The sequence below is a fragment of the Esox lucius genome, chromosome 8 (genome assembly GCF_011004845.1).
Source record: "Esox lucius isolate fEsoLuc1 chromosome 8, fEsoLuc1.pri, whole genome shotgun sequence".
Lineage (NCBI taxonomy): Eukaryota > Metazoa > Chordata > Actinopteri > Esociformes > Esocidae > Esox > Esox lucius.
Window position 1 is genome coordinate 1,903,474 of NC_047576.1, and position 144,179 is coordinate 2,047,652.

General features: G+C 44.7%; 2 protein-coding genes across 3 annotated transcripts; both read left to right on the forward strand.

The window, feature by feature from the left end:
* Window positions 1-3,133: 3,133 nt before the first annotated feature.
* uhrf1 (ubiquitin-like with PHD and ring finger domains 1) lies at window positions 3,134-13,887 on the forward strand. Its single transcript, XM_010871253.3, has 17 exons — window positions 3,134-3,267; window positions 4,879-5,041; window positions 5,193-5,459; window positions 5,727-5,884; window positions 6,693-6,908; window positions 7,104-7,219; window positions 7,962-8,148; window positions 8,686-8,809; window positions 8,925-9,032; window positions 9,214-9,318; window positions 9,450-9,556; window positions 9,950-10,112; window positions 10,237-10,374; window positions 10,465-10,585; window positions 11,036-11,187; window positions 13,410-13,508; window positions 13,609-13,887. The coding sequence occupies exons 2-17, from the start codon at window positions 4,889-4,891 to the stop codon at window positions 13,753-13,755; spliced, it is 2,361 nt and encodes a 786-aa protein (XP_010869555.1). The 5' UTR covers window positions 3,134-3,267; window positions 4,879-4,888; the 3' UTR covers window positions 13,756-13,887.
* A 1,775-nt stretch (window positions 13,888-15,662) lies between these two features.
* kdm4b (lysine (K)-specific demethylase 4B) lies at window positions 15,663-81,698 on the forward strand. 2 transcript variants are annotated; one of them, XM_010871254.5, is made up of 22 exons: window positions 15,663-15,813; window positions 25,958-26,454; window positions 26,685-26,860; window positions 28,049-28,163; window positions 31,020-31,213; window positions 45,002-45,051; window positions 47,391-47,494; window positions 51,308-51,445; window positions 59,802-59,998; window positions 61,319-61,554; window positions 62,094-62,302; window positions 62,809-62,947; window positions 63,505-63,665; window positions 64,576-64,786; window positions 70,991-71,070; window positions 71,225-71,280; window positions 71,374-71,482; window positions 76,681-76,866; window positions 77,132-77,296; window positions 77,385-77,504; window positions 79,852-79,944; window positions 80,624-81,698. In XM_010871254.5, the coding sequence occupies exons 2-22, from the start codon at window positions 25,972-25,974 to the stop codon at window positions 81,107-81,109; spliced, it is 3,708 nt and encodes a 1,235-aa protein (XP_010869556.2). In that variant the 5' UTR covers window positions 15,663-15,813; window positions 25,958-25,971; the 3' UTR covers window positions 81,110-81,698. The 2 variants fall into 2 exon arrangements, with proteins under 2 accessions (XP_010869556.2, XP_010869557.2); XM_010871255.5 differs by having other exon boundaries at window positions 62,815-62,947.
* Window positions 81,699-144,179: the final 62,481 nt, after the last annotated feature.

Here is a 144,179-nt window from a genome sequence, read left to right on the forward strand (position 1 = left end):
TTTACGTATTTTAATTATGTTCCAACACAGATTCATTTTCTGGAAAACTTTAATCATTATTATGAAGAAAGTGCTTTAAAGACATTTTAATATTTAAAATAAAATCATATTTAATAACTGTCTCAATAAAGTATAAAAGTAGATGTCTCCTCTGCCTTTATAGCTTGGCCTCATACAATAATTGTATTTCCTTCATTAAATATTGATATTAGCAGTGATGGATATTTTCAGGTGTCTATGTTGTTTTATAGCCATTGTCCACTTTATGAAGGTCCACATCCTTTTTTCTCATTTCATTTTCATGTTCACTCACCTTTGCCATCTTGAGGAAAGGAAGTTATGGATGATAAAGGTCAAAATTATACAAGTGTATTAAACAAATAAAGGTCCAAATGACACAAAAGAACTAAGAAACCTAGATTCAAATTTAGCTGAAAAGTATACATAGGGGCTTGCGTCTAGTACATTTTACATTTAATAATGTATCTGCACTCTTATTGAGAACGGCTTACATTGCATACATTCAGTACCTATAGAATGTCCACTCCAACACACAACACCAGCAACACCTGGTCTCCCATCCAGGGACTAACCAGGACCGACCGACCATACATTGCATTGCTACAATGAGAATAATGTATGAATAAATAATGCATAACTACTACTTTCTAGACTAAAAATAACATAACGATAGCTGGCAGTGCACTTTGAGACCATAATTAAAGGCTGTTGATTGGTATAATCCTGTCCTTGTCAGCTGGAACAGATATGTCAGCCAACACAAGACCAGCAGACATGACATGAGGTGGGTAAACCCTTCATGAATCTCGATGGAGTTGAAAAACATTGCCGTTGAGATTCTGTAGCGCAGGACTGCACAAGCTTAGACCAAAATACTGAATGTTAAAAAAAAACCAACAACAGAGGAAGCAGACGAAAAGCATACATTTGCAATCAGTTTCGTATCCCTATACAACTTAATTTTGTTTGTTCAGTAAGTTGTAATAGTACTGCAATTATGTGATCTCTCAAATTGCTCACTTCAGTTCATTTGAAAGTCTTTGACAAAGGTGTGAGAACATCTGCTAAGCTCTTGCGCTAAATATCAATTTAACATGAAATATGAAATGATCTTAAAACTCGCTGAAAACATACATTTCATGCTTGTTAATGACAATGTATGTGAATTTGAGAAATAAGCTTATTTAACAATCGTAGATCTCAAATCACTCAATAAATCAACAAATTAAGACAGTATGAGGGAAACTGTGAACTTAAGAAACTATGCGACACTGAAAAGACTAAGTATGTATTGTAACAAACTGATCATTTGTAACAAAAGAATAATAACAACTGTTCCAGTTGACTCCGACATTAAATGTGTCTCGTCGCTGGCCTCTAGATGGAGTAACAAGCACATTAACTAAGTGATGCCTCTAAAAGTTTGGATATTCCTTCTCTGATTAGAACAATTCTAATGAAATACTTTTCTGTGCCAAGAAAATTGGACAAGAAAGGCAAGTTCAAGTAAAGTCATTATCAGACTATAGTTTTAGACATTACGACTTAGGTGACAGGACACAAATGGACAGAGCCAATTATGTAATTAAGGTTATAAAAATGGGGTTAAAATCCTGAATCTGGCACACCTACAGTGTCCAGTAGACTCCCAGATCTGTGCTGTAAACTGTCTCAGGACCAGTTAAGTTGGACGGGAAGGATGAAGGACTAGGCTTCCTAGTCTTGTTGCGCTCTGGGGACTATTTGTGGTATAGATCAAGCCAAATCATAGTTGTTCGCTGGAGAATACATTATCGTCCAAGCATATATACGTCTTTGTTGCACACCTAAACAACTGTAATGGAATGTATGTATTGGATGGTATTGTGGCAGATTTTGTCAGTCAAAAAACAACCAATTGCCATGTGGTACATTAACCTACAACAAACAAGAATCCCAATTCAGCAAAATTTTCACCTGAAATTGGCTGCCAGCTGGTGCTCTTCCTTAGTGACCAAGATGTCCCTGCAGATTCTAGCCTTGATGATATTGCAGGGTGGGTGAATGGATGCTCCATGTGGTGACGCATTTTGGCCAAACATCGCCTGGAGTTGGGGTTGCATTGTCAGCAGGGATTACCTTGTCTCATCTCATGCTGCTCTAGCAACGTCCTCAGACAGGTTGGGGCCTGCAGAGCTGCAAAGTAAAGTGGATGCTTTATTCAGTCTTAAGTTGTAGTTTAAGTCCACAACTTTTCACCTGCATTTTCTTCAGTGAAGCGGCTGGGGTACAATTGTGTTGAGAGTTAACCTTTCACAAAGTCAAGCCATAATAACATTTAAAACTGTCGCCAGTAAACATGAAATCCTTGTCACTTCAACACGCAATGTATTTTTATGTGTGAAGTTGCAGTGACACATTGATGCACTGCAAAGTCACTGTAATTATCAAAAACAGTTTGGGGTTTGGCTGGTTGTATTAAATAGAATGTTAATGCAAAGCTTAAAACTGGGAGTAGGACTATTTGGGATCATATTTCCTGCATTAAAGGCATTTAGAGTGGATTTCGTTGCCATTCTGCCCAAATCACTACCATCCAGAAATGATTGTATTTATAGATGAAATAACCAATTAGATGTTGAGTGTTTTAACTTCAACGTATTCTGTGATCTGTGAACAAGTTGACTCACTGCATGTGTGTTCACACTTGGCATGACATTCTCCCGCCAAACTGAACAACGAGACAGAAACAGTGGAAGCAAAACAACATCACGCGCCAGTAGTTCACTGCTTCGGAAATCTTTAGTACTGCAAAACTGAATAAAGCTTATATACATTTTGAGTTTCATGAAATCAGATAGGTGCTTTTAAATTCGATGTAATGTACCTTTGGTGTCTATATATTACCTAGCATACATGAGGTCGTCATAAAACTTCGTGAAGTCCTGTCAATTTACATAATCTCGCGCCAAATTCTCGGAAGACCAGAGACCCTAGTTTCGCGCGCTGAGACTAAGCTCCGGTCACAGTGTTGATTGACAGGCATTACAGCCCGTCAGTGAGAAACCTTGAAGTTGTAATAGCCAATAGCAAACCGATGAGTTTTTGGCAGGCGGGGAAGCGCACTGTTGAAGGTTCTTATTGATTCAATCCCATAAAACGAATCTATACGGAGTAGTTGTGAATTTTAGTAAGATATTGTGTACGGGTAACGTTTGACGGTGTATTATACGTCATTTAATAATCTGCATTTGGAAGAATATACAGGTAATATGATGTTGTAATTTGGCAAGTTTGGTAATATGAAAGTTGGCAACTGGCTAAAACTTGGCACAGTGAGTGCCTCATTCAAACCAGCTAGCTAGGTGTAGCGAGCTGGCTAACTTTGGGGAGAGTGAATTCGAAATATTCTATTTTTGTGTGACACTGATAACGCGCTAGGAGTTTGTATTCTGAAATACGTAGCAAGTGATGTCAGTGTGATGAATGAAATGTCTTTCATTGTTGTTAACTAGTACAGTAAGTCAATTTATTAGCTAGTTAAGTTAACATTTGCTAGGCTAATAATGTAACGTGGTATGCTGTCAATGTCGATTACCGGGTGGATGTGCTGTGGGTACTACAAACTAGCTAGCAGTGTAGTTTCAGATTGAGTATTTCAATAACTACAGTACGCATTTGTTGTTAGCTAACTAGCGATTGGTCACTTACTAGCTTAAATAGCTAGTTGGCCATGGTAGAACTTAGTTTTGTGTTCTTTAACTGCCATTGAGATTGTTTACTTGTACTAACGAAATTGTGTTAACTTCGTCAACCAGCAGAGAAAACAAAGTTAGCGCGCTTTCTTGAAGTATACACTACGGCCAATTTCCTTGGCTGTGAACATCTGGTCGCTGAACTGTAACTAACGTTATCTAACATTGTTTCCCATATGTTGTATACTGATAATATTGTGTAGTTGGGTAACTCAATTCAGAAACTAGATTTGGTCAAGTATTAACTTTACTGCCATAGCTTGGATTTGTCGCTACCCCCATTCTTAGCGCATCCAGCTGACTCGGGGAAGTCTGAAAACCAGCCTCCCAGCTGAACAAAAAAACACGCTTGCTAATGTACAAGAGAAATAAATCGAATGATACAATATTACCTATTATAGTTAGGACAGTAGGATTGTTCAAAAAATATTTAAACAATGCCTTCGAAACGTTGTCAGGAAACCACATTGTTTGATACAAGTCCTGCCTTCGCGCGCCCATGGGGTCACAGTAACTGCATTTAAAAGGGGTAGGCGTGGCTTATTGACTGGATGCTCCTCACTGTATTCTCAGCATGGCATGTTTGAATATTGTGTTGTCTGGCCATTGTGAATGGGAAATGAAATTAGAGAGGCATTCTTCTTTACTGAATTTTTTTAATTGATTCACTTAGTGGTATTAATCAATACCTGTTGGCAAAGGATCATGCTGTTTTTTTAACTGGGAAGTATCAGTTGATGCTAAGCAGCTTTCAAACTAGCCAGCAGATCTGCCTTCACATTTGCTGCACATATCACTGAATTCAAGTTGGCTGGTCCTACTCGCTTCTGGACAGTGAGAAGTTGGAGCAAGATATAGCTTGAAAAACATCTCAGTCAGTGTACCACGTTTTCCCTTGAGCCCAAGTGTTTCACTGAAGTTGTATGTCGGTGTTGTTTCTTTTAACTCCACCGCCTTTGTCTTCATGTTAAGTAGTTAAGCTGCAGCAGCCATTTTGGAATGCTGGTTATTACACTACAAGGATCCTGGTTGGCTCACTACCTTGTTTTGCATTTGAAAATGAACTGGTAAGATTACATCTGCTGGCTACTGCTAATCCGTAATTTGGCTGCTGTTTGCACAGGGCAGCTGCAATGTGGATTCAAGTGCGCACCATGGATGGCAAGGAGACCCATCGGATTGACTCCCTGTCTAAACTCACCAAGGTGGATGAGCTGCGCCTCAAGATCTCTGAGCTTTTCAAGGTTGACCCAGAGAGGCAGAGGCTCTTCTACAGGGGCAAGCAGGTGGGAGACATGGATGCTTCATGGAGGCACTTCAGTTTCACCGGTGCTCATTTACCACTGTGGGATCCAGAAATTGTACCTCCATCCAAATGCATGGTGATCCAACTCACTAGTCCTTTCCGAATTAATGTTGTGTGTGTTCTGGTCCCAGATGGAGGATGGCCACACCATCTTTGACTACAATGTGGGTCTGAACGACATAGTGCAGCTGCTGGTTAGACAGGCCCCGCCCCCTGCCGCTGGCCTCAAATGCAAGGACAAGGAGGCGGAGCTGTCGGACTCTGACTCCGGCTGTGGCTCGGCGCAGAGTGAGTCGGACAAGAGCTCAACCCACGGGGAGGCCGAGGCACAAGCAGCCGGCTCCTCGGCACAAACCGACACGCCGGACCTGGTGGACCCGGGCTTTGGCTTCTACAAGGTAAATCACAGAACCGCTAAATGGGCTGATGTTACTGCTGTTCTGGCATTGTTTAACACACAGAAAAAATGGCAGATGTTAATGGAATGAAATTACACTAACTACTAAAATGCCAATCTGCTTCCTTTCTGGAGTATTCTTAAATCGAGGTTGAACACGACCAAAGTCTTAATTGTAAAATTTGCCAAACGGCTGCTTTCGGTCATTTAGTGAACGCTTCGTTTTGTGGTTCATTGTAAAGCATCAACCTTTTAAACCCTCCTGCAGATCAACGAGTTTGTTGATGCCCGAGACTTGAACATGGGTGCCTGGTTCGAGGCCCAGGTCGTGAACGTTACGAAGACCCCCAAGATGCCTGTGGAGGAGGGCTCTGATGGTAAACAGGGCGAAGAGGAAATCATCCACTACCACGTCAAATATGAAGAGTGAGCATTTTGTCTTATCTCGCCCTTAAGAACCAGGTGACTGAACGGATGAGTCATGCGTCATTGGTGACAGTGGTCATTACATTAGAGAAACTTGTATTCAAGGAAGTGTTCATGTTCAACTTGTTGACATTTAGAAGTGGTTGATAAAATCTCATCGATCTATCGTTCCCCCCTGAGATGTGCTGTTTTGCTGCTGATCTGAAAGAATTGCTTAGTATAAAATATTGTGGAACTCTAAGAATCCTCTGTCTGCCAGTCTATTGTTCTCAGTCTTGAGGTGTTGAATGGGTGCATACTTCAGGAGTCACAAGATATTATTTGAATACATGATTTTGAGGGCAGGGTGTCAATACCAAACGACACTACTTGTTTCTGTATCTGTGGCAAAACGCCTCCACTTCTCCTACTCCGATATTTGTACTGCTTTCAGACACTACCCACCATTCACTGCTGTAACTGATCCCAGGGCTGTGGTTTTCCCACCTGCCAGACAAAAGTAAAACTAAGAATATAGAATTCCATAACTTTGCAAATAAAGCACAAGACATGTCCTTGAATTGACACATTGTACTAGAAGGGGTACCTGCTGGCTCTTTTAAAGCGGAGGAACTTTTGGACTGAGCAGTGACTCATTTCTCCCTGTCTGCATCAGCAGTGGAGTCCCTAGGATTCCAAACACTTTGATCTACTTCTGGTTTTCTCTCTCTCCGATACGTCGGTCTTTGTACTAAAAGGGGCCCGTTTATGTAGGAAGCACCTGCTGTGCGTCTGAGCCGAACACTGACGCACTGTGTGGTTTCTCCAGCTACCCAGAAAATGGCGTGGTGCAGCTGCAGTCCAAGGATGTGCGTCCCCGGGCTCGGACCGTTTACCAGTGGCACCAGCTGGAGGCTGGCATGGTGGTCATGGTCAACTTCAACCCGGATGATCCCAAGGAGCGTGGCTACTGGTACGACGCCGAGATCCAGAGGAAGAGGGAGACGCGCACCGCCCACGAGATCCACGCCAAAATACTCCTCGGGTAACAGTGGAAAACCTCCAGAACTACATTTGACTCTGCGGTTGTGGAATTCAAGGGGTTAATGGGTCATGGTCTGATTGGTTCTAATGCGGTGTTCCTCCATACCATTTTTGACTGGGCTTTGGGCTGTTATGATGTCACCTGTGTTCATCTGCTATTCATAGCATGCATAATAAGATAATGTGTTCGTTTCAGGGAGGCTGGTGACTCCCTGAACGACTGTCGTATTATGTTCCTGACTGAGATCTACAAAATCGAGGAGCCTGGGGTATTGGACGGATCTGCAGCGGGGTCTGATAGTCCACTGAAAAGTAAGTTGCCCTTGTTTGACCTCTTGCCCTCCCTATGACCCATTTGGGACTGTAATTGCCTGGGACCTCAGGATGGCTTAAATCCCACCCACTTGACTACATTAACTTGTTGTCCATGCTAGTACAATCAAGTCATTTGTCAGACTCTACAGTGGTGCGAACGCCATTTCGGTACTTGCCCCCTCATGAAAGTTCAACCCACAACCTGAGTGTTGCAGGTGCCATGCTCTGCTAGTGAGCTGAACGGCCAGTTCTCTAAACATCTGTTTAGTTTTGTCAACATCTTACAACGTCAAATATTCAGTTACAGTTTGTGAAAAGCCTTTTTTTGGGGCCCCTGTCTAAACACCATGCGTGTTCCTCTTTTTTTATTTTTTTTTTCAGTCGGGGTATTTATCAGATCAGTTTATTATGAAGGCGTGTGCATGTGAAACTCATACGAGGTTCCAAGTATTCTGAAGGTTGCCCTTCTGGGTAATAGCAGTTTCCTGGAAATTCATGGGTCCGGGGTTGGGCAGTCGGCACCGTTCATGTGAATATCTTCATGCGTTTCCTTCAAATGTGTTTCCTAATACCCACACGATCAAACTGAGCATTTAGTGGACCAAAGTGGCGGTGGTGGGAAATGCATTATTAAACGTGTTATTTTTAACTAAACAACAAGAGATTGGCGATTGTGTAACACAAAACGGTACAGAGAGTGCACTTTCTCAATGTTGTCTTCCACGCACGCTGTCCGAAGGGTCGAACGGACCGGAGTGCAAACACTGCAAAGACAACCCCAACAAGAACTGCCGCTGGTGCAACTGTCACGTGTGTGGCGTGAAGCAGGACCCGGACAAACAGCTGCTGTGTGACGAGTGTGACATGGCGTTTCACATCTACTGCCTTAACCCCCCACTGACCAGCCTCCCAGATGATGATGACTGGTCAGTATGCTGTCAAGTTCCATTTGATGTTTTAACAGTAGAAGGCTGCTCCAGTGTCAGACGGTGTTAAATCTGTTCAAATTGGAGTGCTGATGTTTGGACTGTCTGTCTGTCGAGCCACTCCGTCAGGTGGCACTAACAATATTTATAATTTTTGGGCTATGTCTCTCATGGATTCTTAAAGCAGATTTTTTGTTGTTGTTAGATTTCTAATTGAGGGTGGTGGAAAGTCATTGTTTTGTGGTGATGAGAGGTCTTGCCTTAATGTCCAGATGAAATAAATACGTCACATTTTGCACAGAGAACACCCGCGGACGCTACTGTGGCGCTCCCCGGCCTCCTAACCTGTGCTACAGTGAAGTGTGGTCTGTTACCTCTGCATTAGGGGAGCCTTCTCCTCTCCTACATGTATTCAGCGGACCAGCACATCTTCCCACCACGGCAAAAAAACTCTGTTGCAGTGTTTTTGTATTGCACATTTTGGCTCTCCTGCTGTTGCCTTGTTCTGACTCATGTTCTTGCTTTAATTTGTGTAAGGTATTGTCCTGAGTGCCGAACTGATTCCAGTGAGGTGGTGCTAGCAGGAGAGAAGCTCAAGGACAGCAAGAAGAAGTCCAAGATGGCGTCTGCCAGCTCAACCAGCCAGAGGGACTGGGGAAAGGTACTGAGAACTCCCACCTCAGTGGAAATGTCTAGATGCTTTCTGAACATCGTCAATTGATCTGATTTATAGTCGGCCTTCTGGATTGTTCATATGTGACTTCTTGACCCTGCAGGGCATGGCTTGTGTTGGGCGCAGCAAGCAGTGCACCATCGTTCCCTCCAACCACTACGGCCCAGTCCCCGGGGTTCCTGTTGGAAGTATTTGGAAGTTTAGGGTCCAGGTGAGTCGCCTCTCTTGTTTGCTGAAACTGAAGAGGAAGCTGATCGTCAATGGGTCCTTTTTAAGAAGATGAATAAAGTGTGGGATATGTTGAATTGACCCTGTAGTCTTTGTAGTAACGGCCTTAGGTTCTGGCGAAGTTGTCCACCGACATTTCTGTGCATCTGGTTTTGTGTGGGCAGGTGAGTGAGTCTGGTTGCCACAGGCCGCATGTTGCCGGGATCCACGGGAGGAGCAACGACGGAGCTTATTCTCTGGTGCTGGCAGGAGGCTACGAGGACGACCAGGCATGTAGACTGTCACGCACAGTGTTGGCTGTTACCGCGTGATGTCGTTCTCTGAGCGTCTTTAACCGCGTGCCATGAACGGTCCTAAGCATGAGGTCATGTGGGTGATTGTGCTTCCATTTGGTTCCCAGGACGATGGCAACGAGTTCACCTACACCGGTTCTGGAGGACGAGACCTGTCCGGCAACAAGCGGACGGCGGAACAGTCATGTGACCAGAAGCTCACCAATATGAACAGGTGCACCATGGGAATGTAGTGTCTGCACAGAGAACACCCGCGGACGCTACTGTGGCGCTCCCCGGCCTCCTAACCTGTGCTACAGTGAAGTGTGGTCTGTTACCTCTGCATTAGGGGAGCCTTCTCCTCTCCTACATGTATTCAGCGGACCAGCACATCTTTCCACCACGCCCCTGCTAGCGTCTGAAATGTGGAGACTGGTGGCAGAGCGAAGGCTGGGATTATTTACTATGATGCGTTGTATGAATTTTGAAAAACATAAATATATATTTATCCTACTTAAAATAACTTGATTATAATGGATTGCAGTGAATTCTATTGAAGTTGAGTGTTTTTGTTTGAATCCTAAACGGCGGTCTGATCTAACGTTCCTTGTGCCCGCGGGTCTGGCAGGGCCCTGGCTCTGAACTGCAACGCGGCGGTGAACGAGAAGGACGGTGCCGAGGCCAGAGACTGGAAGGCCGGCAAGCCGGTCAGGGTGGTGCGGAGCTCCAAGGGCCGTAAGCACAGCAAGTTCAGTCCCGAAGACGGAAACCGATACGACGGCATCTACAAGGTGGGGCAGGTGGCCGGTCAAATATGTAAAATGCGCTGGTGTGCCTTCAGAAAAACACCCCATCTTTGAGCGCTAATTGTGTCGACTTCTTGTCGACTGACCAAAATCGCCACGTCTCTTTCAGGTGGTGAAATATTGGCCGGAGAAGGGGAAGTCCGGCTTCCTTGTCTGGAGGTACCTGCTGAAACGTAACGATGACGAACCGGCGCCGTGGACGCGGGACGGCAAGGAGCGCATCAAGAAGCTGGGACTCACCATGCAGGTAGAGGGAACAGCGGTGTCCTGTTCTCATCACACTGAAGACCGGCCTTGGGGCGCGTTTTGATTGGCTTTGGGAAAATATATTTTTCAGTATCCTGAGGGATATCTGGAGGCCCAGGCAGCCAAGGAGAAGGAGAAGGAGAACAAGGAGAAGGAGAACGAGGAGGTGACTGAAACACCCACCAAGGGGAAGCGGAAGAGAAAGTCAAATGGTGAGTGACTGTTTTACAGCTCCGATGTTGGCTTTTGCCACAGTTCAAAGGGTAGCTTTCAGATTATGGAGGGAGGATCAAACAAGCTTCATTTATATAATAACTACACAGGCAATGTGCTTCACATGCAAAGGAAGAATAATTGTTACTAGTATGTATCACGAGGTTAAAGGCTGATAAAAGCTTACACTGTGTGTGTGTGTGGGGGGGTATAAGGAGTTCTAGCTTTAATCGGTTAGGTAAGGAATTCATAGGAGGTACAGGGATATGGGAGACGAGTTGAAAGCTGGAGCCAGGGATTAAGTCCTGGTCTCCGGTGGGGATCAGTACATGGCAGATTAGTGCTAGACTCCAGCTTCAGCAGTCTTCGGATGAAGCACTTTTTGGTACCAGCAGGAGGAGGACGTACCATCGGTGTCTATGCTCACCTGCTGTGTTTGTCTTTTGTAGCTGAAGAGAACACTTCACCACTCAAGGGCACCCCCAAGAAGATGAAGGTGGAGGCTTACAAACTGACCAGAGAACAGAAGGCTTGGATCAAGGAAGATGAGCCCAACAGGAAGTTATGGGATGAAGCAATGGAGTCTCTGGCGCTGGGCCCGGTAAGAAAAGCCTCTCCAGATTTTGCCCTGTTTTGCCGACGCAAAGCATCTGAGCTGTTCAAATGCTGGTTAATGAAATGATCTTCACCACCAAACTAATTAAGCTTTGGGGTGTTAAGCATCGTCTTCACATTGGTGTAGCGAGGGGTGTTTGGAATTGGGAATCCATAAGATGTAATAGATAATGGTCAATAGCCTTGATGTTATGGATGATAATGGTCAATAGCCTTAAGGGCAATAGACATTCTATTTGGACTGGCAAACAATTTGGATGTCAGCATCTTGCCTGTCCGGTAAAGTTTTGAATGTCTGTGCATCGGTTAAATTATTTTGCCCCCTTGAGAAATCTTGTTTGACCGTGTCGGTGTCTGTCTCTCTCTGTCGGTGACATTGTGTGTTTGGGAGCAGGTGTCACTTGGTTTAACTACAGTACGTGTGGGTAGGGGTGAGAACCACTAAACATAGCTGCCAGTTTCCTCCGTGTCTGCTGTGATGAGACAAGGTATACCTCAGAGTCACTGCTGTGGAGGAAGATCCTGTTACACACAGGGTTCTCGCGGCTCCTTGGTCTTACAATAAAATCAATGAGTAAAGGTTGTAAATTGTCTTGAATTTACTGTAAAGTTGCTGTAGTTATTACATTCGCAGATTGTGTTTAAGGTGAATGAGGAAAGTCTGTAACGCGCGGTAGGTATAATGTCTAATTAGCGCATATTTGTTTGATTAACTTAGTCACCGCCATTAACATAACGTTAACTTAGCTAGCTACAGACGTTGACATCTGGCTGCATGTCATCTTTTCATTGTCATCAGTAGTTGCTCAATAGGGATGAGCCACAATGGGGAGATGCATGTTCAATCAAAAATGGTTGGAGGAAGGTAGGTTCCAGAGTTGGTGGGTGCCGGCGGGAAACGAGTATGAGTCTAGGTGCAATTTGGTGGACCTAGACTGAAATTAAGAGCAGCAGAGCTACGCCACATCTGGAGAGTTTGCAGTGGTGTTACGAAACAATTCCCCCTTTGAAATAAATGACTGCTGCTACTCATGTTGTGTCCTGTCCAAGCTTCACGAAACACTGAGGTTCAATTCTTGACCGCAGATGCATGTGTTCATTCTGTCTTGTGAATTTAAACAAAAAATTCTGCTTTTTGGGGGCGGATTGAGTGTATTAATTAAAAATGAATACAAATAATGGCAACTCATTATTGGCCTATTATGTAGGGAGAAATCCAAGTATAGGTTTTTGTTCCAATTCACCCCTAATTAAGACATTACTGTGAAGGAGCAACTCTAATAATTGTGAAAAACCTAAACAAAGATCTTTTACTTAACCATTATTAAAAAATAATCGTCTGCTCTTCTCCCGCTTTGAAAAAACACACTAGTCAACCTGATGTTTTACCTACATGACACTGATGGCAATGCAATGTGTGTATAATTGATACAGATACAAAAACCTATAGGCCTACTAAAGTAGGACTCAAATTGTCTTTTCTATCAGAATAATTTTTTTATAGACATTTTGAGTCTTAAATAATATTTGAGGTCTTAAAAAGCATTGAATTTGACTAATGAAATGGTGCAAGAACCCTGACACAGACCGCATTGTCCTTGGCCCACTGTAGAGTCCTATCAGCTTCTGTAAGTATTGTATTTTTCATAAAATGTTTTTGAAACACATTGTAATGTGTAGAATGTTTTAGATGAGGCTGCCCAAGAATGTTGGAGCATAAACTGAATATACAGATACTGGAAGGAGGGCCAGTACCGTGGCCTCTGCTGACTCTGCCAGGAAACGTTTTAGGAGAGATCCACAACATGAGTCGCTGTGCTCCTCAAAGCTGAATGGATGGTTTCCGTGTGAATTTAGTCATGGAATCTAAATACTATTTTATTTTTGCAGACTGGGATGGAAAAAATAGTGATCAATGTCTGCCCCTTTTCATTAAAATAACACATGCAGCAAGGGTCTGCGGTTCTTTTTTTCTTAATGACCTTTTACACACCTTCCCATTAGTTTATACTACCTGAACATGGGAACCGACAACTTTTTTTTTTTTTTTTTTTGTGGGGGTGTGTCAATTCCTTTTCACAGACATGGTGCAAAGTGGTGGCGTGCTTGTCGAATCCCTATCTGTCTAAACATTCATTACAATTTGTAAGATGACTAGGTTTGCAGTTTGTCTCCTCACTTACCACAATGTTACTTTTGCTTTTCCAGAAATTTCTGAACAAAGTAGAGGAAGTCTTCCTGTGTATATGCTGCCAAGAGGTAGTCTTCCAGCCTATCACCACGGAGTGCCAACACAACGTCTGCAGGGTGAGTGGTTGATCTGTGCCAGCCTTTCACTGACAAGTTGCCTTTGACTCCCATTGTGTGCAAGAGGTATTGGAAGGTTTACTTTGCCTTTTAATTCCAGGAATGCCTTCAGCGGTCTTTCAAGGCAGAGGTGTACTCTTGCCCGGCATGCAGGCACGAACTGGGCAAAAACAACCCGATGACTGTCAACAAACCCCTCCAAGCCATTCTCAACCAGTTCTTCCCAGGATACAGTAGTGGACGATGATGCCTCCCTCTGCCTGCTTGGCCAGTGGGGTGTGGGGGCTAAATGAACTATCAGGGCAATTAAGCAGTTCAGTACAGGCAAAAAAATGGGGGAAAAAAAAAAAGAATAACCTTTCTTAATATATTTTGCAAATGTAAAACTGTCTGTTTTGGACTGAAATGCCTTCATTCTCTACTTTAGCCAGTTGCTCATGACCTGTGTTGGACTTGATGACTGCCTTGATGACTGTTATTCCTTACGTTTGTCAGTGAATGCAGTTTAACTTGAAATTCCCCAAATCAGTACACAGCTCTAATTAAATTCCTTCAAGTGATTTTAAGATGGCTACTGTATGTATACATTGCAGGTCCTTTTGTCAGAGTGGACGAAGCGACGCAGAGGCCGTGAAACGCATACGTTTATATTAGGAAGCACTCCCTTCCTAGAATGCACATTTTAGGTGTGATGACCAAGAGTAGTGTCCCTAGCACATGTATTTCATAAATGACGCACAATTAATGAATCATTTTGCCACCTGCCTTTTATGAGTCTTTGTATATCTGATTTAAATTGGCCTTGTTTCTACCATCACCTGATCTACATGCAGCCATTGCTTCATTGTGTGACGCATTGGGCATTTCTGTCTAGAGCAGCTTGTGATTCAGTACATGGTCGTAGTAGAAAGAATTACGGGTATGTAACCGAATCCCCCCCGCGTTAAAGTCTGCATAGACATAATGATTTAGTCCAAGTGGATATGGTGCTCGAAAGTTAATTCAAAATCTAAAATGTACAGTGCATATTTGTTCTTTGAAGTGTATGCCTCTATGCTGAAACTTTTTACATTTAAATTTTTCCATGTGTTATCTGAGTTGGGGATTGTTAATTTCAGAGCGGCACAACTACTCCAGAGAAATGTATACCTTTTCACTAATCTATAATGTGATTTTTCTATTGTTCCCATGTATTTTGTAGTAACTGTTCCTTAATTGTTAAATCTGTCCCCTTAACCCTTTAACTGCTGTCAAAGCAGTTTACATCTGTTAAGTCTGAACAAACCCAAAGATGTCTAACGCTTAACCTTTATTGGGGTTGGGTACAATTCCTGTTTAGGTGTCTAGACGCTTTGAAAGGCAGGCAGTGGAAAATGTAAACAGTGAGCTGAACTTAAATATTTAAGATCCAGAAGTTTTATTTTTCTCTATTACTTCTGTTTTATTCCAATATTTCAGAATGCCAGTGGCTGCAGATGTTAGTAATACCTCATTTACAAAATTTGCATAGACTGGAAATTTTATATTTTCTAAAATTGTATATTTTTAGCACTGTTGTAGTTTTAGTTATTGCTTGCACATGTTTTCCAAAGTGCAGAATTTTCCAATAAACCTTAATCCTTTTTATAAATAACAATGACTAAATCTAATAGTTTATTGGAATCGAACTAACCAAGGTATATACTGTAAATGTATATTTTATAGCGTCCGTGTTTTAATTAGCCTTTGTAAGCTAATTACTACGGAATGTATATTCTATCGTGAGTATTACAACCCAGTACAATTGATAAAATATGGCATAAATTATAAAAACATTGAGATGCTTCGGCTAATGTGCATGTTTTGGATGCCATTGCAATGTCAATACGTTGACATGTTTCTTGTTTCCAATGGTGCGGTTGACATTGTTTCAATCCGTTTTTCAGGGAAGGCTCAGCGGACTAGTAGTAGGCCGGAATTTGAAGTTTTAATGCAATTCCGTTTTGGTACTGTTGTCGTTTTGACGTTGTGGAATGACGCTTCCTGGAGCTTCTTATGGGTTTAAACCATTCCGCACGTTTGCTTGTGCTATTGGCTAATTTGTCCATCTATTAATGAGATCATCAAAAGCTCTGCTTAGAACGTATACTACAAACGTGGTCTGGCCAATCACTGAGCTCTATAGCTCTGGAAGGAGGAGTGAGGCCGAGCTTTGCTCTGTGCATCCAGCTAGCTAATGCTCAAATATAGTCGGTCGTGTGGATTTTATAAAACTAGACAATCGATTGAGGAAAAATAAGGAAACAAACGCATTTTACTGCAGGAGGTAATATTAAACGATTTTATATTTTTGTGGGCTTAGGTCTGCGTAGATATACGTGTTATTTCCGAAGTGGTCTAAACAGTTGGAGCTAACGTCAGCTGGCGAGCTAAAAGCCAGCTATGGTGGTGGTTGTTTTGTTGACTTTATGGAATGGGGGATGGCTGCCTGTGATTGATCACCATACTAGTAGCGTTTATGTTTGTCAACATTGAATTTAACTCCGAAACTAGTCACTCATGTTTTAAATGGAAGTTAGCCAACGTTTGCCATTTGAAAAACAGCTGAAACACTGTTGCTTGGCTGTTAATTACGTGTATTGTTAGTACTGTACCAGCTAGCTAGGTGGCTTGCTAGCGCAAACTCGTTAGCGTGTATTTGATTGCATTTCTCGGGCGCCCCGGTAGGTAGTAGTGGTAGTGCTAGTAGCAGCAGTATTGACACGAGTTAACTCGTTTTACAATAAGTATAATAACATACAATGCAGTGCTAAGTATTTAAACAACGTTTCTTTCGTGTGTGTTAACGTGAGCTAGCTAGCTAACGTTACGTCACGGCGGCCAGCATACGCTTTCACGCGTGCCATTTCTGCACGTACGCTTTCTTTATACGGTAAAATACTTTCTAGCTACCTCACTATTATAACAATGTGAGTCCGTGTGTTGGATTGTTTTGCGTACTCTGTGTTAATCTTCTTTTTTAGCCAGTAGTATCAGTGTGCGAATATAAATACCAACTACCAATTTCTGTAGCTAGTAAGACCTATGATTGGCTAGCGCTGGTATAGTGCATTACTGTACTTAACATTCACGATAGAATCCACTTTGGCACGGAAGGTTTAAAACCTTCATTGACTGTCAGAAAGTTACTACGAATTTCTTGCCAAACGGTTTTGGAAACATATGTTTTAATATCAGCCAATAGTTCATAGAATGAGAAGGCACAATTACTACACATTTCGGGTTATGATTACTGTACCTACACTGCTATATTGCTGTTCTTGTTTACGGAAGGCAAACCACCTATGCGAAAGTAGCTAGATTCATTGAATGCTTTGAAACACCTGTGTGTGGGCGAACGGGGGGGGGGGGGGCGCAATTCCTTGGCTGGAAGCGCACGTTCTGCGCTTCTGTGTAGCTTTGCTCGGCAACTTAATTTATGTTAACTAGTGCTGTCGATTGGTTATAGTAATTAATCGCAAAATGTCTAGTAGTCAATTGCGATTTTTGAATTTGTTCAAATTTGGCGCCGAAAAAAAAGGTGCATTATTAGGACTTAGTGTCCACGTTGTGTGGTACTGTCTTGGCCTTCACCAAACATAATAAACAGAAACAAACCAACCTACTGGGACTTCCAGATGCACAGCAAACCTCTGTTATCAAATACTCCACAGTTCCACAACACTGAATAAACTGCACTGTTTTATTGTAGGTTATGGACAGTGCTGCATTGTCCAAGTCGGTCCATTAGACCAGGGTGTGTCACGGACCTTAAATGTCTCCCCTGAAATTACCATAATTACTGGCCGCGTCTATTTGTAACCCATGTAAATCAAAATAATCTGATACCATTGTGCTCTTGCATTCCATCCTGTGGAATGCGTCTCTTAAAACTTATCAGCCATTCTGGAGAAATGCTGGGTGTACAGGGATTTGATCCAACACTGAAAAACACCAAAGCTTTTCAAGGTATTGTCCTTTAATGTTTTGGCTAAAATGTACTTAGAATGGGGTTCAGGTGGGTGCCGGCAAACGGTAGCTTTCCTGATGGATGGTTGGCCACAACCAAGTATGTGTGGCATGATAAATACCAAAATGTTGTATAACCATAAACAGTATTTAATAGTTAAGCTCTTGATGTCTAGCTTATGGGTATTGAACATCAGTGCAAAATTATTATAGGAATACGATAACACTGTACTGTTGAATATTGAAAAGTCAGTAGAAATACAGTAGACCAAAACTGGCTGCATTAATTTTGTCATAGCAGCAACAACAAAAACTATAGAACTGCAATACAACAACTGATTAAATAATTGATCAATGGAATTCTTTAAAGGTGTTAACAGGGCTCATTTTTGAAAGTTTGCCAAACACTGCACATAACTACAGTTGGTGGAACTTGATTTGTGGCCTAGGCAGCATTTCTTTCTGTATGGAAAGTGGATTTGGATGGTGGGTGTGTCAGTGAGTGTGTCCAGTGAGTGATAAATGCACATCATTTGCATAATGTCTGTTGGAGTAATGTTGTTATTTTTAAAGCCTGGCCATCTAATGAGAAAAGTGACAGGGGATATAACCCCTGTCACTTTTCTCATTAGATGGCCTGGGTAAGAGTTTGTGTGGCAGAAAAAACCCTGCTAGGGAGGTCAAACAGTGCACATGTACTGCTGTAACATGGGTTAATATCTGCCCCATTGCTCTTTTAGTAAAATCTTACACCATCTTTCCCCTTTTCCCTACTGTCTCTTCAAAATAAAGCTTAAAATTACCATCTGCAAATTTACCGATTACCAATACCGATTATAAGTGATCAAGGAAACCGATGACCAATATTTGGGTCAGATTTATATATCTGGTATAAATGTATTTTTTTTACTGTCAAAAGTACCAGAAAACAGAACAGTTGAAACATTATATTTTGAAGAATAAAGTGCAGGGAGCATCTAGGAGCATTTCACGTGAAATTGTATATTTCATATAGATACAAATAATAACTAAATAGCTTCCCAGATTAGATTAAACTTTAATGTCATTGAACAATACAACTTAAGTACAATGGAATGCCATAAACATCTAATCAGAAGTGCAAATAGAGGGCAGAAAGTGTACAAGTATTAAGTATACAGTGGGAAGAAATAGTATTTGATACACTGCTGATTTTGCAGGTTTTCCTACTTACAAAGCATGTAGAGGTCTGTCATTTTTATCATAGGTACGACTTCTACATGATTTGTAAATGGGAAAACCTGCAAAATCGGCAGTGTATCACATACTCTCTCCCCAGTGTATGTACATTGATCTCATGATCATTGATGCCCCCCGAGGTGAGATCTTGCATGGAGCCCTAGACCGAGGGAGATTGACCGTCATCTTGAACTTCTTCCATTTTTAGTAATTGCGCCAACAGTTGTTGCCTTCTCACCAAGCTGCTTGCTTATTGTCCTGTAGCTCATCCCAGCCTTAAACAGGTCTACAATTTTATCCCTGATGTCCTTACACAGCTCTCTGGTCTTGGCCATTGTGGAGGGGTGGGAGTCTGTTTGATTGAGTGTGTGGACAGGTGTCTTTTATACAGGTAAAGAGTTCAAAGAGGTGCAGTAAATGCAGGTAATGAGCGGAGAACAGGAGGGCTTCTTAAAGAAAAACTAACAGGTTTGTGAGAGCCGGAATTCTTACTGGTTGTTAGGTGATTAAATACTTATGTCATGCAATAAGATGCTAATTAATTATTTAAAAATCATACAATGTAATTTTCTGGATATTTGTTTTACATTCCGTCTCTCACAGTTGAAGTGTACCTATGATAAAAATGACAGACCTCTACATTCTTTGTAAGTAGGAAAACCTGCAAAATCAGCAGTGTATCAAATACTTGTTCTCCCCACTGTATATTACAAGTTGAATGGCAAATGGCAGTACAAATGGCCATACTAAATATGCAATTAGGGCAAATAGAGGAGGATGGTAATCAGGTACATTTTACTGTTTACAATCTTTGTCAGCTTTCCTGTAAAAAAATTATGAATAAAGTCACACTTTTCTGTAACTTAAACTTCTGTGGTGTAGCCATCTACAATGAAAGGGAGTTTCAAAAGAGGAATTTAAGATGGTCAAGGAACAAAAAATGCTTAAATTATTAGAGCACAAAAATGCTTCACATATTTTGTCTCAAAAGCATTGGAAATACTTTGTGTGTACGTTGGTTCTAGTTCTATGAACGTGATGTATTAACATCATAACGGGAACAAACCATTATTACTGGCGGAGTATTTCGTGCTTAGAGTATGACCAGCCTTGGTATAAGTGGCATGGAAGCATTTACATTATGCCAAGTTTTTTGCTAGTCAGCTGACCAAAATAACAGTAAACAAAACTTGTTAAAGTTACACTAGCTATCCCATTCAAATAATGTTAACTAATTAATTCAAGACTCAATGTTAAATACTGGTGTAACACTCACATTCAGGTAGTTTGCTAGGTAGCCAGTAAAGTGCAAATGACAGGCAACAGAATTTCCTCACAACGGAGGTGAAATATTTAACGTTAACAAAGTTGGAAAAAACAAATACGGCTGAGTGTTCTGTTAAGTATCATTCGTTACCATACTAAGAACGTTGGCTATCTAATGGCATTCGCACTGACGCTACACAAAAATATCACTGCATAAATGAACTATCTTTTACTACAAGGAAAGGCATTAGGTGGGGACTTTTGGTATCAGATGTGGCTGATTTATCATGTTTGCAGTATTAAGTGGGGGTCTGGAAATATCGTTTTCCTGTGTCTATTTTTCTGCTAGTACGCCATAACAAAACATTAGTTCAGGCATTTTTGAAAATATTATACTGGATATTGTCATAGAAAAAGATCATACTGAGGGGAATGTTTGTTGCAACGTTAGTTTTAGATTATTGTGATTTGAACGTCAGCATGTTTACCTCTTGTCTCCGCCATGCTTCTCTCTGCGTTCTTCTTTCCCACATTTCCCTCACAAATATGACATAGTGTTGATCGGCTGTGTACTTGTGATTTATAACCAATCTGATAATTCTATGGGCGAGACATTGCACCATACAAGCAGAAACCTTTTAGAGAGATGCGATTGCCAGAGAAGCACATTTCAAACTAAAGTATTTTATCTGGAGTTATATCAGACAAATGAACAATTCAGATGATTGTAAAAATATGAATATCGGATCCAATTATCGGTCAGACTGATCATCGGTTGACCCCTGTATACTCTATGTATATATAAAAGGGTTGAACTTTGTCTGTGTATGATCAAGTAGAGGAAGAGGAGTTGTCCTTCATTGTAAGTTAGCAATTAAAAAAAGCTAATGGCCTTACGTTTTCAGGACAAATCCTATTTCTCCTTTCAGCAGAAATGTCTCGCCCAGCTTTGGAGAACTATGTTGCTACAATACACAGTCTCTGAGTCATGAGTCTGGGCGGCCTTGGTTAAACCAAAGCAGATCTCTAATGGGGCTCGTTCAGATAAGTCCACGCCTTCATGGCGGCATCAGCAGATGGATTCCGTCTTGCCACACCTCTAGCTGCCCTGTGGTCGAACATCCTCCAAATTACAGACCTCCTGTGGATCCCCAGAGGTCCTGTGTTCCTGTTGATCACATTCTGCTGATCCACTCTGCCTGGCTCTCCTGCAGCGCGCTGTAAATCCTCATCAGCAGTTCTCACCTCACCAAAGGTTTCTTTTTTAACCTGGGGTCCAGGGCCACTGTCTCTGATAGGAGGTTGTATCCATCCTGTGGAACATGTCTCATTGTCACCCAGAGTCCAGCAAGTGTGGCTTGTTCAGTGTCTGCCACGATTCTCTGGAAGTTAGCCTTGGTTCTTGGTTCCTGCTCATTGTGAGGATTATGACTTCTGAGGCCAACACATATGTACAAGAAAGGGGAAACGTGTTTGCTGATATCCTATTGCATCATGATGCTGCTATTTTATCATAGTGTAACATTATTGCACTAGGTCTTTTCCATTATGCATTTGTCCTGATAATGCATTATAATATTGAAGTTATATATACTGTAACTTTCTGCACTGACCCCTTGAAAGGGGTTCTAAGCCTGTCAACTGAGGCCTTTTTCAAGGCCAGAGTACAGATTATGGCATTCGTAGAACTATTTTGTCCCCCTTTGGTCCTGTGTTTCCCTGGGTTTCTCTGCAGTTGCTGTGCTCCGGTGGAAGAACTCCAGCACCGCTTTCACTTTGTCCACAGTGGATTAGATTGCTACCAGAGCATCGTTGACTGCTAGGTGGAGTAACCAACGATGCTGCAGTTATGCTCATGGCTATGCCATGGACACAGCTGACCACTTTGTCTGTGACCTTCTGTTCTGTCGCAATTCTGATTGCTGAACACCTAGTTGGGCACCCGATGTGCTGCTCATCAAATTCAAAACAACCTAGCAGGCATTGCGCTTTCTTGCGGTTCTCTACAATATGGCATGTTAGTGACATGAAGCTTCAGGTGACCCTAGAAGTCCAGGAGTCTCTAGCGAGGCAAACGGCTAGTGCCCTTTCTATTCCTTAGGGTTAGGGTTAGGGTCTGTACTGCCTCCTGCATTTTTTTTTGGAGAGTGTTTTCCTACTTGGAAGAATATAAGTTGTATTGACAAGATGAGTAGCCTCGGAATCCCTTCTCCTGAACAATTGAAAATATTTGGAAGTTAGTGGCAATCACTTTGGCTTGTTTTTAATCCTCCTCTGCTTTGCTGGGTTAATGGACTTCTTGCATAGGTCCATAGCATTCTGAATGGCAGGTTTTGGAGTTGTGTGAGAACTGGGTGCAGTCTAAACCGAGGCTATAGCATTAGCCCCACACTCAGAGGTGGCAGAGAAACTGGCTGTATCATTAGCACTGCCAGCAACTCTCACGTGGCAATTGGACTGCTAGAGGATTTGTTTTCAGGTGCCTTTGAAGGTTGTTGATAGAACTGAATCAAATAGATGTTTTTCTTTTGCAAATTGCAATGGCACATATTTACTGTAAGTGTTTTTATTTTCCCGTAATCAGGAAAACATGTTGTTTCTCAGCTGCCAGGATGCTGTTGTAACAACTCACCCGAAATACATTTTTAGTTGAACAGAAATGAGCTGCATGGTCAAGTTGCCAGAAAGAAGCCTTTACTGCACCAATGCCACAAAAAAGCCTGTTTGCAATATGCCCGACAACACCTTGACACGCCTCGCAGCTTCTGGCACTCTGTAATTTGGATTGACAAGACCAAAATAGAGCTTTATGGTCACAATGTTATGCTATGTTTGGAGAGGAGTCAACTAGGCCTATAGTGAACAGAATACCATCCCCACTGTGTTTCATGGTGGTGGCTCACTGATTTTATGGGGGTGTGTGAGCTCTCAAGGCATGGGGAATCTTGTGAGAATTGACGGCCAGATGAATGCAGTAAGTTACCAGAAAATACTGGCAGACAACTTGCATTCTTCTGCATGATTGCTGCGTATGGGATGCTCTTGGTCCAGCTTTCCAGCAGGACAATGACCCTAAGCACAAGACCAAGTTGACACTCCAGTTGTTACAGCAGAAAAGGGTTAGGGTTAGGGTCAGGGTTACTGGAGTGGCCATCACATTCTCCTGACCTTAATTTCATCGAGCCACTCTGGGGAGATCTCAAACGTGCGGTTCATGCAAGACCAAAGACTTTGCATGACCTGGAGGCATTTTGCCAAGACGAATGGGCAGCTATACCACCTGCAAGAATTCAGGGCCTCATAGACAACTAATACAAAAGACTGCACACTGTCATTGATGCTAAAGGGGGGCAATACACAGTATTTAAAACTAAGGTTATGCAGATTTTTGAAATTATTTTTTTTTGTTGGCATGTTTTGTTTTATGACTGTCATTGTGTTATAACCTACAGCAAATGAATCCCATAAGAAATAAAAGACGTGCTCGCTTGACTGCTCACTCATGTTTTCTTTACAAATGGTACATATATTATCAATTCTCCAAGGGTATGCAAACTTTTGAGCACAGCTATAATATACTACACCTGTTGTTGTACGACTAATGCTTTGAGGCATTCTAGAACATTTACTAACATTTTACAACCGTCTTATCAACTCTATATTTACCTAAACAGTTCCGGCTAGGCTGGTGAGTTTAGCAGACTCCAGTTAGTGTAAATTTGCTAATCTTTTAAATGATATGCCATTCATATTCATCTTTTAATTAATAAATAATTAATCACCTTTCCCAAATACCTTTGATGCAACTGCGTTTGGTCAGATAAGTACACAGCCTGTGGCTAAATGATAAAACCCCATTATCTTACTGCTTTGTTCCACAAGTTTAAGCCACAGATATTATTTAAAACAAATATTGAATGGTTTGTGCAGCTAATATATCATGTGCCACAGCTAGTTACCTACTTGCTAGCTTACTTGCATGTCCAGGCTTGCATGTTTTTAGTGGATGCTGTGGTGGTAGATTTCTATCAAAACGTTGTGAACTTATATGTCGCAAATATATACAGCGAGTCACAAAAACATAATGCACCTGTCAAATAATTATCACTGGCAAGAAATGTATACACGCAGTTTCACAAACATATGTCAAAATCCAAAAACAAATGATGAATCATTAACCAAAACAAAAGATAATTACCAAATAAATGCATTACTGTTTTTTATGTTGAATAATGTTTTTGTGAATGTAACAGCATTTTTTGCTGGTGTACTGCGTGGAACTGGTTTGGCATCTCTGTTCTAGATCAAGGATCAAGGTATACTTTAGAGCCCTGTGACTCTTGTAGTTTGGTTCCCAAGGGTCTCAAATGCTGTAGTACCGCCTTAATATACACTATCCAACAATATTAAGGGAACACGTAATCATCATGGTATAACATCATGTCAATCAAACTTCAGGGATATCAATCTGTCCTGTTAGGAATCAGTGTCACCTGTTTTGGTGCAAATGAAAGTGACAACAGGTGCACTGGAGAGGCAACAGCAAGACAACCCCCAAACAGGAATGGATTTGCAGATGGTGACAACAGACAATTGCTCTCACATTATCCTTCCGGACTGATACTTCTCTAGTTTTGCATATTACTAGTGTCCTTGTCACTACTGGTAGCATGAGGCCGTACCTGCAGCCCATTCAGTTTGCACAGGCAGTCCAGCTCTTCCAGGATGGCACATCCATACGTACCATCACAAGAAGGTGTACTGTGTCTCCCAGTACAGTCTCAAGAGCATGGAGGAGATACCAGGAGACGGGCCGTTACACGAGGAGAGCTGGACAGGGATGTAGAAGGGCATCAACCCAGCAACAGGACCGGTATCTGCTCCTTTATGCGAGGAGGAACAATAGGAGCACTGCCAGAGCCCTACAAAATGACCTCCTGTGGGCTAATGGTGTGCATGTTTCTGACCATGCTGTCAGAAACAGACTCCATGACGGTGGCATGAGGGCCCGACGTCCTCTAATGGGACCTGTGATCACTGTCCAGCACCGTGCTGCTCAATTGGCCTTTGCAAGAGAACACCAGAATTGGCAGGTTCCCCATTGGGGTGCCGTTCTCTTCACAGATGAGAGCAGGTTCACACTGAGCAGACGTGAAAGAGTCTGGAGATGCCGTGGTGAACATTATGCTGCCTGCAACATCATCAAGCATGACCGGTTTGGTGGTGGGTCAGTGATGGTCTGGGGAGGCATATCCTTGGATGGTCGCGCAGACCTCCACGTGCTAGCCAACGGTACCCTGACTACTCTTATGTACCGGGATGAAATCCTCAGACCCATCGTCAGACCTTACACTGTTGCAGTGGGCCCTGGGTTCCTCCTGGTGCAGGACAATGCCTGGTCTCATGTGGCCAGAGTGTGTAGGCAGTTCCTGGATGACAAAGTCATTGATGCCACTAACTGGCCCACATGATCCTCAGACCTGAACCCAATTGAGAACTTTGGGGATGTTATGTAGCACCACAGACTGTCCAGGAGCTCACTGATCCCCTGATCCAGGTCTAGGAGGAGATCCCCCAGGACACCATCTGCCGTCTCATCAGGAGCATGCCCAGATGTTGTCGGGAGTGCATGCAGGCACGTGGGGGCCATATACACTACTGTATCACATTGAGTTTCTGTAATGAAATTCACTCAAGTTGGAACAGCATGTGATTTCAGTTGTTAACTTTGATTTTCAGTACGAGTTTGAATCCAGCCCTCAGTCGGTTGGTCATTTTGGTTTCCATTGACTGTTATGTCATTTTGTTCTTAATGAATTGCACAAAGTATATTAAAGAATTTGATCTTTAATATATTTCGTTTATTCGTAGCGGTTGTGGGATTAAAGTCTTCCTACATGTTTTTTGCAGTGTACATACGCTCCCCAGGTTCTCCTCATTCTGCAGTAATTATCATTAATATATCTTCTGTTTTTCAGCTCTGCTTGCCTCCATGTCAATGGAAGCACCCCCAGATCCACCTGGCAGCATGTTGCTGGAGGTGCCGGATCCGATACCAGACCAGGCGACAGAACTAGCTCCAGAACAAGCCCCAGAACTAGCTCCAGAACAAGCCCCAGAACCAGCTCCTGAACTAACCCAAGATTCTGCTCCAGCGTTAGCCTCAGAAATGGCCTCAGATTCAGCCCTGGAGCTAGCCCCCAATCCAACCCAGGCTCCAGATATAGCCCAGGAACTGGCTCCCAGTGCATCCCCAACTCCAGAGTTAGAAGTAACTCCCAATGGATCCACAGCCCCGGAGTTATCGCCTGCTCCCGCCCCTGATCCAGCCCCTGCTCCGTCATCCCCAGTTCCAGTGATGAACCCAGGGTGTAAAATCATGACATTCAGGCCCACCATGGAGGAATTCAAGGACTTTGCCAAATACATTGCCTACATGGAGACACAAGGAGCCCATCGTGCCGGTCTGGCCAAGGTACACACATATATACACACACACACACACATTTTAAATGACATAATACTTAAGCCATGTTTGTATGGTTTCTCTGTGTCACTTAGCGATGTGTTGCTGTGTCTTTTTACTTTTCCTGTGGATCCCCAACACACGCATCGCCTCTCTTTCCTCCCTCACGTTGTCTCTCTCTCTTTGTCCTCTCTCCTCCTCTCTCTCTCTCTCTCTGTCCTTCCTCCCTTCACTTCCAGGTGATTCCTCCTAAAGGCTGGAAACCGAGGCGGTCGTATGAGACCGTTTATGATATGGTCATCCCTGCTCCCATAATGCAGGTGGTGACGGGCCAGTCGGGCCTGTTCACCCAGTACAACATCCAGAAGAAGTCCATGACTGTGGCAGAGTACCGTCAGCTGGCCAACAGCAGGAAGTAGGGCCTCACTCCGCTGTTTCCCCTGCCCCTCTTACCCGATGATGCAGTCAGAACTTAAACTTAGATTGGAGACAGTTTTCATTGTGAAGAATGGATTCTCCCCTCTTGTTATCTGGATTGACAGGAAGAGCAGGGTCGTCACCAGGGTTTCAGAACACTCGGGGCTCTGCACTAAAACACCGAAAACAGATTTATCTTTGGGGGCCATTGTGTCACGTATATATTCGTCAGTAGAGTTGTTGTTTGTTTGTGGTCACCTCTGTTAAAACAGGCCGCGTTAATATACGTTGAAATATAGGCTAGATTCATATTGTTCTTGTTCCCTAACTGCAACTTTTATTTGGTTATATATTTACTATTGTTATGTACATTTCCAATATATATTCCGTATGGCTTATTTTAACCTATTGAAGAGGCTGTGTGGACATTCTGTCATCAGTTTTACTTTCACTTATATTTTGCTTGCTGAAAAGGAAGGCCATGTTCAACCCAACTTGTGTTTGTGGATTAGGTACTTGTTTTTGCCAGATGAGTGATTCTTTTTTGGAAGAACTTATAATTGTATTGTGGGCCACATTCCTCACAGCCATAATATACGCTGTGTAAATACATTCTTCAAAACTTTACCAGCCTGTCTCATGCTGAATCTTTGGAATGAATCCCTAAAGCTAAAGGCTACTACGTAACAATAAGATTCAAATGTTCTGGTCAGTCCTGTTAGTAACTGGAGAAATTTTAATGAGCAATGAACGCCACTGAGCTAACTTTTCCCAAATCTTAACCAGATCTAAAGGTAGATTCAGATGACGTAGATGAACTTTGGATATGTCATGTCTGTTCTTTGTTTTTAGGTTGCTTTTATAAAGGCACCTAATTTCACTGCCTTTAGATTCTATCTTAAAATGTTTTTGACAGGCTACTCATGGTAGCGTAGATTTGTCAAGAAACTATTGGATGCCTCACGTAACGAGGAGCATTATATCCAGTTTATTGAAGGATCCTCTTTTACATTTCTGACGGGGAGAACATATTTGACCCTATAGAGCTTCTCATAATTTGTCTGAAGAGCGTTAGGTGAAGCGGTTCAGATGTAGTTTTCTCCTCTTAACACAAGGACCCAGAAGTTAGCTTATGACCACTTACACACTACTTTATTTGTCCTCTGACCCTGTCCTCCTCTGCTAGGTACTGTACTCCACGACACAAGGACTTTGACGACCTGGAGAGGAAGTACTGGAAAAACCTCACTTTCGTGTCGCCCATCTACGGCGCTGATGTCAGCGGCTCCATCTACGACCCGGTAAGTCCACGGACAGCCCTGTGTACCACACGCGGCCAATAAGAGCCTTTCAGGAAGTTCAGGTTGGGTTTTACATCCCTGCTATAATCTGTTTTCAAAATATCACTTCCAATAGTTTTTAACATTTCCTCCAACTGTTTTCGGGGGGGGGGGGGGGGGGGTGAGAGGAATTGCTTAGTGACCATGCTTAGTACGTGTGGTTGGTACATTTGGCTCCCGGATTTGCGTACAGTTGTTCCTGCTGCTTTTCAGGAAGCTTCTTTTTGGATCCTGGATGCTCAGCAGTGTTCTAAGATGTGTAGAATGGGCCCCCAGCCATTCAGTCATGTAGAGAAAAAATAAGGAGGAGTAGTTTCACATCTGTAGGCCTCTGCAAGGGAGTGCTGCATGCTGTTTTATGAGACTGGCAACATTCTGCATCAGCGTTGCTACATTAATGTGGGGATATCAGAGTTTCTGGAAACAGAAAGAAAAATGCAGCCACTCGCTCCATTCTACCACTTTAGAACGGCTAGCCGCTCCTTTTACGTAGACTTAAACCAGGAAGTAATTTGAGGCGGGATCATGTCCCAGGTAAATGGGTTGTGTCTGGCCAAACACAGGGCTAATTAGCAGTAACTGTATTTATGACACCTCACTGTCTCCTGGGCATTATTGCCTAGGTGAACTTCAGACAACTGTTACATTCAAATCAATAATTTTATATTTTTTTGAAAAAGTAATAGTTGCTGCAAGTACCAGAGAGATCTTTCTTTGATTTTAGTAATTAATTTTGCTGGCCATGTAATATGGTTGATAGGAAACCTGAAGGTAAAATCTGCAATTAAGTTTGAGTGCCGTTCTGGAGTCGAATCTTTTAGCTGAACGGATCCTGCTAAATACATCTTTCTAGTTATGGTGCCCCGACGCCATCTGGTGTTGAACGTGTCACTACCTCAGAAGTTAAAACTCCCGCTAGACAACTGGATTGTCCTAGAAACAGCTACAGTCTGTCAGGGTAATGCCTCTCAATTATTCTCTCTGACTTTCCACAGTAATCCAAATCTTTCCTACTTCACAGCGTTGTGATTGTGCTCATGTTCCTTTTTCAGACAGGCCTAAGTGAACGGCTGTAAAAATGGAAAATAGGAAGTTAGGGAGTTTAAATAAGAGGTGGCCTAGGCCAGATTCCCATGGTCATCCATCACTCTGGGAAAGGCCCTGGACATCATGTCAGGCTACGTGGCATCATGGACTTCATCAAGTACCAGCAGATATTCAATCAAAACCTGACTGCCTCTGCCCGGAAGATTAAATTGGGCCGTGGTTGGATCTTCCTGCAGAACAATGATCCAACTGACCATAGAATCTAGGTTTTGCCATGGCCTTCCCAGTCCTTCCATCTACACCCCATAGAAAACCATTCATCTAAATCCCCTTAGATTTTATGTGAAGCAGTACCAATAATTGTGGCACATGTTGTTAAGAGAGAATTATTTTGGCCGGACCGTGTAAGCGGAGCTGGCTGAGAAGTGTGAATGTCTCTTATGGAGTGCCTGACTGACAGACTGTCTCTTATTAAGTAGCGTAGTGGTTAGAGAAGTGGACTTGTGAACTATAGGTCCCAAGTTCGTATCTCCTCGCAGGCAAAGCGAAGTACACACTGTGAATGATTCCGTATTGACGAAAACTTCACTGGCTAAAACCGAAACTGTATAAGGTTATATTGTGACTGTTTCTGGCATGGAATAGTTCATCTTCAGTCTTGCTAGAAATTCCTCAATTCTTATGATTATTCTTAGGAAGTTAGTAGATACTAGTAAGCCTATTACTGGCTAATAAGCTGTTAAAACGGCCAGTGGTAAAAGCAATACAGTCCATAGACGCTATGGTTGAGGTAAACTTAATAAGAAACGTTAGTCAGTTTAACACAATCCTGAATGGAGTCGAGCAACTGCTGAAACATGTAATGCCGTGGCATAGTGGTTAAAGACTGCGCCTCTCAAGTTCTAATCTATTGACAGCGACAACATTTATTTATATATTATAAGAAGCTAGTTGTGTATATTTACAGAATCAGTCAGTCGGTTGTCTTCTGTTAAAAATTGACAGATTCCAGCCTGTATTGAGGAAATGACAGCATCCTCGACTCAGTGTTTGGCATTTTCCAGCTAAACATGAAACCGTCTGAGGTACTTTAGTGTCTGCTCTTCAGACTTATTCAGTTAGCAGAAAGCTTCTGACAAAACGTTTCATTTTGTTATTTTTGGGGAAGTAAAACATTACCTGTACTTTCCCTTTGGGAAAGGGCTTTTGAAATTGTTAATGTGGGTCCTGCTATTTGACTTGAGAATGTTGTTTCTTTTACTGAAGAAATACCATCTGAAGAACAAATCTATTTGCTGGCTAATTGTCTTGTTTCCATGTTGTGTTGTAATTATGAATGCAACATTAAGAACATTCTTGGTTGTTGCTGATTTTTTTTCTTCAACCCAGTTGGGCGATGTCTATTTCAATACCAATAAATGCAAATGTAGCCTCTGATGATGTATAAAAAAGTTATCTTTCTGTATTTCTAAGTTAAACAATGGATATTCATTTAGTAAATGTGAAAATATTACTTAGAAATAGACAACAGCACGATTGGTCACAACTGGCCAATACCGAATATTACATTTTTTGCCTATAATCATGTAATGCCAGTTGCTGGCCCAAACATCGGTGAAGCCCTAGTTTGAATGGAGTGAGTATTAACATGCGCGTGTCTGTGCGCGTGTCTGTGCGCGTGTCTGTTCGTGTGGTTGTGTGTGTGTGTGTGTGTGTGTGTGTGTGTGTGTGTCTGTGTTTGGTTGTGTGTGTGTGTGTTCGTTCATTCAGGATATCGCTGAGTGGAACATCGGCCACCTGAACACGTTGCTGGACATGGTGGAGCAGGAGTGTGGCATCGTGATTGAGGGCGTCAACACACCCTACCTGTACTTCGGCATGTGGAAGACCACCTTCGCCTGGCACACGGAGGACATGGACCTCTACAGCATCAACTACCTCCACTTCGGAGAGCCCAAGTCCTGGTCAGTGGCTGAAGTGGGATTCACTTCTCATGTTGACATCAGCATGTCTGAATCTATTAGCATTGCGGGTCCCATTGTTTCTGTAAGATATGACCTGGTCTTTTGTTCTCTGACAGTCCCGTCACTAGCCTCTAGGTTGCAGTAGCGCTCTTCTATGTACAGCTTTTTCTCTCTTTTGCTCTCGCCCTCTTTCTTTCTCTCTTTCACTCTTTTTTTCCCCGCTCTGTATCTCTCCTTCTCTAATTCTTCCTTTTTTGGTACGACCCCTGTCCAGACAAGCTATTCCCAAAAGTCTTCACTCAGCAACTATTCTGTTTCCTAACGTTCATTGCTCCTCCAACAAAAACCGAGCGTCCATTTGCAGGCTTCATTTCCATTTGACGTTCTCCCACCATTTTAAGTCAGAGTGCCCGGGAACAGCAGCAATACTAATATAGGCCCCAATAATTTCACACTGGACGGAGTGTTCCAATGAAGCCCTTAGTGTGTATGGAGAGCTCTACTTTTCTTCAGAGCACTTCAGGTTTTTTGAGAGGAATCGGCAACCATTTTCACTCAGGCTTTGCAACGGCCACTCCTGGCCAAATGAGTCGCACGGGGAGGATAACGAGAGTGGGCGATAAGTGCGTATCGACAGAACACTAATGGAAGGCGTCGCTTTGCCACGGTGATATAACGGCAGTGATCCCGCCAGACGACCTTGGTGAGGGTCAGTCTGTAGTGTCCGGTGCTTTGCCACTCGTCTCTAAGCTCTGCCTGTGGGGTGATAGCGTCTGACACACACACACACCAGAGGGGGATCAATCTCCTCCTCTCCGGTTTTTATTTGACCGTTCATCCCTTCATGTTATTTCAGGGGTTACTTTGGCTGAAGCCTGGCTGGTTTATGGTTTTACCCATAGAATCCCAGTGTTCCCACTCTTGGGGTCCAGGCCCTAAGTGTTCACATCCTTCCAGATTGGTGCTGGTTTCCTGTTCCACCCGATAATGGCAGTTATTGCAGATGTGCCTGCTTGTAGTCAGTCCCTGGTCAGAGACAAAAGGTGTAGGTTACTGGAAATCACAGGACATTACTGTAGTTCCACTGTTATGAAACCAATATTTACCTGGCCCTGATTTTGAACCAATAACCAGCCACGCTGGTGGGCATCGCTGCTTTGGATTCATTTGGGATTAATACTGTGTTGTGCATCCCTCAGCGACACAGACAATGTCCCTGCCGGCAGAACTGTGTAGAGATTAGTGACACAGTCCAGTGCTGCCTGTAATCAACTGAAATCTGGTCCTGCAGCTTGTTGGACCTTGAACTGAGTTAGACAATGTCTTGAGTTGATTGCAGGGTTTTGCATTTACAGGTTTTATTTTGAAAGGGAACGTTGTCTTGTAGTCTACTGTGAAAAAGTCCAGTGTAGACCTCTTTAGATTGACAAGCCATCCTTGTAGGGGGTGTATTGTGGGTCATTTAAATAGGAGAAATGGCCATTATAATGTGCAGGTTAAAGGCATGTTTTCATGGTGGAATGAGAAAAAAAGGTCTCTGCACTGAATATTTGCCTCCCTTGCTGTGACAAGGCTCATTACTGCACAGACCTTTCTGCTTTTCACACTCCTTTTTCTTTCCCCTTTTGCTCCAAGTCTCTCCCTGTCTTTTTCATTCTTTCTCTCCCACCATTTTGATTCCTCTCCTCCCTCCCATTTTGATTCTCTCTCTTGGTCTTGGTCCCTCCTTTTTCTTCTCCCTCTTTGATTCTCTCTCCCTCATCCATCTTCCCCATCTCTTTTTGACTTCATCTCTCCCTCTCTTTTTGACTTCATCGCTCCCTCTCTTTTTGACTTCATCGCTCCCTCTCTTTTTGACTTCATCGCTCCCTCTCTTTTTGACTTCATCTCTCCCTCTCTTTTTGATGATCTCTCACACCCTCCCCCCTCACTCCCTCGGAGGTCCCTTCTCCTCGTTTATAGAGCTAGAAGGAAAGGATTCTGTTTTTCTTTCTTTTCTCTCGTTTAGTCTCATCTTCCCTCCTGTGTTTTTAAAGCCGTTTGCTCCATGGGTGGCCTACAGTACCTGCCCAGGCTTGAAGCATTTCATTACATAGGACCATGATATGTCTGCCTGCCTGTCTGTCGGCCTGCCTGTCTGTCTGTCTGCCTGCTTTGACTAACACGTTATTTTATCCGTTAGAAATTCATACTATTATCAAGCTGTATTCTGGGAGATGAAATGGCTTTTCTTTAAACCTTCTCTGTTAAATGCTAACTATAGAGCAGCCTATGACTGCCTGGCAGAGATATATCATGGTAATTAATCCAGTGCTCATCTATTTCAATCACATGAGCCCTACAGAAACACTGCTAACCCACTGCTAACCTCTAATTTAATGCTGGTGCATTTAAATCTCAATGCAAAATGTGAATTTTGGGCTGCATGTATCTTCTTCTCCCACACCAGTCCTGAAGTAGCTTGTAGATTTAGAAAATTGAGTTTGTTTAAAATCAGAAAAAATATATATTTAGGGGAAATTACAAGAGACAAGGGAAAACCTGAAAAGAAAACAGGACCATAAAATATTCAAGCTTGTTAGTGCTATAAATGATTTACGACAACGAAACCAACTTGTTACATAAATTCCACTTGCTTGAAAATATAGCCCATCCTCTGGGAGCGAGGGAGCGTGTCTTGTCGTTCTACCTCATCCCTGAGGTCTGGTGACATTAGAAGCAGCTCAGTCAGTCAGTTTTCCCGCTCTGCTTTTCTCAAACTGGAATAGTCAGCCAGTAATAGGCTTTACCGGTATCTACTAACTTACTGGAATAGTCATAGGAATTGAGCAATTGCTGCCAAAGTCTGCCAAAGCTATTTCATTTCAGGGCACAAGAACGCATTTTTTTCTTTCATGGCGAAACAACATACTTTTTTCTTTCATTCGTGAATGACATTGATACAATAACTATCAAGAAAGGTGACAATAACTTTTGACAATAAGTGAAACGACGAGAGAATCGCGGAAATAAAATAAATAAATGTCGTTGTTCACAACAGATTTGAACTTGAGCCTTCCACGTGAGAGGCACTGTATGCTTACTGGTATCTACTAACTTCTTAGGAATAATCATAAGAATTGAGCAATTGCTAGCAAGACTGAAGATGAACTTTTCCTTACCAGAAACAGTCGCAGTATAACCGTATACAATTTCAGGTTTTGGTTTTAGCCAGCCATGATTTCGTCAATACGGAATAATTTACAATGCGTACTTCGCTTCGCCTACGAGGAGATACGAACTCGGGACCTATAGTTCACAAGTCCTTCTTTTCTAACCACTACGCTATTTAACAAGGGGTAGTCACTCACTCACTCACCGCAAAAACGGAGCGCTGAGACTGTGATGTAGCCTGCAGAACTTGTAACAATGCAAAATTACCCCAGAATTCTCCCAAATCCTTCTCTTAAAAGTAGATAGTTAAATAATGAATACATTGGCTTACAGTTGCAGTGTTATGAGTGTAGGTGAAGTACCCGGTCGCTGGAGTTTGAGGATGAAATTAGTTTTATTACTCAAGTTCAAACGCTGTATTGTAAACAAACTGAGCATGGCGTTATTGTTTTTTATTTTACTACCAGAAAAAATATTGCCTTTTATTTTTTGTAACGGGAAAACTAGACTGGAGTTTACGCCTCCCTCCCCACCTGAGCCCCTCCTTAAGTCCTTGGTACCAAATGTATAGTGGGAACAGAAAAGTCTGGAGCCAACATTAGCATACATCACCGGTGTAGCCATGGTACCGGGGTGAAGCACCAGTGGACACGTGGCATTAGTGTCATACAGGGACTTGGTTGGGACAGACAGGCTGTTTGTGTGTCAGTGGCATGTTGATCTACAAGTCATCTACAAGCTGAGATGGACGGACATAAAACATTAAGTAAAACATTCCTGTGTGTTTTTTGACTTCAGCTGATGCTTTCCAATAATCTAGTGCCTGTGAACACAGTTTAGGAGGTCAACGTTAGTTTACCTTTATTTGCACAAAGCAATTAACACGTACAAAATGGAGATAAAACATATATTTAGAAATATAAGCACAATTGATAAAAATATAATTTTATTAGAAAATCTAAACGTCTTATAGGCATTAAAACATCTAACACTCTGAATTGTGTTTCATGAGTGTTGGGCTAAATATACAAAAGCAGTTTTACCCAGTTCTAAATAGTCCCACTGTGTCTCCAGCCCTATCCAGTCTTGAGAACGAGTTTGGTAAATTCTGTTCTTCCAATTAACTTTTCTCTGTGACCAGGTTCTCACTGATTATTACATAAAAACATGTTATTTAGCACCAACCTACAGTTCATAAGTGATTTGGATATCAGACTTCAGGTGTGAACAATATAGGACCCAAAATTGAACCCTGAGGGACTCCTTTGGATTATAAGAAATAGATTTAATTACATCAGCTACAATATCCTGTGTTCTGTTACTAAGGTAATTTTGAAATCAGAGGCAAGTGTCCTTGGCCAGGCCTGATGAAGACAGCTTTTTCAGTACGATTGAGTGATCTGTATGGAATGCCTTCGACAGGTCAACAAACAGAGCAACACAGATTCATTTCTCATTTAAGGCTTTGACAATATAATTTGCAACCAGTATTGTTCCTGTGATAGCACTGTGTCCAGGTCTAAAACCAGATTGAAATCTGTTCAAAATCCAATTTTCTGATAAAAAAGGAACGTAACTTTATTTACCATTGCCTCCTGGATTTTAGCAAGGGATGACAATTTAGAGATTGGGTGATAGTTATCAAGGACACTAGAGTTCCCACTCTCATGGAGAGTGGGTTTCCAGGCTCTAGGGATAACCACCAATATTAATGTTTGGTTACATGTTTGCGTTGAAAGATAATTGGAGCAGCATCAACCAATTAGCCTAGATTTAGCATATCATCCCTGTGCTGTTGATAAGTGTCTAACTAGTAATTAATAAAGGACCTATGTTCTCTATTATTTAGTCCTTTGTCATTTGGGGTAGGTATAGTGTTTTTTTTTTTTCCCCAAAAGATCACCTGCTGCAATAAAGTGTCAATTAAATGCCTCAGCAATTTGATCAGTAATGGGAACAGAGTCCAAAACAATCTGGTGAGGTAGTGAGGACTTTATAGGCTCCTTTAAATGTGCCCAAGTTTGTTGGGTAATTAGCTGGGTTATGTTTAGACCAACACAGAACTCCGTAATGCTATCTGCTTTCTGTCATTCCTAGTCTAGGTTAAACTCAACAGTGATAATCAATTTAATATACAGTTAGGTCCGAAAATATTTGGACACTGACACAAGTTTTGTTATTTTGCCTGTTTGCAAAATTATATTCAGGTTGCAGTTATATAATGAATATGTACTTAAAGTACAGTCTCTCAGCTTTTTCAAGGGACCAAAAGTAATTGGACAATTGATTCAAAAGCTGTTTCATGGGCAGGTGTGGGCTATTCCTTTGTTTTTGTTTTTTTATCAATAGAGCAGGTAAAAGGTCTGGAGTTAATTCCAGGTGTGGCATTCACATTTGGAAACTGTTGCTGTGAACCTACAACATGCAGTCAAAGGAGCTCTCAATGCAAGTGAAACAGGCCATCCTTAGGCTGCAAAAAAAATCCTTTCAGAGAGATAGCAGGAACATTAGGAGTGGCCAAATCAACAGTTTGGTACATTCTGAGAAAAAGAAAACCTGCAACACAAAAAGTAATGGACGTCCATGGAAGACAACAGTGGTGGATGATCATAGGATCCTTTCCATAGTAAAGGAAAAACCCCTTCACAACATCCATCCAAGTGAAGAACACTCACCAGGAGGTAGGCATATCATTATCCAAGTCTACCACAAGAGCAAATACAGAGGGTTCACAACAAGGTGAAAACCATTCATAAACCTCACTAACAGAAAGACCAAATAAGACTTTGTCAAAATATATCTAGAAAAGCCAGCCCAGTTCTGGAACAGCATTCTTTGGACAGATGAAACTAAGATCAACCTAAACCAGAATGATGGGAAGAAAATAGTTTGGAGAAGGCTTGGAACGGCTCATGATCCGAAGCATACCACACCATCTGTAAAACACGGAGGAGGCAGTGTGATGGCGTGGGCATGCATTTCTTCCAATGGCACTGGGTCACTAGTGTTTATTGATGATGTGAAGACAGAAGCAGCCAGATGAATTGTGAAGTGTATAGGGATATATTGTCTACTCAGATTCAGCCAAATTCAGCAAAGTTGATTAGATGGCACTTCACTTTACAGATGGTCAGTGACCCAAAACATACTGCGAAAGCAACCCAGGAGTTTTTTAAGGCAAAGAAGTGGAATATTCTGCAATGGCCGAGTCAATCACCTGATCTCAACCCGATTGAGCATGCATATCATTTACTGAACACAAAACTTAAGGCAGAAGGACCCCCAAACAAACAACACCTGAAGACAGCTGCAGTAAAGGCCTGGCAAAGCATCACAAAGCAGGAAACCTAGCGTTTGGTAATTTCCATGCGTTCCAGACATCAAGGATTCACAACAAAGTATTAAAAATGAACATTTGAGCCCCTGAGATAAGTGGACTTTGTATGAAAATGGTTGCAATTCCTCAACGTTTCAAACAATATTTTTTGTTCAACCCTTTGAATTCAAGCTGAAAGTCTGCACTTCAATTGCAAAGACGTAAAACACGTCTTGTATTTCTTATGTGATTCACATTCAACTGCAGGTCACAACATAATTGCACAATAATAAAATTAAACATGGCAACAAAGAAAAACACGAACTGACCCCTGTTCAAAAGTCTCTATACCCTTAGATCCTAATACTGTGTATGGCCCCCTTTAGCATCAATGGCAGCGTGCAGTCTTTTGTAATTGTCGTCAATGAGGCTCTGAATTCTTACAGGTGGTATAGCTGCCCATTCGTCTTGGCCAAATGCCTCCAAGTCATGCAAAGTCTTTGGTCGTCACCCCAGAGTGGCTCGATGATATTAAGGTCAGGAGACTGTGATGGCCATTCCAGAACCTTCATCTTTTTTTGCAGTAACCACTGGAGGGTCAACTTGGCATTGTGCTTAGGGTCATTGTCGTGCTGGAAAGTCCAAGAGAATCCCATGCAAAGCTTTCGTGCAGAAGAATGCAAATTGTCTGTCAGTATTTTCTGATAACATGCTGCATTCATCTTGCCATACATTTTCACAAGACACCCCGTGCCTTTAGAGCTCACACACCCCCAAAACATCAGTGAGCCCCCACCATGCTTTGCTGAAATCTTTCTTGGTCTGCCTGACCTTGGCTTGCTATCAAGAGATCCCTGAATTTTCCACTTCTTAATAAGTGATTGAACAGTACTGATGACATTTGCAAGGCTTTTGATATCTTTTGATATCCTTTTCCATCTTTATAAAGTTCCATTACCTTGTTACGCAGGTCTTTTGACAGTTCTTATCTGCTCTAAATGGCTCAGTATCTAACCTGCACAGTGCATCCACGTGAGAGCTAACAAACTCATTGACTATTTATACACAGACAGTAATTACAATTGAAAAAGCCACAGGTGTGGGAAATTCACCTTTAATTGCCATTTTCTCTTGTGTGTGTCACCTTGTGTGTCTGTAACAAGGCCAAACATTCAAGGGTATGTAAACTTTTGATCCGGGCCATTTGGGGGATTTCTGTTGTCATTATGATTTAAAAAGGAGCCAAAATACTGTGATAATGAATGGCTTCATATGATCACTATCCTAAAATGAAAGACAGTTGTTATTTTTAGTTTTTTTTGCAGTCATATTTTCAAAATCAGTGCCAACATTTCAGTTTCCGTCAGGGTATGCAAACTTATGAACACAACCGTAGGTATTTGAAATGGATTGCGATGCCAAAATCCTAATAAAATTCATTTTGATAGGAAACTCAGGATATTTAGGTATAAAAACCAAAAACCTTTGGGGTTTTTGAATGTATGTGAATTGTCAACATAAACAGGATTGCTTGTGGAGTCTATATTTCTTAATTACTGATGTGACTCATCTGCATGGGGACAAGATGACTACTTACAGAAACCTCTATCCAAGCATGTCGTAATGCAATAGTCAGATCTAATACTTCTGATAGCAAAGGTTGAGTTGACATCATTATTGTACGATTAAGGTTACATAATTTACATTATCCCTCTCCTCATTGTAGACGGGGGTAGAACACTGAGACAGGAAGTTGGAAGTCTGTGGTTACCTTGGCTGTGGTCGGCCAGTCACTTCCTTATGGCTGCCGCGTAGTGTTGAGGGGAAATCCAGATAGGCCGTCTGGCAACTAATCTTCGCCCAGGCCTTACAGTAGCTCCTGCTTTCTGTGGTGCGCCAGTCTGAGTCTTGTTCTAGCCCACGTCCATTGGCCTGTTCTGCGCTGCTGTTGGCTTTTCACAGACGCCTTTCTGTCATTGTCAGACATTCTATGAAGGTGGGAACGTGTTAAAATGAGTGCAGCTCTGTGCTTGTCAGAACGGGTGACCGAGGGCATCGTATTATTCTGTGGCCGTTTTGTTCCACGTATTGTAATAACATTTCATTTTGTTCAAATGCTCCCCGTCTTAAGAAATGTGCTCTGAATGTTTTATTTGCAGAGCCCTCATGCCGTGGCACTTACACAGGGCATGCCGTCTCAAAGGACACCCCGTTCCCTGTGTTGCGCTCTTCTTCTCACCAGTGTAATTCCCTATTGAGTAGAAGTGGGGTGTGATTCAGGACGCAGACAGATGTTCTCCATAGTATAATCCAGTTGTCAGGTCTCGCCAGCAGCCCTCTCCTTTCTGAGAACCCTCTCAACCATCCTAAGATATCTTTCTCTCCACTTCTCTCCTCCTCCGTCATTCCTGTCTTCACATGTCCCTGTGCCCCTGTGTGGAAAAGCAATCTTTCCTTGTCACTCGTTAAAAGTAAATTCACTCACATGGATGCACCCCTCGACTGTTCAAACGTGGACGTGTGCTACACACACACCACAATTCGCACACGCTCCTCAACTCCTGCACGTGTGTATTAAAAAAAATTGAATCTTTTTTTACTTTTGGAGTAATTACTGTATGTTAAACTGTGAGCGCGGAGCTGTTTGCCTAACCCCACTGTGCAGCCAGTGTGAAATTAACTCCATTCCCCTACAACTCTGCTCCCATCAGTCCCCCCCCCCGCTGTCAGATGCTTTACAGATGCCCGGCTGTTTGCAGATCGGGGACTAGGGGGAACTACTGGAAAAGACAATGCTAGGGTTACATAGTTCCACACCAATTTTACTCGAAGGGGTAGTCATTATTGGTTCTTGGTGGGGGGTTTTCCCTCTCGTATTTTATGTAGGTAGAAAGGAGATTTCTATTTAAGATGTAAGTCCTGAGTATTACTGTGTTGCTGTTTATTTACAGGAAGTAGCATCCAGTGCTTCAGCCAGAAAAGGTCCCACGTTGGAATAGAGTTGGGAGATGTATGGCTGGCTAATGTTTCTTCAAGTTTCGAGTGTGTGATCCTTCTTGTGTACACACTGTCATTCAGTTTGTTGGGTGACCAGCTACCGCGATACAGAGATAGGACCAGTCTGCGGATCGTGTAAGTCCCTTTGGACAAGGGCATCTGCTCAATGGCTAAAATGTAAATGTATGACATTTACAATCAATCAAGGACATTGTTGTCAGTGGTTTACTTCAAGCTGTTTTGGCCGTTATCTGGTTTCATACTGATTGTCGTGCCTATAACCAGGTACCTGACCTGCCTTCTGTGGTCATCACCATGACATTTGTTAAGACAGAATGGCACAAACAGATCTGGGTCCTGGCTTTGAATTAATTTGCCTAACACCTTGTGTAGTCTAAGTCGGAACCTTCTAGATGCCATTGTTAGAGGGCGGAAACATGGATTTTCTTGTCATGCTACCTGGTAGCTGATTGCACTTGCCAGGTGTACCAGGGCTGGGTCAACACCAGGTGTACCAGGGCTGGGTCAACACCAGGTGTACCAGGGCTGGGTCAACACCAGGTGTACCAGGGCTGGGTCAACACCAGGTGTACCAGGGCTGGGTCAACACCAGGTATACCAGGGCTGGGTCAATGTCTGATTGGATTGGAGTTAAAGTTGAGGAAGTTTCTGCTTGGTGATAAGCGCTGATACACACTCTGTCCTCGGGAATATAAATGTGCCCTCTCTGTAACGCTGCTGGCCAAGAAAGACATCAGATTTGTATCGATCATCTTTGGCACAAAATCAAGTTATCCGCTTTCGGATGTCTCTTGAGTTGTTAGCAGACAAAGATGTCTCCTGTTTGGGTGCCTGGATTGAATTCTGATTCTTGACCCCCTATGTGTTTTTTGAAGACATTGTACTTGTTTACATTACAATAGATAAGACTAACATTTAATTCTATCTTGCTTTGCATTATAATTTCTATTGCTTTTGAATTTACACCGGCATATTTGTGACGTTCGACACGGTAGATGCCAGCAATCGCTGGAAAATTAGATTCAGTTCTGACAGAAAAGTTTTCACACTTTCAATATTCTGGGTGGCTGTATTACAAATGTTTGCACTCTACCTGTGAAGGTGGCTTCTTGTGCTGTCAGTATCTGCGAATTTACACAACAAAATAGTCTAGTGTCTCGAGTCTTTGATATGTCTCAATCTACCATAGTGTAAACAAGTTCATTGTTGTGTAAACAATCAATGGGTTTCCCAAAGATCCCTTTTTAGCATTAAGATCCTCAACGTATACAATCACAGATGGACAATGACCATCTTAATGTCCAAATGTAAACACTTACACCCAAACTAATGAAGAAGAGGGAGGCATGGTTCTAGCTGCCCCTGGTGCAACTGGATTTTCCAAGGTTTATAGAGTCAACGAATTAGTGTCAACATGAATTTAATAAGAGGGAACTGACTGAAATTGTTGCATTGGTGTGATGCATTCCACATAGCACCTCACTTAAAACATAATCTTAGGTTTAGTTTTATGAAGCCAAAGCATGTTTGCCACTAAAGTATCTTTACGATATCAAACAGTAAAGTGTCATTATGATTTAAGATAAGTGTCTGGGTGCCCAGTGTCTGTGTTCCATATTGATCTAGATGTTTCTGACTGATCTAAATTTGATACATATAAAGAATCAAGAATCTATAAGCCTGTGTTGCAGATTGATCGGCTTGACTGTGTAGATGGGCAAAACCTAGACTGAACTCCTTAGATGTCAAAACCCAGATGAGTTGAACAGCCACAAACAACAATATTGAACACCGATGTAGCTGCTGTGATTGGTTAAGAGTTTGTTCAACGGGAAATTGATTTGAGATCTTGAAAGTGCTTAATGACCTTAGTTCCCTTGGAACCAAGCAGTATTCGTAGGTTGTGAAATGACAAAATGCTGCTCACATGGTCATATCTGTTATCCTCCCTACTCTTACTTGTTCACAATAACATATTGACATTTGCTACCAGGGCCCTGGATATCACTGGAATGGCTTCACGGATCATTACGTAGCAAGTGTTTCTGAATAACAGTACTGGTCTGGGATCAGGTCCTGGTTTGCCCTTAAATCACTTACCACTGTTAGTCTTACAGGCTGAACAGACCCGGTCCGAGGAGTGTTTGGACTGACTGGTCATGAGGCTGGTAGTTGACCCTGTAATGCTTTGCTGTGTAGCCTGTTGAAAGACCATGCCTAATTGAGAAGGCTGGGGAAGTTTATTGCCAAAATTTGTGGAGAGGCCTTAACACTCGGATGATGTGGAGTGCGTGGTCCTCATTCGGAATTCCGGAAAGCATTCTAAGCATTTGGAAACACTGGGAGATTAACTTTTCCTTTAAAAGGTCTCGGGCAGGGTAGTTGGGAGATGAGCTTCTCCTTTAAAAGGTCTCGGGCAGGGCAGTTGGTAGATGTGTTGCGGGCTGGTCAGACAACCAGGTAGATGGAGGCCTGATAATAAGTGGTGGTGCCCCTTCCACACCTGCAGTTTCTAGTTCTATATTGCGTGAATTGTGCGTTTTTTAAAATGATTTAGTCCCCTATTGTTTGTTTGTGTGTGTATAAAAAAAGGAAAAAAAGCTTAGATTTAGAGTTGAGTGAAAATAGTTTTTAATGGGTTTATTTGTTTTCTTGTGTCTCCGCAGAAATTGTGTCTGTCTTTGTGTATAAGTTCTGTCAAAAACTTTCCAAATGCTTTTCTACCCCCCGTCCGATTTAAAGTCAGCTTCACAGCAACTTCACTGGAGAGCTTACACTTCACTGTGTCAAACACACGCATACACACCATTTGAACGCTTTGTGAGACACTACAGCTCACAGCCATCAAACTAGATGACATCAGCCTGTCAGAGATTTCTCTCACTTACTTCCTTAGCAGCAGCCGGAGCAGAAAATGTCATGAAGACATCTTGTTGCTGGAGAGAAAGGGAGACATTCCCAAACCTTGCATTTACCCAACGTTCTCTGTTTTGTTTATTCTGGTCTCGCGCTGGCACTGAGATGTTCCGTTTCCATGACAACAGGAGTTCCAGGGATGACGTAATTGATGGAGATTCTGTGATAGGTTGAATTACACAGAGACAGAGTACATGTTCACAAACACACACACACACACACGCACCTGTAGAAGGCCTGTGGTAGTTAGAGAATCCACAGGAGGTGCCAGCAAGGTTTTCCTTGGGTTCCCATGAAGATAAATGGAGAGAGACAGATGCATTCTCACATTCACTCACTGTTTAATTCTGACAGAAATACGGAGACAAGCCTCCAGGTTGGTCTTTGCCCTCACCTTCTTGTTAACGCCATGTAGTTCCTGTTCAGCCCACCAGGGGGCAGTCCATCACTGCTCCATAACATCACATAGACAGGCTCTTGGCCTGAGGGAGGCCAGGGCGCAGGAGGTCTCAGAGGGGTTAAGCTTTTCCTAAACTGGAGGAGATAATGACGGTGGTAATGATGACGGTAATAACAAGCCGTGAAAGCTCCTGCTCTAATGCGGACAGGGAGAGATTAGTGTTTTGTTTTCTAATGATTTCATCTGAAACTGACAACGCATTGCTACAAAGCCCTCTGTCATTTGATTCCTCAAAGAGCTTTTTGATGAATTTCCTTTAATTTTGGTGTTATTTTCTAATTGTTAGTTTGTTTTTGTTTGTCTGTTCGTACTCCTGTGTGGGTTCAGGTTTTACTATCCCGATTGGGACTTGTCCTTCGGTAATGTCTGGCTTAGGATGCATTATGTTAACCTGATGATTTAGGCACCATTTACCAAGTAAAGTAAAGAACAGACACTGTAAATGGGAATGCCCCAAAAGAACATAACTGTAAAGGTTTGTGTGTGGGGTTCTGTTTCCATGCACCTATAAGGACCTGCTGAGAAATTGGACATTCCTGAGACATTTGGCAAGTCCCCACAAGGGAAACTGTGATTTCTGGCCGAGGGGTTCGGCTTAGGGGATAACATACAGTTGAGCATAGTGTTAGAATTGGGGTTACTTTTAGGTTTAGGCGTTACTGGTTAGGTTTAGCGTTTAGGCTTTATCACAATGTCAAGTTTATATGTAAAAGGAAGGGTATGGTTAAGGTTAGGGTTAGGGTAGGGTTATGTTAGGATGTGGGAAATGATTTACGGGTTTGGGTTATGTCTCCCAAAAGGAGAGAGAAGTGTGTGTGTGTGTGTGTGTGTGTGTGAACAAGATTTATATATTTATTATATGGTCATTGTCTTCCTAATATAATCTGCCCCCTCCTTTTCTTGTTCTCTGTTTCCATACATCCAGGTACACCGTCCCACCTGAACATGGAAAGAGGCTGGAGAGGCTGGCCCAAGGTATGTTTGCCTCAGATCTTCTCTCACACACACATTTAATTGATGACGCCCAGATAGTGAGTTCAGAGTGGCTTGTTAACTGAGGGCTTAGTAGGGTAACAGTCTGATCTGACCATCAGCCCACTGTGCATCAGGCCTTTTAAAAGACTGACAAGAGCAGCCACTTCCTGTTCGTGCTTTCCCTTTCCGGGAAAGAAAGACGCACTGTTTACCTGTGTGCGTTCGTGGTGTTTGTGAACAACGCTGTTTTTAGTCTTGATTTCGTTACTCTTCTGGTAATGTACCATTGGTTTTGGTGTTATCTGTGCTGTGAGGAAGTGGTAGAGGGTTGATGGCTGGCTTGGCACTTACAGCTCTAATGGCCAGTGACCTTTTGATACCCCTGTCGAGTGATTTGTCCCTTTGTTTCCGCCACGCCAGTGCTGTCAAATGTTACTGGAGCCGGGAGTTATTCAGTTGTAAATGGTCGCTTATATTTTGCTCCTTGTACCACGGACGGTGTAGCAGGATTTCTGTTTACTGCAGTAGTCTAATGCAGCCCATAAAGCCGTTGTTACTGTTACATAGATGGTCGTAACACCCTTCATAAGCCTGCATACGCTTATGAAGTGTATATGTTCAGTATTTCCTGTCGCGGACAAATTCATATCCATGCTTTTGAGATGTTTTCTTTTTTAAATCTCTTCATTGGGGACAGTCTGTGAAATAACTGTGGAGTCTCCCCTGTTGACGGATTGTAAATGAACTGGTACAAGGCTTTAGACAGACGTTACCACATGTGACATCACACACGCAACATGCCCTCAGCCTCACGCCTGCTATCCCCATCTCTTACTCATCACCTCACTTCAGCCACGGTTGGCTGCTTGGGGGGGGGGGGGGAAGAAACGTGAGGGAAGGAGAAAAACGTCATTTCAAACACAAAGGACAAAATGAAGCTTTAAGTTAATATTGCCTCGGGGAGAATTCCACACTGCAAGCTGCATTTTAATGGGGATTAATATGTTGGCTACGCCAGCACCTTATTCACCCTTATCAGCTCACACAGAAGGCCACCGGAGTAGGTCTCTCTCTGAAACAATGCAATGAAACCAAGGGATGAAATGGGCCTGGATTACACTGTCAGTTACATTAAAGTTGAACCGGGCAGATAGGCTCTGCCTCCTTTGAGGTGGGGCGCGGTGGCTTTGGTCTAGTTTAATTCATGTTTGGACGTTTGATTCGATTTCTTGCGTGTGTGCATGCATGCGTAATTGGGTCTGAGATGAAGAAACGCATTGCTTTCTCCTTTGAAGTCTTTACAACGCGCACGCTATTGATATTTCAGAGGAAAGTTTACTCTTTTTTTTTTTTTGTTGGTTTGTTGTTGAAATAGGGGCTCTTGTCTTTATGGCTCTGGCCGTGAAATGAGTTGTCCTCTGAAAAGGGACAAGGGAAACCAAGGGAATAGGAAGGCTTTGGAAATCAGATTGAGATCTGTTTGTGGGCAGCAACTCCAAGTAAGTCTGACTTCTGTGGAGAAAAGGGTTATACCAGAAATACATGGAGGATGATGAAGATTATAAACCTTTCCCTAGTGTGGCGCTCCCGTGATGTTCGCAAGTAAAGAAAGGATAAAAAAGACCAGTCACAAAACTGTTGGGGTAGGAATTACCAGAGACCTCCTAATAAAGTATCAGGTGCTGATTGAAATATTCAACAAGTTTTGAGACCTTTAAATGAGTTTTGATCAGGTCATGGAGAGCAATATTTTTTTTAATTATTCCTTTGCCCTCTCATTATGCAGCAGTGTTGTGATATAGCGATCTGTCCCATGCTTCCATCCAATATAACAGTTTTCCGCCAGTCTTGCGTGTTTTACTCTTCATTTTGACACACCCCTAAGGTCCAGCCCTCGGACCTCTTGGCGGTTCTCCATGGTTCCAGATGTGCCCAAAGACATTTTCCTAATTAAAGGCTTTCTGAGCATGACCCAAGCCCGGCTCAGAGGGCTGTGACCCACAAATCCTCAATCTGATGGAGGGGAGAGTTCTTTAATGATAACCTCTTACCACCAATTATGCCTTCGATTTGGTTGGTGGCCTAGTCCTGCTCTGTCTGTGGCCAGCCAATCCCCACGTGGACCCGGGCTAGATGGCCATGATCAGTAGGAAGTCTTCTAAGTTATGCCATACAAAGTTGGTAGAGTGGGTCCGGTTTTTAAATGTTACCCTGGGAAATCTGATCATTTGAGGACACGTTTCGCTAGCATGGATGCCATGACTGTTGAATCCAAGCAATGGGATTCCATTTTGTGACGCGGTGTTTTTGTGTGTTGTCTTTTTCTTCCCGAACATCAGGTTTCTTCCCAGGCAGCTCCCAGGGCTGTGACGCTTTCCTTCGCCACAAGATGACCCTCATATCTCCATCCATCCTGAAGAAGTACAGCATCCCCTTTGACAGGGTAGGTATTGGTCCTGGGGTTTGGGGTCTGGAAATAGATCTGTCACATTGCTATGATGCGTATCTGAATTGAACTGCTAATATATGGAGCTGTTTCATGTAGATTATAATAAATGGACTGATCCTGGATTAGCGGTCTGCTGTGAGGTGCTTCACCCATACTGCCCCCGGGCTCTGAAATAAAATAAAAACGTCCGGGTTATGGTGGAAGTAAATGACGTTATGTTAAAGTACATGACCCCAATCCACTCAACCGACGTCATTCAATCCCAAAAGGACATTTAACCAATAACACATGGAACACCACTCAAGTTGGCAATCTTTATTTGACGGACACCCTGGTTATGCATAACAGCACCGTAACTCATTTCACCACACTAACCCTTTGACCCCCTAACGGCTCTCGGCGAAGCCGCCTGGCCGGCTCAGGCCGTTGAGCGCGGAGCCGTCTGGTGACCCGCAACCGCAATTCTTCACCATGTAAAGGGGCGCGGTGGCCTCTGTTTGGCCTGTCCGTGTCCCAAATGATGCCCTGGTCGTCTGTATAGCACACTAGCAGTGCCGGGCCGTGGTAGAGACACTGGTCTCTGACCGGCGTCGACCGCAGATACAAATGAATGGGGTGTTTTGAACGCTGGCCATGGCTCACTGAAGTGGAGGTTAATGGAACATTAGATGAGGCTCGGTCAGGAAGCTGAATTTGTGGTGGGGGTGTGTAGGTGGTCTCCAACCTCAGGGACTCATAACTGAGGGAAATGGCAGAGGACGTGCATTAAGGGTTTGGCCTTGCTCAACAACATGGAAATGGCCGAGTCTATAATGTTTTCAAGTGTTAATAGATTGCGGAACAGCTTTCGCTCAAATAGTTTCAGAAAACCATCAGACATGAAGAGAACAATATAGAAGTTTGAGTTTGTCCCTACAGTGAGAGTCAGTGTGGAAGAGGTGGTGCTGCCCGTCCAAACCACCTGGTGTCTGACCAACTGGCAGTCAGGGATCCACCTGCACTGGGCCTAGTCAAGGCCCAGATCCCTGAGCATTAATTAATTCAGTCCAAACTATGAGTATTCATTCAGTCCAGATGAGAGATGGCAGAGTGAAGGGTGAGGGCAATGGAGTCTTCTGTAGACCGGTTTGGTCTGTAAGCCAACCGTAGTGGATCCAAAGCTGAGGGCAGGGAGGTGGTGATGTGCACTTTGACTAACCGCTCAAAGCCCTTCATGGCCAGGGGCATTAGCGAGGTAGGGTAGTGGCTGTCTCTGAATGGTTCCTGGAACGTGTTGTGAGTTTAGTTTTATTTGAGTACCCAGACATCAACTCAACAGCGTCTTAGGGATGAGATGGACCAGTCTGTCCACACTGGGAATTTACCACTGTCCAATCAGCTGCTAAAGCGTGGTGTCATCGTAACAGTTTGGACCAACTTCCCGTTAGAAAGTTTTTTTTTTTTGACACTTCGTAGAGGCCACGCCCATAAGAATTCTGACCATTCTGGAGGCAAGGGGGCGGTCCCATGGTTGCCAGATGGGTGTACCCAATAAACCGTCCTCGTGAGTGTGTGGTCTGGTAGTAGGGGGGGTCTTTTGGATGCTGCTGTAGATTTGTGTCCAACAGCAGGTTTTTGTCTGGGGCATCTCTGGCATGCAGTCTCATTTGCTCATTAGTGGCCAAAGCTATTAGTCTAGATGCAACACTGAGATGGGTTCTCAAAGTAATCATATCACATTAACAATGAATACAAACATTTATATATTTCTTATACTGACTCACCCCCAAAAAATGGGATAAAAATTATCCAATAGAATGTAGTTTGCTCAGGAGAAGAAAAGTTGATGCAAAAACATATTTGCTCCTCCTATTTCACTTTGCACCATAGCCAGTTGTAGGCTTCGGCAAACCAGCTGTTTGTCTGTCTGATCACGACTAGCTGCAGGCGTTTCTGATTAATAAACATTGGCGTGCAGGTCGACAGTTACACTGAAATTAAACCCAACAGTGGGCCCAAAACAAGTCACGTCCTCTCATAGCGAAAGAGAAATCATCTTTGCTAATCATGTCATCTTACCGGCGAAATCTACTGCAACATTTTGGAATGCCAAATGTGTCCTACTAAGTCATGGCTGTGTAGGAGAAGGTGGCGCCTTCGGAGAACTGTGGTATGTCAGCCACATTGGCCAAATATTATTCTGGAGAGACGTTAGGAGTTAATCATTGGAGGATGACGGAGAAGTCAACACGAATGCGAAATACACACGTCGTGAGGGGAATTAACATACACACCTACACCCATGGAAATATTCATGAGAACAAATAGGCGCACGCTAACAGGCCAGATGAATGGGAAGACAGACCGGAAAGGGTGGACTTGTTGCTAATGGCATTTGATGAAATGAAGACTACAGCTTCACTTCACATTGAGTTATGATGGGTTCAAGCCATGAGCCTGTTTACCTACCAATTTCCATCTTTCAACATTTCTGGGACAGGAAAGTCATCACAGCGTTCATTTTTCCCCCTTTGGATAATAATTTTAGGAAATCGAAACTGTCATGGTATGAAATAAATCTAAGATTTGAAAAGTGTGAATCTCTCTAATAAGAGCAGACAAAGTTCCTGACTCTGTTCACAGTTCAGTTACCCCCCCCATCAAGTTGTCACTACTCCTTTGCTCTTTTCTCTCCTTCTTTCCATTTCCCTTCAGGGTGTCATTACAGAAACCATGTTAACTGACACACGCCGAGTGTCTCCCTTGATTTCAGTGTAAAAATAACACCAGCGTTGGCCTTTGTTGCAGCTACAGGAAGTGCAGAAATGGTCTTTGATATTGGGAATACTGTTTTACCTCCCATCTCTCACTTCTGCCGATATGCCTGCCTGTCTCTTATTTCCCTACTTTCTTTAGTCTGCGTTTTAGCACCTAGTCCTAAATAACTTGATAGTTTAGGCAAAAAACTATTCCTTCCTCTAGGTGGTAAATATACAGTATGAAGAGACTCTTAAGAGCAAGCGTCCAAAAATGTAAGCACATAAGAAGTTAAGCTGTTCGAAATCCTAAATATTTCTTTCAGAGATTGTCAGTGACCCAGAAATAATAGAGGCACATAATTACAACTTTGTTGTCATTTTGTCAAGGCACTTTTTCCCAGAGACACAGATGGGCCGGTTAGTTGTGTTCTCTTGCTGGCTTTCAGGAAACGACAGCCCAAGCTCTGCCTCGGAACCGAACGCCACCAAATGAAAATCTTGATTTGCGTGAGCCGGCTGGATCGCTACGCCTAGCTTGCTGGCTTTAGTCTAATTATGCCTGTGCCTCCACAAATGTCTCTTTCACAGTCATGGCCTCTAGGCAGCTCAAGTGAGGGAGGAGAAGGAGGATGGGTTGAAAAAGCAAATCTGCTTTCCCATCAGCGCTTAATGATTGTGGCTATTAGGAGCTAACCTCTATGCTTGTGTTACCCGTGGCTGGGCTGTAGGGATGGCAGAGATCCTGTTTTTGTCAAGTCCTTCCATCCGAGGCAGGGTTTAATTTCCTTAAGTGTAATTTACTTCATCATCTTGGCAGCTCTGCCCATCAAAAGCCTTTTTAATACAACTAATGTTTCTTTTGCAATATCGATATGAAGTTTTATGAGATTGCATATTCTACACTACAGCGGTTCTGTTGGCCAATAATTCTGTCAATTTTTTTGTTGAGTTTCTGTTTCTATATGGAACATGTGTACCGGTTATGTTCTTATATGAACAGGTTACAAATGACAAGTATTCACCTGATTGTCATGAACTCATAGACATTTAACTCTCTTTTTCTCTCAAGGTCACCCAGGAGGAAGGGGAGTTTATGGTGACGTTTCCGTATGGCTACCACGCCGGTTTCAATCATGGCTTCAACTGCGCCGAGTCCACCAACTTTGCCACCCTGCGTTGGATCGACTACGGAAAGATGGCCACGTTGGTGAGTCATGCCGACTAGTGGATGGCTGGGCTCCAGACTGGGATCAAACGGTCACATTATGCCTCCCTTTTCCTTGGCTTTTTGACTTACATTTTTAATTGGTTGCGTCGGTGTGACCTTCAGAAACAAACCTCTCTTTGTCATATTGATCGAACCGTATTGTGACTGATATAAAACTCTACTTGAATCTGTTTTGAGAGGTGTGTGTCTGGGCCTCTCCCTCCCCACACTGCCTCTCCCTCCCCACACTGCCTCTCCCTCCCCACACTGCCTAGCCCACCCCACACTGCCTCTCCCTCCCCACACTGCCTAACCCTCCCCACACTGCCTCCCCCTCCCCACACTGCCTCTCCCTCCCCACACTGCCTAACCCTCCCCACACTGCCTAGCCCTCCCCACACTGCCTCTCCCTCCCCACACTGCCTCTCCCTCCCCACACTGCCTCTCCCTCCCCACACTGCCTTTCCCTCCCCACACTGCCTAACCCTCCCCACACTGCCTCCCCCTCCCCACACTGCCTCTCCCTCCCCACACTGCCTAACCCTCCCCACACTGCCTAACCCTCCCCACACTGCCTAGCCCTCCCCACACTGCCTAGCCCTCCCCACACTGCCTCTCCCTCCCCACACTGCCTAGCCCTCCCCACACTGCCTAGCCCTCCCCACACTGCCTCTCCCTTCCCACACTGCACAGTGACAGTTTTAATTTATTTTAAGGACGCGGCAAAAGAGGAAATTCGTTGAGGGAGGATGTCAACACGGTAGTACGCCGTTTACAAAGTTCACATGAAAAATTGTTCAACAAAATATGAGCTCCCTCTAAATCCGATGTTTGCTAAAGACTCAACACGCCCTCGGTTTAATGGCATGGTAGGTCCCCTTTGCCCAATGTACCGACAGAACTAATGTAAAGCCAAGATCATAAGGTAGGAGAAACCTGTCAGTGGCCTTATTATTATTACTAGTGAGTAGTTGAAATACAGCCTGCCAAAGCACAAGGCATTTACTAATGGTGGAGGGACACTGCAGAGATTGTAGACCTTGACACCAAACACACCTCGCGCTTTGTTTTGTTGACTACCCCCGGCTAGTACTTAGCCTTTAGCGACTGGCCCTGATTCACCGCAAGATGCTAAACTTCTGAGCTAGTTTGAAAGTGGGAGAAGAAACCGCTGGTAAAATGCAATAGGGGAAGAGGACTTTGTATTTCACTGCTAAATAGCGTTGGCTGCTGTGAATGGAATCATCTGGACACATCCAATATGTACAGGACCCTGAAAATGAAGATTATAATAGATAAATCAAGTATATACATTCTTGGCATACTTACCTTTAAGTTAAAGGTAAAATAGTGCTCCATTAGGTGTTGCCATAATCAATCAATCTAATTTATTTATGAAGCCCTTTTTATATCAGCTGTTGTCACAAAGTGCTTTTACAAAACACCCAGCCTGAAACCCCAAGGAGCAAGTAACAACCGAAGCCGAAACCTAGGAAGATACTTAGAGAGGAACCAGGCTCAGAGGGGTGACCAGTCATCTTCTGGCTGTGCCTGGTGAACAGTTTAAGAGTACAAATTGTAATAATTAATAAATGTATGTGGGCTGTGTCCAGAGTCTATAAAACCTAATCCAGGTCAGAAGCATGACCAGATGGACAAGGACAGGGACATCACGGGGGAGGAGGTGTCAGAACAGTGGCAGCTGGAATCGTCAGGTATCGTCTTGATCTGCAACATAACCAGGAGGGCTTTGGACAGGGACAGCTACAAGTCTTTAGGGCCTGGTACTCTTAAAGTGTGGTCCAAGACCTCATGTCCTCCTCAGTTTAAATGAATCAGGAGACAAGGAAGATCTAGACAGCGCATTCCTTAGATTAACATGCATTTACCATGGAGAAGGACTGCCTCTACTTCCCTGGCACAATAATACAGCATAAAACCTTAGATGGGGGTCCTGTGACACGGTGGCGAAGGACATTACATTCCTAATAAATCAAACGTAGACTCACATCCCGATGCTAGTGGCTTCATCATGGGTGTAAGGGGTTTGAACCAACAATCTAACGACATTACTGAAGTCACCTTTTATGCAGAGATTAAACTAATCCTAGAAATATTTGCTTCGCTTTAATTATTATCTAACAATTATTTAATTTTGGTGATGCTAATAACTTAGTGTCAGCATGGGAAACCTGGTGGGTCAACCCATTGTTTCCCAATAACACAGAACCTGACCACCATGTCCTCACAAACACATACAGTTTACTAGCAGTTCTGCTCCTCCGTTTGGTTCTGCGTTGTCAAGGTGATGTAGTGGAGTGCATGCCCATGTTGTCCCCCACTGACAAATGCCAGCTAAGCTTCTCCGCCATTTTTCATCTCCGTGCCAGAACTAATACAGCTTGCAAATACAATTTAAGTAAATAAATGGCTGTCCCCTCCTGGCACACCACTTCTACCTGCAGCCTGGCTGAACTACTTTTTCTTTCTTCTTCGGGCTCCTAAATCTCTCTCTTGTGCGCCTCCATTTTTCTTGGGCACATGTATTGTTCCTCAGTGTGGAACCTGCCAGTGCTAACACAAACAGTTGTTTGCCTGGAGCCTGGAGTCATAGAGGCATGTTTTTTCCTGGTCTGTCGCCGTGTGCCAAGTGGAACTCTGTCACATTGTCGTCTGAGAGTCACTTGGCCTGTTTCTTCTCTTTCGTGTTCCACTTTCTTTCTGTCTTCATGTCTTCCTCTCTACTCCCAGGGGGCGAATCAGTTCTTTTCTTCTGTTGTGAATGTTTTCTCTACTTTCACTTTGGGATTGGATAAGGGCTTTCCCTGTAAACAGACACGCATTCACACCCACGACACAAACCAGCTTTTTGTTTCTGCTTGGCTGCTTGGCAGATTTAGAAGTTTGCCAGGTCATGGTGCTGCAGTAGTGTGCTCTTCCCTCTGGGTGGCCGTCTCCTTCCCGCCAATCCAGACTGCCTGGCCTCTCTCACGGCCGGTCACAGTCCACTGGTCAGGGAGCTCTGCCTCACAGTTCTGTCTGAGTTTGATAGAGATGAATTGGTCTGCTTTGTCGTTTGCCCTCCATTTTGTGTCAGTGAGTTGACAGACGGCAACTTAAAGTGCCAGCGCAATGCGGAAGAAAGAAGAAACAGCTCGGCCGCCAGGAAAGCCACATGCTGTTTCTCCACATTCTCTCTCCGTCACACGAGGTCCAGGACCTGTCCATCCATTTCTTCTCCCATCTTTCATTCCACTCCATCCTCCCTGCCAAGCTGTATTCTCATCCTCTTGGCTCGACGGGGAAATATGGTCCTTTAAGCTGGATCTGTCTATTTAGACTGGGGACTTGTTGCAAGTCTCCTGTCCACAAAGAGCTACTTCCAGCCGTCCCATCTGGCCTGTCTGCTAACACCTGCTACTTATGGGTACAGATGTACAGTATATGTCAAAGGTTTGGACACTTACCCATTCAGTTGGTCAGGTATGTGTCCAAATGCTGTGGTACATTGGCAATATTTCACAAACCCCAAAGATGCCCTACTGTTATCATAGTCCAGTTACCAAGGCCGTTAGAGTGAAGTGATGCTGTTACTCTTGTATTTAGTCTCATATAGAACGGCTTTCAGCCAATTAGCAGTCAGGATCCGAACCACCCCCTTTCTGATTTGAGTCAGAGCAGGGCGTTGATGGTTTAGTATTACGATGCATTTACGTGACATGGCAGCCATGTTGGCTCTCCGTGGGCTCTGTTGACTAACAGCAGTTCCCAGAGCCGTCTAACGTTGAAGCAATGAAAGGGCACGTTCAAATGTACTCACAAAGATGAGGTAAAGAGGTCAGTTTTGAGGGGATTAAAGAAGCATGCAGTTCCATTGGTTCCAGTTACCTCTTTTATGCATCTCTGGTGTCCTCTGAAAGTTGTGTGAACGGGGCTAAACTTTGGAGGAGGAAGTTGCACGGCAGCTTCCTGTGGGACACAAACTGTGGTGTTGTGAGTAGAAAGCAATCATCACCCTTAAAGTGTTATCTAAGTGTTGGGAACACAAAAGTGGACACCCGCATGCGTGCGCACACACACACACACACACACACACACACAGTGATGCAAGACTCTGCGTTTCTCATTCTTAAAAGTGAATTGCAGATGATTCAGCCTCTGAGTTGGATACACAAACACACATCTCCGTGTTTGTTTGGGTTAGGGCTGACGAGCGTTGATCGTCATGGTAACGCTCCAGGCTACGGCGTTATTATGTTGTCCATGCGGCGGCGTTGCCGGGGCTCCCGGCCCAGAGGAGCATAGTGTCATTTACCTTCCTGTTCCTATGGCGTGGCCGTATTGGGCTGAGCTGACGACAGGCCTCTCTGTTGTCGTACGCTGGACCTCGGTCGACGGGAGAGGCTGTGATCGGGAACCGAGAGGGACATGCTCACCGCCAGCGGGTCTGATTGCAGGTGCCTTTCGGTATTACTGGGTCTGATACTGCGCACTAAGACGGCCGCCAATGAGCCGGTGTCCTCCTTCTGGTAGCAGGTGTGAACGCGTCCGTATGCAATATGCATGCAAATGTGAGCGCTCTCTAACGATCTGTCCCAGGGACCTCTCACACGGCCTTCCTAACTGCTCGTTCTGGCTCAATAACTCCAAATGAATGTCAAATTAATCCAGTTTGTCTAGCGGCACTATTTCTGCTGTTTGTTTGTTTGGTTTGTGTCTGGTTGTCTGTGAGCCTCCAGAATGCCAGAATCTGTGCAGTCTTGCTCTAGTAACCTTGAAGGACACTTTTCTGTGGCTGCAGACCATAAGAGAGGCCATAGAGATGAATAGACATCTATGGCTTCTGTGAGAGCACAGGCAGCAACATTTATTGATACCTCCTGATCACATTTTTGGAGTCAGTTGCTATTACTTATTTGCTTGTCCTGCCCTCTCTCATTCTCTTCCCCTCTTTCATTTTCCTCTGGTTTTCCTCTATCTCTCACTCTCTCTGTCTCTCTGGATTTCCTCTATCTCTCACTCTCTCTGTCTCTCTGGTTTTCCTCTATCTCTCACTCTCTCTGTCTCTCTGGATTTCCTCTATCTCTCACTCTCTCTGTCTCTCTGGTTTTCCTCTATCTCTCACTCTCTCTGTCTCTCTGGATTTCCTCTATCTCTCACTCTCTCTGTCTCTCTGGTTTTCCTCTATCTCTCACTCTCTCTGTCTCTCTGGTTTTCCTCTATCTCTCACTCTCTCTGTCTCTCTGGTTTTCCTCTATCTCTCACTCTCTCTGTCTCTCTGGTTTTCCTCTATCTCTCACTCTCTCTGTCTCTCTGGTTTTCCTCTATCTCTCACTCTCTCTGTCTCTCTGGTTTTCCTCTATCTCTCACTCTCTCTGTCTCTCTTTGGTTTTTCTCTCTCTGGTATTCCCTTCCCTGTCTTCAGTATGTGAAGTGCTGTCATTAAACTTTGGGTACAAAGTAGGAAGATGAGGACAGTCAGTTTTTATTTCAGTTAGCCAGCGTTGGCCTGTCATTAATGGAGGACCTCATTAGTGGGTCTGTACCCCTCCCCTGGCCCCGTACCCCTCCCCTGGCCCCGTACCCCTCCCCTGGCCCCGTACCCCTCCCCAGGCCCCGTACCCCTCCCCAGGCCCCGTACCCCTCCCCAGGCCCCGTACCCCTCCCCTGGCCCCGTACCCCTCCCCAGGCCCTGTACCTCTCCCCTGTCATGTTGGACCTGGGACCAGGGGGTCCTGCATTACAGAGGCAGTAAAAGTTTAGATGGTTGCGTGGCGATGTTTTTAGCGCTCCCCAGTGTGCAACATTATGTGGTAATACTGAGTGACGTCGCCTCGGGACTGGTTTTATGTTTTCCAACAGTCATTTGACATAATTAGGATATGAAGTGATGTAGGCTATATGGCTCATTGGTTATAAGGCCTTGGAGGTCAGTCTTTGTTTTGGAGACATTTTGTACATTTTCTAAATATTTTTAATCTGATAATGATGCCATCTAAGCGTAACATTTATACCCTCCCTCCCTTTTGGGAATGGAAACTCTGCACAGTATCCATACAGATGCATTCTGGGACTTTTGCAAGTAACAAACCATTTCTCCCATTTTGGGCTGGATGTGTGAAATGTTGTTTATTTGTGAATAGCATATAAGTAGGATCACTGTACCTCATATCTCATACCTCTCATAGTTAGCCATGAAAAGCTGAAAGTGAGTGGTTTTGAGGATGGGGCCCATATTCACCCCATGACAACGCACAGTTCTCGCGTTCCCTGTTTCGGCCCGACTGCTCCGCTTTTGCCACCGGTGGCCAGAAATCCTAGAACGCTCTCTCTGTTTCATTGCAGAGAGAAACATTCATCTCCTGTTCCCTTGTCTTGTAACATTAGTGTCTTTCATCCATTCCTCTTGGTCCAGGTGACGTTTTTATGAAAGTCTCCAATCAGACCCTGGTAGCCAGACGCCTTTCTCTCTTTCATCCAACCCCCCCCCCCCCCATCTCTTTTATGTCTCAAGTGCTGACTAGATGAGAGGTAGTGTGTGGATATTGGGTGGGGGGTGGGGGCTACTTCTGGTTGTGGTTATTACTACCCCCCCCCCAACACCACCGCCAACACTTCTCCTTCCCGTACCCCCTCTCCATCTCGCCTCCTCTTGTTCTGCCTGTCTCTGAGACGCAGCGGGCCTGAAGAATGTTCCTGGTAATTGAACATAAGGCCTCTCAGCGTAGCTCAGGAAATAAAGCAGAAATGCAATACAGCGACCCGGGCAGAGCATATACACCGGTACAGAGGGAAAATTAGTTTTATTTTCATCTCTCTCCTTTTTCCCTGTTGTAGTTTGTCCTCTTTCCATTTCCCCTTCTCTCCTCTCTTTTCTCCCTACCTTCTTTTGCATCTTGTTTCTCTGTCTGATGTTGTTATTACTGTTCTTTAACCTACTGGATGGGATCAGAAGAGCAGACTTTAAAGTGCCCTGATCACCCTGCTCTGTGTTGAGCTTTATCAACCATCCAACCATCCTTATTACCTAATCATATCCATCTCCGTGGTCGTCATAATCAGCATCGCCTTTGGTTTGTTTTTCTTATTAGAAAAATTACCACTAACTGGTCCTGATCGTCATCACAAACACTGGGACCTTGGATAACTGTTTCAGCAGCTACTTCATTTGCTGGAGCTGCAATGCAAGTGGGGCAAGAAAGCTCCCACAGAGACAGGCAGTGTGTTGTGTGTCTGGGCAATGAGGGTACAGGAGGGCGGTACAATCCAGGCCTGGTAAACTGACTTAGTGCTTGTTCTAACGTCTTCTAATTACATACTAGCTGTCTTGACTACATTGAAGCTAATTAGAAATACAGAACTTTTAAATGGGTGCTTTCTTTCCTACCAACTTCATTTGGATTATTAGCCAAATTGCAAGCCTACCAGTGTGTTGTTGTAGCCTGTCTTTCTGATTTTAGCATTTTGGGCTTGTTTATGTAATGATAGACTTTAGCTTCTCTTCTTTAGATATTTTTCTCTCTCTCTGCTAGGGCTTGTTTACAATACGAGAGAATAAAACGCTAGACAGACTTATCTTGGTGTGGATAGTTATTTACAGCGGTTTGTGGCCATCGGTCACAAGAACATCAGGCGATATATATGCGCACTGCACAGAAAGTTGATACCGTTTCGACACATTTGTCTTCACACTTGCAAAACTCCGGGGGGCCTCTTTTGAAAATGTGGGGCATGCTAACATTGAAGGTGGCGTCTCGACTCCAGCTATCGACATCTGCAAGTTTACACGTCTCGAAAATGTAGTGTGATGTAAACGAGCCAATTTTAACTAATCTTAATGATAAGTAATAATAACTCAGTCTATTAATTCCTTCAGCATACAGTTCCTGTATAAATCTCCCGTTGAGTGTAACTTTATGGACATCATTGACAGTTTTAGCATATGATCCTAGCGTCTTTCAATGGCTAAAATTTCCAGCAAAGAGAACTGAAGGGTGAAGTTACCCCACAAAACCAGTTTCTCCTCTGTTTAGGATGTATTGACCAACACATTGAAGGCTTTGTCTGAATGTCACTGTCTGTCTTTAGTCCTCGGCTGAAACTAACTATATAATTGCCAATTAATGTAAGATCTATGCTTGAAAAGTTCTACTTGAGTTGTGGGTGTTTTAAGGACATGGTAACAATCTCTCTCCATCTCTCTGTCTTTATCCCTCCATCTCAGTGTAGGTGTCGTAAAGACATGGTAACAATCTCTCTCCATCTCTCTGTCTTTATCCCTCCATCTCAGTGTAGGTGTCGTAAAGACATGGTAACAATCTCTCTCCATCTCTCTGTCTTTATCCCTCCATCTCAGTGTACGTGTCGTAAGGACATGGTGAAGATCTCCATGGATGTGTTTGTTCGCTGCCTGCAGCCGGACCGGTATGAGCAGTGGAAGCAGGGCAAGGACGGCACGGTTCTGGACCACCAGCGACCCACCACCCTGACCAGCCCAGAGCTGGAGCACTGGAGGGCCAACCGGGTCACCTACCGGGAGAAACTCCTCCAGAGGTAGAGAGACGTGCAGACTGACTGCCCGACAAGACGAACATACAGACCTAGAGAGACATGTGGACATAAAGACCAAGAGAGACATGCAGACCTAGAGAGACATACAGACCTAGAGAGACATGCAGACCTAGAGAGACATGCGGACACACAGACCTAGAGAGACATGTGGACATACAGACCTAGAGAGACAAACAGACCTAGAGAGACATGGAGACATACAGACCTAGAGAGACATGCGGACACACAGACCTAGAGAGACATGGGGACATACAGACCTAGAGAGACCTAGAGAGACATACAGACCTAGAGAGACATGGAGACATACAGACCTAGAGAGACATACAGACCTAGAGAGACATGGGGACATACAGACCTAGAGAGACATGGAGACATACAGACCAGCTGACCTAGAGAGACATGGGGACATACAGACCTAGAGAGACATGGAGACATACAGACCAGCTGACCTAGAGAGACATGGGGACATACAGACCAGCTGACCTAGAGAGACATGCGGACCTAGAGAGACATGGGGACATACAGACCTAGAGAGACATACAGACCTAGAGAGACATGGGGACATACAGACCTAGAGAGACATGGAGACATACAGACTAGCTGACCTAGAGAGACATGGGGACATACAGACCAGCTGACCTAGAGAGACATGCGGACATACAGACCAGCTGACCTAGAGAGACATGCGGACATACAGACCAGCTGACCTAGAGAATCATGCGGACATACAGACCAGCTGACCTAGAGAGACATGCGGACATACAGACCAGCTGACCTAGAGAGACATGGGGACATCCAGACCAGCTGACCTAGAGAGACATGCGGACATCCAGACCAGCTGACCTAGAGAGACATGGGGACATCCAGACCAGCTGACCTAGAGAGACATGCGGACATACAGACCAGCTGACCTAGAGAGACATGGGGACATACAGACCAGCTGACCTAGAGAGATGAGACGTACAGTACGATTACTTCACAATTTGATTTTCTCAACTCATAACAGCACTTGGACTAACAAGGGCTAGAAAAGACTTGACTCTTTTGTCAAAATAGTTTTATTTTACTAACCTGTATTTAGTCAGGGGAATTTTTTTCATGAGAACAACTAACCCTAACCGATAACCCACGTGGTAGAATTATTTTGTTGTCATGCTCTGTTAGTAAACAATGCATATTCCAAAGTAGCGTCTCTCTGCTCGCTCACTCTTACCTTTCTCTATCATTCTCTCTCTATCCCTCCATCTCCTCCATCCTTCTATCTCCTCCATCCCTTTGTCTCCTCCATCCCTCCATCTCCAGGGCTTTACAGAAGAAGGATCAGCTGAGGCGTCTTAAGCTGGAGGAGGTCAAGGTGCTGGTGGAGGAGGGCCATGAGCTGGACGTCGTGGAGTACCAGCGCCAGGTGGAGGAGCGCGAGGCCCAGCGACGCCTAGAGAGGGAGGAGAGGATGGCCCGGGAGGCTCTGCAGACATTGGAGGCCATGGAAAGGGAGGACCAGGAGAGGCAGGACATGGTGGCAGCACAGGCCGCAGGAGGTGGGTGTTGGGTTGGCTGACTGGTCCGGGGTCAGTTTACTGTTTTTCCTCGTAAGTGGATTGCAGGTAGGGAATCCGTTCTTAGATCTGTATTGTGTCTGGGGTTGGATGTGTCTGGGGTTGGATGTGTCTGGGGTTGGATGTGTCTGGGGTTGGATGTGTCTGGGGTTGGATGTGCCGGGGGTTGGATGTGCCGGGGGTTGGATGTGTCTGGGGTTGGATGTGCCGGGGGTTGGATGTGCCGGGGGTTGGATGTGCCGGGGGTTGGATGTGCCGGGGGTTGGATGTGCCGGGGGTTGGATGTGCCGGGGGTTGGATGTGCCGGGGGTTGGATGTGCCGGGGGTTGGATGTGTCTGGGGTTGGATGTGTCTGGGGTTGGATGTGTCTCTGACATCCAGGTTAGATCTGGTTAATCCTAGAGACAGCCTGAACAACAAGGGATACATAGACAGAAAAGAATCACCTCTGAGTGGAAAGAAGACATTTTCTTAGGGTTCCACGGCTTTCACACATTGACTTGTATCCATATCTTTCGTAGTACAAGAGCCATGGCAGGCAGCCGACACCATAGATGAGAAAAAGAAGAAGAAGAAAAAGAAGAAGAAGAAACAGAAGGCCCTGGTCCCGGACCCGCCATCCCCCCTGCCCTTGTCTTTGCCTCCGGCACCACCGCCGACCAGTATGACCTCCTTCCAAGCAGCTTTTGAGAAGTTTGCAACGTTCAGTGTTTCCCTGACGCCAAACCAGGTGAGCAGTGCTGGAATGCTGGTTTTCCCTTCTCCTTCCAGAACGTACTGGAAGGTTCATCACTCAGGGTGAATTACCTCTCTGCTCAGGAGCACATTGACAGGTTGTTCTAAATGTATTGACTCCTTTTAGTTTAATGGCCCAGTGCTCTTGACCACTAGGCTGAAACAGTCGTGTCCAGCTGTCAAACGCTAAGGATATGAGTGTTTGGAGGTATCCTCGAAACATTTCACCACACATTGATATGCAACGTTCATCGAAGACACAGAACAGAGGGAAATAGGGGTCAGAAGCCGATAGGTCGGATTTGACCCCGTGTGAGACCGGGTTGTCAGTTCTAAGTGTTTGTGTCTGTGTGTTTGTGTATATGTGTGTGTTAATTCATTACATGTTTATCAGTGTTTTCACAGCATTAATCTAATTTCCAGTTGTCCACAGAATGTTCTTTGCAGACCTCTTTAGTGACCCTTAACCTGTTGATGACCTGTCATTGACCTTTGTGCCAGTCTCAGCAGTCGCCATCCTACTCCAAACAGCTGACGATGAGGATGGAGGTGAAGAAGAGTCGTCGCCACCCTCTCAGCAAGCCGCCGACACGATCCCCGCTGTCCATTGTCAAGAAACAGGAGACGTCTAGCGATGAAGGTTGGTCCCGAGGCTCGACGCGACAGTCGGTGGGGCTAGCTCATGATAGCCTGGTTCCAGGTCTGTTTGTGTTGTACGCAGTTGCCGCAGAACAAACTGTTGTGGGATGAGCAGGCTATTATCATCTTCACATTGTTTAGGATTACTCCAAACAAAACAAGATGTTCTGGAATAATGGATCGTGTTCTCCATCACTCCTCCCTGTCATCCTCTGTTCTTCTCTCTCTTTATTCACTGACTGATACACATTGATCCAGAGATCACGACTCCCAATTACCTGCTTTCAAAGTCACTTTGAGCTGCCTGGCAGCCTGGCAACAGACTCAGGCATGTCCCCCAGTTGGGGAGGGGAGGTGGGAGAGAGAGGGAGGAGTGAGAAGGTGGGGGGGGTGTAATCTTGTAAAAGGAGTGTGTTGTCTTTTGTGGATTCCTGTGGGCCTTGTCGGATGGGTTAGAGGCTGATACAGCTCGTTGTGTTTATATCCAGACCCAATGATCTGTGTGTGTGTGTGTGTGTGTGTGTGTGTGTGTGTGTGTGTGTGTGTGTGTGTGAACAGAGCTGTTATCCCCCGTGCCACTGGACGTCAGCGTGAAGAACGCCGGCCACTTGTGTCAGAACCGCCCCTCCAACTTCACTGCGGAGAAGGGTTTCAATGCCGCCGTGGCAACACTGGAGCCTTACTGCGCTATCTGCGCCCTGTTCTGCCCCTACACTCTGGTAAGACACCCCAGGGAGTTAATACCCTGTTCTGCCCCTACACTGGTGAGACACCCCAGGGAGTTAATACACTGTTCTGCCCCTACACTCTGGTGAGACACCCCAGGGAGTTAATACCCTGTTCTGCCCCTACACTCTGGTGAGACACCCCAGGGAGTTAATACACTGTTCTGCCCCTACACTCTGGTGAGACACCCCAGGGAGTTAATACCCTGTTCTGCCCCTACACTCTGGTAAGACACCCCAGGGAGTTAATACCCTGTTCTGCCCCTACACTCTGGTAAGACACCCCAGGGAGTTAATACCCTGTTCTGCCCCTACACTCTGGTAAGACACCCCAGGGAGTTAATACCCTGTTCTGCCCCTACACTCTGGTAAGACACCCCAGGGAGTTAATACCCTGTTCTGCCCCTACCCTCTGGTAAGACACCCCAGGGAGTTAATACCCTGTTCTGCCCCTACACTCTGGTAAGACACCCCAGGGAGTTAATACCCTGTTCTGCCCCTACACTCTGGTAAGACACCCCAGGGAGTTAATACCCTGTTCTGCCCCTACACTCTGGTAAGACACCCCAGGGAGTTAATAGTGAAACAAATCAATGTTTTGTAAAAGGAGGACAAGACAATATGACATGAATAATCAAGAACTTGGGAACACAAGGTTCTGTCTGCAAAATGCATGTTATTGAAATGAGTATTTTCCCCGGGTTTCAGAACAGTTTTGTAATGATGCTCTGTTTCATGACTCGATAAGAGTGTCATGTTAGCATACTTTTTAGTTCCATAGACCTCCGCTGTATGATGGGATTTCCAGTAGAACCTCCTATCTGGTTGTATAATCACTTCAGTCCTATCAGGCCTCCCAATGAGCCCCTGGATTCCTGACCTCTTTACCCCCGGTGTCATTCAGCCTCAGAAGGAGCACCTGTCAGATAGCCCCAGTGCCCCCGAGCACCCCAACATTCCCCGCTGTGGCAGCCGCACGCGCCCGCTGGTCCCGGAGATGTGCTTCAGCACCGGCGCGGGAACCTTGGAACCGCTGCCACCCAACTCCCAAATGGGCGACGACGGAACCAGCCTGCTTGTCTCCTGCTGCTGCTGCAGCCTGCAGGTCCACGCCAGTAAGTCGGCCGGCGGCTCAACACTGACATTCACAGCAGCTTTTATCAAGTAGCACGGTTTGTGCTCTGAACAACACAGCGACATCCTGCACAATTACATTCTGGTGACATGGCACCCGACAACTATATAGGGAGAGTTAAGAAGAAGAATAAACAAGCAAAAATATAGCCAGACAAAAAGAAAATAATTATAAAATAAAGCACAAATATACAGAACACTGTACACTAGCAGCAGTTTAAAATAAAAGAGTCCTGTAAACTAGTAGTAATCTGGGTAGTATTATTGAACATTTAGATATGGCAAGTATGGCGGTAATATACACAACACTGTACTATGACAACTATAGCAGCAATTGGTTATAAAAGAAAAGGAATATTCTAATGCCCATTAAAAGTACCTGAAAGGACATCAGAGCATCTGGAATATATGCCAGTCGGTTAGCCAATAGTTAATTTGCTCATGGTGATAAATATTTGAAATGTAGCCAGCACACGGTAGCATTATGCTAATCTCCCAGATGGGTGTGATTTATATCCCGTGCATCAAATTCTGGATTTTACAATTTCATGATCTTAAAGCTATATTTTCAATATTATCTGTAGTCTGTCGGGGTTCTAGTGTTGTTAGACAATGTTGTCACATACCTGATTAAATCTAATTTGGCATATCCGTTTCACACAGTAAGAAACATCAGGGTTATTCAACCCCTTGTCCTGGACGACCCAAAAACATCAGATATTTGCTTTTACTTGGTTGTTGATTTTAATCACTTGGTGTCCCAGATCTTAATCAGTCCCTTTTATTTTTTAAACCCGAGGTATTCTAACCATCCAGGATATTGGCAGGCATGGTGGATATGGTGGATATACCATGGTGGATATTGAGACCAGTTCATATACATTACCACTTGATAATATTACACATATTTTAGACTGTTGTGTTGAACAACAGCTGTCTTAAGACGAGGGATTCAAATAAGGATGAAAAGATGAGGCCGACAAACTTTGACGCTGTATTTACTTGACAAACTTTGACGCTGTATTTACTTGAGGATTTATTTCCCATTACATGTTTGCAGCCCCTCAGGCTCAAAGTGCCAGTCAAATTATGTGCCAGTCAAATTATGTGCCAGTCAAATTATGTGCCAGTCAAATTATGTGCCAGTCAAATTATGTGCCAGTCAAATTATGTGCCAGTCAAATTATGTGCCAGTCAAATTATGTGCCAGTCAAATTATGTGCCAGTCAAATTATGTGCCAGTCAAATTATTCTACCTAATTTGCTGCCACTCAGATGGAACTGCCTGATATTGTTGTGTTGATGCCCCTGTAAAACACTCGCCCTAAGGTAAATGGTTTGAAGCCCCTGTAAAACTGTCCCCTGAGGTAAATAGTTTGATGCCTCTGTTAAAACCGTTCCCCTGAGGTAAATACACTGCTCAAGAAAATTAAGGGAACAATTAAATCACACATCGGGTCTCGATGAACGAAATATATTAAAGATAAAAATCTGTGTAATTCATTAAGCACAAAACGATCAATGGAAACCAAAATTAGCAAAGAATTGAGGGCTGGTTTCAAACTCACACTGAAATCAAAGTAAACAATTTCCAACTTGTGTAAATTTCATCACGGCACCTCATAATTTGACTCTGTAGTGTGTATGGCCCCCATGTGCCTGTATGCATTGATGAGACGGCGGATGGTGTCCTGGGAGGATCTTCTCCCAGTCCTGGATCATGCCATCAGTGAGCTCTTGGACAGTCTGTGGCACCACTATGCGGCGTTGGATGCACTGATACATAACTTCCCAGAGGTTCTCAATTGGATTCAGGTCTGGGGAAGGTGAGGGCCAGTCAATGGCATCATCATCCTGGAACTGCCTACACACACTCATTGTCCTGCACCAGGAGGAACCCAGGGCCCACTGCACTACTGTAAAGTCTGACGATGGGTCTTAGGATTTCATCCCTGTACTTAACAGCAGTCAGGGTACCGTTGGCTAGCATGTGGAGGTCTGTGGGACCCATCAATAATGTCTCTCCAGACCATCACTGACCCACCGCCAAACCAGTCATGCTGGATGATGTTGCAGGCAGCATAACATTCACCACGGCATCTCCAGACTCTTTCACGTCTGTCACGTTCTCAATGTGAACCTGCTCTCATCTGCAAAGAGAATGAGGCACCAATGGCAGACCTGCCAATTCTGGTGTTCTCTGGAATGCCAATCAAGCTGCACGGTGCTGGGTAGTGAGCACAGTTCCTGCTAGAGGACGTCAGGCCCTGATGCCACCGTCATGGAGTCTGTTTCTGACAGTTTGGTCAGAATCATGCACACCAGTAGCCCACTGGAGGTCATTTTGTAGGGCTCTGGAAGTGCTCCTCCTGTTCCTCCCCGCACAAAGGAGCAGATACGGGTCCTGCTGCTGGGTTGATGCCCTTCTACATCCCTGTCCAGCTCTCCTCGTGTAACTGTCTCCTGGTATCTCCTCCATACTCTTGAGACTGTACTGGGAGACACCGCAAACATTCTTGCGATGGCACATTTGGATGTGGCATCTTGGAGGAGCTGGACTGCCTGTGCAACCTGGATGGGCTGCAGGTACCGCCTCATGCTACCAGTACTGACAAGGACACTAGTAAAACGCAAAACTGGAGAAGAATCGGTCAGAAAAGATAAGGAGAGAGCAATTGTCTGTGGCCACCACCTGCAAAGCCATTCCCTTTTTGGGGGTTGTCTTGCTGTTGCCTCTCCAGTGCACCTGTGACTTTGCACCAAAACAGGTGACATTGATTCCCAATTGCTTATGCTTCTTAACTGCCAGATTGATATCCCTGAAGTTTAACTGACTTTGTTGTTATACTGTGATGATTACATGTTCCCTTATTTTTTTTGAGCAGTTTAGTTTGGTGCCCCTCTAAAACTGTCCCCCTGAGGTCAATAATTTGGTGCCCTTCTAAAACTGTCCCCCTGAGGTAAAGTTTGTTGCCCCTGTGAAACTTTCCACTGAGGTTTATATAGTTGATTAACGCTTCTTTCTGCAGCCTGTCTTAAGCTGCGTAGCCAATTAGACTGGCTTTTCCAGACAGGTGGTGGGGGACCACACGCACTGGGACCGGTTAGCGACACAGTGCAGCCAGCTGATACCACTCGGATTGCCTCTGATTAGACACAGAGCACTTCTGTGTCAGGGGGATGTGACATCGCAGGGAATGTTGGCGGGAACCCGTCTGTAACCAACACAATCATAGAAATGGTGGGGTTTTGGGTTCCCCAGCACTGTCAGTATACAATGGATGCCTATTGTCTCCACTCATATCCTATTGTCATCTAATATTCTCCTTTGACATGGTGAATATGGGCAACTGTCTTTGTTAACCTGCTGCCAGCAAATTACTACAAATTGGAACCACTCCCAAGCGCTGGTTTGAATGAGGGGGTCATGGAGGTGTGGGCTTAGCACATACACACCTCCCTGGCAGCTGTCTCCGCTGGCCAGTTCTGGACACCCGGCCTTGTGTCGAGGTAGCTATCGGCCCTCGCCAGCTGTGGATGTCAGGTGAGGTCAGGGACGGACATGCTGTAGGGACCCAAACCTGGCCTTAAAACCACACACATGCACACAGAGAGGACTGAGGACTTGTAGAATCCGGAGGTGAGGGCGACAGAGCTTCAGAATGCCAGGACAGAATCTAGGCTCAGTCGATTCCCATGTCCCCTCGCTCCAGGGTGCATTAAATCTCCTTGACTGGGTTAAAAAAGACATAAAAAAATGTCCACAAGATGGATTGCTCTGGAAGTAGTTTATAGGCCAATGTAGTAAATGGTTCATGGACCCAACCACACAAAACACATATGAACTGGACGGGTGAAAATCGGGTTGTCTAGGACCATGTACAGCGGATATAAAAAGTCTACACACCCCTGTGAAAATGCTAGGTTTTATTGATGCAAAAGAATGAGACAAAGATAAATCATGTCAGTACTTTTTCCACTTTTAATGTGACCTATAATGTGAACAATTCAATTGAAAAACATTTAACTGAATTATTTTTAATTTTTTCTTTAATAGGGAAAAATGAAAAAGAAAAACCTTACAATAACCTGGTTGCATAACCTGGTAGTTTATTCCAATTGTGTGCCAGCGTAAGTGCTAAATGCAGCTTGACCATGTTTAGTTTGGACTCTGGGCTCTGTTAGCTGACCTGTGTTCATGGATCTAAGAGCCCTGCTCAGTTTAAATTCTTCAAACATATCGGAAATGTATTTGGGTCCTAAACCATTCAGAGATGTATAAACTAAAAGCACCACTTTAAAATCTATTCTGTAACTGACTGAAAACCAGGGCAAAGATTTAAAAATTGGAGTGATGTGCTCTGTTCTCTTGGTCCTGGTTAACATTCTAGCAGCAGCATTCTGAATAAGCTGCCGCTGTTTTACAGTATTTTTGGGGAGTCCAGTTTAGAGTCCATTACAGTAGTCAACCCTACTAGAGATAAAAGCATGGATGAGCTTCACTTTGTCTTTTGGGGACACCAAGCCCTTGATTCTGGCTATATTTTTAAGATGATAAAAAGCTGTTTTTGTGATCGCTTTGATATGACTATTAAATGTGAGGACTGAGTCTATCAGAACACCAAGATTACGCACTTGATCCCTGGTTTTAAGGGCCAGAGAATCCAGCTCTTTACTAATACTCTTATTTTTGTGGCCAAACAAAATAAACTCTGTTTTATCTTGGTTTAATTGTAGACACTTTTGGTTCATACAGGTATTTATGTGCTCAATACAGTGACAGTGAGTATTGAGCTGTTGTCATACGGTTCGAGAGCCATATATATTTGAGTATCATCGGCATAGCTGTGGTAGTTAATGTTGTTGTTCTGTAGAATTTGGCCCAGAGGTAGCATAAAGAGAGAGAACAGAAGCAGTCTGAGAACTGATCCCTGTGGAACTCTGCATGTCATAGCCACCCTATCAGATTCATGATTACCAATGGTGACAAAGTAACTCCAGCCATCTAGATAAGATCTGAACCAATTAAGGACTGTCCCGGAGATACTTTTTCAGCCTATCTAGGAGTGTTCTATGATCTACAGTGTCAAATGCTGCACTGAGATATAATTGAATCAGAAGTTTTATCGGAATCAGTATTCAGTTGTATATAATTTTAAACTTTTATCAGGGCGTTTCAGTGCTGTGGTGAAGTGCACTACTTTAGAGCACGGGGCTTATTCAAAAGGAGTGCACACTATAGAATAGGCTGCCATTTAGATGACAGCCTCTCCCTGATGGCAACACTCCAGAATGTTCCCTGCGTCTAAATCATTCCACCGCTTGTTCTTTATACCCGGAGATAGTTCACTTTTAAGGGCCATACAGCATCTGTCAAAGTGCAGCAATGTGAAATGACAGGGAGCTTGTTAACAGTGGTGTGTTTACGTGTGTGTGTGTGTTGTGTTTTTGAGTGTCTTCCGATGTTCGCTTAGTTAGTTCTGGTGTGTCTCATTCTGTGTTGATCGTTGGCTGCTCTGTTGGCAAACTGTTGTTGCATGATGGATAGCAACCCAAATGTAAAGATGTGTGTTCTGGGAAAATCTTTAAATAAGTAGCTTCCTTTGTGGAAGGTCACACACACTTGGGGCGTCCGGAGTTGTTAGAACTAAAGCGGGGCTCCCACCCCAGACAGGGAGGTTCATTAGCCCATCCAGAAGAGGAGCACTGGGCTAGCTAGGCACCAAGATTATTGATAAGAGGAACTGAAGCGTCGAGGGCTCCTGTCAAAAACAAACTGCCTCTCACCCCGCGACCCCCAGCCCCTTATCTCGCTGCGTCTTTGTTTTGGTGTGGAAGGTCATGTGTAGTTTAAATGCGCCCAAAGTGAACTGCTTCACAGCCTTAGCCAGCGCTTTTGGTGCCAATTAACAGAGAAATGCAGAGCAGCACTTAATATGTTGATGTGGGGATTGTAAGAAGAGGACAAGGACAATGTTCTTTCATTAAGACCCAGTCCATGGCTGATTAGGTTCTGTGCCAATACGAGTGTATGGCTGGACAGAAGATTAATCAGCTCTCTCTCTCTCTCTCTCTCTCTCTCTCTCTCTCTCTCTCTCTCTCTCTCTCTCTCTCTCCGCCCTTCCTCCTGCTCATCCCTCTCCCCCCGTCCATTCACTTTCTGACTACCCCCCACCCCTCTGCAGGTTGCTATGGCGTTAGGCCAGACACTACAAAGGGTAAACCATGGAAGTGTTCCCGATGTTCAGCAGTGGCCTGGACTGCGGTGAGTCTCCAGTGTCCACAACTATAAAACCCATTCCTAACCACATCATTGACCCCATCCAGATCCCAGCGTTGCCCTCTGTGCCCCCCCCCCCCCCCCCCCCCCCGTTGCCTAGACGACATCCTGATGTTCTCTCTGTGTTTCTTTGCCACAGGACTGCTGCCTTTGTAACCTACGAGGAGGTGCTCTGAAGATGACCACGGACAGCCGGTCAGTGTCCTTAGCATGCCGTCTCAATAACTCCGGCCACACTGTTTGTGAATGTGATGTGCATTACTGGTGTCATGTGGCCTTCTCCACCAGGTGGGTCCACGTGATCTGTGCCATCGCCGTGGCCGAGGCTCGCTTCGTCAACGCCATTGAGAGGGAGCCAGTGGATGTCAGCGCCATCCCTGAGAGCAGGAAGAGCCTGGTGAGTGGATGGACTCTGTGGTGTTCAGTAACTTCTGAATGGACGGGACCCATTTCCCGTTTCCATATTTGTTAAACCACTGGTGACGATAACTCACCTTGCGCTGTGCTCTGATGACCACCCGAGGCTAGCGTCTAGCGCTTTACATTTTGTCTTGTTGCATCACTTGCTGGTAGATGCCAGCTCTGGGCCAATCCCAAAGCAGTAGAAGAAATTGCCAGTAATAGTCAGCGAGTTGTGCATCAGTGCTGTTGTTGCTTGCTGTTTGGGGTTTCAGGCTGGGTATCTGTAAGTGCACTTTGTGACAGCTGCTGCTGTAGAAAGGGCTTTTTTTTTAATAAATGTGATGGATTTCATTGAACACTGGCATCAAACTGATCGTCTACACAGAGTTGCCTGCTGAGAAGTAGTCAGGGTGAACCAGTAATCGGAACCAGGTGCTAATTGCAGTCGCAGCACAAACCAAACGCCCACCCCTTCTGTACTACCCCTCTTCTCCAGCTCTGCTATATCACTATCCCTCTCTCTCCCCTATATCACTATCCCTCTCTCCCCTATATCATTATCCCTCTCTTTCTCTCCCCATATCATTATCCCTCTCTCTCTCCTCTATATCACTATTCCTCTCTCTCCCCTATATCACTATCCCTCTCTCCCCTATATCACTATTCCTCTCTCTCCCCTATATCACTATTCCTCTCTCTCCCCTATATCACTATTCCTCTCTCTCCCCTATATCACTATCCCTCTCTCCCCTATATCACTATCCCTCTCTCTCCCCTATATCATTATCCCTCTCTCTCTCCCCTATATCACTATTCCTCTCTCTCCCCTATATCACTATTCCTCTCTCTCCCCTATATCACTATCCCTCTCTCCCCTATATCACTATCCCTCTCTCTCCCCTATATCACTATCCCTCTCTCTCTCTCTCCCCATATCACTATCCCTCTCTCTCCCCTATATCATTATCCCTCTTTCTCCCCCATATCACTATCCCTCTCTCTCCCCTATATCATTATCCCTCTCTCTCCCCTATATCACTATCCCTCTCTCTCTCTCCCCATATCATTATCCCTCTCTCTCTCCCCCATATCACTATCCCTCTCTCTCCCCCATATCACTATCCCTCTCTCTCCCCTATATCATTATCCCTCTCTCTCCCCTATATCACTATCCCTCTCTCTCTCCCCATATCATTGTCCCTCTCTCTCCCCTATATCACTATCCCTCTCTCTCTCCCCATATCATTGTCCCTCTCTCTCCCCTATGTCATTATCCCTCTCTCTCTCCCCTATATCACTATCCCTCTCTCTCTCCCCCATATCATTATCCCTCTCTCCCCTATATCATTGTCCCTCTCTCTCCTCTATATCACTATCCCTCTCTCTCCTCTATATCACTATCCCTCTCTCTTTCACTGCCACTTAATCACTCACTGTGTCATTCTTTGTTGCACAATTTTGGTCCCCTCTCTCTCTCTTTCTCTCTCTCTCTCTCTCTCTCTCTCTTTCTTCCCAGACCCTCATCTTTGGCACCTGTCTCTCATTCTCTCTTATCTCTCTGTCACGCCTCTCTCCATCCTCTCTTCGCCCTCACCCATCTCTCTTTCTCTCCTGCTGTCTGTCACTCCGTTGGCTTCCCCCATCCCTCCCTACCCCCTCTTCCTGGAAGAATGGATGGATGGTGTATTTGCTAGCTGAGGAGGACGCTGGCAGAGGAGCTGAATAATAGATGCTGAAAGGAATGGCTGAATAATCAGGTGTCATTTCTCACTGCGCTAAATGAACTGCATTGATCCCGTGGGCAGGAGGCAATTTCCCATCGCTGGCGCCTTTGAATCCCTCCCCCCTTTATCTGTTGGTCTCAATCCCCCCCCACTTCATCTGAAGCGACTTCACAGTCAGCTGCACAACTACGGCAGAAGCATTGTCACAAATCTACAAATAATGTGCCCCCCCCCCCCCGGTATAATCTGTCAGAGGAAGTGAAGATCCTCTTTTGAATCATTCATTTCCGAGCGCTGTCAAATCGGGGTTTCCTCCACCTTTTTGAAAGGGCTGTGAAAAAGCCTGTCGCATCCTCCTAATGATTTAGATGGCTAATCCCAGCACTGTGTATTCTCCTGATTCATCAAGGCTACTGAGTCTCTCCAGGGGTTCTGGGACAGACGTTCTGACCAGGTGACTTGGGTTATTTAAGACTAGTGAACTGTGTAGCTGCCAATGACTGTATCAGAATATTCACCTCAACATTGTTAAGAATTCTTCTTTTTGAGATTTTATTTATTTATTTGCTAAGGTTTATTTGACAAGGGACCATGTACAATTAAAATGTAAATCACTGAAGAAAAACGATGCAGTGGCTTTACCCTAGCTGGCAAAGATTGAATAAAAAAAGGAGGGGGGGGGGGGGGCTTAACAATCAAATAAATAAATGTATGTTGACATCCATAAATCTCCCCCCTCCACTCTCCTGATGGGGTTGGTGCGGTTGGTGCAGCCTGCCTGATTCTGCACAGTGGAATATTAAATCAGGCCACGTGGGTCCAGGAAGCCGGAGCCCTACTGAGAGCTGTTGTACATCTTCACCGCTGACCCACAGGAGTCTAAAATGAAGTATTGACATTTTAATAAAGTATTTTTATTTTCCATCGATCTCCAGCAGGTCGCGGCGGACTGTATGTGATCTGTCAGGGAGCGAGTGAAAGATCGGAGAGGGGTGGAGTGGGGGGGCTGGGAGAGGGGAGGAGAGTGGGGAGGCTGGGAGAGGGGAGGAGAGTGGGGAGGCTGGGAGAGGGGAGGAGAGTGGGGAGGCTGGGAGAGTGGGGAGAGTGGGGAGGCTGGGAGAGGAAGGAGAGTGGGGAGGCTGGGAGAGGAAGGAGAGTGGGGAGGCTGGGAGAGGGGAGGAGAGTGGGGAGGCTGGGAGAGTGGGGAGGCTGGGAGAGGAAGGAGAGTGGGGAGGCTGGGAGAGGAAGGAGAGTGGGGTGGCTGGGAGAGGAAGGAGAGTGGGGTGGCTGGGAGAGTGGGGAGGCTGGGAGAGGAAGGAGAGAGGTGAGGCTGGGAGAGGGGTGAAGAGAGGTGAAATAGAGGGGGAGAAAGATGGGTGGAGAGGAAGGGGAGAGAGGGGGCAGGCTTGAAGAGGTGAGGTAGGGATATGGGGGTGAAGAGGTGAGGTAGGGATATGGGGGTGAAGAGGTGAGGTAGGGATGTGGGGGTGAAGAGGTGAGGTAGGGATGTGGGGGTGAAGAGGTGAGGTAGGGATATGGGGGTGAAGAGGTGAGGTAGGGAAAATAAAGAGTGTGTTTTTCTGTGGTAAATTAAAAAGAGTAGGAATGCCTTTAAAAAGGAAGAGAAATAAATAAAGGGGTGAATCTAGTTAGAAGATTAAACTTGAAAGTAGGGCAGAGTAATATAATGAACTCATTTGAATAATTAAAAAGTTTTTTTTTCTTCTATATATTCCAAATGCTTGTTGTTCTAATAATCAGGACCACGTAGCATTTTGGTGAGTTATCACAATTTCCCACCAAATTTCCCACAGTACTCAACAATAAAAGACTGGTGTTTTGCAGGTACTATTTAATGAAGCTCCCGTTTGAGGACCGTTTCTCAAACTAGACTCTCTAATGTATTTGTCCTCTTGCTCAGTTGGGCACCGGGGCCTCCCACTCCTCTTTATATTCTGGTGGAGCCAGTCTGAAGTAGTACACAGCGTTGTACGAGATCTTCAGTTCCTTGTCAGTTCCTCGCATGGAATTGCCTTCATTTCTCAGATTAACAATATTTAAAAAAATATGTATATTTCAGCAGTTGTTCATCAATCACCATGTGGGAGCAAATTAGACATGCAGCTTTTAAAAATAGTCGTCAAAAGCAGACAGGCTAGTGTGCCGTTTTAAACCAGACTCGACAGTGCTGTTAAAACCAGACATCAACAGCAGACAGGCTAGCGTGCTGTTAAAATCAAAACAATCAAACTATTTTACCTTGTTCCCAAGCAATTAGATCCACAGCATTATATGAAAAACATGTTATATAGGAAGATAAGCTGAGCACTCCTTGCTCCTGAGCTTGTGCTTAACTGATTGTTTATTATTTACATTGTGATTCACCATTGAGAGGAAACATCAGGCAAGGATCTAAGAAGCACCGAGAACCAATGAAGGGTGGATGGGAACTGTACGCTAAAGGGAGGATAAAGGATTCTTGCTGTTTGGGTGTTAGTATAATCACTGTGAAAACTGCTGATGTTAAAAGGAATCAGTGAAATACATTTGATTGATTGCCTAATCTTTCGCTGGCCATTTAAAATGTAAGCCACTCAGAGGTGTGACTTATGTCCAGTATTCCTTGGCTAGTGCAGAGGGCCTCCATAACATTCCTTTTCCATCTACCACACACCACAGGTTGCAGATGGACTTGGATTCATTTTTGCTGCTCCTGTTGTATGGCTTTAGTCCGTTGCTTTCCTCCGATCTGCATTTAGGGCTCAAACCAACCAGTTAACAATGTGTTTCCAGTCATCAGACTGCCCCCAAACACCTGCAATTCAGTAAGTGATAGCCTGTGAGGACTTTAGTAGTGGTATTAGGCTTTTATTCTGTTCCTAACACCTGCCTGTCAGTTAATTTTGGAAGGAAAATCAGATGTTAACGAAAACAGTAAGCCTTTTTAAGAAGTGTTCTTAACCTAAGCCTTATTTAAAGTCTGCTTTGCACAATGAAACATTGCCTTTCTGTTATTTATTTTACATTATTGTTTTTTCCCCCCCAAAAGTCTACAATTTCATGTAGACTTCAGATTGGGTTCAAAAGATGACTCATCCATTCTTCTTTCACTAAACTTAGTAAACTTTCTGAGAGTTTACTGAGAGTTTTGAGAATATTTGAGGTAAACATTTAATCATTGTTCACTTTTACACATGCTTTTTGCTCCTGTCGTGTAAAAGTATACTCCCGAAACAACGCAACTCCAACAGTATTTTGATGTAAAATAAGGAGGGGAAAAAGAAAGCGATTTTACTTTGGACAAAACGGGTAAACTGTGTTGCTATTGTATCAAAGAAAAACTCTCATGTTGTTTCTTTCAGCCAAGTTTTTTTTCCTTGTATGAAAACCCTTTCCTAACATTTTGGTGGGCGCGTGTGTTCAGATGTCTGGATTGTGACCTAGCCCTTCCCTCCCATTGCTGTTGCAGAAGTGTGTGTACTGCTACAAGAACTCCAAGCAGATGGGCGGGGCCTGTATACAGTGTTCCCATGACAGCTGTTCTACCTCCTTCCACGTCACCTGCGCCCACATCGCCGGTGTCCTCATGAAGCCGGCTGATTGGCCCTACGTCGTGTCCGTCACCTGTCATAAGCATAAGAAGAACACCCATAAGGTACAGTGGGAAGCACGCCACTGGGGATGGTCCACATAGAAATAGATTTAGCAGAAGGTGCGTGTCTCTCTGGCCTGTATATTGAGGAATCGTTTCAGGGTCACCTTTATTCGCTGTGTACATTTACACGTCCAAAGGTTTTGTTAGTGATTAAAAGAGGACTCACAATCTACAGCAACAAATGTCTGTAAATCCTTTCTCAAGCTCCATAAAAATGCATTCCATTTAAATCTGTTTAACTTGGGAAATAATCTGTGTCTTGAAGGTGGGGGCAAGGGGAGAGTTCTCTCTGGGCCAGAAGGTGATTGGTCGCAACAGCGACGGCTGGTTCTACCCCTGCACCATCATCGGCATGGCGTCGCAGACCTTCTATGAGGTCAACTATGACGACGGCTCTTACTGTGACAACCTCTACCCTGAGAACATTGTGGTGAGTCCCTGACCGCTCCGCCTCTTGGCCGTCATTTCAAACAGTTCAAAGGTTAATCTGTTGGGCGGCCCCTCTCCTATACCCATAGAGCCACGACTGTCTGCGTAATGGACCCCCAGAGACCGGCGAGCTGATGCTGGTCCGCACCACGGAGGGCCAGGCACTCAACGCTTCCTTTGTAAAGGAGCATATGCACAAACACTACCAGGTAAAACTACTACCAATACGCCTAATTTAAACCACACAGACTTAAAATGGAGACCCAGTTGAGAAACTGTTGCTGTGCCGTAACTGACCTGGCTCCCTCTGTCAAACGAGTCATGTTGCTGGTGATAAGAGACTGGATTTGGTGCCAATGTAAGATGTTTTTATCAGGATCCAACTTCCTACATCACCACTCATTCCACTCCAACCGTCTTTAGACCTCAGTAACTCTCAGGTTAGTCCCTCAGTGGTAGCATGCGACGGGGCATCGTGTCGGGCGTGGGGGGGCATTGTGTCGGGGGCGACGGGGCATCGTGTCGGGCATGGGGGGAATCATCTTCGGGCACAATGGGCATCGTGTCGGGCGCGGCGGGACATCGTGTCGGGAGCGGCGGGGCATCGTGTCGGTTGTGGCGGGGCGACTTTCTTTTTTTTGGGCAGGGTGTTTTAAAACAGAAAACATTAGGATGTATAGTCAGGAGATTCATGTTGCATGAAAGAATTTATGGTGCAATGCTCAGTGCTTACGAGGTATAAAGCTTTGAGGCCAGATGGGGATTCCTGGTGTTGGTTTTGACAGAACACAGCTTCTCCTAAGACATATGGTGACATATGGTGACATATGGTGACATATGCACACACTGCCAGTCTGCAGGCTGGTCGAAGCCATGTGAACACTGTGTGATCTCACTGTCAACAGAAAGATACGTGATATCTGATAAGAGGCATACCCATTTTTGTATGAGTACATACTCAGGTTTGTTTCATGTATGAGTACCTACTAGGGGTTGTTTTATATATGAGTATGTGCTCTGGTTTGTTTTATGTGTGAGTACCTACTTGGGTTTGATTTTTGTATGAGTACCTACTCAGGTTTGATTTTTGTATGAGTACATATTCGGGTTTGTTTTATGTATGAGTGGCTGGTGGGTGTAGCAGTCAAAAGTAGACCATTGGCGTTATGGCGCAGCACCATTTCAAACGTGAGTTGCAGTATAATTACTCACAGTGATCAATGAGACATGCTGCACAGCAAATGAAAGGGTCACGTCTGCCAAGCCAAGGCACACTTCACTGCACTGCCAGGCTTGAGGAAGTGTGACCCTTCCGATCCATGTGAAAGACGAAATAAATCTAAATTATTCTCACCAGAATAATGGAGTATATTGATTGAATTAATGTTTTTATTTGACATCTACATGTAGGTATTAGACATTGGTAAAGTTTTCGGTTTTAGCTCTTGACGTTAAACCTCTGAGGGACTAGCAATAATTGAGATGTCATGCAACAATTCCAGAAGTAATCAGCTATCGGACCATGAAGGGCTGACAGTCTCCTCTGAACGGTTGATGTTGAGATGTCTGTTACTTGGACTATTTGAAGCATTTATTTGTGCTGCAATCTGATGTGCAGTTAATAGCCGATTTCTGAGGCTGGTAGCTTTAATGATGTTATCCTCTGCAGTTTTCAGCAGTGCTAGCATAATTGTGAAAGGGTTTCATAATGATCACAAACTTGGATTAGCAAACACAACATTTGAACATTAGTGATGGCTGCTGATGATGGTTCTCTGTACACCTGTGTAGATGTTCCAATACAAATCAGACATTTCCAGCTACAGCAGTCATTTACATGTAGACTGTCCACATGTAAATTACTACTGTAATAACATTTATAACATGCAGTAATATAACATTATTATTTATATATTTGTATCAATTTGATTTACTTTTGTAATGGACAAAAAGTGTGCTTTTCTTTTGAAAACGAAGTGACCCCAAACATTTGAACAGTAGTGTACATGCATACAGACAAACAAACATACATACAGAAAGACATACAGTGGGGCAAAAAAGTATTTAGTCAGCCACCAATTGTGCAAGTTGTCCCACTTAAAAAAATTAGAGAGGCCTGTAATTTTCATCATAGGTACACTTTAACTATGAGAGACAAAATTTGAAAATAAAATCCATAAAATCACTGACAGACATGCAGACAGACAGACAGACAGACATGTATATAAAAACAACAACCTCTCCACCCCCAAAAAAGTGTTGTATTAGTTTCCCCTCCAGTGCCCCGTGTCTCACTGCCCTCTATCTCACTGGTCGTCTCACTGCGTCCTGGCCTGGGCTGTGCCGCTAATCACATGCTGTCACCTGTGTGGGTCCCTTGTATACACACACACACATGACATCAAATGTGTTTGTGTAAACACAACGGTGTGTGTGTGTGTGTGTGTGTGTGTGTGTTTTCTCCTCCTAAATTGTACTCTGTAACAATTCCTTTTCCGTGTCAACTTTTTAAACACTTGATTCCATCTCCTCACACCCTGCTCCTCCTGTTTTCAGGTGGAGTTCCACGATGAGTCCCAGCTCTTACTGAAGCAGACGGAGATCCATTCGCTGGAGCAGGACCTGCCCAAGAGAGTCTGTGCCCGTCTGGTAAGACAACAACGGGGACCCTGCTAGGCTGGTGGGGGGCAGTGTTGAGCTGGGGGGTACAGTGTCTGGGGAGGGGGTGGGGCAGTGTCTTCGGGGGGGCAGTGTCTGGGGAGGCGGGGTAGTGTCTTGGGAGGGGGTGGGGCAGTGTCTGGGGAGGGGGGGTAATGTCTTGGGGGGCAGTATCAGGCTGAGGGGAGGGCATTTCTAACCTTGCACCCTAACTTATCTTTTTCAATAATGGCTGTATTCTTCCTTAAACCTTCTCACTTAAAAAGGTTTGCTGAGCGTTTGACAGGGTTAAGAGGGGTTTGATGGGGTTTAAAGGGGTTTGATGGGGTTTAGAGGGGTTTTGATGGGGTTTAAATGGTTTTGATGGGGTTTAGAGGGGTCTGATGGGGTTTAGAGGGTTTTGATGTGGTTTAGAGGGTTTAGAGGGGTTTGGAGGGGTTTTGATGGGGTTTAAAGGGTTTTGATGGGGTTTAGAGGGGTCTGATAGGGTTTAGAGGGTTTTGATGGGGTTTAGAGGGTTTTGATGGGGTTTAGAGGGTTTTGATGGGGTTTAGAGGGTTTTGATGGGGTTTAAAGGGTTTTGATGGGGTTTAGAGGGGTCTGATGGTGTTTAAACGGTGTGGGGAGAAATTATCGTTCCCACTCATCATGTTGTCTCCCCCCTGTCCAGGCAATACCAGCCCAGGAAGCCATTTTATCCGGAGACGAACCACAGGCAGCCAAGCGTCCTCGCCTTCCTGTCCCTCAACGTCCCCCGCATTGCCCCCCCCAAGCCCCTGTGGACTCAGCGGAGAAGCACCACGTGTTTCAACCGCCAGCCGTCCCCGCGGCGCCTCACAGTATTACCCCCACCACCCCGAGCCAGGCGCCCGTTCCACCCTGCGATGACACCACTGCCCCCACCCTCACTCAGGCTCTGGCAATACACATCCCTGAGCCCACACCCAACCCAATGCCCGTTCTCCCCGGCCTCGCTAACCCCCCGCTCCAGGCCCCACTGGGCCTGGACGTCCCTCTGCCTCCCACCTCCCAAGCCATGCCCCCTCAGGACCAGGGCGATGGCTACACGCCCAGCTCCAGCTATGTGTCCTACATGGAGACTCTGCTCAAAGCACACTTCCCTCCTCAGGAAGAGGGCCCTGGGCCCCTGTTTTAGGTGCCACACCACTCAGCAGGGCTAGCTAGGCTAACGGGAGCTAAGCTCATGCTAGATAAAGATATCTATGCTAACGGAGGCTATGCTAACGGAGGCTAGGATCACTGACAGACAGTAGCGTCTGCTACACAGGAGCTGTAAGCAAGGCGCAATGAAAGCACTCCTCAGTTGCATGTATTTTTTATTTTAATACCAGTTTTCTCCCTGCTGTGGTGTGGTAATGGGTTTTTTCTTGAACTACAGCAAAAGGGAAGGTTTCTTTCCAACCTCTGTGTATCTGCCAGTGTGCAAAGATGAATACGCTCCCAAGCATCAACGCAGTACCTCTCTGCATTAACGCACTTCCCTCACTCTTAAAGAATGGAGGAACCATCCACTTGGCCACATGACGTCAGCAGTCTGTGTCCACATTTTGTGTTACTCTATAAAAACCAGCTGCAGATATTTTTTTTTTGTAAAAGCCAAACCAACTACTAACAATGAATCAAAAAATCTGATGGACAGAATATTTGTGTACAGTTTCAGTAATGTATTTTTTTTTGTGAGAGGTCCTGGGAGAAGGGGGAGATGTATTATGGGGAGGGGAGGGGGAGGGGGAGGGAATAGGGGAGGGTCCCATCTATTTAAATGTCTTAGTCATATATTGATGATACATTTGTACAATGGAAAACATTAAATGCAACCATGGTAGTACACTCGTAATCTTGTCTGCAAAACGATTGAATTTTGTGAAGATGTGTTGGACTAGTTATGAGATGTTACCTTTAGTATCGACTAAACCCAAAACACTTCCCTGGACTTGTTTTCTACCATTCTTTGTCAAATGTTACTATTCAGCATTGTCCGTTTGTATTACTCTTATTCTACATTTATTAATAACTATCCTCACAAAGGTAAAATGGAAAGTGGTTTGATTATGAAATTATCATCCTTATTTTTTTGAGCTTTTCAAAGGTATTAAGTCAATTTCTACTCCGGGTAAAACAAACAGAATTTTCAAATGCTGTGTTGATTATCTTTATAGAGGTGCTACAAGATATCCTGGACTTCTGAGGAAGCTTATTTCTCATATCCTCGGTAACACTGTACATAGTGCTAGCCTTTTATGTGAATCAAATCTGTCATAATGTCATACTAGCCATGTAATTTAAATGTTATCACGATAGAATGTCATGACGGATCGATGTTACTATGTGGAAATCAACCGTGAAAAGAGGCTTTATTTCATAGGAATTAAACTAAGTTGGAATGATTCCATTGTGGTGATCTCTGTTTTACAGCGTACAAACCGTCTCTCACCCCCCCCTCCCCCAAATCATCCGCCCTCCCCCAACTCATCCGCCCTCCCCCAACTCATAGGCCGCTGTGATCAGACTGTGCTCTGAAGGGGCGATTTAGCTCAGTGGAGGTATAACTACTGCAGCCATTACAGACCGCCCTGTCCTCTGCCGACAACGCCAGCTGAATTCCAAACAGGAGAATAATGTGTGAAATTGGTGGGGGTGGGGGAGTTCCAAAGACTATAGGTGTCACCGTTTTACACTTAACTGCACTTCTACTGATTGTAGGCACAGTGACAGATGTTTACCAGCCAAGTGTCGCAGCATTTCTGAAGCGCCTTCTTCTAGACAGAGCTACAACACAACACGGCTGTGGCTCTAACAGACAGTTCCAAAATTAAGAGTAAGTAATGCGAAAGAAGGTTTTTCTAGCCTTAGACCTTTAATCAGTTTTATACTCATTGTCTCTCTCCCGGTCTCCTCTAAACTCATTGAATGAAATATCCAGTGCTGCCTCCCCTCTGACCTTCTCCAATTGGTTTTGAGGAGGAGGCCAGGATTATGAAACTGAAGAATGGCCCTAGTCTACTGTAGCCATTCAAGAGATGGTACAGGAACCAAGACAGCCAATTCAGACACATTATATGCTTTCTGGGAGGGGCCGCAGTGTGGGAGCAACAAGCAGACCAGACTGGCCCCTCCCAAAAAAGCCAGGTTGGGATGTCTCTGGCCATACCTCATTAAGCACTTTTTTGTTACTCATACCTTTAAAGGGTAACTCTACGTAAAAAAAAGTTGTGGGTTAAGGGAATTGTTTAGAAATATCTGTTTGTGGATGGGTGAAATGTTTTGAGTGTCATACTGATTCATATACACTACAGTTCAAAGTTTTGGGTCACTTAGAAATGTCCTTGTTTTTAAAAGTAAAGCACATTTTTAGTCCATTAAAATAACATCACATTAATCAGAAATACAGTGTTGACAGTGCTAATGTTGTAGATGACCACTGTAGCTGGAAACGGCAGATTCTTTATGGAATATCTGCATAAGCATACGGAGGCCCACTATCAGTAACCATCAGTCCTGTGTTCCAGTGGCACGTTGTGTTTGCTAATCCAAGTTCATTATATCAAACGGCTAATTGAGCTTTAGTAAACCCTTTTGCAATCATGTTAGCACTCCTGAAAAACATTGTGCTGATTAAAGAAGTAATAAAACTTTAGACTAATTGAGTAACTGGAGCATCAGAAATTGTGGGCTTGATTACAGGCTCAAAATGTCCAGAAACGAACTTTCTTCTGAAACTCGTCAGTCTAGTTCTGAGAAATGAAGGCTATTCCGTGTGAGAAATTGCCAAAAAAAAACAGAAGATCTCAAACCACTCAGTGTACTGCTCCTTTCATAGAACAGCACAAACTAGCTCTAACCAGAATAGAAAGAGTGGTGCCAAGCGGAGCAACAGGACAAATACATTAGAGTTTCTAGTTTGAGAAACAGACGCCTCACCCTAACAGGTCCTCAACTGGCCGTTTCATTAAATAGTTCCTGAAAAACACTGTCTCAATGTCAACAGTGAAGAGGCGACTCCGGAATGCTGGCCTTCTAGGCAGAGTTGCAAAACAAAAGGCCATATCTCAGACTGACCAATTAAAAGAAATTAAGATGGGCCAAAGAACAAAGACACTCGACAGAGGAAGATTGGGGAAAAAAGTGTTAAGGACAGATATTTTTGAGGTTGAGGTTTGAAGTGTTCGGATCACAAAGAAGAACATTTGTGAGTCACAGACCAAAAGAAAAGATGTTGGGGTAGTGTTTGACATCAACTGTCAAGCATGGTGGAGGCAATGTGATGGCCTGGGGGCGCTTTGGTGGTGTTTTTTCAACATCATGCCATACCCTGTGGACGGTGCTTGATTGGAGCCAATTTCCTCCTACAACAGGACAACAACCGAAAGCACAGCTCCAAACTATGGAACTATTGAAGAAGAAGCAGTGAGCTGGTATTCTGTCTATGATGGAGTGGACAGCACAGTCACTGGATCTCAACCCTATTGAGCTACCATATGGTATGTAGGATGGTATGGTATGGTATGTAGGATGGTATAGTATGGTATGTAGGATGGTATGGTATGGTATGTAGGATGGTATGGTATGTAGGATGGTATGGTATGGTATGTAGGATGGTATGGTATGTAGGAAGTGCCCATCAAGCTAATCCAACTTGTGGGAGGTGCTTCAGGAAGCATGGGGTGAATTCTCTTCAGATTATGTAGAATGTCAAAGGTATGTAAGGCTGTAAATGCTGCAAATGGAGGATTCTTTGACGAAAGCAAAGTTTGAAGGACACTTATTTCAATTAAAAATCATAATTTCTAACCTTGTCAATGACAGTATATCCTATTAATTTTGCTATATTTCCAAACTCACTTCATGGAAAACATTTCTAAGTGACCCCCAAACCTTTGAATAGCAGTGTACATTCATGCTGGGGGGCAGAGCAAAAGCACCAATGCTTTGCTGATATCCACTATAGACCTTTAAGAACAGTTGGGTTTAAGTACCTTGCTCAAGAGCACAGCCATAGTTTTCACGTTGTCAGATTGGGCATTCAAACTAGTTGGCTGTCTGACAACTGTCAGCCTGAACCCCTTCTTTGTGATATCAGCTTAACCATGTTTAAAGCTGAAGAATTGGGCCTAAAATTATATAGATATACTCCAAAAAAAGTGTGAAAAAAGTCCATAATTTGATTATAACTAAGCCCCAAACATTAGCGTTCACATACAGATATTAATAAGTTACCTGATATTTACTCTTTAGGGAAGATGGTTTTTCCATCAGATACATATTGAATAAATGACTACTTATTGATTAAAGTAGAACAACATGTTGTTGCTCTGACTGTCAACCACTATCCTCAGTAGGACCGAAGCAGGGAGATCATTATTCAAATTAACATTATTTCAGTGTTGGTGCTGAGGACTTTAGCGTAATTGGTTTGAAATGTCTGGTTGAATCCCAAACCTCTCCAACCCTGCCACCACTTACTGAATACTATTGTCTGGTGTTGCTGAAAAAACTCAGAGGATGACTTCCAGGGAGCTGCAGGGGGATCAATTAGCCCATCGACGTTGAGACACTCATGACTTGAATAATGCAATTACTTTTAAAAAGTTCACTTCTAAATAATACAGCATGAACATTTAATTGGAGAGTTAATATTTTCAAGCGTCAAACCTTTAAAATCAGACCAAAAACATGTTGTCATAATTAGACTCTGCAATACTTTATATTTAAACCCACCACACATCGGAGTGCTAGTTGGGACAGCTTTGTTCTGAAGCCTGAAACCATGTGAAATGGCTGCTGGAGGGCTTCATTAGTCCCTTCGAATTTGAAAATGTTCACTCCTTCCACATTGGGTTGCTTAGACAAATAGTGGAGTTGAAAATGATTGATAAGCTGTCCGGACAAGAGGAATCCATATGTTTACTTTTCTCTCTCTCGTTCTCTCTCTCAATATAAACACACACACATACATTACATAACAGAGACTGCGTTTACACAGGAACCCCAAATCTGATCTTTTTTCCCACATATTTTACTTCAACAATTGTTTCTCCCATTTCTCTTCCCGGGAATGTTCAGTTGAATGGAATTAGTGCTGCTTAGGGTGTGGGGATTGGCATCCCAAACTGTAGTGGCAATAAAATATGTACTTTACAACATACCGATTATGTTACACATCTTCCAATACAGTTTCATTATTGTTCGATTTTTGTAGGCGCATTGGATGGACACCTTGGAAACGATGTGGGGGCGGGTAGGTGTGGGGGGCTGCAATATCCCATAGGCCCTGTACCCGAGGAGATCTCTGTGTATTGTTGAACAAAATGGCGAAGACTCTTCAACAGCAACTGTATTTGACATAGGATAGAAGGACCCATGTCTCTATCCTGAAGCAAAGATGCATTCAATGTAAGCACCTCTAGTGGAACTGGTTTTGTCTACATGAAGAAGGAAGTAATGAAAGGACAGGAGTGCTGCCGTCGTTAGGGTCTGTGGGGCGTGATAGCAATCTCCAGCCCTCAATTTGCATCTTCCTTCTGCAGAATGGATTGGGACTGGTCCTCTGCCTAATAATATGAGCACGGATGCTGGTATTATCGCTCATCTTGGTACATCATTGGCTGGGAGTGTGGGCCTAATGCATAAACAATCTGGTGTTTCTACACAGGCTGTGTGAAGATGGCCTTGTTATTATTATCATTACATGAGCCTGCTAAGATACAACTCACACCGAGACATGCTTTTTTAATGGAACATGCATATTATGATCTAACAAGATGCCCTGCTGCCTGGCGTCAACATCTCAAAACAACGTCTTCCCACTGGACAGAGGAAGTAGCCGATGGTTCCGAGTGTACGCAGTTTTACTGAAATCACGAGAAAAGAACAATAATAAGAACTGAAAACAGTATCAGTTCCTTACATGAATATTTAGGCTGAGTGCTGGTGGCCAGGCAGTCAACCTTTCAGCATTCTAAACGGTGTGTTTGTGTTTTGGTTGAAGAAGTGAATGTTGGAGGCATCTGACGACCCCTCACCCCTGCCCGTTTGATATTCTGGGGTTTTCTAGTCAGAATGTTTTGACGTCTACTGTGTTCCTCGTCCCGGCTGTCTAACCGCAAACCAGAACCCTTTATAGGTCTTTGCCACTTTCAAATTCTGGTCCAACAGTTGAAGCCTGAAACTGACAATCGGAAGTGTGAAGAAAAAACGGGTGTCGGGACTGTCGCGTTTCTCTGCTTTTCCACATTTCGTCCCGCGACGTGAGAGGAATTCTCCGGCCTTGAGCATTTGATGCCGTTGTCGGGCTGGAAAATGTCTTCTGCCGCCCAGACTGTCAGAGGTTACACAGAGTTAAACCTGTTTTGAAGTTCCCAGATGAAAATCCGTCAGGGCTGGGGCGGGCTGGTCTCTGCTCTTCATGGTGATCTCATCTCTCTGTGTGGCGGTCCGCGGGCGTGGAGGGCGATGGGGGTTGGAACAGTTTGATGAGATGCAGATTCTATAATTGTAGTTAGTATAGAGAGGGGGGTGGGGACAGGGGGACCCCCGGTGAAAAATCCTCCAGTTCTACACACACACACACACACACACACACACGGCTGCACATGCCAAGGCTGCAGTGCCCTCTCTGTAACAGCCCAGCCATTAAAACTCTGAAGTGCCGCTTTCAGCCTGCCTTTTTGCTGGGGACGTGCCAGCTCTGTAATTAGTTAAACAAGATGAACGGTTTATTTCTTTATTCTTATGAGCTTTTGTGGGGGCAACAGAGTTTATGTGGATTGAAAAGGACAAATGTTTTCCTTTTTCCCTGTAGCGAGCAGATGTTCTTCAGTGTCGCACAGGCAGCGCACTCCAGGTCAGCCCCAGAGATAAACAGAGGACATTGCCATTCAGGGCTTCAGAGAGATGAGATCACCATGAAGAGCAGGGACCAGCCCGACCCAGCCCTGACGGATTTTCATCTGGCAAATTCAGAACACACAGTGCATCACAGTTTGTTGCGTATGGGGCTGCGTAGCCACAGACCAGTCAGGGTGCCCATGCTGACCCCTGTCCACTGCCGAAAGCACCTACAATGGGCACATGAGCATCAGAACTGGACCACAGAGCAATGGAAGAAGGTGGCCTGGTCTGATGAATCACGTTTTCTTTTACATCACATGGATGGCCGGGTGTGTGTGCATCACTTACCTGGAGAACACATGGCACCAGGATGCACTATGGGAAGGAGGCAAGCCGGCGGAGGCAGTGTGATGCTTTGGGCAATGTTCTGCTGGGAAACCTTGGGTCCTGCCATTCATGTGGATGTTACTTTGACACACCCACCTACCTAAGCATTGTTGCAGACCATGTGCACCCTTTCATGGCAACGGTATTCCCTGATGGCATTGGCTTCTTTCAGCAGGATAATGCGCCCTGCCACAAAGCAAAAATGGTTCAGGAATGGTTTAAGGAACACAACAACGAGTTCAAGGTGTTGACTTGGTTTCCGAATTCCCCAGATCTCAATCCAGTCGACCATCTGTGGGATGTGCTGGACAAACAGGTCCGATCCATGGAGGCCCCACCTCGCAACTTAAAAGATTTAAAGGATGTGCTGCTAACATCTTGATGCCAGATACCACAGCACACCTTCAGAGGTCTAGTGGAGTCCATGCTTCGATGGGTCAGGGCTGTTTTGGCGGGCAAAAGGGGGACCAACACAATATTAGGCAGGTGGTCATAATGTTATGGCTGATCAGTGTATATGCTCTCTTTGAACTTGATGCCAGCAACATGTTTCAAAAAGCTGGGACAGGGGCAACAAAAGACTGGAAAAGTTGTGTAATGCTAGCAAAAAACCTGGCAGAACATCTCACCACTAAAAAAACTATATTTGATGGCAGTGACATAACTATTAAAAACTGACAAGATTCTGTAGTGGACATCACTTCATGGGCTCAGAAACATTTCTGAAAACCACTGTCTGTGAACACACTACATCGCTGCTTCCACAAATGCAAGTTAAATCTCCACCATGCAAAGAAGAAACCAGAAACGCTGTCACCTTCTCTGGACCCGAGCTCATATAAAATGGACTGAGGCAAAGTGGAAAACTGTCTTGTGGTCTGAAAAATCTAAATTAGAAAATATTTTGGGAATCATGGACGCTGCATCCTTCAGACTAAAGAGGAGAGGGACCATCAGCGCGTATCAGCACACTGTTCAAAAGCCAGCATCTGTGATGGTTTGGGGGTGCATTAGTGCACATGGCATGGGTGACTTGCACATCTGTGAAGGCACCATTAATGCTGAACAATATATAGAGGATTTGGAGTAACATATGCTGCCATCCAGACAACAACCTTTTCAGGGAACACCTTGCTTATTTTAGCAAGACAATGCCAAACCACATTCTGTAAATATTACAACAGCATGGCTCCATAGTTAAAGAGTCTGGGTGCTAAACTGGCCTGCTTGCAGTCCAGACATGTCACCCATTGAAAACATCTGTCATATTATAAAATGAAAAATACAACAAACGAGACCCCAAAATGTTGAACAGCTGAAATCCTATATCAAGCAAGAATGGGAAAACATTTCACATTCAAAACTACAGCAACTGGTCTCCTCAGTTCCCAAATGCTTTCAGAGTATTGTTGAAAGAAGAGGTGATGCAACACAGTGGTAAACATGCCCCTGTCCCAAGTTTTTTTAAACTGGCATGAAATTGTTGCTGGCATTAAATTCTAAATGGGCATGTATTTTTCCAAAAACAATAACATTTCTCAGTTTCTTTGTCTTTGTACTATTTTCAATTAATTATAGGGATAAATGATTTGCACTTCATTGCATTCTGTTTTTATTTGCATTTAACGCAGCGTCCCAACTTCTTTGGAAATGGGATTTTATATCAACGGACTGCTTACAAGGTCCAACTATTTGCTAATTTGTTTGAACTATCCCTTTTTAATCTTGAATAGACCTACCACCAATCGGTTGTTGTCATAAATAAGTACTTAAAAAAGATGGCAGTGCTTTCCCAGTCCTCTTAACATTTACCGTATTTGTTTTGTATTTGTTAGGCACGTTTCTTGGTTGATAGCAAATGCAGCATAGAAACTGTAGGCACCTCATCATGTTCTCCATGTCTGTAATCTTCTCAGCCAGACTGGGGAAGACATCCTCACCTGAATGGAGGGAGAAAGAACCAAACAATGAATGAGGATGATCACAGTTCCCAGAATAACAGGCAAATGAACTGAGCCAAACAGAGAGACTCACCAAGAATCTGCATCTGTTCCTGTTTTATCTGCAAAAGAAGTGTTTCAGCACTTTCAGCTGGCCCTCTCCTATTTTATTGCGACCAGCCCACATAGATCCGCCTCCCAGTCTAGTCTCTTCCATTCTGCTCTTCCACTACCTGAGGCAGTGACACACTGGAGATACAGAGTTCAATTCCCCATCTAAACAGTTACACTCTTGATGCAGGCCAACATGAAGAACTCAGGACTTCCCAGTGTCAACTGTGTGTCACACTGTGTCTCACTGCGTATCTCACTTTGTCTCCCTATATGACTTACTCTGTCTCACCGTGTGTCTGACTGTCTCACTTTGTCTCAATATACAGTGGGGAGAACAAAAATCCAGAAAATCACATTGTATGATTTTTAAATAATTAATTTGCATTATATTGCATGACATATGTATTTGATCACCTACCAACCAGTAAGAATTCCGGCTCTCACAGACCTGTTAGTTTTTCTTTAAGAAGCCCTCTTGTTCTCCACTCATTACCTGTATTAACTGCACCTGTTTGAACTCGTTACCTGTATAAAAGACACCTGTCCACACACTCAATCAAACAGACTCCAACCCCTCCACAATGGCCAAGACCAGAGAGCTGTGTAAGGAGATCAGGGATACATTTGTAGACCTGCACAAGGCTGGGATGGGTTACAGGACAATAGGCAAGCAGCTTGGTGAGAAGGCAACAACTGTTGGCGCAATTATTGAAAATGGTTCAAGAAAGTTCAAGATGACGGTCAATCTCCCTCGGTCTGGGGCTCCATGCAAGATCTCACCTCGTGGGGCATCAATGATCATGAGAAAGGTGAGGGATCAGCCCAGAACTACACGGCAGGACCTGGTCAATGACCTGAAGAGAGCTGGGACCACAGTCTCAAAGAAAACCATTAGTAACACACTATGCCGTCATGGATTAAAATCCTGCAGCGCACGCAAGGTCCCCCTGCTCAAGCCAGCGTCCAGGCCCATCTGAAGTTTGTCAATGACTATCTGGATGATCCAGAGGATGAATGTGAGAAGGTCATGTGGTCTGATGAGACAAAAATAGAGCTTTTTGGTCTAAACTCCACCCGCCATGTTTGGAGGAAGAAGAAGGATGAGTACAACCCCAAGAACACCATCCCAACCGTGAAGCATGGAGGTGGAAACATCATTCTTTGGGGATGCTTTTCTGCAAAGGGGACAGGACGACTGCACCGTATTGAGGGGAGGATGGATGGGGCCATGTATCGCGATATCTTGGCCAACAACCTCCTTCCCTCAGTAAGAGCTTTGAAGATGGGTCGTGGCTGGGTCTTCCAGCATGACAACGACCCGAAACACACAGCCAGGGCAACTAAGGAGTGGCTCCGTAAGAAGCATCTCAAGGTCCTGGAGTGGCCTAGCCCGTCTCCAGACCTGAACCCAATAGAAAATCTTTGGAGGGAGCTGAAAGTCTGTATTGCCCAGCGACAGCCCCGAAACCTGAAGGATCTGGTGAAGGTCTGTATGGAGGAGTGGGCCAAAATCCCTGCTGCAGTGTGTGCAAACCTGGTCAAGAACTACAGGAAACGTACGATCTCTGTAATTGCAAACAAAGGTTTCTGTACCAAATATAAAGTTCTGCTTTTCTGATGTATCAAATACTTATGTCATGCAGTAAAATGCAAATTAATTACTTAAAAATTTGATTTTCTGGATTTTAGTTTTAGATTCTGTCACTCACAGTTGAAGTGTACCTATGATAAAAATTACAGACTTATACATGCTTTATAAGTGGAAAGATCTGCAAAATCGGCCGTGTATCAAATACTTGTTCTCCCCACTGTATGACTTACTCTGTCTGTCTTACCGTGTGTCTGACTGTCTCACTTTGTCTCACTATGTTTCTCATTCTGTCTCGCTGTGTGTTTTACTCTGTCTTGCTGTGTTTTACTCTGTCTCTCTGTGTGTTTTACTCTGCCTTGCTGTGTTTTACTGTCTAGCTATGTGTTTTACTCTGTCTCAATATGCGTCTCACTCCTGAAGTGTGCAGAATGCCCCTTTACAGAGGTACACGGCTCACAATAACCTAATGTATACTGCAGCCCACGACACACACTTCAGACATCCAGCATATTTTCAAAGTGTGATTTTCTCCTCATTGATGTCCTCCTCTCCAGAGTTGTTGATATACATGTTTGTGAACGTCTCCCAGCTCAGCCTCTTGTTGTTTGTGAGATTTAGAGGGTCAGTGAAATGGTTTTCTGCCACATGCCCTTGGTATTTTATATTGCTCATTCAGCAGCCTCCTGGGTTGTGAAGTGCATGAAGCCACAACCCTTTGATTAGGCTTTGATCACACACCACCGTGCAGGAGCTCTTATGTCTGCAGACGTCCCCACTGCAAATACACCAGTTAACATTATTCAGATCTGACTTGTGTTTCTCTTCCTGGTGGAATCTGGTTCATACCACATGATGCACATTAGTTTGCCTTTGATTCCTTCGAAGTTCACTGTCTTCTGTGTCTTCCCAACATCTGCACACTGGTGTAGGTTGACATCAACATATTCTAAGGATTGCGTAGTTTTGTCCCCCCAAACCTTGAAGTCAATCCCCACTGTTTACAGTTTTTGAAACAGGAGTGTTATTAGTGACTATATCAGTGAAATAGTTCTCCTTCTGAACAGTGGTAACGAAGTACACTAAAAATCTACGTTTCTATGTAGGAACGGTGTTGGCGTAACCCAGCAACAGAATGCTGGCTGAACACACTTGGCTCAAAAAAATAAAGGGAACACTTAATTCCCACATCGGGTCCTGATGAAGGAAATATATTAAAGATCAAAATCTTTACTATACGTTATGTAATTAGTTGAGAACAAAATAACATAACGGTCAGTAGAAACCAAAATCCCCAACCGATTGAGGGCTTGCGTCAGATGCACCAATACATAACATCCCAGAGGTTCTCAATTGGATTCAGGTCTGGGGAACGTGAGGGCCAGTCAATGACATCAATGCCTTCGTCATCCAGGAACTGCCTACACACTCTGGCCACATGAGGCCGGGCATTGTCCTGCACCAGGAGGAACTCAGGGCTCACTGCACCAGTGTAAGGTCTGACGTTGGGTCTGAGGATTTCATCCCGGGACTCTCCTCGTGTAACGGCCTGTCTCCTGGTATGTCCTCCATGCTCTTGAGACTGTACTGGGAGACACAGCAAACCTTCTTACGGCAGCACTTATGGATGTGCCATCCTGGAGGAGCTGGACTGCCTGTGCAACCTGAATGGGCTGCAGGTACCGCCTCATGCTACCAGTAGTGACAAGGACACTAGGAGAACAGAAAACTGGAGAAAAATTAGGAAGGATAAGGAGAGAGCAATTGTCTGTGGTGGGGTTATGGTTTAAGGTGGGGTTATTATCTGAGGTGGGGTTATGGTTTAAGGTAGGGTTATGGTCTGAGGTGGGGTTATGGTTTGAGGTAGGGTTATGGTCTGAGGTGGGGTTATGGTTTAAGGTAGGGTTATGGTCTGAGGTGGGGTTATGGTTTAAGGTAGGGTTATGGTCTGAGGTGGGGTTAACCAACCTGATTAAAGAAAAGTCTGCAGTATTTTAGGACTATGAATTATTGGTATTACTAACAGGGTTGAGAATCTGATATCAATCAATCAATCAATCAGATTTATTTATAAAGCCCTTTTTACAACAGCAGTTGTCACAAAGTGCTTTACAGAGACACACGGCCTTAAACCCCAAGGAGCAAAACAACAGTAGTGTTGGATTTCAGTAGCTAGGAAAAACTCCCTAAGAAGGCCGAATTTTAGGAAGAAACCTAGAGAGGACCCAGGCTCAGAGGGGTGACCAGTCCTCTTCTGGCTGTGCCGGGTGAGATATTAAGAGTCCAATTAGAATAATAAATACATTTCTCTGGGCTAAATCCAGAGTCTATTTGATTCTAGACTAGGTCAAAAGTATGACCAGGTGGACAAGGACAGGGACAGCAACGGGCCCCTCAAACCAGGTACTCTGCAGGTGTGGACCAGGACCTCATCTCCTCCAAAAATGTAAAACTGGAGGAGACTGGGAAAAGTTAGAAAGTGCATTCCTCATATCCCCCAGCACAATAATATAGCAGCGTAACACTTTGGAACTGAGATGGGGGGGGGGGGGGGGACAATTACTTTACATTTTCTCAAGAGCAATTTTTAGGGGACACCAGTAGTGCTGTAATATAGTTTTAATTTGCACCATCGGTTTGCTTGCTACTGTAGATCTGCAAATTCAGCTACTGTGTGAACCCTACCAACATAAAACACATTTACTGGATTAGTCTCACGTTGGCTATGTGCATTGAGTTCCTTTCAGAAGGTAGACACAAACACTGTCACCATGCCAGCTTAGTAACACTACAAACACTGCACAGCTGCAAAAGCTTGTTCATCTTACTGTAGCTTGCTAGCAAACATCAGCTAACCGCTAGCTAACATAATGAGTGACCTGTCATTCAATGCCGAGAAAATGCTCTGGTGACAGTTAGAAATGTTTTTTTATTGAATTGAGTGGTAGACGTAAGGAAATGCTAACATATCTTCTCTGCTTATGATTACTAAATAACATTCTTTGCATCAAGGTTTATGTTTTCCGAATACAGGAATGTTTTTAAGTGCCTTGTTATTCACAACAGATGCTACTTGTAGCTGCACTGTACAGTTGGCTAGATTTCCCCAAAAAACAACACAGGCAATGTAAAAATTTTTACAGTGCAATCTAATGCTTAAAAAGGGATATTATCATGTTATTTCATAGTATTTGCATTCCATATGCTTCAGTGTTATTTATGGTATGTTGTTCACTTTTTATTGTTTCTGTCATGGAATAACCACTCAGAAAAACCTGAGGAAAATATTTTCTTGGTCTGTTAAATTAGCTGACAAGACATGATATGCATGAGGATTGGTCTCACTTCGGGAAGTAAAAATCCATTAACTTTTTATCAATTGACAGATTTTCCAAATATCTTAGGAACATTCCAGGTTTCCAATTTATTCCCACCTGATTTGAGGAATGTTCTGACATTAATGAAAAAAGATAGTGTTGAGTTCCTAGAAGCCGGTGATTCAGGCTTCATTTTGAGGGAATCTTAGAAAAATACTCCCCACTTTCTCTTTTCGACACAGCTGTCACACAGGTGTGACTAGAAAAAAACAAGTGTTCATAGTCAACATGTTTCTCAGCCGCTCACACTTCTCACAAGGCAGAAGTGCCTTTTCTCTTTGGGGATAGGAGTGTCCCTATAACGTTGATGAGCGTGTGGTTTATTAATGAAGTGCATCTTTATCCAGTCAGGGAAGACAAACAACTGGCCGCCCCCTCAAAGCTCCTAATCGGCTCATTAGTCTTGGAACAGACATAGTCTCTCCCTCTCCCTCTTGCAGGGCGTGGCTCCATCCATCACACACTCTCAGCCATAACCATAGACCACATGCACGCCTGCTGTCTAATGCACCTTCACTATAACTCAGCTGACTCTGAGGTAAAGGGAGCTCATGGTGTGGCGTTACTGTGACTCTTTCACTCTGCGCTGTCTGAGCGCTTATCTGCGTTTGCCGTTTGACCCGTGCAAATTTCCCTCATTCATTCCTCTCTTCCTCAGCCCCCTTGCTCTTTGCTCCGCAGCCTCAGTTAATTCAGTAACTTAAAATCTCATTTCAGACACAATTAGCCTTTAGCCTGTGGAGAATTTGGCTCCTGCGGTGTTTTTTGTGTGCAAATTTCTCATTTCACTTTGCTGATAGAGATAGTTGTTGGGAACAGGAAAATGAATTATTGGATCATTTTCGGTTGAAAACATTACAGGCTCTAAACATGTCTATTAAGGCCTGCTAACTACCATTTAAACCTCTAGTTGTTGGCATGCTGGGGTCTTATTAGTTGTTTGAAAGTAGTTTAAATAAAATTTCAAGGGACAGGCTTAGGATGAACTCCACATTGGCCACTGTTTTAAGCTTTGTGCTGCAGAGCTGGTGGAACAAGACAAAATAATAGCATGCGTCATGCATTCGTGTCAGCGCAAGAAGACCTTGAAGGTTTACAAACTTTATTTTCTCCCACTATTTCGTTTTTTGAATGTGACGAGTGCTCGGTGTAGAATATTTTATGTAAGTGTTCATAACCAAAAACTGTCATACCGCATCAGTCAGCCTTCCAGTGCGAAATGTTGTACTGTGCTGTGCCTTTTGTAGCAATCTTAACTCGAATGTTTCCCTTTGTCTCGGAGCTGCCCTTCCAATCAAAGCCGTGGCTAGACGGCTACACGTCCTGTTATTCTGGAGGCAGTGAGCATGTCGACGGTTTAACAACGCTGCAGTGTCACGGGTCCCTCTCAGCACGATGGGTCTCAGCACGATGGGTCTCAGCTCGCCTGTTTTATGATGTACGCAAAGATGAGGGTGAGGAATGAGGCGGCTGCAGCACTGCGGATTGGAGCACTCCGAGAGCCAGCCTGGCCTGGGGTGAGACGCGGAGCATCCAGCCTGGCAGAGGGAGAGACGCGGAGCATCCAGCCTGGCGGAGGGTGAGACGCGGAGCATCCAGCCTGGCGGAGGGTGAGACGCGGAGCATCCAGCCTGGCGGAGGATGAGACGCGGAGCATCCAGCCTGGCGGAGGGTGAGACGCGGAGCATCCAGCCTGGCGGAGGGAGAGACGCGGAGCATCCAGCCTGGCGGAGGGTGAGACGCGGAGCATCCAGCCTGGCGGAGGGTGAGACGCGGAGCATCCAGCCTGGCGGAGGGTGAGACGCGGAGCATCCAGCCTGGCGGAGGGTGAGACGCGGAGCATCCAGCCTGGCGGAGGGAGAGACGCGGAGCATCCAGCCTGGCGGAGGGAGAGACGCGGAGCATCCAGCCTGGCGGAGGGTGAGACGCGGAGCATCCAGCCTGGCGGAGGGTGAGACGCGGAGCATCCAGCCTGGCGGAGGGAGAGACGCGGAGCATCCAGCCTGGCGGAGGGTGAGACGCGGAGCATCCAGCCTGGCGGAGGGTGAGACGCGGAGCATCCAGCCTGGGGGAGGGTGAGACGCGGAGCATCCAGCCTGGGGGAGGGTGAGACGCGGAGCATCCAGCCTGGGGGAGGGTGAGACGCGGAGCATCCAGCCTGGGGGAGGGTGAGACGCGGAGCATCCAGCCTGGCCTAGGGTGAGACCATAGCATCCAGCCTGGGGGAGGGTGAGACCATAGCATCCTGCCTGGGGGAGGGTGAGACCATAGCATCCTGCCTGGGGGAGGGTGAGATGCGGAGCATCCAGCCTGGCCCAGGGAGAGACACGGAGCATCCAGCCTGGCCCAGGGAGAGACACGGAGCATCCAGCCTGGGGGAGGGTGAGATGCGGAGCATCCAGCCTGGCCCAGGGAGAGACACGGAGCATCCAGCCTGGCCCAGGGAGAGACACGGAGCATCCAGCCTGGGGGAGGGTGAGATGCGGAGCATCCAGCCTGGGGGAGGGTGAGATGCGGAGCATCCAGCCTGGCCCAGGGAGAGACACGGAGCATCCAGCCTGGGGGAGGGTGAGATGCGGAGCTTCCAGCCTGGGGGAGGGTGAGATGCAACCATTGTTGATGAAGAGGGGGAATGGGAGACCAGTCAGCGACACCAATATATGTCAGGAAATGTTTTGTCTCTTTTGTCCTCTAATTTAACAAATACTGATTTATTACAAATTCTATATTCTTTATACTGAATATTTTATAATTTATTGTATTTTGACTGTTTGATGATTTTGAATAGTCTGGGAATTATATTATTATATAGACACTGTGTTCTTGTAGTCATAGAGGGTTAAATAGTTATAGTTATCTGTGTAGATGAACTGGTCTTATATGTCTGTTCAGCATTTTCTTCTATTGACTTTCGTTTTGTAATGAAATAGTACTATGTTTAATTAGGAATGAAAACCCTGACACATCAAAAACACACGATATGCATACATACTGTACAGACTCCTCTAATTTACAGTACTGACTCAAGGACAGACATGTCCTATACTGTATTGTACTGACTACTGTAATGACTCCTGTACTGTAATGACTCCTGTACTGACTCCTGTATGATATTAAACTGACTCCTGTATTGTACTGACTCCTGTATTATACTAAACTGACTCCTGTACTGTACTGACTCCTGTATTATACTAAACTGACTCCTGTACTGTACTGACTCCTGTATTATACTAAACTGACTCCTGTACTGTACTGACTCCTGTATTATACTAAACTGACTCCTGTACTGTACTGACTTCTTTACTGACTTCTGTACTCCAATGAAAGCTGTACATCCCTTAGAGGAAAACCTCTTTTATCTTTGCATTTCCTCTCAGCACTTTTGAGTTGTAATTAAAAAAGGCAAAGGAGAAAAGGAAACACTTTCCTCCCGTTAATTATATTGCAACTCTCCTCCAACAGCATGGAGGGGATTTCATTTGAATAAAATTTAATTTAATCAGTGTGCTGAAAGAGGGAGAGAAGGCAGGTGGAGTGGGGGGGGCATAGGAAATATTTGCACCCCCTAGGGTCAATGGTACATGAAGGAGGAATTAAAACGAGCAAACATATTTATTCTGCTTGACAGCAGGGGGACAGATATTAATTTGATTCACTTGTGTATGAATACAATAAAATAATAATTCCTTAGGTGCTCTCTCCCCCTCCCTCGTCTTCCCTCCATTCCAACTCCTGGACGTGGAACACAGCGGCCTAGAAACCAAGGATCCTGTATAGCTTTTGCACAACCAGTAAGCATGTTTGGACTGATGAGAACTCTGTTTCACAATGGAAACGTGGCACCAAACACCCAAACATGTTTTCCATCAGCGTCTTTTTCTTATCCCATGAACCCAGTAACAAGTTTGAATGGATCAGAACCCTCCTCCATTCACCCCACAGCAAGTGACCATCGCCCACCTGGCGGGCGAGACCACAGAGAACCGCCTCCCCCGTGAGGCTGCACTGTGTCGCCATCAGAGACGGTGAACAAAACCACTCCACGTGCAAATGGAGACATCCACCATCAGGGGATCCGATTGGCTGTACCTTCTTCCTTGGAAAATACGTCTGTGTTCTGTGACGACAGCCTTTCCCCTCCCTTCCTCCTGCTCCCTCATCTGTTCTTTATTGCACCTACCTCACACCCGCGGCGCCCCCTTCTGGTGGGTTGTTTGTGTTGCTAAACGGATGAAACCAAATGCTTCTTTCCCACATCCACTTCATCAACGTTCATGTTACAAAGGGCTTAATCTTATTTGAGCTCCCCTCTGGTTAGCCTTGTAAATTCATTACAGTGTTGTCGGTAAAGGCTGCGGCCCATTCCGCGTCCCAGTACTTTATAAATGGGCCGGGCATCCGCATAATTAAAACCCGGATGCTCTGACATAATTCTTAATTAAGCAGTAATGCGATAAAGGCAAGATAGCAGAACAAAACTCCTCCTTTAAGGAAACGAAGCCCTTTGTAATTAGGTGATTAATAGAGTTGGGAAAGTGGATGTAATTGCCCAGACCAGCCCCCCCGGCTGGTTGTCAGTGCTTCTCCGGCTGATCTCACATGGCGGCTCTTTGAGGAGAACTCCTGGATTCTCCATGACTGAGCCACAGTGCTGGAATACAGCTCACACTGTGATGGATCCCCCTGTGATGGAGGTGTGGAGCTGGTTAACAGGCTAGAGATGGACCCGCTCACCTGTGGATCCATCAGACTGGTGTTATCTATGTAGCACACACACACACACACCACGCACACAAACACACACACACCCACACACCACACACCACACACACACAGGGCTGTATATTGTGTCACCCAGCCTGATGGAGCCCGGGGTCAGACAGCCCAAGGACACGTGTGGTGGCGCTGCTGGCTTTGTCGTGGCGCTGCTGGCTGTGCCGTCCACTGCAGGCATATGCTCCCAGCCTCAACAGCCCCTTGTCTGAAAGTTAAAGGGTCACTGCCACTGCTGCATTTTAATCCCTAAATGGAAAGTCTGTAAATGCTATTATCTTCCATCTGCTGGTAGCCTATACTTATGGAGGAGAGGAGACTCACTCGGTTACACTCACTGACACGCTCACTTCCACTCTCTCTCTCCTCTCTCTCCTTTTTCACTCCCTCTCTCTTCTCTCTCTCGCTCCCCCTCTCTTCTTTCTACTCTCTCGTTCTCTCTCTTTCACTCACCCTCTCTCTTCTGCCTCGGTTCTCTTTCATTCTCTCTTTCTCGCTTCTAGGATGGTTTTTGACTCTTCACGAGAGGGCAGTCATGCTCCACTGGCAGTCATGATTTCAATGTCTTACAGAACCAGTGGCTCACGCCCGAGATTCATTTCTCTTACACAGACACACCCAGTTTCTCTTGTCTAGGAATGGATTGAGTAGATTATCAATTATTGAATACAGGAGTTTTACTTACTCAAACATGAATGCAGAAATGAATGTGATGGGTGGGCTTAATTGAGAGTGTAAGGATTAAGTTCCAATTCTGAAATCAGAATTAAAGTTAAGTACTGAAATGTTTAGGTTAAGGGTTAAATTTAGGGTTAGGTAAGGATTCATTTTAAGGTTAGGACTAAAGTCGGTTTTAAAGGTAACATTTAGAATAGGGAACTAACTTTTGTCAAATGTCTACATAGAGTATTCAGTCTTTTTTAAATGCACGCTCTGCCCTCTCCACTGAGTTAATCAATCATATTCATTTCTGCATTCAGGGCAGATCTGCCCCCAAGACATGCTTTAGGAAGTGAAACTCCAATGTGTTTGAATACGCAGTAATCCCATGTTTGCGTGTTTTGGTTGGACCTGGTAGGTGCCAAGGGTTAAGGTAATTGATATGGCAAAGAGGTGAACAGAAAGTAAGGTGGATTGAGATGCCCACGGTAAAATCTAGAGAGAACTAGCACTCAAGGTCCAAGTGCGGACCTTGAACACACACAAACCCACAAACGTGTTGACCAGGCAACAGATGATATGGTGGTAGTGGATTGTGAGCAATCTTCTTTCTGTATTCAGTGTGGGTCTCATTCCGAGGGGTGGAATTAAACCTGACTATAACCTAATCCCTGCATAATTCCCTTCATCCATTTTATAGAGCAGGGAGCAGGGGGGTGACTGGCCAATGAGTCTGCACGACTTACAGAAAGAGACCAAGTGAAACGACAAATTCCCAGTAGCGGCCGAATGCCTCAGGAAATGCACCAGGAAGACTTCAATAGCCCTGCTGGACATTGAAGGATGTCCTTATCAAATTGTCATCAATGCAATTGATTACAGGGTATTTATTTGTCAGTTGAGCTCCAGCTAACTGATTCTGTCCCCCTTAAAACTACCCCAAATCCCCATCAAGTTATGTCATGCTAAGCCCGGTTAAAAGATTCACTGTTGGACTGGCGCTAATCCGCTTAGCCCACTGTAAATATGCAATTCATATTTAATGATTAATTTACCCCTCGGTTATTCTGCCAAACTCGGGGTCTGTACACACAAAAGAGCCCCTCACAGCTCAAATGTCAACAATGTAAATTGGAAATAAGTAATTATTTTAGAGTATGGAATAGATTGCTTCTCACATGTTCCCTGAATATGACAAATTGATTTGCCGGAAACGGGGAGTTGTGAATCCGTCAGACAATTTTGGCAAACACACACTTCATGGTAATTGAAGTCCTGTAGCCAGAAGGTAAAATGCTCCTTTTCCAGTCCTTCTAATTTGTTCTCTTAACAACTTGATATTCATACAGTCAATAAAACGCAGCTAAATCATAATTTTTGTTTCTCTGAGAGGGTGACACATGGAGTAGTGGTAGCGGTGAGAGGGTGAGACAAACAGGAGTGGTGGGGGTGAGAGGGTGAGACAGACAGGAGTGGTAGCAGTGAGAGGGTGAGACATGGAGTAGTGGTAGCGTGAGAGGGTGAGACAGACAGGAGTGGTAGGGGTGAGAGGGTGAGACAGACAGGAGTGGTAGCGGTGAGAGGGTGAGACAAACAGGAGTAGTGGGGGTGAGAGGGTGAGACAAACATGAGTGGTGGGGGTGAGAGGGTGAGACAGACAGGAGTGGTAGAGGTGAGAGGGTGAGACAGACAGGATTGGTAACGGTGAGAGGGTGAGACAGACAGGAGTGGTAGCGGTGAGAGGGTGAGACAAACAGGAGTGGTGGGGGTGAGAGGGTGAGACAGACAGGAGTGGTAGAGGTGAGGGGGTGAGACAGACAGGAGTGGTGGGGGTGAGAGGGTGAGACAAACAGGAGTGGTGGGGGTGATAGGGTGAGACAGACAGGAGTGGTAGAGGTGAGGGGGTGAGACAGACAGGAGTGGTAGTGGTGAGAGGGTGAGACAAACAGGAGTGGTAGCGGTGAGAGGGTGAGATAAACAGGAGTGGTAGCGGTGAGAGGGTGAGACAAACAGGAGTGATTATTCAATATTAAGCATTGAAGTGCATAGATGTTTGGCTTCCATCAGACAGCCCATAATGTTCCTGTAGCCACGGATGCACTTTATGTCCTGTCAGTCCCACGGCTAGGCTGAGAAAGTGTTATGCCACCGAAGCATGTTTCAACTGAAGTGGGAAACAAAGGAAGAAAAATCCATTATGTTTCTCTACAACTACTGAAATTGACTCGACTCTTCTGTGTTTCATGTCCACAGGATATTTTTCTCCTCATTTTCTTTGGTTACGTCACTCTCCTCTCCTAGATGTTCTGCTTGAAGGCTGTGGCAGCCTTCTATCTCCTCCCTGCCTCTCTCCCTCCATCCCTGTTGTGACTCTCTGCCATCTCCCTCTCCATTCCCTTAACCAGCTACAAGTCCTCTAGTTTATGAACCTGGCGGGATGCTTTAGTCCAGGGGCACTGAAATTGTCCCATTAAAACAACCCTCAAATTGCAGGTTTGTGGCCATCCTCAGGTTTAAGCCACCAATCACCTTGCTCCCATCAGGCTGTGCGTGTGGTTATGGCATGACATGTTATTGTACTTGGTGGCCCACAGAGAAAACATGAAACTCCCAACCGTATATGGCCATTATGTTTCTCCCTCGGCAGGAAAAAAACTGGAAGCACACATTCCATAAAGTTTTCATTACATGTTGTCAGTGGGTTTCTGCCCACATTGCTCACATTCCTTTCATTCCTCTTACATTCAGGATTTACCTGGGTCCTCTTGGCACACGCTTCTTTTCTCGGGGAGGCAATGGCAGCTCTTTTCCCTGACTCTTTTGGCTTGAAAAAAATACTAGAAGAAAAACCAGGAGGCTTATCGACGTTCTGGATGACATGATATTGACTGAATCATTCTGCATTAGTCAGAGTGCCGACTCAAGCGTGTCCGGAAAGTTAACTACCGTCAGAACTCTGAAGCGTGATCTGTCAGTCATTCAAAGACACATGTCGCGTTGCTCACAGGCAGGGGGAGAGGAAATTGCTGGTTATGTGTACAGTAGCAAGGAACCCTTGGAATTTTTCACAAATGTTGTTTCAAGTTTCAAGGTTTATTTGTCAAATGCACTGAACTACACAGCATTGATTAATGTACCAAACTGGTGATAGATGTTCAACACTGTGATGATTGATGTTCAACACTGTGGTGATAGATGTTCAACACTGGTGATAGATGTTCAACACTGTGATGATTGATGTACCAAACTGGTGATAGACGTTCAACACTGCCGTGATAGATGTTCATCATGGCAGTGACTGATATTCAACACAGCAAGGTTAGATGTTCAGCACTGGGGTGACTGATGTTTAGCATTGGTGCAGTAAATGTTCAGCACTGTGGTGATAGTTGGTCAAAACTGGTGGAAGATTAACCACTCTTAATTTTCACATCCTGACCCGCCTTCATCTTCCCCGTCATTCTCCCTCCACCCATCCCAGCATTCCTCACTCCATCCATCCCTGCATTCCTCACTCCATCCCAGCATTCCTCACTCCACCCATCCCTTCATTCCTTCCTCCATCCATCAATATCTCCATTCCTTCCTCCCTGGCCTTCTGTTTCAAAAGACTCGAATAACAATATCTGAAGAATAGTATAAGAAGGAAAAAAGCCCTAACCTAACATTTTCACATTTTCTTCTATCCACTTGCACTATCCTCCCGTTTTCCCTGACATGCTCACAAAATTATTTTAATTCTCTCTTTCATATTGTTGCAATTGACATTCAGCCGACATTTGCATCTGGAAACCACGCAATCAAACAAAAAATAAATAGAACGCAACAGAAGCGTTTCTCTTGTGAACTCGCTCTGACTACGTAGTCATGACGACCGTAACACTGTTGAAAGTGAAGGGAGGCTGATTGCCCCATGTGGTCACGGAGATGTTGAATGGTAATTCCCTTCTCAGTAGAGATTTCTTCTCAGTGTTTAAATTGTTGTTTTCTTCTCAGGATTTAAAGATCTGCTCCCTCAAGGACGTATTGAATACGCCCTGCACTCATTGATTGCAAACACTGCCTTCACAGAATGATTGCAATTATATTAAGATTAGCTAGCTAACACTGTTTTCAGTAACTATAGGTTATTTTTCATCTTAGATTGTAATTTTCATTCTTGAGACACTGATGCACAGGTACAGGTTTCAGGTAGTTTTACAGGTTGGTTTATAGGTCGGCTTTTCAAGACATAACTGACGTTAACCAAACAATACCTGGGTAAAGATCAAAACTACTGGAATAATGTCACCTGGACAGATGAGTCAATGACAGAGTTTTTGAGCCACAATATCAGACGCCAAAACAAAACACTGCCTTTGAACAGAAAAAACTCATACCAACCATAAATCATGGTGGTGGTGGCATTATGGTTTGGGGCTGTTTTGCTGCAGGACCTGGTGAACTTGCCATCATGGGTTGACATGAATTGCGTAGTCAAAATGATGAAGCAGAACCGAACACAAATCTTGTAACAGGACAATGATCCAAAACACATACGCAAAGCTTCAGCAGAATGGCTCCAATAGAAGAAATGCAGAGTTATAGAATGGCAGACTCACAGCTCACATCTCAATCCTATTAAAATTATGTGGGTGGGGCTTGAAGCAGGCCGTGCAAAAAAAAGCCTTCGAACATGACACAGTCCATGCAGTTCTATAAAGAAGTGTGGGCAAAACAATATTCCCAGTCTATGTAAGAGACTGATAGGCGGTTACAAGAAACAGCTAAATTAAGTTATTTATGCTAAAGGGGGAAACACCAGCTATCGAGGCTAAAGAGATACTTATTTTCCAGTACTATATACTTGCATTTCTTTAGATTGTTGATGAATGAAAGATTGCTAGATCTTCCTGTATCATTGGTTAAATTAGGTTGCATTGATCTGTCAAAAGTGAAGATTAGATAGCCACGTCATAAGTGTAGGTCATGGAATCTTACAAGGCAGTGGGACGCTTTGGGCAATGTTCTGCTGGGAAACCTGCCATTCATGTGGATGTTACTTTGACACGTACTACCTACCTAAGCATTGTTGCAGACCATGTGCACCCTTTAATGGCAACTGTATTCCCTGGTGGCGTTGGCTTCTTTCAGCAAGATAATGCGCCCTGCCACAAAGCAAAAATGGTTGAGGAACGGTTTGAGGAACAGAACCACGAGTTCAGGGTGTTGACTTGGCCTCCAAAATCTCAATCAAATCGAGCAACTGTGGGATGTGCTGGACAAACAGGTCCGATCCATGGAGGCCCCACCACGCAACTTACAGGACTTAAAGGATCTGCTGCTAATGTCTTGGTGCCAGATACCACAGCACACCTTCAGAGGTCTAGTGGAGTCCGTGCCTCGACGGGTCAGGGCTGTTTTGGCAGCAAAATGGGGATCTACACAATATTAGGCAGGTGGTCATAATGTTATGGCTGATCAGAGTATATATAAACAGTATCTCAAAAAAGTTCGTACACCCCTCACGTTATGCAAATATTTGATTATATCTTTTCATGTGACAACACTGAAGAAATGACACTTTGCTACAATGTAAAGTAGTGAGTGCACAGCTTGTTTAACAGTTTAAATTAGCAGTCCCCTCAAACACACAGCCATTAATGGCAACAAAAGTGAGTACACCCCTAAGTGAAAATGTCCAAATCTGGTCAGTGTCATATCCAGAGGTTGTCTTTGGGAAATAGACGTATGAGTACTGCCAGCATTGCTGCCGAGGTGGAAGGGGTGGTGGGTCAGCCTTGTGGTGGGTCAGCGTTCAGACCATACACACCACACACTGCATCTAATTGGTCTGCATGGCTGTCGTCCCAGAAGGAAGCCTCTTCTAAAGATGACGCACAAGAAAGCCCGCAAACAGTTTGCTAAAGACAAGCAGACTAAGGACATGGATTACTGGAACCATGTTCAGTGGTCTGATGAGACCAAGATAAATGTATTTGGTTCAGATGGTGTCAAGCGTTTGTGGGGACAATCAGGTAAGGAGTACAAAGACAAGTGTGTCTTGTCTACAGTCAAGCATGGTGGTGGGAGTTGTCATGCTCTGGGGCTGCATGAGTGCTGCCGGCACTGGGGAGCTACAGTTCATTGAGGGAACCATGAATGCCAACATGTACTGTGACATACTGAAGTAGAGCATGATCCCCACCCTTCGGAGACTGGGCCACAGGGCAGTATTCCAACATAATGATCCCAAACACACCTCCAAGATGATCACTGCCTTGCTAAAGAAGCTGAGTGTAAAGGTGATGGACTGGCCAAGCATGTCTCCAGACCTAAACCCCATTGAATATCTGTGGGGCATCCTCAAACGGAAGGTGGAGGAGCACAAGGTCCCTAACTTCCACCAGCTCTGGAGGAGTGGAAGAGGACTCCAGTGGCAACCTGTGAAGCTCTAGTGAACTCCATGCCCAAGAGGGTTAAGGCAGTGCTAAAAAATAATGGTGGCCTCACAAAATATTGACACTTTGGGCCCAATTTGGACATTTTCACTTAGATGTGTACTCGCTTTTGTTGCCAGCGGTTTAGACATTAATGGCTGTGTGTTGACTCATTTTGAGGGGACAGCAAATGTACACTGTTATACAAGCTGTACACTCACTACTTTACATTGTAGCAAAGTGTCATTTCTTCCGTGTTGTCACATGAAAAGATAAAATCAAATATTTGCAAAAATGTGAGGGATGTACTCACTTTTGTGAGATACTGTATGTATATATGTATATATAAGGAAAGTTTGAGTGAGAAACAGAAGTGTTCAATTTGCAGTGGTCTCTTAATTTTAACCCTTCTGTTCCTCACTCAAAACCTTCCTTTCCAACTTTTTTGGAAAACAAATGAAAAGGTTCAGTGGTCTCTTATTTTTTAAATATATATATATATATTAATATTGGTCATAATGTTATGGCTGATCGGTGTAGATGCTGCATTTAAATGCTCATAGGACAACTGTTAATGTTCTGCTCAGTGCTTCACAAGCTCCACCAAGTTTGTCTGTATGTCTGTTGGGTTGCGATGTCACATGACTATAGACCCTCCCAAGGCAACCTCATCAAGATGAAAATCCCAGCACCTCTGCAAGGCCCCAGGTTCAGCTCAAATCCCCATTCACTCCAACTGATCCTCATCTCTCCTCAGGGTCTCTTACAACTCCCTCATTTCCAACCCCCTGTTTTCTCCACATACATGCCTGTCAGTGTTCGATATAGGTCAGGTGCCGGGACTTTGCATGTGAAACCAGTATTTTTTGTGCACAAACAGGAGAGAGTGAGTGGCACTCAGATCCCCTATTTCAGTTTAATCTGACTGCAGAATGAAAAGCCCTGGCCTTTTCCCTAAGGATGGGGGGAAAGCACTTTTCTTGTCAACACCGTTGCATGGATGTATCATTATCTCACCCTCTGCAGTGCCGTAACCACTCCAGCAGACCGCGACAATGCTTTCCTCCGCTGAATATCCCCGGCTTTGTTTCCTGTGGGTGTGATGAGGGGTTTATGGGATACGTGGAGGACGCGGTGCTTCGGTACCAGTGGAGAAATGTGACAACTTCACCCTGCACGTGAAAACGCTCCAGTGGGCTTCTGCGGTTCCGTCCGTGTTAGCATAAGTACCTGGAGAGTAAGAGTCATTTGTCTCCTTAAAATGTTACGGCTCTCCTATGGACACAAATTACACGGGCGATAAAAGTCATCCCTTTTGCATACGTAGGGAAATGGAGGTGAGAACAGAGGAGTGTGAGGAGCGTGAGGAGGGGAGAGAGGACATAAACTTTTCAGTGAACTGATTCTCTTTTTTTCTATTTCTTTTATACCTCGATAATTTCTTTCCTCTCTTTTCTGCCACGGCTCCTGTTAGTGGCCTGTCAGCAAAAAGCTACGCATAGGACAACAGAGGATGGATGAGAAGCAGGTGATGGGGGGACAACAGAGGACGGATGAGGAGCGGGGGATGGGGGGACAACAGAGGACGGATGAAAAGCGGGGGATGGGGGACAACAGAGGACGGATGAGGAGCGGGGGATGGGGGGACAACAGAGGATGGATGAGGAGCGGGGGATGGGGGGACAACAGAGGACGGATGAAAAGCGGGGGATGGGGGGACAACAGAGGACGGATGAAAAGCAGGGGATGGGGGACAACAGAGGACGGATGAAAAGCGGGGGATGGGGGGACAACAGAGGACGGATGAAAAGCGGGGGATGGGGGGACAACAGAGGACGGATGAAAAGCGGGGGATGGGGGGGCAACAGAGGACGAATGAGGATCGGGGAATGGGGGGGCAACAGAGGACGGATGAGGAGCGGGGGATGGGGGGGCAACAGAGGACGGATGAGGAGCGGGGGATGGGGGGGGCAACAGAGGACGTATGAGGAGCGGGGGATGGGGGGCAACAGAGGACGGATGAGAAGCGGGGGATGGGGGGCAACAGAGGACGGATGAGGAGCGGGGGATGGGCAACACTGAAAAAGTGTCTTGTGAAAGAAATAAGTTCCAGCTTCTCCACTCAGCAGTTGACAGATACAAAGCAGGAATTTAATAGTCTGAGAGACAGAAAGACAGAAAGACAAACTGACAGACCGACAAACAGACAGGCAAACAGACAGATAAGCAAACAGACAAACGGACAGCCAGACAAACAAACAGAAAGACAAAAATTACAGACTAAGAGACTGACAGACAAACAGGCAGACAATCAATCAATCAAATGTATGAAAACCCTGAAAACCCAAGGAGCAAACAACAACAGTGTTGAATTTCAGTGGCTAGGAAAAACTCCCTAAGAAGGCTGAAATTTAGGAAGATGTGGGCCAAGACCTCATGTCCTCCTAGGTTTGAAAAGGGCAGGAGACAAGGACAATTTAGACATTGCATTCTTTAGATTTACAAGGATTTACAGTGGAGAAGGAGAACTGACCCTACTGCCCCAGCACAATAATACAGCAGTGTAAGACCTTGGGGCTCAGACAGACTGAGAGACAGATAAGACAAACAGACAGACACACAAGAAAAACTGACAGACTGAGAGACAGATAAGACAAACAGACAGACACACAAGACAAACTGACAGACAGAGAGACAGCTACATCCCTCCAGGGCTGGAAGTTTATCAATTTACCCTTGTCATTTCAAACTGGTTTCAGAGATTTATTTTCTATTTACCAAGAACGGGTAAAAAGAAAATGCAATCAAAGCTACTTTTATGTCAAAGTGGTGTCCCTGCATTTCCATTGATCAATGAATGCGTGTTAATATGCTGTCCATGTTTTATTGACGAGACAAAACTTTACGGGTTCTACCCAACTATGCCATGGTCCCCAAGCTAACGTTGCCATAACGTTCTGTCGTGTCAGTATCATTTCGCCCACAATATGTACTTATAGCTAACCCCAGCTCTGACAATGAAGGGAGGGCAAACGCTTTTACACTGTTGAGAACCGTTGGGTTTTATCATCCACAGTCTGTGTCTGAATGAAGAAAAAAAGGATCCAATCTTGGCTACACTATTAAACCATTTATTCTAGTGATGTGTGCCTTTAGGCGTTGCTATTGATTTCTCTGTGACCTCCATTTCCGCCTTTGTGTGTGAGTGGTGAGTGGTGAGGCCAGTGTAGCTTGCCCAGGTGTTACTCATAACACATAATCTACGTGAGTAGAGAGAGATTTGTAAACTAAGGCTATCCGAGCATTACACCACACGCTGCATTTTTTCCTTATTATTCTTCAGGTTTTGTGATGAGAAGCTCTGCTTTGATCCTTCTTACGGCAAATGTAATGACTGTACTGAATTACCTCCTTTGTATTGCTAGTCATTTAGCCTGGCTGGAATGCATCTTTCACTTTCCCCAGATTGGGTTTAGGATATTATTGGGTTGCAGTGGGAAAGAGGGTGCCTTTTAACAACTTTGTTGGTCTGGGGAGGAGGATCTTGAGGAGTTTTTCTAGATACTTTTCTTGGAGTAGGAATTAACTGCAATTTAATTTCACTGTTCGAGGCTGGCTGACGGAGCCTGGACAGGAGGTTTCTGAGGTTGTTGTTTGGCCAAGTCAAAATTAAAGGTTGCTGTTCTTTTACTGGTTGGTTCTCCTCAGTGTCTTTCTCATGAAGACACTCCTATAGTCCCTGCCCCCTTTCTCATTTACCCACTCCCATAGTCTCTGCCGTCTTTCTCATTCAGACACTCCCATAGTCCCTGCCCCCTTTCTCATTCAGACACTCCCATAGTCCCTGCCCCCTTTCTCATTCAGACACTCCCATAGTCCCTGCCCCCTTTCTCATTCAGACACTCCCATAGTCCCTGCCCCCTTTCTCATTCAGACACTCCCATAGTCCCTGCCCCCTTTCTCATTCAGACACTCCCATAGTCCCTGCCCCCTTTCTCATTCAGACACTCCCATAGTCCCTGCCCCCTTTCTCATTCAGACACACCCACATAGTCCACGCCCCCTGCAGAAGAACATCATGTGCCAACCCACCAGTAAGATGATGTCTGGGTTAGTAGGCAGATTCCTCCACAGACCAGCCTGTCACAGCCCGATAAGTAACACTACATCCTCCTCACATTATGCTATGAATGTGCTTTGAAAGAATGTGCATGCATTCTACCTGACATCCTACGCCGTCTGACACATGTGTGTCTCCCCGCGCATCCAAAAAAGCCACAATGAGTGGCTCACATCGGCCCACAGACAGCGCACAGACAGCGTACAGACGGATCTTTGCCATAAGCCATCAATGCCGGGGTGCCATTTTAACTGCTTTCCTTTTTGTGGCACGCTGACATTTACCGTGGCACTCCTGGTGGTTCTGTGCTGTGGTAACTATGTTGGCATTCTGAAGGTGGGTTGTCAATCCCAAATGATCATCTGGGTGAGTGGGGTGAGTTTCCCCTATTTCAAAATGCATAATAAATAAATTATTTTGTCAGTTGTGTTTTAATCGTACTTCAGAAATTAAAAAACATATTTTTGAAATGTGTACTTTCCTCCATATGGAAGCGGGGCTGCGGATGTTTTATCATTCCCTCTCTGGTTTCTTTAAAGTCAACTTCAGTGGCAGGTCACTAATGCATGGGGGGGGGGGTTGCCTCATTTTTTTCAATCTGTTTGTTAACAACCTAACAATGATTCTAAATAAAGTGGAAGCTCAACTTGCGTCAACAGTCCATGTCAACATCTGATGCTGCTAGCCGATGACTGATACCTCACGTCATAAAATATGTGATAAAAATAGCTCACAAATGGAGAAATGGATAAAACGCCGTTCTGGAGATGACAGCAGGGAGATTATTTATTGATACACGGCCGGTGAGCTGGCAGAAATGATTGGATCCAGGAATGTATTTATCTTATTGGTATACATTTATGCATGCACTATTTTAATTATTATTCATACATGGTGCAGCTGAGTCCAGCCATGGTAGTGTCAGATATTCAGCAGTAAACAGTCAGACCACAGAGGCTCATCAGCCCACTTGGTGCTGCTCTTCTATCCTGGAAATAGCTACAGTAGGCTGGGGGATGGGGGGTAAACAAGCCATTAGTTACAGTAGGCTGGGGGATGGGGGGTAAACAAGCCAATAGTTACAGTAGGCTGGGGGAGGGGGGCTAAACAAGCCAATAGTTACAGTAGGCTGGGGGAGGGGGGGTAAACAAGCCATTAGTTACAGTAGGCTGGGGGAGTGGAGGGTAAACAAGCCATTAGTTACAGTAGGCTGGGGGATGGGGGGTAAACAAGCCATTAGTTACAGTAGGCTGGGGGATGGGGGTAAACAAGCCAATAGTTACAGTAGGCTGGGGGAGGGGGGGGTAAACAAGCCAATAGTTACAGTAGGCTGGGGGAGGGGGGGTAAACAAGCCAATAGTTACAGTAGGCTGGGGGAGGGGGGGTAAACAAGCCATTAGTTACAGTAGGCTGGGGGATGGGGGGTAAACAAGCCAATAGTTACAGTAGGCTGGGGGATGGGGGTAAACAAGCCATTAGTTACAGTAGGCTGGGGGATGGGGGGTAAACAAGCCAATAGTTACAGTAGGCTGGGGGATGGGGGGTAAACAAGCCAATAGTTACAGTAGGCTGGGGGAGGGGGGGTAAACAAGCCAATAGTTACAGTAGGCTGGGGGAGGGGGGGTAAACAAGCCATTAGTTACAGTAGGCTGGGGGATGGGGGGTAAACAAGCCAATAGTTACAGTAGGCTGGGGGATGGGGGGTAAACAAGCCAATAGTTACAGTAGGCTGGGGGAGGGGGGGTAAACAAGCCATTAGTTACAGTAGGCTGGGGGAGGGGGGGTAAACAAGCCATTAGTTACAGTAGGCTGGGGGAGGGGGGGTAAACAAGCCAATAGTTACAGTAGGCTGGGGGATGGGGGGTAAACAAGCCAATAGTTACAGTAGGCTGGGGGAGTGGAGGGTAAACAAGCCAATAGTTACAGTAGGCTGGGGGAGTGGAGGGTAAACAAGCCAATAGTTACAGTAGGGAGGGGGTAATGGAGATTGACTGCAGGTTTTTAGCAACAGTTTTAAGTCACAATGCATCTGACAACAAGCAAGAAAATAACTTCTGCGTAACACTTAAGGGCCTTAATGTGATTTTCTCATGCATAAATGTTGCAAGGCTTTGTGGGAGTGTTAGAAGTTAGGAGGGAAAAACTAACCGTTATAATTGGCAGAGAAGTTTAGAACTCTTTATTTGTCCCATTAACTCATTAACCTCTTGGTGATGTTACAAGCAAGCCAAAACCCTTTTTTTTTACCCCACCACCTGTCTCAAAAAGTTACAGTATTACATTAAAAGAGTATTGACATACTTCAAAATATTTTTCCAACCTCACAATGGGTTTCATTTGGTTTTTGGACAACATGAAAAGCTGTGATTGAGGCAAAGTGGTTGACATATATTGGTATTACCCAATGATATTACCCAAATTGGTATTACACAGTGATATTACCCAAATTGGTATTACCCAATGATATAAACCAAATTGGTATTTCCCAAGTGATATTACCAAATCAGTGTTACCCAATGCTATTACCCAAGTAAGTGTTGAAGAGTTTATGAAGCAAAAGCAATGATGGTGTGTATGTGTCTGGTTGAGAGGAGGATGGGTCTGGTTAAGAGGAGGATGGGTCTGGTTAAGAGGAGGACGGGTCTGGTTAAGGGGAGGATGGGTCTGGTTAAGAGGAGGATGGGTCTGGTTAAGGGGAGGATGGGTCTGGTTAAGGGGAGGATGGGTCTGGTTAAGGGGAGGATGGGTCTGGTTAAGAGGAGGATGGGTCTGGTTAAGGGGAGGATGGGTCTGGTTAAGAGGAGGATGGGTCTGGTTAAGGGGAGGATGGGTCTGGTTAAGGGGAGGATGGGTCTGGTTAAGGGGAGGATGGGTCTGGTTAAGAGGAGGATGGGTCTGGTTAAGGGGAGGATGGGTCTGTTTAAGGGGAGGATGGGTCTGGTTAAGGGGAGGATGGGTCTGGTTAAGGGGAGGATGGGTCTGGTTAAGAGGAGGATGGGTCTGGTTAAGGGGAGGATGGGTCTGGTTAAGAGGAGGATGTGTCTGGTTAAGGGGAGGATGGGTCTGGTTAAGGGGAGGATGGGTCTGGTTAAGGGGAGGATGGGTCTGGTTAAGAGGAGGATGGGTCTGGTTAAGGGGAGGATGGGTCTGGTTAAGGGGAGGATGGGTCTGGTTAAGGGGAGGATGGGTCTGGTTAAGGGGAGGATGGGTCTGGTTAAGGGGAGGATGGGTCTGGTTAAGGGGAGGATGGGTCTGGTTAAGAGGAGGATGGGTCTGGTTAAGGGGAGGATGGGTCTGTATAAGGGGAGGATGGGTCTGGTTAAGGGGAGGATGGTTCTAGCAGCTCTACCTGCCTCTCCCCTGGACAGTGGTTATTAGCGACCCCGTATTTCTGATCCGTGTTTCCAGCCAATGGGCCATTAGGCCGTTGAGTGCAGGGCCATAAATCGCATCAAGCAGCAACCAATGGCTTCCTCTCTATGTTGCCCAATAAGGACCATTTTGCACACCTCTGTCATCAGGAAGGAGAGGAGATCTCACTGACCACTAACAGGAATGGTTTGCAGGAATGGTTTACAGGAATGGCTAACAGGAATGGGTAATAGGAATGGCTAACAGGAATGGTTTACAGGAAGGGATTACAGGAATTGTTTACAGGAATGGCTAACAGGAATGACTAACAGGAATGACTAACAGGAATGGCTTAATGGAATGACTAACAAGAATGATTTACAGGAATGACTAACTGGAATGGTTTACAGGAATAGTTTGCTGTCTTTCTGCAGGGAAAGTCTACACCTAACAGGGATGGTTTACTGGAGCTATATTTGACAGATGGTTTATTGGTCTTCAATAAAAACCACTAAAACGTTGCTTCTGTTGCACTTTTCTTACAGTGAAATGCATTTCAAGGTGCTCAACAAACTGTACGACAAAGCTACAGAATACAAAATATTGTATGTAAAAGTAAGACGAGCATTTGCCTTCTGATTCTACAGTAAAGCACACCACTGAGTATTCAGTGTGACCTGGGATGTCACCTTCAAACTTTAATACTACATACCATGGACAAAAAAACATTTATTCCAGAGAGACATTTGAAAGATTAAAATATGTATGATTTCCATGTTGCAGATACCTCCAAGAAAACTGTGACCTTTTCGGTTGTGTAAAGACGGCAAAAAAGGCAAAGACAAAGCCTTTTAGCTTCATTTACAAGTCCAAGTCAGTTTTCTGGCGAGTATGTGATGGCATTATCGTGACAACAGAGGCGGCAGGCGACTAATTAATGACGTGCATGTGTGTGTGTGTGTGTATATAGCACAACACGCATCGGTTATATAGCATGAAACACATCCTCTATAATGCATTACACACCTGCTATAAGATATATGACATCCAGTCATACCCTCCCCTTGGCCGGTGCTGTGATGAAATATCTCCAGTGTGCAGTTGTAACCATAGAAACAATGTTGTAATTCTGTCTATTTTAATTGAAAATAGGTTTAAGTTCCAGCGCAGTCAAAACAACTGACCAAAATCCTCCAGTAAATCTGGTGGGATGGACGTTTTCACCTTCCTGACACCTGAGTTATCAGGTCAAGCATTTTAAAGTCTAAAGAGGGCTCAGCAAAATAAATAAATATATATTTTGTAGTTATTTTAAGTTACACAGTGATGAACAGAAAGTACAAAGAGAAGTACAAAGACAAGACTGTGCCTTCAATGTTTCATTGGTGCCTGACTGGAATAATTTTGTCCATTGTAACCAAGGTACAGACTTTAGTGCAGTATCATATGGCAATTTCACAGAGCACAGGGTGAGTGTAAAAGTAAGATGAGCATTTGTTCCGTATGCACTCTGAAAGGTTAGTGCTTTCCAGTCTCTATTGTGAAGTCGTAGCTTTTGAACAAAGCCATCAAACTGTTTACAAGTGGGTGAATGTCCAAAAGAATGGTGTGAGTAGAAAAGAAATGTCAGAGAAATGTCAAATGCCTGCTGGCTTCATTCATTTCTCTTTCCCTTTTGCAGAGATGGGCTTGTTGGAAAGAGGAGTCCTGCACTGCCCACACAAGATGCAGGAGGCAGCAGTCCAGGTGATCGTCAAATACACAGAGGTTGATTCTGGGTCGTGTTGACTTTCAAGCTATCTATGCAACCTGAATGGGTCAAAGAACGCTTCTGAAGGGTCAGATCATTAGAAATGAATTTGGTGATGTCTGCCTGTTATTCTATTGGACAAACACTTCATAGCAGATGTGTGATGAGCTGTCTGGCACAAAATGGCTGTCATCCATCGCCCAGATGGGTGTTGAGTGTTCTGGCACAAAATGGCTGCCGTCCATCACCCAGATGGGTGTTGAGCGTTCTGGCACAAAATGGCTGCCGTCCATCGCCCAGATGGGTGTTGAGTGTTCTGGCACAAAATGGCTGCCGTCCATCACCCAGATGGGTGTTGAGCGTTCTGGCACAAAATGGCTGCCGTCCATCACCCAGATGGGTGTTGAGCGTTCTGGCACAAAATGGCTGCCGTCCATCACCCAGATGGGTGTTACACATTCATGGTGGATGAGATGAGTTTCTCTTTTACTATGCAAAGGTCTTTGAGTACCTCAGCTGGTAAAGAGGTGGTATATAAATCCAATTCATAATTTTTACATCGATGAGTGTTTTCATCTCTAGTGTGAGAAAGAAAAGGATGGTTTTCAGGGCCACTGTCATAGTGGGCCAACATAATTTGGTTTTCCTCACCAGTTATAACGGTTGAACAATTCTAGTTTTGTAGACATTTTGCACTTCCAAAACCCTTCAAAATACAAATATTCCAAAACAGAAACAACAAAAACATGACCACCCAAACACTGACATTCCTCCTTCTCAAAACAACACCACACACACAGACATTCCTACTGTCACAACACAACACCACACAAACTGACACTCCTACAGTCACAACACAACACACACACACACTCCTACTGTCTCAACACCACACACACCGACAATCCTACTGTCGCAACACAACACACATTATACAACGCTAGCTCACCTGATTGGCCACGGCACAGCCAACACGACAGGTGGGGTTGGCAGCACCTCGGCTCCATGAGCCCAGCTAGTCTCAAGAGTCCTGTTGCCTAGTAACATAGGATTCATTTAGATTGGTTGCTCAACCGATCCGTTGGGGGAAATCATTGACAGAATCAAGTCTTCATGACCAGGGGCGGCTCAAACAAAATGCTCTACATCAATGAGAATAATTCCTATGTTAACCAGTATTTCTAATGCATATTTCAGAAGTGTGGCAGTACCACACCCCGCCACCTGCTTAGCTACACCGCTTTATCCACAACTTCCCTTCATGACAGCGGCAATCACTGTAAATGACCATGGTTTGTGCGTTGAGTGGCCCAAAACAGATGGGTTGATCTGGGATCGGTTTGACCTTTTAGATCTCACTGGAAAAGGTTACATGGACAGGGACAACATGGCCCAACTTTGGCAATGTATTCAAAGATGACTGGTGGCCCCAAATGTCCATCCAGCCACGGGACTCCCTATCTCCCTGGTCTCTCCATCCAGCCACGGGACTCCCTATCTCCCTGGTCTCTCCATCCAGGCATGGGACTCCCTATCTCCCTGGTCTCTCCATCCAGGCATGGGACTCCCTATCTCCCTGGTCTCTCCATCCAGGCATGGGACTCCCTATCTCCCTGGTCTCTCCATCCAGGGCAGATCCACAACGTTAGCCCCATACGGGGCAATGGGCTCTGGGCACTGGCTACCTCTCCATCTCTCTCTCTTTCGCTACATCACTCTCTCTTGCTTCCTATATCTTTCGTGCTCTCGCTCTCTCGCTCTGTTTCTCTCAGTCATCCCTCTGGAGAGAACAGAGAGGCATTTGTTTAGGGAGCTTGTCACATTTACAGCCTATGGGCCATTATTCATATTATCATCATTCACTGCCAATGGGGGTATTTCTGGCAGCTGCCGGAGGTGGAAGGCTGGGGCTACCTCGTCGCATGACAGCCCTGGAGCGGAGGTGGAAGGCCGGGGCTACCACATCGCGTGACAGCCCTGGAGCGGGGGTACGACACAGAGGCTAACGTCCATCCTAGAAGAGGCAGCCTTGACTTTGAGTGAAGCCCCTCTCTTCCTATCTAACATTTCCCTTCCTGCTGTGGATCTGACAGAGGACAAGGCTGCAGCGTTCCGAGAGCCCCCTCAGCCTACGGTTATTTGGGTCGAAAACCACACAGACACCCAGAGAGCTGGGTAGCGTGGATCTGTAAATAATCTTTAACTGCGTGCATTTAATCCAAACCACATTACGGCTGCATATGACTCATTTCCCAGGAGGCTGTGCAGGCTCCAGGGGGAGTGTATGGGATAGTGTCACTAACTTGACACCATGGCTACGGGGACTTCACGCTCCTGCACTGTTCCGAAGGCGTTCCCAGATGGGAACCAATGAAACTGGCCAGGGGTCCTGATGCGGCGGTGGTGAACGTCTCGAGGTCGTGTCCCCACAGGACACGGTTTAAGTTGCATTTACTGGACGGTCATGGCGAAGTGGCTCGTAATGAATTCTGCGCTACTCTCCGGTGCAGCTAGCCACCCTTCCCTCCTCTGTGGCTTGTGCTCCGTGTCACAGGGGACGTCGAGGAACAGTAGGAATGTTTCATTCCCTGTTTGGCCTAATAAACGATTTTGCTAAAAGATTTTGCTAAAACCCACCTTCTCTGCTCTTCTAACACCCCTCTCCACCTTTCCTCACCTCCATTTTGCACCATCCACTCCTCTCACTCCCCATCCACTCCTCCTCTCACTCCCCATCCACTCCTTCTCTCACTACCCATCCACTCCTCCTCTCACTCCCCATCCACTCCTCCTCTCACTCCCCATCCTCTCCTCCTCTCACTCCCCATCCACTCCTCCTCTCACTCCCCATCCTCTCCTCCTCTCACTCCCCATCCACTCCTCCTCTCACTCCCCATCCTCTCCTCCTCTCACTCCCCATCCACTCCTCCTCTCACTCCCCATCCTCTCCTCCTCTCACTCCCCATCCTCTCCTCCTCTCACTCCCCATCCTCTCCTCCTCTCACTCCCCATCCTCTCCTCCTCTCACTCCCCATCCTCTCCTCCTCTCACTCCCCATCCTCTCCTCCTCTCACTCCCCATCCACTCCTCCTCTCACTCCCCATCCTCTCCTCCTCTCACTCCCCATCCTCTCCTCCTCTCACTCCCCATCCTCTCCTCCTCTCACTCCCCATCCTCTCCTCCTCTCACTCCCCATCCTCTCCTCCTCTCACTCCCCATCCTCTCCTCCTCTCACTCCCCATCCTCTCCTCCTCTCACTCCCCATCCACTCCTTCTCTCACTACCCATCCACTCCTCCTCTCACTCCCCATCCACTCCTCCTCTCACTCCCCATCCTCTCCTCCTCTCACTCCCCATCCACTCCTCCTCTCACTCCCCATCCTCTCCTCCTCTCACTCCCCATCCACTCCTCCTCTCACTCCCCATCCTCTCCTCCTCTCACTCCCCATCCACTCCTCCTCTCACTCCCCATCCTCTCCTCCTCTCACTCCCCATCCTCTCCTCCTCTCACTCCCCATCCTCTCCTCCTCTCACTCCCCATCCTCTCCTCCTCTCACTCCCCATCCTCTCCTCCTCTCACTCCCCATCCTCTCCTCCTCTCACTCCCCATCCACTCCTCCTCTCACTCCCCATCCTCTCCTCCTCTCACTCCCCATCCTCTCCTCCTCTCACTCCCCATCCTCTCCTCCTCTCACTCCCCATCCTCTCCTCCTCTCACTCCCCATCCTCTCCTCCTCTCACTCCCCATCCTCTCCTCCTCTCACTCCCCATCCTCTCCTCCTCTCACTCCCCATCCTCTCCTCCTCTCATACCCCCTTGCACAACCTGCCTCCTTCCCTTTTGTTCTCTCTTGTGCACTCGTACGCAGGGCTGTGAACTCCACGCCGAAGACCTGTGTGGTGAAACCCTGCTGAGGGCTACAGGGAGCAGCAGCCCGACACCCCCAGAGAAGCAGAGTGGATGCAAATGTGGATGTAGAAAGCTGGCAAATGATCAGCCTTTGTAAAGGATCCTGTTATGCTTAAAGGGTTTATCAGCTTAGTGTCTTGACCCTGTGTTGGTTATCGCCTCCTCGCTCTCTCTTTCTGTCAATTTCAATTCAATTTAAAGGGCATTACGGGCACTGGAGAAAAAAATACACATTGTCTGAGGGGGAAATCAGAAAGCTAGAATAAATAAGAAACGTCTAAACTAAAATATCTGAAATTGTAGGTAAACACGTCCGACATTTTAAAAGGATAATGGCCTTTTTTATGTACTATAATCGGTGTACAGTGTTGTAAAAATTGGGAAATAGTTTACACTAAGAATGACAAGGGGAAAATACATGAAGAAATCAATATGGGTTGGGGTCACAATGTTGTTTCTGTTCCACTGGTGACCCCTTTCTCTTGGCACTGGGTCACATCCTGCTGCTCCTACTGGAGAGTGTTTGACAAGGTCCCGCTCTCGGAGTCTGGGACACAGCCATGGCTTTTCTTAATGATTGGGTCATTCAGAGTGGTCAGTGGTAATTCATAATCATTATTATTACATTCAAAGTGGTCCTGTATTCTGCCACTGCATGCTGTCTGTCTGGTTTTAGGTCAAGGTAGCATTCCAACCTGCTTTGTTTTTTGGTGGGTTAATTCCTTCCAGTGTGTCAAATGGTTCTCTTTTTGTTTTCTCATTCTTCAGTTGGGTCTGACTACTGTATGTTGGACCTCTGGGGGTTCAGTTTGTGTATAGAGCCCCAAAACTACCTGGCTTGGCAGGCTATATTCCAGGTACATCTCTCTGTAGGTGACAGCTTTGTTATGGACTGATTGAGAGTCACTTTCCTTCAAGGGGGTGTGAAATTGTTCAGCTTTTCTTCCTGGGTTTTGATAATTTCTAGGTATTGTCCCAACTCAGCTCTGCATGCATTATTCAGGCTCCACTGTACTCTAAGAATACTATTGCAAAGTTCTGCATGCCGAGTCTCAATTGGGTGTTTATCCCATTTAGTGAATTTGTGATTGTTAAATGGACCCCAGACCCCGGAACAGTAGAGGCCAGAGGATTCAGTAACTGACTTGAGTGTATAGCTGTGATTTACAGTTGTATATTCTTTTTGAACATACCATTTCTGTTCTCTTATTTCAATCTCTCATGTTGTTCACAGCATTGGTGAAGTTACCTGATGTTTAGTCTTTTTCTCTCTATCTCTCTCTGTCTGTCTCAGTGTTATTATCATACAAGTATACAATTAATTATACAATGAGAATCAGGGGGGGGGGGGTTTAAAGGGATCCCAGTACAGCGCAGATGCATGCTTCACTGAACTTAAGTCTTACAATCCTTACTGTATCTTGCTTGTTTAACATAATGTCTGCAGTCTGTAGATGATGATGAATCCAATCCATTACACCAGCTCATAGGACACGAACCACACAACAACTTTTGTAGTCAGGGGTCACCAACAAAGTAACCTAGAGCAACACTCAGACCCACACACACACGACAGTGGCAGAGCATAATTTCCATTCAAACACAGACCCACACAATAACAGAACCAAAGACACTATCAACATGCCAAAGAGCTAGGCAGATGTGTTACTAACGTACAGCATCTATGCCTGTGCCTGACTAACATTAAAGGAATAGACAACCCAATAATCTAAATGTTTCAGCTGTTTCCTTACCTTTAAAATAGTCTAATAGTCTAAGTAAGAAAACTGCTGACATATTTGGATGGTTTTTGGGTGGTCTATGCCTTTAAGTAGTAGCTAGGCCAATTTTTCAGTCTTCAAAGTAACCTAATGCCAAAAGATTCTATCAACTCAGTCTTGCCTAAAAAAAATTACCACAGAGGTTTGGGTTGACTCACCTGGGCTTTCCTACCACTGCTATATTGATGTCAAAACATATACAGTTGTGCTCATAAGTTTGCGTACCCTGGTTGAAATTGTGAGATCTTGGCATTGATTTTTAAAATATGACTGATCATGCAAAAAAACTGTCTTTTATTTAAGGATAGTGATCATATGAAGCCATTTATTATCACTGAGTTGTTTGGCTCCTTTTTAAATCATAATGATAACAGAAATCACCCAAATGGGCCTAAATGAAAAGTTTACATACCCTTGAATGTTTGGCCTTGTTACAGACACACTGGTGACACACACAGGTGAACATTTAAATTAAAGGTGAATTTCCCACAATTTTTTTAATTGCAATTATTATCTGTGTATAAATAGTCAATGAAATGTCTTAGCTCTCACGTGTATGCACTGAGCAGGCTAGATACTGAGCCATGGGGAGCAGAAATGAACTGTCAAAAGACCTGCATAACAAGATAATGGAACTTTATAAAGATGGAAAAGGATGTAAAAAGATATCCAAAGCCTTGCAAATACCAGTCAGTACTGTTCAATCACTTATTAAGATTTCAGGGATCTCTTGATACCAACCCAAGGTCAGGTAGACCCAGATATATTTCAGCCAAAACTTCCAGAAGAATTGTTGGGGATACAAAAAAAATTAATAACACAGGCAACCTCAGGAGAAACACAGGCTGCCCTGGAAAAAGACGATGTGCTTGTTTCAAGGAGCAGAATACGATGATACTTGAACAAAAATTAGCTGCATAGTCGAATTGCCAGAAAGAAGATTTTTGGAGTGGCGAAACCAAAATAGAGCTTCATAGTCACAACTATAAGCGACAAGTTTGGAGAGGGGTCAACAAGGCCATTAGTGAACAGAATACCATCCCCACTGTGAAGCATGGTGGGGGCTCACTGATGCTTTGGGGGTGTGTGAGCTCTAAAGGCAATTATAACCTACAATTGAATATGTATCCCAAAAGAAATAGAAGACATGTTTTGCCTGCTCACTCATGTTTTCTTTACAAATGGTACATATATTACCAATTATCCAAGGGTATGCAAACTTCTGAGCACAACTGTATATAGAATATTATCAACCAAGTGGTTCGAACTCTGAATGCTGATAGGCTAAAGGCTGTTGTTTGGCATCACAGAGTGCTTGGACACAACACTTAGCTGAGGTATATTGGCAAAATATAGTCAAATAGCCTAAGTGACTATTGGTAATAGATGGTATTAGCCAGTGACTATTGGTAATAGATGGTATTAGTCAAAGTGACTATTGGTAATAGATGGTATTAGCCAAACCCAAAGCGACCCTAACATTCATATCCAAGGTAATCAAACCCGATATCCTGGCCTTGCAAGCGCAACACTAGACCAACTGGGCTGCAGCTGGATTCAAACAGGCACCAGAGACCTGTTGTAGTCCTATCCTATAATTGGAGGTTGGGGGCTGTTCTGTGTTAGTTCAGACTCACACTGAATGAGTTCTACGGGATGGACTTTTCATTTCCATCAAAAGTCCTTACATTGTGTGGATTTCATTGCACGAGGAGAAGAAACCATAACCACCATCCAGCCATCTCCTGCAGACAGGCCCGTTCACTCATACAGAAACAGAAATTAACATTGAATATGTTGCCCTGTCTGCTATTGGATTTATAGCGCTGCGTCTCTAGCTATCGTAAAATTGACGCAATCTACATTCACTTATGTACAATTTCGGTACCTTCAAGTCATAGCCCACAAACACCACCTTTCACACCTCGCCCTCTCTCGCCAGCGTCCCCTCTATCTCTCATCCATCATCATCTCCACGGAGAGGATGCGCTCTCCTCACCTCCTCAGTGCCGAGGACTTGCCAGTAGTTATTAAGATCCAGCGATAGGGTCAGTGTGATGGATGGGCTGCCGGTGTCTCACCGCGGGGCCCTGGGACCCCAGATGCCATTTTCTGCCCACGTTTTCAGCACTTTTCATGGATGACGAGCCCTGGGAGATAAATAAACGGGGCCACTCCACCCTTCTATTACTGCTGACCCAGAACCAGCGGGCAGAAAGGAGAGGGACAGGGAACGGGGTGGGGGGGGGGCTGACTAGAGATAACAGCTGACCCGAGAGAATCCCATGAAGACCGTCCTGCCAACGAGGCTCAATTTGAATCCAATTGTTGAACTGGAATGCTTCCGGTCGAATAGTTTCACTCTTGAATGAAAGTGAGAGTTTGGACTGAGGCCACAGTTAATGCATACAGGCCAATAAAAGTCTGACACTTTCAGTAGATTAGCTAAGAACTAGAAAGACAGTGCAGGTCCATAGTACATATAGTACTTTACAAAACGTTGGTACTGGAGTTTTTATATCAGTACTGGGGTTGTTATATCAGTACTGGAGTTGTTATATATCAGTACTGGAGTTGTTATATTGTAGCACTGGAGTTGTTATATATCAGTACTGGAGTTTTTATATAAGTACTGGGGTTGTTATATCAGTACCAGAGTTGTTATATCAGTACTGAGGTTGTTATCTCCATTAGACTCATCCATACATCTCCTTTAGACTCATCCATGCATCTCTATTAGACTCATCCATGCATCTCCATTAGACTCATCCATGCATCTCCTTTATACTCATCCATGCATCTCCTTTATACTCATCCCTGCATCTCCATTAGACTCATTCATGAATCTCCTTTACACTCATTCATGCATCTCCATTAGACTCATCCATGCATCTCCCTGACACTCATCCATGTATCTCCTTTACACTAATATTCTCACGTTCACAGGATAGTTTTTCTTTGTAACTTTGTACTTCATTTAATATACATTTTTATTACTCCTTAAATGCCAAAGTGTGGACTTCCCTACTAAGAGCCGCGTGGTGACAAGTCATCTGAATCCGTCTGGCTTTGACCTTTGGCCTGTAGCTTGGTGTTGTGAGTGAAAGGCAGTGTCCTGTCCAGCCAAACTCCCAAGCACTTGTGTGTTTACTTGCTCAAGCTCCAGCACCTCAACTGTAGTAATTACAGCCAAGGGAGAGGGAGCATTCCTCCGGCCAAACAACATTGTTGGTTTTAGAGATGTTAGGAACAAGGTTAAGGGCAGAGAAAGCTTGCTGGATACCAAGGTCAGGCTGTATCCAGCTCACATTGTAGCCCATGATGGAACACTTCACATTCACTTTAAAACTAATCCTCCCTGAAAATGTCAGCTGTGTGCTCACTTGAGTATCCATTGTCATGTCTTGTTGACTTAACTCAAAGGGTTACAACCATTGAAAGGCGAGAAGATGAATAAACCCATCAACTAACACACTTAAAATGGCGCAATTCATTTTAAGTGTGGGGGGGGTATAGCTAGTCAGTAGCAATGTTGTGTTGACCTCTCAAACTCTGAGAAATCAATCAATCAAGTTTATTTATAAAGCCTTTTTTACCACAGCAGTTGTTACAAAGTGCTTTTACAGAAACACCCAGCCATAAACCCCAAGGAGCAAACAACAGTAGTGTTGGATTTCAGTGGCTAGGAAAAACTCCCTAAGAAGGCCGAATTTTAGGAAGAAACCTAGAGAGGACCCTGGCTCAGAGGGGTGATCAATCCTCTTCTGGCTGTGCCGTGTGAGATATTAAGAGTCCAATTGGAATAATAAATAATGCATGTGGGCTAAATCCAGAGTCTATTTAAATTTAGACTAGGTTAGAAGTATGACCAGATGGACAAGGAGAGTGACAGCAACGGGCCCCCCAAACCAGGTACTCCGCAGGTGTGGACCAGGACCTCCTGTCCTCCTAAAGTTTAAAACGGGAGGAGACTGGGAAAATTCAGAAAATGCATTCATCATATCAACAACGATTTATAGTGGAGAAGGAGAACTTAGTGGGGAAGGAGAACAGACCCAATCCCCCAGCATAATAGTTTAGTAGTGTAAGACCTTGGAACTGAGACGGGGGGGTCCGGTAACACTGTGGCCCTACCCGGGGGAGGCCCCAGACAGGGCCAAACAGGCAGGAAATCAATTCACCCACATTGCCAGGCATCAACCAAAGTGACACCCACCAACCGCAACCACCCTGAATGAGGGCCGAGTATTGCCAGCAGAGTACAGCCCAATTGCACCAGTGTGCAACAGAGAGAAAACAACAAGTCAGTGACTCTTCCCCCGAAAGGCATTGGAGGGAGGGCATCCCAGTGGCGATGAGAGCCCACCTGGCAAGACAGCAAGATTTTTTTTTAAACTCACTGCAAACTTATACAATTATCATTTAATGCACAAGGTTCAGGTGCCAGTGTTTTCTTTCAGCCTGGACTGTAACTGAAGTACAAAAGCAGATCACGTCTGAATCATTTCATGAGTCATAATGACCAACTGATGACTCCAGATTTGTGTGATGTAAAAATGAATGCATTTAATATTAGTGCTGGATTAGCATGTACAGAATCACTACCACAGCCTTTCAATGATACATGTCACACATCACCTTGTCTGCCATGTCCAAGCCCTGCTAGCTTGTCTGCCATGTCCAAGCCCTGCTAGCTTGTCTGCCATGTCCAAGCCCTGCTAGCTTGTCTGCCATGTCCAAGCCCTGCTAGCTTGTCTGCCATGTCCAAGCCCTGCTAGCTTGTCTGCCATGTCCAAGCCCTGCTAGCTTGTCTGCCATGTCCAAGCCCTGCTAGCTTGTCTGCCATGTCCAAGCCCTGCTAGCTTGTCTGCCATGTCCAAGCCCTGCTAGCTTGTCTGCCATGTCCAAGCCCTGCTAGCTTGTCTGCCATGTCCAAGCCCTGCTAGCTTGTCTGCCATGTCCAAGCCCTGCTAGCTTGTCTGCCAGCCTGCCATAGAACAGATACACTTTAGGGACACAGGCAGAGTCAGTCCGGTTAACACCATTACTGCACAGGCCACCTGGAACTGGGCACACAGGATTCATTAGAGAGGTGTGTAAAGTGTGGTTGTTGTAGGGGTGTCATCACCAGTTTAGCAGGAGGAAGTCCAGACAAAATCTATTATTCTTTTCCCTAAAAAACTCCAGTACTGATATATAACAACTCCAGTGCTACAATATAACAACTCCAGTACTGATATATAACAACTCCAGTACTGATATAACAACCCCAGTACTGATATAAAAACTCCAGTACCAACGTTTTGTAAAGTACTATATGTACTATGGACCTGCACTGTCTTTCTAGTTCTTAGCACAGGCCACCTGGAACTGGGCACACAGGATTCATTAGAGAGGTGTGTAAAGTGTGGTTGTTGTAGGGGTGTCATCACCAGTTTAGCAGGAGGAAGTCCAGACAAAATCTATTTTAGTAGGGAAGTCCACACTTTGGCATTTAAGGAGTAATAAAAATGTATATTAAATGAAGTACAAAGTTACAAAGAAAAACTATCCTGTGAACGTGAGAATATTAGTGTAAAGGAGATACATGGATGAGTGTCAGGGAGATGCATGGATGAGTCTAATGGAGATGCATGAATGAGTGTAAAGGAGATTCATGAATGAGTCTAATGGAGATGCAGGGATGAGTATAAAGGAGATGCATGGATGAGTATAAAGGAGATGCATGGATGAGTCTAATGGAGATGTATGGATGAGTCTAATAGAGATGCATGGATGAGTCTAAAGGAGATGTATGGATGAGTCTAATGGAGATAACAACCTCAGTACTGATATAACAACTCTGGTACTGATATAACAACCCCAGTACTTATATAAAAACTCCAGTACTGATATATAACAACTCCAGTGCTACAATATAACAACTCCAGTACTGATATATAACAACTCCAGTACTGATATAACAACCCCAGTACTGATATAAAAACTCCAGTACCAACGTTTTGTAAAGTACTATATGTACTATGGACCTGCACTGTCTTTCTAGTTCTTAGCACAGGCCACCTGGAACTGGGCACACAGGATTCATTAGAGAGGTGTGTAAAGTGTGGTTGTTGTAGGGGTGTCATCACCAGTTTAGCAGGAGGAAGTCCAGACAAAATCTATTATTCTTTTCCCAAACAACTGCCATTTACACAGCTTTCTAATGAAAATAGATACAAAGTTATGGTATACTGAACCTTCCTTGTTTTGCAAGGTTTGAACATCTGAAATCAGAATAGAATTACCTGTAACTGTTAACAAGTTACAGCCATTTAAGTGGCCAGTGGTATTTGTTTTATTATATGAAATGTTCGCTGCCCGGTACCTTCTTATCTAAATATTATATTACAACTTACCTTCACCAAAATCTTACAAATAGCATTTAGTCAACCATAAGGAAAGATATAAACAAGTTACAATATTAATAAAACCATTATTAAAATAACATTTGGGGAATACATTGTCTCATGTCTCAATATCATAACCTTATTAAAATAAAATACATAATCTAAAAACAGTCACAAATGTATCATACATAGTTATATTAAAGGAAATGTATTGTATTTTCCAACTTTCGTATGAATCCAATAAGCTGATAGGTTGCCATGCAGGATGTATGTGATGAGTAAAGGAGAAAATACAAGTGTGAGGAACTCAAAACTAACCGTGTATAAAGTAGTTGTGACAGTGCCGACGGCTGGTTGGCCAGCAGTAGCAAGCAGGGCCAATGGGGGAGCTTAAAAAAAGACCAGAAGGAGTTGAGGAAGATGAGGCGAGGCTGGGGTTGGTCTTGGAAGGGGGCAATGGGAGGCCAAGGAGGGACGCTGGGTGCCTGGCAGACCGGAGAGTGGAGGAAAACAGGTGGACACCCATCAGTTGGAGGTCAGTGACCTCTTCCTCTGCATCCACCTTCATCTCCATCCAACTTTACCTACATACACAAAATATAACAATACACTTTAGTTTCATAAATCCATAACACATACTACACTGCCCCCATTTATCATGAGCTGAACTCAAAGATCTAAGACTCTAAATACACAAAAGGCCTATTTCTCCCAAATATTGTTCACAAATATCTGTCTAAATCTGTGTTAGTGAGCACTTCTCCTTTGCCGAGATAATCCATCCACCTCACAGGTGTGGCATATCAAGATGCTGATTAGACAGCATGATTATTGCACAGGTGTGCCTTAGGCTGGCCACAATAAAAGGCCACGAGAATGTGCAGTTCCATCAAATCTGCAAAAGCCTGAGTAAAACAAGTTCCCGCCGATAATGCAGTAACCAATAATATCAGTTTGTAGCTTATGTCGTTTGGTATTCATGGCAGTTGTCAGATTTAAAATATGTGATTGGACCGCAGATATATTAAGAGTAAAACCATTGGAATTAGGATTCGCTCCAGCTGGAAAGGGTTAATTAGGTTGAAGCAACTTTACCAAATTTTCCCGAGTAGCCAAAATGTTATCCAGTAGGGCTCGTACTATTATTTATATACAGCTACTCACTGATTTATTTAAAAACAGCTAATGCAAACGAGTGCGGTTTCATAGATTGGAGGCAGGGGAGGGGCTTATGAATGACACATACTGGGTGGTCCTCAGAATGAAAAAGACAGCTCTTGAATTGAAATGGCACTCACAAATTGAAAATGGTAGGACAAAATATAATGGGCTTTCACTTTACCTTTGACATCCACTTCAACAGCAGGTGCAAATTTCACATTTTAATATGTAATATATTATTTGGAACTCCTATGTGCCCATTACTTGAAACATCATTTCAGTCTATGGAATGGGATTTCGATAGTTGAATTATGACCAAAAAATATTCCATATTGCAAGGGAACAAAGTTCACGGTCAAGGTGATAATCAGGAAGTGAAGTGTCTGGCACCACCAAGACCCTGTCTAGATATAACCGTCCCTCCATACTGGATGACCAAGCAGGTAAGAGACTGATCAGTGAAGCTAGCAGGAGACCAATAGTAACTTTAACAGAGCTACAGGTGGTCAAAGTGTGCAACAATATCCCAAGCATTCTACACATCTAGCCATTATAGCAGGGTAGCAAGAAAGCCATCATCTACTCCAAGAACATGTGATCCTGCTCTCGGGACTTCCCCAGCCAGTGCCTGCCAACCTGGGCTGTGAACAGAGTTTTGTAGGGGTGAATGAGGCGTCATGCAGATAGAATGAGGACACAGATGGGCAAACAGAGCCCTAGTTTAGTCTAGAAGCAGACCCATTATGTGCTTCTCTGGGTTCTACAAACCCAGAAGATGTGTATAACCCCAGTGGAGGTCTAGAAACCCAGCAGAGCTCTACAACCCCAGTGGAGGTCTAGAAACCCAGCAGAGCTCTACAACCCCAGTGGAGGTCTACAACCCCAGTGGAGGTCTAGAAACCCAGTGGAGGTCTACAAACCCAGAAGATGTCTATAACCCCAGTGGAGGTCTAGAAACCCAGCAGAGCTCTACAACCCCAGTGGAGGTCTAGAAACCCAGCAGAGCTCTACAACCCTAGTGGAGGTCTACAACCCCAGTGGAGGTCTAGAAACCCAGTGGAGGTCTACAACCCCAGTGGAGGTCTAGAAACCCAGTGGAGGTCTACAACCCCAGCGGAGGTCTACAACCCCAGTGGAGGTCTAGAAACCCAGTGGAGGTCTACAACCCCAGCGGAGGTCTAGAAACCCAGTGGAGGTCTACAACCCCAGTGGAGGTCTAGAAACCCAGTGGAGGTCTAGAAACCCAGTGAAAGTTCACAAAACAAGTGGAGGTCTAGAAAGGTTAGACTGGAAACAGTCTAACCTTAACAACATTGCATTCACTAGGTAAATACACTCACCTAAAGGATTATTAGGAACACCTGTTCAATTTCTCATGAATGCAATTATCTAATCAACCAATCACATGGCAGTTGCTTCAATGCATTTAGGGGTGTGGTCCTGGTCAAGACAATCTCCTGAACTCCAAACTGAATGTCAGAATGGGAAAGAAAGGTGATTTAAGCAATTTTGAGCGTGGCATGGTTGTTGGTGCCACACGGGCCAGTCTGAGTATTTCACAATCTGCTCAGTTACTGGGATTTTCACACGCAACCATTACTAGGGTTTACAAAGAATGGTGTGAAAAGGGAAAAACATCCAGTATGCGTCAGTCCTGTGGGCGAAAATGCCTTGTTGATGCTAGAGGTCAGAGGAGAATGGGCCGACTGATTCAAGCTGATAGAAGAGCAACTTTGAAAGAAATAACCACTCGTTACAACCGAGGGTATGCATCAAAGCATTTGTGAAGCCACAACACCCACAACCTTGAGGCGGATGAACTACAACAGCAGAAGACCCCACCGGGTACCACTCATCTCCACTACAAATAGGAAAAGAGGCTACAATATGCACAAGCTCACCATAATTGGACAGTTGAAGACTGGAAGAATGTTGCCTGGTCTGATGAGTCTTGATTTCTGTTGAGACATTCAGATGGTAGAGTCAGAATTTGACATAAACAGAATGAGAACATGGATCCATCATGCCTTGTTACCACTGTGCAGGCTGGTGGTGTAATGGTGTGGGGGATGTTTTCTTGGCACACTTTAGGCCCCTTAGTGCCAATTGGTCATGGTTTAAATGCCACGGCCTACCTGAGCATTGTTTCTGACCATGTCCATCCCTTTATGACCACCATGTACCCATCCTCTGATGGCTACTTCCAGCAGGATAATGCACCATGTCACAAAGCTCGAATCATTTCAAATTGGTTTCTTGAACATGACAATGAGTTCACTGTACTGGAATGGCCCCCACAGTCACCAGATCTCAACCCAATAGAGCCTCTTTGGGATGTGGTGGAAAGGGAGCATCCCACAAATCTCCATCAACTGCAAGATGCTATCCTATCAATATGGGCCAACATTTCTAAAGAATGCTTTGAGCACCTTGTTGAATCAATGCCACGTAGAATTAAGGCAGTTCTGAAGGCGAAAGGGGGTCGAACACAGTATAAGTATGGTGTTCCTAATAATCCTTTAGGTGAGTGTATATCTATATTTTCAGTGGCCTTGTTTTGGTTGACAGATTTACTCCTGTTGTCCTGGACTAAACAACATCACAAGTGTCAGTTGTGTGAATCAGAGTAACTGCAACAGGGTGTGAGCACAGTTTTGCTTGTGTGTCCTTACTCTCCTATGTGCTTATTCTGGTCAGTGGACTAAATCAAGGTCAGTATCCTGCTTGGCAAAATGACAGTGATTATCCTAACCATGGGCCCCCCATGGCAGTCAGTGTGGGGGAGGAAAGGACACAGCCGCCATAATCCCCAGAAGCCTCAGTGGCTGGCAGGAGTCGTGCTGTCCCAAAGTTCAACCCTGACCTTGAAAGGTGGAGACATCCAGTGTCTCTGTTACTTGCTCCCAGTCTACTTTTATTGCCCTTTCGGTGTTTCCTTTTCCTTGAAGCTGAAATTAACCTGTGTTTATTGGGTGGTGTTGAAATGGCGAGTCTGTTGCCTCTGTGCCCCTTAGTTGTGATCAAATACCACTGTTGCAACCCCCCCTCCTGTAGCACCACACCCCCCCTCCTGTTGCACCCCCCCCTCCTGTTGCACCACCCCCCCCTCCTGTTGCACCCCCCCCCCTCCTGTGGCACCCCCCCCCTCCTGTTGCACCACACCCCCCCCCTCCTGTTGCACCACACCCCCCCACCTCTCTCCTGTTGCACCACACCCCCCCACCTCTCTCCTGTTGCACCACACCCCCCCACATCTCTCCTGTTGCACCACACCCCCCACCTCTCTCCTGTTGCACCACACCCCCCCACCTCTCTCCTGTTGCACCACACCCCCCCACATCTCTTCTGCTACTCCAGGTGTCACCAACTAATCACCTGTGTTGTGGAGGTGTGAAAATGGAACAAGAAGTTTTATTTTTGGCTCTTTACCAACCTTGTCACCTGTTCCACATCTCAGTGTGCCCTGCTGTTCTGTAGCCCCCCCCCCCCGTGCCACTGACAGCAAGTCAACGTCATTGTCCAATCACAAACCTTCAGGTACTGACGGCTGTTTGTCTGAGTACGTTTTGTACTGAGTCAACTAAAGGGACCCTCAAAACAGCTGCCAATAACTCCGTATTCAGATGGATTTAGGAAGGGATTCCAGGGAAGGGATTGGGACTACAACTCCCAGGGAAGGGATTGGGACTACAACTCCCAGGGAAGGGATTGGGACTACAACTCCCAGGGAAGGGATTGGGATTACAACTCCCAGGGAAGGGATTGGGATTACAACTCCCAGGGAAGGGATTGGGACTACAGCTCCCAGGGAACAGATTGGGACTACAACACCCAGGGAAGGGATTGGGATTACAACTCCTAAGGAAGGGATTGGGACTACAACTCCCAAGGAAGGGATTGGGACTACAACTCCCAAGGAAGGGATTGGGACTACAACTCCCAGGGAAGGGATTGGGACTACAACTCCCAAGGAAGGGATTGGGACTACAACTCCCAAGGAAGGGATTGGGACTACAACTCCCAAGAAAGGGATTGGGACTACAACTCCCAAGGAAGGGATTGGGACTACAGCATGTGTGTGTGTCCTTCCTCACATGTTCAGCCTCTTGCCTCCACACTGCATAGGGACCATTGATCACTAATTAAATGGAAGCACCGGACAAGTGACTTTTATTATATTTGTCACAGATATGTGGTTTTGAAAAGGCCCTCTTTGCTATCTGGCAATACTCTTCCCTATCTAATAACAGCCTTTCTTTTGCTGTTTACCCACTCTGTTACCCTTACACGAATGTGGAGATTCAAATCTATTTACCTTCAAATCAAACATGAACTAATCCCAACCCTAATCATAAACACTAATCGTAACTTCAAAAACCAAAACTTAAGTGTAACTACAAACCTAACCCTATAACTAACACTTGAAACAAAAATAGCATTTTCCAGTGTGGACAGAGAAGATTTTCCCACCTATGGATTTACCAGAGTCTAAGGACATTTTCATTTTACTATTTGAGGGCCAGCAACAAAAAATCTCTGTAACCACTAACCCTAAAACGAACCCAAACCTTAAACCCCAAACCATAATCCAAACAGTGAATATAACCATAATTCTGAACATAACCCCTACACGCACACACTTTCACACACCATTTTTTGTTTTCATTCTTGTGATATTGTTTGACAGAGATGCCCACAGCCCACACAGTTTCCATGGAAACTCTAAAATAATCTTTCTTCTCACCCCCCCCCCCCACCACCACCACCACCATCTTTCCTCACTGTCTTTTGGCAACGGGCACAACCGCTCTCTGAGAGGCGCAGAGGCAGACTGGAGGAAGTGCGTCCTTCTGATCGTTAAAAACAGTGTTTTACTTCACAAGTGTAAAACGAAGTGGAACTGCCAAGCAGACACGGAACCCTGCGGTACCGCCATGTTCCGTGTCCACGGATGTCACACACACGTGTGTGGTCTGTGTGAAAGGCTTCATGGCTCAGCTGATGTCTTACCACTATCTGGATTATGACTCTGGTTTAAACTTTTAATCATCCGCAGGTTTATTTTGTGAAGGCTTGTCAATATAGCAGTATGTGTGGGACTGATACAAGGAGTGTGACTTCATTTTTGTGTGTGTGTGTGTGTGTGTGTAACCTGGGCTGTAAGGTGTCGTTGTGGTGATGTATGACTGGGTTTTGTCCTGCGAGAGGCACAGGGCGTCCAACAGCAGGGTCAGTGACCTCTGTGTCCTTGTTGAAAGTTACTCCTGCAAGAGACCTGGGAGGAGTGGCATTATCCGACTGCATCCGACTCCTCGAAGGCTAATAACTTCCTCTCTGCAGAGGATTGAAGAAGTAGGTTACAGAAAGGAAGCAGAGGTACGCCACTGGCCCCCAACACACACACACACACACACCTAATGTCTGTGTTGTGTTGCGGTGCCTTTTTTCTATTTTGGATGATTGACAATGTCTTGCACATCACCATGACCATCCCAAGGTTTACCACCAAACGGCTAGGCACTCGTTCTCCGTCCTTCATATTAGCCTGATGTCTGACAAAGCAGCGCAGGGTGTTCAGGGGGCGTGTCGGTCCCTTCCCTCAATCCAGTCCCACAAAACAAATGAGTCCTTATCTAACATCTCAGGCAACATGAACAGCTCCGGAGGCTTTGATCATATTTAATTGAAGCATGCAGCATGTGTTGTGAACGTCTCACAAAGTGACAGCTGATGTGTGTTTTTCTGCTATCTTCAGGCGGGGGGGGGGGGGGCTGTCATTTAATCTAGCCCATAAACACCCGGGATCTCATTTATGTATAGATGTCATCCTGTATATGGGACAGCAGACCAATTACAATAACTCAAAAGAATGATTCCTATCTCAGCTACTGATCAAGGCAGAGGATTTGTAACGACCAATTTGCCCCCATTGTAATGCATAGAAAAGTGTTGAGAGTTTCTGCTGTCCGTTTCTTCTGTTGGCTCCATTTCATGTGCTCTCTGTGCTGTTTAAATGGAAGCTCAGGTGAAGGTTTGCAGAGCTTGTTATTTTATCTCAGAACTACGTCATTGACAAGACATTAAAAATAGTTACTACTGACCTCACCAACATGGAAACAGTCACCATGGTGCTTTTTCAAGGGTCGCAAGGATCTAGCGAGGTCATTATTTTCACAGTCACATACGCTGAAATGAAGTTTCTCCTCCTTACTGTAAGAACAAGTATTTTAGAGACACGGAAGCCAGAGAAATGACACTCATCATTGAGTATATTCTGGAATGGTGAAACTTGCATTTTATCAGAGCATTCTTACACACTTCAATGTGTTGCCATAGTTGTTTTTTATGTAAAATGTGTCGGGGTGGTTGGCGACTCTCAGTGGTTTTTTACTCCATGTGTCAAAAACACCCATTAACTAATCTGTAAAAACATTTCATTGTACGTTTGAGAAGTTCCTAATTCGCTTGTGCCATCTGCAGACTCAACAAAACCGAGCTTTTACCATGTAATGTTTTGAACCATCATGCCTGTGTCCTACTTTAACATTTCAGAACATGACACGGTATGTGTCCCTGAGGAGTGGGTCAGCCAGCGATCTAAGTCATTGCCTTGGCGTGGAGCGGCGTCACCGCGGCCAGGTGACTGACTGAAGGCAAACGGTCTTTACCCAGGATTTTAGGATGGGAATCCCTGCCCACTGGCAGTGGGAGGTTGTCAGACAAAGCTGTCTGGTCTGGTCTCCCACTGGCAACTCCTTGTAAGAAGCGCACATAAGTTCAGTCATGTGTGTGGGCTGGGGACTGCGTTCTCCTTGGGTGCAAGTGAAGTAGCAGGAACTACTAAAAAAAACCCCAAAAGACCTTTTTGTCATTTTGCTCCAAGAAAACTAACGTGAACCAGTGTAATGTAATATTGACCCTCAAAACCCATTTACTTATAAAAATAATCCAATTTACTTGTCATTTAAACATAATAAATTCAAATCTCAAACGTATGAAATATTACATTTAATTTGTTAAATATTTTAAATAATCACAGAAATATGAAGACTTCAATGCCACCTTTATCGTTTGCCGTAGTTTCATTCAGCCATCATAACCGCCTTGACAAACCACATATTGGTTCTCATTTCATTAATAAAGCTACTTCTTTCTGGAGACTATTCAGAACACTTTGCTTTTTAGAGTGGCTGTAAAACAAACACACTCATTGCTGATTCAATTGTTTTTAATTGGTTTTGAGACAATTGATTTTAGAGTATAAATTGCATGCTTCGTAAATTGCTCAACGGGACAGGAGCCAGATCAGGTATTATCTCCGCTGTGCGTGGATGTATTCTGTGAATGGTGCTTTAGTTAAATTGTATTAAACTCAGGCAAACCAAGGTATTTTTAAGGCATGCTGATTCTCAGGTAAAAACATTTCCTGTCTCTCCTATTGCCTACTTTTTTCTTTTCTTCACAGAGAATTGGACTGAGTGGGCCGTTGCAATTTTCCCTGTTGGCCATTGCAACATTCTTTTATATGAATATACACAGAATTGTCTGTGCGTGTATACATGTGATGACTAAAGTTTGTTTGCACACTTGCAAGCAGGCACCCACACCTTGTATCCTTGAAAGGTGTAAAACAGGAACCAGAGAACACACACACAGAGAGAGAAAGAGAGACAGAGTGAGCGAGAGAGATGGAGGGAGAGAGAGATGGAGGGAGAGAGAGATGGAGGGAGGGAGAGATGGAGGGAGGGAGGGAGGGAGGAAGAGAGGGAGAGTGACAGATCGGTGAAAGAAATCCCCAAAACAAATCACATCTGTGGGGGGAAGAGCAGAAGGCACCTGTGAACATTGTGATCTGTCGGCCCTTTCTGAACTCTACACACTGGGCGGGTTTAGTGAGTGATGCGCACACGTTTCAGCAAGGTTAACAACCCGGGGCGGGGAGGATGAATGGCCTCCACTCTCAGACTGTCAGCGCTGGGACTCAACAGACAGGGACGGGGACAGTACCCCTGTCACACTCAGTAACCACAGGAAGAATCAAGAAGACGACACAGCGTGTCCTAGATTCACTGGAAATCGCGTGAGCCTTCTCCAACCCAGAATAGTAGTGTACCACAACTTTCTCTGTTTGGGTAGAGGCGAATCTTGACAATGCTTGAGCTATGATTCCTGGTAGTGCTTGAACTAGGATTCTCAGTAATGCTTGAACAAAGCAAATGTAATCACCTTTTCCCTGAAGAAGGCCTTGGCATGGAATGCTTTCATTAACTTACACCTAAATTGAATAATACTGAAGCTTTTTTACCTATCGACTGGGGTTACTGCCTTAAAGGATGAATCAGCGGTTTGAAAATATGTTTTCCCCATCCATATTGCTGTAAGAAGCAGAGGGATGGTGGTGCAGAGCAAGTGTTGTCACCAGGCTTGGAATTGTGTCATGGTCAAGGTTATTTGGCCTTCGGTATCACAAAAAAGTTTAGGGCACAAAGGCCACATGCCGGAGCACAAAGTCCACTGAGTGAAATAAGAGGATTTGGAGTTTACGAATGAACAACTTGAATTGTTGATAAGAAAAAAACATGCATGACATAAAACATATACATTATTCAATAATAACTGATTGTAACTGATGTTTTTTCCACCTACAGTGGTCTGTTCTTGTGTTTTTTCTCAGTTGCGAACTAGAAGAATAACTTACGAACAAACTGCTGACTGTGAGATCGTGTCAGTAGCAGGGGCACCAAGGGCATGGTGGGCGTAGGGCGTACAGTGATTTTCGCCAGAGAGAAGGGCAACGAAAGCCATGGCCGTCGTGAAATTCCTACGCTGGTTGCCACTCAAATCCATAAACAAAATTATGAATGCAATGATTCACAATATTAAAATTATAGCTTGAACAATGTTTTGAGGCTGTCAAGCATTTGTTTGTACTTTGTTTTCAATCTGATATTTGGGGGTTCTGCTTAGATTCCATAGTTAAATTAGGCTTGTGAGGCTTTTATGGAATATTCCTCAAGAAACAATGGATACATATCGATAATTTGTAAGTCCAAAACATGCTTTAGAAACGTCACGTGTACCTTTTTATTAACACTGGAATAATGTGGAAACAAAAGTAACCAACTGTAATTGTGTTTGCCAGGTCAAGACCCTCTTCTCTTCAAGGACCGAGTAACCATATTATCTATGAAAACAATGAACCTTTAACTCTAATTAAAGGGATTTCCATGTCCTTGCTCTTTGGTTAATTGATAATGAGTTTTTCCTGAGTTTGGAATGAACTCTAAATTAACCTCTTATTCCACTGAGAACTGGCCACACCTCCCTCATCTGTGGGCCGGCAAAAAAAAAACTCTGTTCTGGACAAAGAGCGTTTCACCCTCATGCTTAGAATTTCAAACACAACAAATCAGCAAGACGACTGATTGTCTAGCTTCTTTTTGGTTAGACGAGGAAGAATTCTCACTTGTTTCAGAATAACATGTTGAGGGTTATGCATGTTTGATGGAACTTTTCATATTGAACATACACAGACAATAGCGTTGGGTCGCGCAGAAAGAAAAACATGTTAGAGAAGCCCACATGATTTCCTCTCACATGACAAATCCTTCCCTCTCTGGTTGCACTCAAGAATCAATTTCAAGAACAAGTGAGATGTTTACAGACACCTGCCAGGGGGAAACCTGGTGGAAAGTCTGTCAAACCTTGAACAAGTGTTGAAGGAAAGCAGACCTGGTATTGTTGTCATACTTATCCACCAGTCTCATTTCCACCACTTGTAATCCCACTTCCTCGCAGAGGCTTCTGTCACTTCACAGTAGGTTGAAGGAGGACATGTCACGTTCAAAGGGCCCCTTCGTGTCAGCTGAGTTATAGGCGTTATCTCGACAGCCCTGTGAGAGCGAGGCATTGTAACGCTGTGACAAGTTGCCTCGCCATTGATCTGGCGGCGCGGATTCTCATTATTCCCCTCAACATACTTTGGAGCTTTTGATTAGTGCATGTGTGGGGGTCCTCGTCTTCCCTTTGCAATGGTACCAAACTTTTTCTCTCTCTAAGTCTACAAGCGCACGGATGTGCAGGGCGGGAGGGAAAGCAGCTCTGTTTTGGATTAGTTGTCAGAGAGTTTCTTGAGGGATTAGCGACCAGTTGAAATACTGCAAAGAAATGCTTCTGCAAATGTGAGTAAAAATGCCATTTCAAAGTAGGAAAACACTCTTAAATTATGCAAAAATGTTGCCAATGGAGAAAATGAGACATAACATAATAATCTAATTCAGACACAATGATAAATCTGAACAAGTCTGACATTTCTGATTTCTGATATCTAATTGCAACAAATGTTTTGTTAAATGTAAAAAGAATTGTCTGCATTGACAGATTTTTTGCCTTACTCAGGTATTCTTTTATTATTTTTGTGGAATCAGTTTTATTTAGTTTTACTATTGCCTGGGATATGTAATACAGTGAAGGATACTTCATGGAATATGTGATAGAGTGAAGGGTACTCCTTGCTAAGTCATACAGTGAAGGATACTTTATGGAATGTGAAATATTGAAGGATCGTTTATGGGATGTGATATGGTGAAGGATCGTTTATGGGATGTGATGTGGTGGAGGATCGTTTATGGGATGTGATATGGTGAAGGATCGTTTATGGGATGTGATATGGTGGAGGATCGTTTATGGGATGTGATATGGTGAAGGATCGTTTATGGGATGTGATATGGTGGAGGATCGTTTATGGGATGTGATGTGGTGGAGGATCGTTTATGGGATGTGATATGGTGGAGGATCGTTTATCGGTCTCATCTTGCTCTAACAATTGAAAAGCACAATCAGCTATCCCCACAGTATTTGGAATCAGAGCCTTTTTTGTTTTTTTATGTTGACTAAGGTAAGTCAGTTAAGAACCAATTCTCATTGTCACTGACGTCCGGGCCCAAAGAATTGACTGTACAAGGAACCAAATAAATAATGTACAAAAACTAACAAACATTAAATATCAGGGAATAAAGCATCAAACTCCGCTGAACACAGTGAAATACAGATAGATGGTTTTGACAGGTTCACCAGGTTCATTGATCCGGCATTTCTGAGACTGTCAAGAATCAATACCTACAGATGCATGAGTCAACTTTACTCTCTGAGTTCATGCATCCTCAGAATGTCCCGGGCCAAATTAACCCAGGTGAAATGATCGAAATATTAATAATCTCAGCCTCAGAATAAGATGTCATTGATCACAAGTGTGGGGGTTGGTTGTTGTAATTACCAGATATTATGTTTAACAAATCCCATAGACATGCAGAGAATGCAACTGTGTTCCCATTGCATCTTAAGAAACAATCCTCAGTCCTCAGACAAATTAAACATCAAGTGATCATGCGTCCTTCTCCCTGAGCCTCACCAAAGGCTCTCAGCCAATCAATGAGGATGGCTGCTTCAGGGACAGAGAATGCAGAGGCCTACCATGTGTGTGTGTGTGTGTGTTTGAGGGCTCGTTTATGTGTGTGTTTGTAAGGGCGTGTGTGTGTTTGAGGGGTCGTTTATGTGTGTGTTTGTAAGGGCGTGTGTGAGAGAGGGTGTGAGTATGTGTGTATGAGAGAGTTTGTGTGTATAACAGGGTATGTGTGTGTGTGTGTGTGTGTGTGTGTGACAGGGCGTGTGTGTGTGTGTGACAGGGCATGTGTATGTGTGTGTGACAGAGCGTGTGTGTGTGTGAGAGGGTGTACGTGTGTGTGTTTTAGGTATCATCCCTGTGGTGTAAAATATCGTTTTCATTAAAAAGCAGGCTGAGATTCTCCAATGAAAACCCCGAACTGCACAGCAGTGTGTCTCTGGAGAGGAGCCTCAGTCTTCCTGTTTCACAGAAAGCCTCCCTTTCATTTCCACCACACGCTCGTTCTTACTGCCTCTTTTTCATGTCCAATCCCGCTGAATGGATTTCTGCTGCTTTATTCTTCCCTCTCTCCCTGCTTTCCGGTGATGGTTGGTGGTTTTTCTTCTCTATTTTTAGGGTCGACTCCCATTGTCTTTCTGCTTCGACTCTTTTGCTACCTCTCTCGATTTCACACCAGTCTTTCTCGTTAACTGGCAATCCTTGGGGAGAGGAGTGACGGTTGTTCAAGAGTTTGGAAAAGTTTTTGCGAGCATTCCAGAACTACTGATGAGTGTGTTTTAGTAGAGCTGAAAAGATGAACTGCAATCCTGTGCAGGGAAATGAAACCCACTGGGGTGTCTGATTCGGAGACCGGCAGGGGTGTCAGTAGCGGGTAGCACCAGCGTGTCGGGGCAGCGTGGGGGGACACAAAGAGCCCCCCACACCCAGGTGCTGCTGCTCTGAACAACTCTGACACACAACCAGAGAGGACGCTATTCACCCTGTAAATGACGTGGACGTGGAGCTCTGCCCAGTGAAAAACCCTAAACGGCCTCAGCGAGTCACGTACCTTCCTGACTATGGAGTGGAGAGCACACATACCACCTGGGGTCCAGAATATTATAGTGTACTGCGTGTTACAGCTGGATCACTGCTATAAAGATATATTTTGTTCATCTACCCCCCCAGGATACACCTATAGGACCACACCTATGTATGTCTTCCACCCTAGACGACATGTATAACACCACCCTAAACCACACCTAATGTATGTCTAAACCACACCTATGCATGTCTAAACCACACCTATGCATGTCTAAACCACACCTATGCATGTCTAAACCACACATATGCATGTCTAAACCACACCTATGCATGTCTAAACCACACCTATGTATGTCTAAACCACACCTATGCATGTCTAAACCACACATATGCATGTCTAAACCACACCTATGCATGTCTAAACCACACATATGCATGTCTAAACCACACCTATGCATGTCTAAACCACACCTATGTATGTCTAAACCACACCTATGCATGTCTAAACCACACCTATGCATGTCTAAACCACACCTATGCATGTCTAAACCACACCTATGTATGTCTAAACCACACCTATGCATGTCTAAACCACACCTATGTATGTCTAAACCACACCTATGTATGTCTAAACCACACCTATGCATGTCTAAACCACACATATGCATGTCTAAACCACACCTATGCATGTCTAAACCACACCTATGCATGTCTAAACCACACCTATGCATGTCTAAACCACACATATGCATGTCTAAACCACACCTATGTATGTCTAAACCACACCTATGCATGTCTAAACCACACCTATGCATGTCTAAACCACACCTATGCATGTCTAAACCACACCTATGCATGTCTTCCACCCTAGACGACATGTATGACACCACCCTAAACCACACCTATGCATGTGCTCCACCCTAGACAACACCTATTGCACGACCCTGGTATGGAGGTTCGCAGCCTCTGCGAGTCGGTCAGTTTTCTCTCTGGGTGGATGGTTCTGAGCCTATATGAGCCCCAGAGAGCTCCGTCAGGCGTTCGGGGCAGTCTGCTCACTGAGTCCCAGCCTGATAAGAAAAGAAAGAGAGCGTCTCTTTCCTCTGTGCGACAACTTCATTAATCTCTACACCCATCGATTGTGGCACAGGAACCATGTTGAGGCCGGCCAACTCTGCCCACCCGCTGGTCTTATCCTCCTAAACATTTATGGATTTTCCCTGTTCCGTCTCGCACTGTTTTTTTCCGTCTTCTGGAAACGTTTTTTTTTTTTCTCTCTGGGTCTGAAAAAGTGTTTTATTCTCTAACTGATCTGGAAACACACACCTATTCTATTTTCGTTCAGTCAACGTTTTTTTCTTCTTCTAGGAAATCATACACTTGTACTTAAGTGTTTATCGTTTAACCAAATGTTTAGGGAGAGGACACATTAATAGTTCCACAATGACAGTAAAATATATGCACAAATACAGAAAAAACATTAAAACACACAGAGATAACAATAATTATTTGAATCACGATAAGGTCACGAGGGGTGACATAAGGTCATACTCTCCTGACCTACACCCAGCACGGCCAGAAGAAGTTTAGCTGGAGGACTCTCCAGGTTTCTACCATGATGTAACACCATAATGTAACACCATAATGTATCACCATAATGTAACACCATAATGTAACACCATAATGTAACAGCTGGTAGATACTAGTGATGTCAGTAATGTGTGTGATGAGTGTGAAACATGCACATGTGTGTTGGCATGGAGACGGTTAGTGTATGGTGGTCCGGTGCTCAGGGTCACTATTTTAACGGCCTCAGTCTGACCACTTCTGGTGCAGAGGTCATGGATAACAGTGAACCTGACCCCGGTGAGGAACTCTGCTGTTCTCGCCACCCTCTGAAGTGCCTAGTGGTCCAGGGCAGCCAGACGCTGAGCAGTGATGCAGCCAGTCAAGAAGCTCTCGATGGCACAGCTGTAGAACCTTTTGAGGATCTGACAGCCCATGCCAGATCTTCTTTTTTCCCAACTCTCTGGGTTTGTATGGACCGTGTTAGTTTGCTGGCGAAGGTGACATGAGGAATTTGAACCTCTCTCCCGCTGCATTTCAGTTCTTATGACTGCTGATATTATATTCAAACAATGCTTAAAATATTTAAATGGTTGTGATTGTGTGTTTGGTGTATAATGATAGATTTCAGAATGTTTATTTAATATTCCAGACAGCTCTGTA

Excerpts from the sequence above, each read along its gene's own strand:
- kdm4b (XM_010871254.5), top strand. The coding sequence starts at position 25,972 with ATGTCAATGGAAGCACCCCCAGATCCACCTGGCAGCATGTTGCTGGAG. Across the intron at positions 31,214-45,001 it reads TTCGGAGAGCCCAAGTCCTG|GTACACCGTCCCACCTGAAC; the intron begins GTCAGTGGCTGA and ends CCATACATCCAG. Across the intron at positions 71,483-76,680 it reads CTGAGAGCAGGAAGAGCCTG|AAGTGTGTGTACTGCTACAA; the intron begins GTGAGTGGATGG and ends TTGCTGTTGCAG.
- uhrf1 (XM_010871253.3), top strand. The coding sequence starts at position 4,889 with ATGTGGATTCAAGTGCGCACCATGGATGGCAAGGAGACCCATCGGATT. Across the intron at positions 5,885-6,692 it reads TACCACGTCAAATATGAAGA|CTACCCAGAAAATGGCGTGG; the intron begins GTGAGCATTTTG and ends TGGTTTCTCCAG. Across the intron at positions 10,113-10,236 it reads GATACGACGGCATCTACAAG|GTGGTGAAATATTGGCCGGA; the intron begins GTGGGGCAGGTG and ends CGTCTCTTTCAG.